Raw genomic sequence first — 105,761 nt, forward strand, 5'->3', positions numbered from 1 at the left:
CCGACGTTAGTTTTAACATTTTTCAAGGAATAATTTTTTTTTGTCAACAAATGAAGTAAGGATTTATAAAATAAATTTTACTGCTTGACCAGAAAAAAAAAATTCTGTTTTGTGACCCTTTCTGTTGTTAAAGTGACTTGAAATCTCTGAAGACATCTACAAAGACGTACAAGACTGTGTAAGGCGTACAAGGTTTTTAATGGGCTTTTACTAGGCTTTTGTAGAGACCGACTCAAGGCAACTTAGGGTTAGGGTTTTGGGGGTGTAGGCGGCGCAGCCGCCTGTACGGTGTAATAGATTCTAGAAGATTCACAAGATCTTTTATTTCCTATTGTATCGGGTTTTTTGAGGCCTATATAAGAAGACTAGGGGATTGTAAGGTTGTTAATCAGATTAATAATATAAACCCTAGACAAAGGGTATTCGCCTCAAGAACACTCTGTTTCTCTTTTCAAAGTCTTTCTTATTCTGTTTCTGTTCATCCGAATTCACAACAACTGGTATCAGAGCGCCAGGTTCAATGACGAGTTCCGTAAAGTTTGAGGTTCCACGTTTCAATGGAACAGGTAACTTTTGTCTCTGGCAGACCCGGGTGAAGGATATGCTGAATCAGCAAGGGATGAAGAAAGCTTTGTTAGACACAAAGCCAGAAGCGATCTCGCAGGATGACTGGGATGAGATGAGGGAGAAGGCGGGTTCAATGATACGAACATGTCTTGGAGATGAAGTCGTGCATCAGGTTCTAGATCTCAGATCTTCAAAAGAGATCTGGGATAAGCTAGAAAAGATGTACATGTCGAAGTCCCCATCTAGCAAGCTGTACCTCAAACAGAGGCTGTATTGGTTTAAGATGGCGGAAGGAGCAAATCTGGTCCAGCATATTAACCAATTCAATCAGATCACTGGAGATCTAGGGCGTGTGGGTGTTACAGTTGAGGACGAGGATAAGGCCTTGCTGCTGTTGTGTTCTTTAACTCCTTTATATGAGACGTTGGTGACTGCACTATTGGCTGACAAAGAGACGATAAGTCTGCAGTCGGCTATAGACTCGCTGCTTGGGCATCATAACCGACGCCAACAGCATGGTGGTGGTAGCAGTGACAACCCTCAAGGTGATGGACAATATGTGAGTATAAGTCAAGGTAGCGGAGTACAGAAGAACAAGGGAAAGCAGAGAGATGGCAAGATGAAGAAGATAATCTGTTATAAGTGTCAGAAACCAGGACACTATAAGAGAGATTGTCCTCTGAACAAGGAGCAGAACGAGACAGGAGGTTCATCTAATTCTGTGAACGTGGTTCAGGCAGAAGACGCAGTGAAGGTCGAGTTAGATTTGCTTGCAGTGACTACAAGCAATCACACAGATTCTTGGATATTGGATACAGGCTGTTCATTCCACATGACTTCAAACAAGCATTGGTTTGACACGTATCAGGCTGGAAATTTTGGAACTATTCAAATGGCTGACAATAGAAGCTGCAGCGTCGTTGGTATTGGACAGATCAAATTTCGGATGTATGATGGCACTTTCAGGATTTTAACTGAAGTGAGGCATCTTCCAACGGTGAAGAAGAATCCGATATCTCTTGGTTCACTTCACAGGGATGGATTCAGGTTCGAAACTGATGATGATAATTGTGTGAATGTGTGCAAAGGAGATATGGTGTTGATGAAGGGTCAGCTCACAGCAGGGATTGTGTATCGTTTACTTGGAAACGTGGTTGTAGGTGGAGCTGCAGCCGTGGTAACTGAATCAGATAACACAGCTCTATGGCATATGCGGTTGGGGCATATTGGAGAGCATGGTTTGTCTGAACTTCACAAGAGGGGTCTTCTAGATGGTTTGAAGAATTGTAAGATGGAGTTTTGTAGGTTCTGTGTGATGGGGAAGCAGTCCAAGGCATCTTTCAAGACAGGTCTACACACCACAAAGAGTCTTTTAGACTATGTGCATTCTGATGTGTGGGGGCCTACACAAGAACATTCATTAGGAGGAAGCAGATACTATGTCATCTTTATAGATGATTTTTCTAAGAAGGTTTGGGTTTACTTCATGAGGCAGAAATCTGAAGTTTTTGAGAAATTTAAGATTTGGAAGGCTGAAGTGGAAAACCAAACAGGGAGGAAGATGAAGTATTCGAGGTCTGATAATGGTACAGAGTATACTAATGGAGAGTTTCAGAAGCTGTGTGAGGAGCATGGTATTCAGAGGCACTTTACAGTGCGGAAAACACCACAACAGAACGGTGTAAGTGAAAGGATGAATCGTTCTATTGCAGAGAAAGCAAGGTGTTTGCGGTTAAATGCAGGACTCCCGAAGATCTTCTGGGCTGAAGCCGTTTACATGGCGGTCTACCTCATCAATAGATCGCCAAGGGTTTCTTTAGAAGGAAAGGTTGCTGAAGAGGTATGGACTGGGGTAGACATTGATCTATCAAACTTGAGAATCTTTGGATGTCTAGCTTATGTGTTAGTTCCCAACGATGAAAGGTCAAAGCTGGATTCGAAATCCAAGAAGTGCATTTTTCTGGGATTTGAGAAAGGCGTGAAAGGTTTCAAGTTATGGGATCTTGAGGCTAAGAAAAGAGTGATCAGCCGAGATGTGGTGTTTGATGAGCAGTAGATGCTGCTACAGGCGAGTTCAGAACGAGTTCCTGTAACCATTGAGGCTGATACTGGTTCAGAGATAGCGGAGGATGAAGAGGAGTCTAGTGAAGCTAGACCAGCAGCAGAAGCAGATGAGCAAACCCCTGAGGTGGAGCAGTCTCCTAAGGTGGGGAAGAAGGGTAATCAGATACGTACAGAGGGGAGTTTGGCTGCAACCAAGGAAAAACATGTAGTGAAGGCACCTGTCAGATATGGGTATGAAGATATGGCTAGCTATGCTTTGATGATTGGTACAAATGATCCATCAAGTTTTCGTGAAGCTATTAACAGTCCTGAAAAGGAAGAATGGATTGCTGCTATGACAGAGGAGACAGTTAGTCTGAACAAGAATCAGACATGGGAGCTTACAACACTTCCAAAGGGGAAGAAAGCAATAGGTTGCAAGTGGGTCTTCAAGAGGAAAACAGGAGTCTCTGAGAAGGAAGTTGTGACTAGTAGCGAAAGGGTACTCACAGAGGGCAGACTAGTAGCGAAAGGGTACTCACAGAGGAAAACAGGAGTCTCTGAGAAGGAAGTTGTGACTAGTATCTTCATCATTGTTCAGTTTGACAAGACGACCAGCAAAGGGGAAGTAGACAGAGAGGACTTTAATCAAGAGATGAAACGGGGTTGAGGGTCGGGTTTGGGGAAGAGGAGACCTCTTTGAGGGTAATCGAGATAGAGAAGGCTAAGATCAGATGGAGTAAGATGGATCTTTGCCTGACCCGAATGACTGATGTTTCCGGGTTTAACAATGCTCGAAGAAATCACGCTCACATCTTCCATTGTTTCCATTAAGAAAGGAATACATTTTTTTTATTTTTAGTAATACCAAAATGATTCATTGATAGCCACCCGAAAGCAAACTCAAAGCCATATCTTTAAAGCTTGACTATGCACCAAACAATGATGTTAGAACAGCTGTGTATTGATAAAACACATATATTTTTTTTTTCCCCTATTGATAAAAACCACATCGTACAATCAAGTTGACATTCTTTTTGGTATTTGTTTCTAGTACGTAGAGTGTTTTAGTTAATGCTAATCTGTTATCATCAATCTTGTTCAAACTTCACCAACATATCCTCCTCCTCTCATTGCCTCCACCATTTTCCTACCCAACTGATCTTTATCCATGATAGGCTTGATAGCATCTTGCGGCTCACGCTTCCCCAATAATCTTAAAACATCAACTGCACTCTCAATGTCTGTCTGACCCTCCACATATTGAACACATGCGTATGCGGACAAAGCAAGATTATTCTTTGGGTCCCATCCGTTTTGCCTCACTTCCATCGCCGTTTTCTTCCTCTCTCCTTCTTCCTTATGATCTTCAAGCATGTCGTTCACTTTTGACTTGGTGTCTTGTATTACTCTTTCAAGGCGAGACTAGTAGCGAAAGGGTACTCACAGAGGGCAGAGGTCGATTATGACGAGATTTTCTCCCCTGTAGTTCGACACACGTCCATCCGTGTTGTGTTGGGACTGGTAGCTTGTTGGGATTTGCATCTTGAGCAGATAGATGTGAAGACAGCGTTTCTCCATGGGAATTTGGAGGAAGAGATATATATGGAGCAACCTGAAGGGTTTGTCAAGTCTGGAGAGGAGGCACTTGTATGCAGACTGAAAAGATCTTTATACGGGCTGAAGCAGGCTCCTAGACAGTGATACAAACGTTTTGATACTTACATGTTGCAGATAGAGTACCAGAGATGTGAGTATAACTGCTGTGTTTATGTGAAGAACGTTGGTAATAATTCTCCCATATTTTTGCTGTTGTATGTTGATGATATGCTCATTGCTGGAAGCAATATGGATGATATTGTTGAGTTGAAAGGGCTACTGAGAGAAGAGTTTGAGATGAAGGATCTTGGTGCTGCAAAGAAGATTCTTGGGATGGAGATTCGTAGGGATAGGAGTTCTCAGAGATTGTGGTTATCTCAAAGAAGCTACATTGAGAAGATACTTGAAAGGTTTGACATGAAGAATGCAAAACCTATGTCTACTCCTCTGGCGAATCACTTCAAGCTCTCAGCACGTCAGAGCCCTATTTCTGATGAGGAGATCAGAAACATGGCACAAGTTCCTTATGCTAGTGCAGTTGGTTGTCTGATGTATGCGATGGTTTGCACAAGACCAGATTTGGCTCAAGCTGTTAGTCAAATCAGTAAGTACATGTCTAAACCTGGGAGGGAGCACTGGAATGCACTGAAATGGATTCTCAGGTATTTGATGGGTACTACAGATCGTGGTCTCATGTTTGGAGGACATGAGTGCAAGGCAGAAGTCGTGGGTTTCGTTGATTCAGATTATGAAGGTGATCTTGATAACAAGAGATCTACAACCGGGTATGTATTTACTCTTGCTGGAGCACCTATAAGTTGGAGGTCTGTGTTACAGTCTGTAGTTGCCATGTCAACCACTGAAGCCGAGTACATGGCAATGGGAGAGGCAGCTAAGGAGGCATTATGGGTTAGAGGACTTGTAATAGAATTGGGTGTTGAGCAAGGTGGAGTTCAGCTACACTGTGATAGTCAGAGTGCTTTATATCTGACAAAGAATCAAGTGTATCATGGTAGGACAAAGCACATTGAGGTAAGATATCACAAGATCAGAGAGTTATCAGTTTCTGGTGTGATTTTACTGCAGAAGGTGCACACGTCTGAGAATGCAGCTGATATGTTGACCAAGCCAATCACCATGGAGAAGTTCAAGCACTGCTTGGATTTGCTCCAGGTCTTTCATTGCTAGATGAAGACAAAAGGTTTCCCCAAAAGCTAACAAGGAGTTGAAGTTGAAGTCAATGAGATTTTGTCGTCAAGGTGGAGTTTGTTGTTAAAGTGACTTGAAATCTCTGAAGACGTCTACAAAGATGTACAAGACTGTGTAAGGCGTACAAGGCTTTTACTGGGCTTTTACTAGGCTTTTGTAGAGACCGACTCAAGGCAACTTAGGGTTAGGGTTTTGGGGGTGTAGGCGGCGCAGCCGCCTGTACGGTGTAATAGATTCTAGAAGATTCACAAGATCTTTTGTTTCCTATTGTATTGGGTTTTTTGAGGCCTATATAAGAAGACTAGGGGATTGTAAGGTTGTTAATCAGATTAATAATATAAACCCTAGACAAAGGGTATTCGCCTCAAGAACACTCTGTTTCTCTTTTCAAAGTCTTTCTTATTCTGTTTCTGTTCATCCGAATTCACAACACTTTCTCTCTCGATGAACATGCGACGGCGATTTCTGGAAAACTCGAGACCTAAACCGGTTGCTCTGATTCAATAATGCACCTTCAATTTTTTCAAAATTGGTTATCTCTCGTTACTGGAATCAAATCCAACTACGGTATGATTGCTCAACCATGGAGGGTTTCGAGATTTATTTTTCTTATTTAATGACTTTGTGATGCAGCGCATCTTTGCTTTGATCACGCCTCCCATGAATCTCGTCGTGATCAGGCCTCTTTATTATTTCCCGTTTTGGGTTTCATTCTTATGGGCTTTATCTACGGTTGGACTTTATATGTTAGATTAGCCTCTTAACTATGCTAGGGTTTTGTTTTGTGAACTTCTTATTTAAGGAGTCGTGAGACTCTTTTGTATGTAAATATTGATTATTAAATAAAGAGTTGTTTTAATAGAGCTTTGCCCTAAACCTAGAGAGGAGGACTCTCAATCCTAAGAGCTTGTGTTCAAGCCCTATCCTTATTGCTTTTTCGTCAAGTTACGTAGATCTAGCGTTCTCGTCCGTTATTAAGCTTCTGCTCTCCATTAGTTGGTATCAGATTCATCATGGTAGTTTGATTTCTTTCCGACTATGTCTCTTCAAAACATGACATGGGATGCATTAAATATTTCTGACTTTCATGGCGGAATTTCTAGTGATTCGTTATTAGAGTGGCTCATGGAGGTTGAAGAAATTTTGCAGTTTCACAAACTTTCGGATGATCAATTGGTTTCGTTTTTGGTGACAAAATTTCGAGGACAAGCCGCATCATGATGGCAACAGTTGAAGACTACACGCAAGAGAGCTGGGAAAAATCCTATCAAATCATGGGATAAACTTAAGAAGAAACTCTGTGCAACCTATTTTCCTCGTAATTATGGCAGTATGGTGTTTAATCGTTTGAGAAACTTGAAACAAAAAGCACTATTTGTGGATGAGTACTCAGAGAATTGTCATCTTGAGGGCAAAGACTTCGTCGATGAGCTTAGACACGATGTTGAGTTATCCACTAAGAAACAAGTCTATAATGATTTTTTTTTTTTGAATGTAATGTTAAATTATATTCAAAAAGAGATCTTTGGTACAGCTAGTGCATCTGTTTTTTATGCGTTCAGAAAGAGTATACAAAAATCATATTCTAGAGCCTAGCCATATGAGTAAACCGTCCTCGTAACGCCGATCCCCATGAGTGCTATCGCCAAAAGTTGATCCCTGATCTGCTTGTCAATTTGTTGAATAAGTCGAGAGGGAGGGTTTGGTGGTTCGCCGTGCTTCCTCCCATTTCTCTCATGCCAAAGGGTGTATACCGTTGCCTGAAGAACAGAACGGGCTAGATAGCAAATCTTTTGATCTGGCCAGTTACTACACGCTGCATCAACCACTGAGTTCCAGCTTGTGGAGAAACAGTTCTTATAAATATTCTTTGCAGAAGCTTGCCATACCTCTGAGGAAAAATGGCATGAGAAAAACAAATGGTCACGAGACTCTGCAGTGTTGTTGCAGAAAACACAATTCCCCGGGTCGATGCGAGACCATTGCGCTACTCGATCCCCTGTTGAGAGTCTATTTTGGGCCGCCAGCCAAGTACAGAAAGAGTGTTTTGGCGTGCAGTGACTGAACCAGACGCCCTTGTGCCAGTTCACCTCTGCAACCGGATTACGTATCTGCTTCCAAGTCTCTTTAGTTGAAAAATTTGGATGAAACTTTTCATTTTTCCCTCTCCAAAGGACAACATCCTCGTTGGCGTTTCTGTGGTCTCGTGTTGAATCAAGTTCTGCTTCGATCTGAGTCAATATTTGGAGTCGGTGTCTTCGTTGACGCCGTGTACCCCAAGCATCTGCCACTGTCATATGAATACTTATCCCCAACTCAATAACACCTCTCTCCCCTGCCACATCCAGCAAACGACCCAGGCTCGACCAAGTATCAAACCAAAAAGACGTTCGGAGACCATTATTTACCTCTGTTTTACACAGACTTGCCGCCAGAGGCCTAAGTTTTAGTAACTTCCTCCACATCCAGGACCCAGCAGTAGTGGATTGGGGAAGAGACCAAAAAATTTTCCGCTTAAGAAGAGTGGTTGTTAGCCATTTGACCCACAACGAGTCCCCCCCTGACACAATACGCCAAATTAACTTCAAACAACCAACATTATTCATGTCTGTCAGCGACCGTAACCCCAACCCCCCTTCAGTTCTTGGCCTGCAGACATCACTCCAAGCAACTTTTTTTTTTATGATGATTTAAATCCGGGCCAGACCACAGAAAAGCTGCGCATAACATATCTACCTCCTGGATACACTTCCGCGGTAGCCTGAAAGCAGATAACCAAAAATTACAGATGCTCCATAACACTGATTGTACCAAATTCAATCTACTAGCAAAAGACAGGAAACGAGCTGTCCAAGAACCAATTTTCTGCTTTATCTGGTCAATAAGGGGCGCGTAATCCGACTCAGTGAGACGTTTAGTGACCAAGGGCAAACCTAAATATCTCACCGGGAGCTGACCTACTGCAAAACTAAAGCTGTTCATTACTTCTTGGCGTTCAAACTCATTCAACCCTCCCAAATATATTATCGACTTCTCCATACTTATCCTCAAACCCAAAATCTTCGCAAACTTTTCAAAAACCGAGACAATGTCTTCAATAGACCGCACCTGTCCATCAGACAGCACCATGATGTCATCTGCAAAGCTCAGGTGAGTAACGCCAAGATCTTTGCAGTGGGGATGGTATCCGAAAGTAAGTCCAGCCTCCTTATCCAACAACCGAGACAACACATCCATGACAATCACAAACAAATAAGGGGAGAGAGAGCAACCTTGTCTTAAACCCCTCGAGTTGTTAAAAAAACCTGCAAGTTCTCCATTGACTTGAATCGAGAACGAAGCTGTTTTAACACAAAGCATAATCCAGTGAACAAACTCTTGCGGGAGATCTAAAGCAGTGAGAACATTCCGAAGGAAAGGCCACTGCACAGAATCGAAAGCCTTAGATATATCTATTTTGATGGCACACCGGTGGGAAATGGTGCCTTTATGGTAGTCCTTTACAAGTTCAGTAGCTAAAAGAACGTTCTCAATCAGTAGACGATCTTTAACAAAAGCGGACTGGTTTCCAGCAATGAAAGTAGGCAAGAGGAGCTTCAATTTGTTTGCCAATATCTTTGAGATCACTTTGTAGATTACATTGCAACATGAAATGGGTCTATAGTCCTTCATTTCCCTTGCCTCCTCCTTCTTGGGAATAAGAGCAAGAATAGTAACATTAGCACCCTTGGGGAGGAAACCTTTGATGAAGAAGGATTGGATTGCAATCACAAATTCCGCCTTGATTACATCCCAAGCAGCCTTAAAAAACTCCACAGTGAACCCATCCGGCCCCGGTGATTTATCCGATGGCATAGAGAATAGAACTGACCGTATCTCCTCCGCAGAGACAGGCCGAGTGAGGTTGTTCTGTTCTGCCAAAGAACAGCGTAGCGGTATTAAGCCTTTCAAATCTTCCACCGTAATGCTCTCATAGTCTGAGGGAGTATATTGTAGAAATTCCCTAAAGTGACGCTCAGCTTCACTCTTGAGTTTATAATGAATTTTCGAGTTTTATTGTTCAAGATAATGCAGATTTTGGATCAGAGGTCGTGCATAAGTCATCTGAATTTGTGTTCAAAAAAAGCTGTGATTTTTGTCACGCTAATCAACTAGAAGAAGACGTCGAAGATAATTTTGGATCAGACGTTGAAGAACAGAAGGGTGTTGTCGACGATGAAGGAGATGCTGATCTTAACAACATCAAGGATGATGGTCTTCTAAGCTTAGAAGAAAATAATTTTGCTGTCAACACAGGAAAAGTAGACGAAGTCGATAATGACAAAGCCACATCAAATAAGATATACTATCTAAATTCTTTTGTTGATGATGACGAGTGTGAGTCACATGATGATTATAGTCGAGACAAGGAAGTACTCTTTGATTTTGCAGCACAGAAGACTCTCATTGAAAATGTTCTTACTACGACTGATAATAGTTGTGATGAAGACACCAAAAATATAGATTTCGTCGAGATTGAAAGGGTACTACACACAAACTTTTCACCAATCGAATTGGTTGAAGTCATCGACCTATTTAGCAAGGAGGAAGAGATTCACCAATGAATGAAAGAACCCATGTGGATTCCATAGATTCAACCGATTTTCATCGGCAGCGTAACAGTGAGCCGCCAGATCCTGGTCGCAACAGCGGTGTTAAAGACATAAATGGAGAGATTCTTTTCACGAGGTTTGCAACTGTATCCATCAATCTAGTTGCTTATTCATGGGGTATTTCAGACCTTAGACTAGGACACAAGGTTCTACTTCCAATGGTCAAACATCATAGTTACATTGTTCCTTGGCCAATAGTATATCACAAGACTGGAGCAGTTCTACACTTTGTGTACTACAAGAAAAATTCAGAGGATGAAGAATCACGTGAGGGTATTTCGCTGACGGAAGTTATGAAGTGGACTTTTGGAAACAAAACTTCATTGACAAATCTTTCTTGTTGTCAACATGATGTATATGGCGAGGACATGCATTATATTGATATTTTATTTTCCATTAGGGATTTGAATATCACTAAGGGGCAAATGGTGGATTCATGTGCTGTAAATAGCGTAATTATGATGTTATTTTCACGTGAGTTGATGAGAGTGACGTATACGGTCATTAATCCCATGTGCCTCCTTATTTGGACTGAAGCAAAAACTACAGAAACTTGTGAACGGAAAACAAAGATTCAGCTGTTGTTTGCTGTGGAAGAGTGAACAGAGTCAGAGGAGTGATAGTCAAATTGTTTGCACGTGTTCTAGTAATTTTGTGTTGCTCTGTTCTCGGTCAATCTTTCGCTTTGTGAGTGTTGTTTTCCCTCGTATCGATGCTATTGGTACTCTCCCGATCAATTCCCAAGGCGGAAAGAATGTGGAATGGTGCTTACAATGGTAATATTAACGGCAATACTCTGCGGCCGAGTAAGTCTTTGTTCCTCGCTAGCATACCCGTTGACACATCACTGGCAGCTACCATTGTGTCCTTGGAAATCTCTGATCCTAGGGGTAATGGCCAATGAAGGGGTTGCTTATCAACGTACACAACATGAGAAAATTAAAAGATTCAAAGAAGGTTTTATGCTACTTCATCATGCTTTGCCTATAATGTTGTTTCATCATGCTTTGCCTATAATGTTGTTCGTCCCTATCATATTTTTCACCATGGAGTTGCATTGTGGAGTTTTTCACGTAATAAGGAGAGCTGTTTTTACTCGTTTGGGTTCTTGTTACATGTCCACGACACTTTTTTCTTTGATTTTCGTTGCTTGTGATTCAAGTAAGTTGGTCACCACTGGAAAGTTTAGCTTCGTCGTAGATAGTTTCTCTCCAAAAGCTCAGTTCGTGTTGGAACAAGAGACTGCGTATACGGTTGATGTTGTTGTGTTGCTATGGAAGTTACTTGACCTCAACTTAGGTATGAACTCCCTATCTCATACTCCAACGAAGATCTTAGTGCAAAAGTTTTGTGTATGGTGCGTTGTTTGTCTAGTAGAAATTTTAATTGTGGGGATGCACGGTGCTGGCAAACTAAATTTGGGAATGTGTCTAGCTATGTCTCTGACCACCACCTCATTTTTCGACGGTTTCAAGTAATTTATGGTCTAGTTCCGTGTGGTCCGTTGGGTTTGTTTACTTTTCGATACAAGCTGCATTGCCATGGAGAAGTTCTCAATTTTGTTACAGAATTACAAGGTCTTCATCAACATGCTCAAATAGTTTTGGCGAGTTCAGCCGCAAGGGAAAAAGCATCAAATGTATTATGGTTTTTAAAGGTGTTTGACCGAGGTCTTTTAGTACGGCGAGCACTTGGTCGTCATTCTCATGCATATCACCAAGCGTTGACATTTTCACCAAGAAAAGTAAAAGAAAGGACAAGGAGGATCTCGTGGTCACACATGTTCAAGGAAGCTTGGAAGGTACATTGGTTTTAACAGGGGCTCTACATGGAGAAATTCTTCGCAAGCTGAATTTGAAACGGAAAAAGAAACTTCACGAAGTTCTTAAGCGGAAATATTATGAATTGGTGGACAAAGGGTAGCTTCAAAATTTTAAGATTCAGGTCGAATCTTTCTAACCCGGCGGGACTGATGCAGCGCATCTTTGCTTTGATCACGCCTCCCATCCCATGAATCTCGTCGTGATCAGGCCTCTTTATTATTTCCCGTTTTGGATTTCAGTCTTATGGGCCTTATATCTACGGTTGGACTTTATATGTTAGATTAGCTTCTTAACTATGCTAGGGTTTTGTTTTGTGATCTTCTTTTTTAAGGAACCGTGAGACTCTTTTGTATGTAACTATTAATTATTGAATAAGCAGTTGTTTTAAAAGAGCTTTGCCTAAAGCCTAGAGAGGAGGATTCTTAACCCTAAGAGCTTATGTTCAAGTCCTGCAAGGAGGACTTGTAAAAACCACGTCGATATCGTTTCCGATTTCGACCCTATCCTTATTGCTTCTTCGTCGACGTTCTATGCAAGATCTGTTTGTGAATCCGAGTTCTCTTGGAGATCTAGCGTTCTTGTCCGTTATTAAGCTTCCGCTCTCCATTACTTTGATTTGTATAAGAATCTCCCAATTCATACAGAGTGTGATGGATTTTGAAGAGATTCTCTGGTTAGGTTTTGCCGATCAAATATCAAAATCCATCAAAATTTGTTAGAAAATTCACCTTTAAGTTACCATATATGGAATTATAGATTTTTAGAATGCATGTAAGTCCCAATAAGAGGAAGGCGAGACACAATATACGTAGAGGACATCTATGACAAAGATGGGGTTCGTAATAAGGATATCGTACAAGTACGGATGGTCGGTCACATGGTATTATGAAATCTGGGTGAGGACAAGACAATTTTTACATCTGTAATTATCATACTGGGCAGATTAATTGTAAATATTCATATAAAACGTTGTATTCTCTAGCTTTTATAAATAATATTTTCAATTTAAGTCCATTGTCGTTATGTACTTTTCTGTATCACAATTTTATTATTTAGCAAGAAAACAAAATATTTGTACAAATGGTACACCTCCGTCATGGCTCGCTCATATGGATCCCAAATAAAACACATGTTTTTCTTGTTTTCTATTTTATTATGATAGTTCTATATATAATAATTTAAAAAGATAAATAAATAATTGATATGTTTTTATTAATTTTTATTTTATTTTATAAATCATAAAATAAAATTATCTATATTATATTTCCATTATGCATAACTTTAATTTATGTATTAATATTAATTACAATAATCATTAAAAATAATAATTATTTATAGAGTATCTCTCATCTTTTCACACACATTGTGACACTTAATGGGATGTATCTTGTTTGTCAAAAAAAAAAAAAATGGGATGTATCTTTTGACAAAAAAAAAAAAAAAAATGGGATGTATCTTTTGACAAAATCGACGCAACATATCCAATTGATTCTCACTCTTTTAAACTAAAAGTCAAAATTTTAATACTTTTAATTGTTTTTAGTGGTGAGAGACTCAGCAGTGTATGCTCTAAAACAATATATCAATGGGAACTACCAAGTAATAATTTTCTTGTAGTTAGAGAAACGCAAACACATTAATTTGTTTTAGACACGCGAACGTAGTAGAAAACAATTATTAGAGAAAACGGGATAATTGGAGAAACGCAAACACATTAACTTGTGTGGACACGCAAACGTCGAGTACATTGGAAATGGGCTCATCTCCTCAGCACAGTGTTTCTTCCTTTTACACTCTCACCCAATAGTCGTTTACCTTAAATTCCTCCCTCCTCCCTTCATTCCCCCCACTCCAATTTCTTATCATTTTTGTTTTCTTTCTGAAAAACAAGAAAAAGGTTAAACGTAAAAAAAAAAAACCCATCTTCAGTTTTTAAAAATCCAAGATAACCGGGAATGAGCGTATCTCTCTAGCTAAGACTCATTGTTCAGATCCAAATCACATTTCTAAACAAGAGGTAAATAATATTTTATACATTTCTCTTCCTTTTATAATAGATTTGTTTCATTGGTGTTTTATGCATCCATATACATACATGAATAGATTCCGAAATAAATGAATAGGGGAAGGTAGAAGAAGAACGGTCATTATAGATTCAAAGTCTACCATTGAATTCTCAACTCTCATCTTCAATGCATCATCTAGTGATACGAAATTAAATAAAATAACTATGAATTCTTGGTTTTATGAGAAGGTAGAAGAAAGAGAGGTCACTAATATATTAGAGTCTACTACCATTGTACTCATCTTTAATGCATTTTGCGTTGGGTAATAAGCAATAGATTTACATAGAGGAATGAAAAACTAAGAATGTAGTATTGGTTTTTCATTAATTAGTCTTCTCCCCTTCTTTTAAGATAATGATAAAAATAACCTTCCAATTTAATATAGCTTAAATTATCACAAAGAAGGACAAGTAATAGATAATAACATTAACTACATATTTATCTGGTAACGAATATCTTATTATATAAAGTTTGATGTCAAAATTACTCATTAATTTTCCTGTTCTAAAAAACCTTTTGAGAGAGAAAATCGGGCGAGTGGTTTCCACGCGCGGCGATTTTTTCTCTCCCAGATTTTTCTTCTTCTGATCACAACCTCTTGCTCCGTCATTGGGGGTTCTCCGTCGATTCCGGCAACGACGAGAGCCCAAGGCTCATGGTGCTTCATCGATTAACCGCTGCATCAATCCGGTGAAAGATTTGTGGTCGAAATCAAGGGAGCAGTGGAAGGGAGAAGCTTCCTCGACACACCAACGGTAAGAGCTCTATCGGCGGTGGTGCGACGAGGAGTAGAAAAGGGAGATTCACGGCAAGGATCGAGAGAGAAGGTGGTTAGATCTGAAACTCGGAGATTCTGGAGGTTTCTCAGGGTTGTTGTTCGATGGGGGAGGTCGTCTACGGCAAGGAGGAGCTAAGCCACCGTCGAAGGGTTCAGATCTACTCCCTACTGCCTATCTCTTCTCACATATGAGCATGTTTCTCTTCGACAATGAAAGCTCAGCTCTTTTCTTCCTCCTCGAAGCTGCTCTACGGTGGCGGGATGGCAACGGATCTTGGATCACCATCTCCGTTTGACTCGCGTCGTCCAGGCTCGTCGGAGGACCTGTTCCGACGAGCATCCGCAAAATTTTGGGCGGCGGCTGCAACTGTGTTCTTCAGTTGCAGAATTAGAGTAAACGAAATCCGGTTTGATTTCGGTTCGTGTTTTAAACCTGGATCAATTTTGATTCACGGTTTTTTATTTGGTTTGATGTAAGCGGTTTAAACCCTTTGGGGATTGTAATGGGCTAAATCCGGAAATAGCCCATTGGGCATTTATTTATAAAATTGAATACCCTTTAACAAAAAAAAAAAAATTACTTATTAACAAAATCGTGACACATGTCAAATATATTGATTAGATGTTGACATGTGTCAATTTTTTTTTATAAACGTAGTAGGACAGCTAATTATATTTACAGAATTTTACATGTTTATATTTAAAAAAAATTATTTTTCTAAATCAAAAAGGAAAATTAACAAAATCAATATATTTTCTATTGTATGCTAATAATATTATATGTGTGTTCTCAATAAAATTTAACATGTGTAAGCAAAAACTTAATTCATCAAGCATGTATATTAATCAATAAAAAATAAATAACAAAGTTAAAAAGAATAACATAAGTTATTTTACATAATTTTAGTCGGATATAAATTGTATTTATCGTTGTAATATAAAATTTTATTGCAAATAAGTACACAAAATCTTGAAAGAATGATGTACTTAAAAAAAAAAATTCAATACATGATGTGTATTAGTATAGTTTTACATGTTTTATTTTAAAATTTTTAATGCATATAGTAATATGAGAAACCTGAAGAAAAAAAATAGAAACAATAAGTTTGTAGGAATGAATTTTTGGTTGATTGATGAAAATTGACAAAAGTATTACTTATGAAATTATGACATATAGAAGAATAAAATTTAGGATATTTTTGGATTTCCAAAAATTTTGTGGATGTTAACTGATTATTTTTACTGTTAAATTTAAAATACTAACTAATATACATATGATCTCATATCATGCTCATATTATTTTTGTTATTAAAATTTTAACTCTAATACATGAAGAAGTGAATTATGGTTTTACGATGATATAGATTGTTAAATGTGATTACTAAACTGAATGTCTAACGTTGAAATATATTTTAAAATAAAGAAATTTTAAATAGTAATATGTATCATTTTATAAAATCATTTAAGCATATTAGTAATTTTTTAAATATTTGATTATATAATTTCAACACATGTATTTTTGTAATGCATGTGTCAAAACATAAGATAATTCGAAATGAATTATAATTTATAGGAATAAATCTTCAGCTATTTGATGAGAATGTCTTTATATCTTTATATATGTTTTTATTTTACAAATTTTACTCATTTAAAATTAATTAAGACATGAGTTAAAAATTAGTACTTATGAGATAACAACATAACAAATATATCTTAAATAATGTTGATTCAGTTTTTTTTTGCAAATTTTATTTTGTTAATTTTTATTTATTATCAATTCTTACTAAGATATAGATTTGATATGATGTATTAATTGTGTTTGATGTAAAATAATTAATTATATGCATTAAGATGAAATGTGTAATTAAACTTAAAATATGGTTTATTATGATGGTATATATATTTAAATGGTAATGTCCTCTAAGAGTTTTTGGGTAAAAGCACAAATATTAATAAACAATAAATATTATGTCATTTATAAAATTTCAACCAATAGGAAAATATACTGCATAGTTCATAGTAATAAATTGTTATATTAATAAATATTATACATAGAAATTTGAGAAAAAATTATAAAGTAGAGCAAAAATAGTCTTAAAACTCTTATATAGTTGAACTGAGAGAGTGTTAAAATGAAATATGAGAAGTTCATATTCAATATAAAAATGTTACAAGATAAAATCTAAAAACATGTATATCACTATTTAATTATTCATAATAATTTTTTAAAAATTTTACTCGCGTAATAACGTGGGCCGTATCTAGTATGAATATAAAGATACTCCGTATATATTAATCTGTTAACAATAAGCTCAGATTCATTGTGTTAAATCTGTCGAATTTATCATAAATAAATAACTCAATTATATAAAACTTAATATTTTTTTTTGATAATGTTATTGATATCAGCTAACTTTATGCAATTATGATGTTTAGTTACTTTGATAATTTAATTATTATCGTTAACTTATATATAAATCCCTCTTGATATATTCATGTCGCTTAACTTCGAAGCAATTCGCAGTCTCATCGTCACCATCGTCTTCCCTAACATTGACTTATTATTTTTAACGTATAACTAGATTTTAAACCGCGGTACACCGTGAGACGATTGCTTAACTAATTTTTTTAAAAAATTGTAGTTATATATATATATTTATTGTTTAAATTTATATATTTCAATTTTTGGTTATTAGTTCTAGAATGTGACTGTAGTATACAGAGAGATAGTTTCTTTTTACATAATCGTAATTAAATTAATTCAATATTATATATGTAATATTCTTATATTAATAAAACAAACAAATGAAATGATGAATTACCCGTATTGGCTCGCCATTTGACCCCGTCCATAATAATTTATTATCGATCTAGAATTGAGTATCTTTTGAAATTGTCAACATGTATATCATCAAAGGTTTGCATTCTAAGATTTACTCCATCTTGTACCATGAGACAATTTTTGTTCTTTAACTATTAATCTTTAAAAGAGCCTATGAAGTACAATAAATGAGAATGTTATATCAAAGTATAATGTAAATCAATAACTTTAATCACAAATTTGACAATCCATAACGTATATTGACATAATCATAAATCCTAAGTCCTAACATCCTAATATAAAAAGAAAAAAAATGATATTAGAGAGGACAAAATAAGTAAAAAAGACGTAATAAGTCGCACATAACTCACCTTTTCATTGGCGTTTAACGTTGTGGTAGAAGAACTGGTTTGTTTATGAGAAGTATTTATAGTGGTTTAAAAAAATGCTAGGAATTTTTCTAGGAGTGATTTCCAAAAATCTTGGTTAAAAAATTGGAAATATCTTTAAAAAAATCATTATTTTCGATATGTTTTGTAGGATTAAAAAAATTATTTTGGAATATGCTAACATGTATGAGTGTAAATGTCGTAATTAACTACATACCTTTATTATAAAAAAAATTTTCAATTGCTTATCAATTTAGTAATCTATCTTATCAACTTAAAATTTCATACCCAAATAATATATAAATATTAAACTTGTAACGAAAAAAGGAAAAAGAAATTACTTGTGTTCAAATATTTTAGGAAAACATTTCTTTCCATACCCAATTTTTGTTTTTGTTTTTTTAATATCTTAATTACAATTGCATTGAGATGTAAATATTTCACAACTCCAAACCTTCTTTGCCATAACTACTGCAAAAATGTTAATATAGATATACATTTGAGATTCATAGTTTCGTTACCGGATAAAAATACAGGTTTAATCTATTATTTATCTTTATATCGTGATAGTTCAAGTGAAATTATTGTAGAGTTATTTTTGTCATTATAAAAAAAAAGGAAAGAGAACTAATTAATAAATCATATTCTTAATTTTTCATTCCTCTATGTATATATATTAATATAGCCCTTTTGCATCCCCCTTTTAATAAAAGGGAAGTACACAACTTAATTTTTGTAGACTTTATATTTTTTTATAAATGGTTATAAATGCATATAAATAGGTTATATATAGGATATACATTAACCATAAATCGTTAACCATACATTTACCATACATTAACAACTCTTCATAATAAATAATAAATACATAAATCCCATAAATCGTGGAGCAAATATATCTTTGGTTTTTTAATCGGATAATATATTATAATAAACAATAGTAAAACATAATAGGCTTCTACGATAACATAGGCCCAACTATGGTATTGTAAATCGTTTGTTTAGTATCTTTCAATCCACATATGCTCCATTAATCAGAAGAAGAAAATATACAAAAGATCCATATTTTTAACATTTTCTGAGAAAACATATTTTTAAAATTATGATTGTTTAAAAATATTATAAAAATAAAAATAAAAGACAAACAACAAACATACATGATCATTTTTAAAAAGTAAAATTTGAAAATACAACACTTTAAATAAAAATTAAATTATAAATGAAAAAGATTCTAACATGTGATGTATCACGGGTCCAATTCTAGTTTACACACATTTAAGTAGTACATAATATCAAAAATATCTAGTTTGTATAGTAAAAATCTCTTTATTTTTATTTTTTTTGTGTACCGTTGAGAATCTACAAAATTGAACATTTCTCTTTAACAAAAATTAGGAAAAAAGAAAAAGAAAATGAAAGTGGCGGTGATAGGGGGTGGGGTGGGATAAGTGGATTAGGAAGTGCCTACATACTTGCGAACCAAGGAGTCGAAGAGGTCGTCTTGTACGAGAAAGAAGAGTCATTGGGAAGTCATGCGCGAACGGTGCGTTTCGATGGCGTTGACTTGGACCTTGGTTTCATGGTCTTTAATCGTGTACGTATCTCTTTTCCTAGGCCATTTCCGACCTGTACAATATCGAAAGTGCCAATTTCTACTTGTACAAAAATAAAATTAAAATCTTATACCCAATAAAAAAAATAGTGCCGATTTCAAAGTCAAAATCAGCAAATATTAGTCAAACGCTGACACAGATGACATATGTCTAGTGAGGTGGCGTTGCATATCAGAAGTTCTGATTCAGAACGACGCCGTTTTGGTGTTGTAATTTAATTTTCCAAAAAAGTGTGCTACACACGGCTCGAACCCGGGCCCATCAAGGTTTTCGAACAAACCTTTTACCATCTGTTCCCACAAACTTATTTGATATAAAGGGAAGCTTCCATGTTTATAACTATGTACCTTACTAGAGAAATTCATTGTGTTCACCGTTCTTCCATCTCCGTCGCTTCTTCCGGTGGTTTGCTCTGTTTCTGGTGCTCAACCTCCGCGAATTATCAGATTTAAAGAGATTATTTTACTGAAATTTTTTTGTAAAATAACATTATGGGCAGCTCTGGGAGAGGAGGAGCCAACGGAGCTGGATCTGGATAGAGAAGAAACAACGGCGGAGCACGACCAAGAGCAGCATCGACGATACCAAGGAAAAAAGGAAGAGAAGGAGGATGAAGATTCTCGTCCAATGAGTATATTATAAGCATAAAAATTACATAATATTTCGAATAAAGTTGTTAGATGATTTGGTAAAAGCTGTGCTTTAAGGTCTTGCATGACCGAGGTTCGAGTCTATGCTCTTACACATTTTTTACAAAAATTAAATTACAACACCAAAACGGCGTCGTTTTGACATACAACGCCACCTCACAAGACATGTGTCATCTGAGTCAGCGTTCGACTAATATTTACTGATTTTGACTTTGAAATCGGCACTAATTTTTTATTGGGTATGAGATTTGAATTTTATTTGAGTACAAGTATAAATTGGCACCGATAGTTTGTACAAGTAAAAATTGGCACTTTCGATATTGTACAGGTCGGAAATGGCCTTTTCCCCTCTTTTCCTTTCGCTCATTTTTCTTTAAATTTTTTTTCATAGAACTCAAAAGTTTTTTGCCCAAAAGAAAAAGAAATAAATAAATATTTCTCTCTAAAAAGTTATATAGTTGCTAGAATTTTCTTTATTTTCGTGAAAAATGTGATGATAATTGAGGCTTTTTGCCTTTATCCACTGGTCCACATACCTCTTGTCTTGTGCTTTTTGATTCACTGTACGTTTTTTTTTTTACTTTTCTTCAGTATGTCAAATTTATGTTTTGATTTGCTTTCTAAAACGTTTGGAATTGGATACACAGAACTTGGATTACATTATACAGATAATATAAATTACACGTCTTCCGTCATAATGGTTTTGCGACATGAAATTACAGGCTTTTATTCTAAATTTTATACCTTTTAAAACTATATGTTAATTGTACATAATTATGAATTCTTTATTTTTGGAATATAAAATATTATATAGTGGTTATAGACATTTTTCATCGGGTACTCGTTTATTCGGATAATGGTAAAGGATTGGGTATCTAAAGGATCAATCATTTTTATTGGATACTCTTTTTTCCGGGTATCCGCTATTTGCGGGTTGAGTACGAGTAACTTTTCTCTACTACCGGTAAGGGTTAGGGTAAAGGGTATCAAAAATTTTAAGGGTACTGTCTCGTATCTAGCCCTAATGATTATGACCAAATCTAAAAAGTTTTTTTTTTTTAAATAAGTCAAAACTCAAACATACGTATTGTTTGATGTTATAGAAATGTCAAACGTACGTATTTATAGACGAAATAGCTGTTCTCGTACGATCCCGACCCTACATGGTGTTCAACTAAAGACCAACTACAAATATGATGGTTTTAAAGTTCTTGTACGACTATGATTTATTATGACATGAGTACCTGACTGAAACAACCCTTCCCGTTTTTTTTTTTAATACCTTAATGTACTAGTGGTCTCATACCCACTAACATCCTAACAACAATCAATAACCGCGGATAACCAAATAAAACAGTTTCCATTAATCCAATAAGAATACCAACAGCAATAGCTGTTCCATCATCCGCACATACTGAGCATCCACTACCTCGGCCCCCGGCTGTACACCTGCCTGCAAACCCGCCACAGGCTGCACCGCTGGAAACTGCCCACCAACTACTGGATCCTGCCCACCAACCACTGGCGGCACTACTGGATCCTGCCCACCAACCACTGGCGGCACAACTGCTGGAAGTCGCTGCAAAACCTGAGCTAGCAAGTCCATCAAGACATCCTCCCTGCCCGGAGCACCCTCAGCTGCAACCCCCACACCCGGGGCAACACCGTGACTGATACCGGGCCCATCCGCCCTGCCGTCACCCAAACCAGCCTGGTCTCCAGACACACTAGGATGAACCTGTGACTCTGCCACCTCCTCACTGGCCATGCTCTGGGTCACACTCACACTGGCCTCAGGAACCTGACCTCGTCCCCGACCACGACCACGACCACGCCCACGACCACGACCACGACCGCGACCAACAGCATCCTCACCTCTAACCATCTGTATCATCCAAGAACAGAAGGCTAAGCAAACAATAATTCTAATACACAAAAACACAACTTACCGTGGAATCACAAAACAGGCTCGAAGAGGATGTTCTAGGACTTCATGCCACACACAATTGACCGACTCACACAATCAATCACAGCATGGAATCCTAAACATCAACAACAAAAATGCAATGAACCCTAGACCTAGAACCGTAAGGGCTTTGATACCAAAATGAAACAACCCTTCCCGTTTTTTTTTTAATACCTTAATGTACTAGTGGTCCCATACCCACTAACATCCTAACAACAATCAATAACCGCGGATAACCAAATAAAACAGTTTCCATTAATCCAATAAGAATACCAACAGCAATAATCCAATAACCAATAACGAAATAGCAAAGTTCCAACATCCTACAATGCTCTATCAACTCAATACTAGCAACCTAATAATAGCTAGACCACAATCAATCAAGCCTCTAGAACATCCTCCTCCTCATTGCCTCTGATTCCACGATCACACCTTTCCTTTACCTGCACACCACAAACAACAATTGAGATACGTAAGTATTATCATAAATACTTAGTGAGGCCGTCCTCCCATCTACTAGGTTATACACACAAGCATATGAGACTCCCAAGTCAACAAACAACAAGAACATAATCAATACATCAAACCAGGAAAATAAGACTCGGCAGGTACTAGTGTCGACCGATGCTAACTCGGTGTCGACCGATGCTACAGGAACTGGTGCCGACCAATGCTGCAATGGTGCCGATCGATGCTACTCAAGACGGTGCCGATCGATGCTCCTCAAAAGTGGTATCGATCGATGCCTCTTCTGCAGACACGATCTACGCGAAACTCAGCGACGAACTCCGATTCCAATCAACACAAATTCGACTCCAAACACGTCTAACCATCTCGGAAATCACTAGAAATCATAAATACAATGTACCCAAGCAAGCAAACACCACAAACCACAAGGAATCACACAAAACAAAGGAGATCTCATGCTTAGATCAACCATGGTCAAGCACTCACCTCATGAACAGGAAGATTGGATTGAGAAACGTGGGAACCAACACCTCCAGAAGCTCCCTCTTCGTTTCCAGCAACAGCTAACACTTCTACAGCCTCAGATCTCTCCAAAATCTCCAAGAACAAGCCCAGAAAATCTCAGAAACGTTTTTCTCTCTTTTCTCTCTTTCTTTTCACTCAACGGCGACAACAATGAGACTTCCCCAAAACCCTTAATTCGTCTCTTAACACCTTAAATGCGATTTAGGGATTTTAATTGAACCAAACCGAACCAATCAGTAATTAAAACGAACCCGACCAAATCGGAACACATGGTGTCGATCGATGCCCCCAAGGGTGTCGATCGATGCCCCCAAGGGTGTCGATCGACACCCACACCAAATTTACAAAATTGGTTCGCGGATGTTACAAACACTGATAGGTTAACTAATTATCATCTTATGACTTTTCAAACTTGCGAAATAATACTTTTGATTTGTGTTTTATTAGTTTTGTTAAATTAGTTTTATGAATTGTCGGATTGTGACATTGTGTCCTTTATTGGGACGATATTGCATCTTGTCTAAATTCTACATAACTGATCTGATTCATATTACACACACAAGTTGTCTCAAAATGTTATGAAAACGAAAGGAAATGTAAAAACATATCCATAGGATCATATCTTCAAATGTTCATAGCTCGACCTTTTGATATTTTAATCATACATTAAATATGTTGATAGGTTACATATCCAAATCCAAACATGATGGAGTTCTTTGAGAAACTTGGAGTAGACATGGAGGTTTCTGATATGTCGTTCGCAGTGAGCCTTGACAATGGCAAAGGTTTCGAATGGGGATGCCGAAACGGTGTCTCTGGATTGTTTGCTCAGAAAAAAAAACGTTTTAAATCCGTATTTCTGGCAAATGATTAGAGAAATTGCTAAATTTAAAGAAGACGTTTTAAAATACATCGAGGGTAACCCCGCAATTGATAGAAACGAAACCTTGGGAGAATTCCTTAATGCTCGTGGATACTCTGAGTTGTTTCAGAAAGCTTATTTGGTGAGGTTGTTTATCTTTATAATGGATAAGTTGTCAAAATGTTATTTGAAGTTTTCTTGGACTAGGAGTAACCTCGAAGATATATATGTCTGTGGAGTAGGTTCCCATATGTGGTTCGATATGGTCATGCCCATCAGATGGTATCTTAAATTTCTCTGCTTACTCTGTTCTTTCGTTTTGCTGCAACCACCACCTTCTTCAGGTTCAAAAAACTTCTCACATCTTTCCCCTTTTTTATTGTTTTTGGTTTTTCTTAACTTAATTTCTCCTTTTTCAGATCTTTGGGAGGCCACAGTGGCTGACTGTTGCAGGATGTTCTCAGACTTATGTCGCAAAGGTTCGAAGCTAGACCAGTGATATGTACATATTGTTGTGTTTAAGGCATATACTCATTTGAACCTAACTTGCTATCTACGGATCAGGCTAGGGCAGAATTGGAGCGACTAGGATGCAAGATCATAACAAGCTGCGATGTAAAACTTGTTTCGACATCCAAAAATGGTTGTGTTGTTACAAGTGGAGATGGATCTGAGGAAGTTTTCGATAGGTGCATCTTGGCTACGCATGCCCCAGATGCTCTGAGATTGCTTGGTGAAGAAGTCACATCTGATGAAACTAGAGTTCTTGGTGCTTTCCGATACGTTTACAGGTTCACAAAATTCCCAACTTTAATTATCTTTTTCTATAAAAAAAAAAAAAAGTGAACCAATTAATTAACATTTTGTCATCGATGCCAAGGAACCAAGCAGCTTGGAGCTCGTGGAACTTCTTAGGAAGTACGGAAAAGAGAGTGTGTGTAACATACTGGCTCAATATACTTCAGGTATACGAAACAATCTACTTATTTTTCAAAACACTTGTTCGGCAAGAAAGCAATGACTTGAAGCTAAATCTTGATGAGATTTGTTGGTGCAGAACCTTAGCGAGAAATGTGAACCATTCTTTGTAACACTTAACCCAGACCAGCCCCCAAAGAAAGCATTGCTCAAATGGACTACTAGTCACCCTGTACCTTCAGTTGCAGCTTGGACAGCTTCACAAGAGCTTCACAAGATTCAGGGCAAACGTAACATATGGTTCTGTGGTGCATATCAGGGTATACCATATATTTTGAAAACCAAAACCATAAACATATAAGTCCGTTTTTTCATTGTCTAATCTTTAGCTGAGTTTACCTTTCAGGTTATGGTTTTCATGAAGATGGACTAAAGGCAATGATCAAAAGTCTATATAATCAAAGCTCCTTACTCTTTACAGCATATTGCATGTTTGTAGTAACTAACAGTTTTAGAAATTGTCTTATTCAGGCTGGTATGGCAAACTGCGCGAGGTTTGCTAGGTAAAGAATCCGCTCTTTTGAACAATCCGCGGCATATGGTCCCTACCTTGACAGAAAAAGGGGCTCGGCTTTTCGTGACTAGGTTTATGGGACAATTCATATCGACTGGTTGCGTAACGTGAGGCTCATCTCAATTTTAGATAATATTATGTTAAAACCATTGTTACGTTAATATATTTACTATAAACTTAACAGAATACTTGAAGAAGGAGGAACTATATTCACATTTGGAGGCAAAGATCTTACTTGTCCGTTGAAATCTATTCTCAAGATTCACAGTCCTCAATTTTACTGGAAGGTACATATATAAATATGACAGTAAAATGTTATAATAGCCATTTCATTATTTCATAGTTCAAGAACCTGGTTTTTGATTCTTGATTTCTCGATTTCTTGATTCTTGTGTTTCGTCTTTTAGGTTATGACACAAGCGGATTTAGGACTTGCAGATGCTTATATCAATGGAGATTTTTCTTTTGTAGATAAAGACTCTGGACTTTTGAATCTGATTATGGTACATAGTTGTAGATTAAACTATAGTTTTCATCTTTCTGAGTTATTTTCTAATATTTTCTGCTAAATCAATTAAACTTTCTATAGATTCTCATTGCTAACAGAGATACAAAATCAAATCCCACTAAGAAAAGGTGATGGTTTGATTTATTTATTTTTTGCATTAAGAAGCTAGGATTTGCCAGCAAGCTATATTTCCTAAGCTTCCACACTTTTGCAGGGGATGGTGGACACCAATGTTTCTAACTGCCGGTGTAGCATCTGCAAAGTATTTTCTAAAGCATGTCTCTAGACAGAACACATTAACACAAGCTCGTAGAAACATTTCTCGTCACTATGATCTTGTATGTAGCTTGAACCTCCACCTCCATGAACATTTCTCTTTTTTTTTTTTTTTTGGGTTTATAACTAAATTCTCTGTTGGGTTATTTCACAGAGCAATGAGCTTTTTGGTTTCTTCTTGGATGATACCATGACTTACTCCTCTGCAGTATTCAAGGTTACTTATCAAAGAACTTCCATGGAGTTTTTTTTTTTGTTTCTCTTACGTTACTATCATTCTGACTTGAACCTTTTTGTCATTATCACGTTTATAGTCAGACGATGAGGATCTTAAAACTGCACAGATGAGAAAAATATCTCTTCTAATTGACAAGGTAAAGCATTTTCTTGATTTGAAACAAGAACCTGTGAAATTTCCTCTGTTCTTGAATAACCAAAGGGGAACATTTCAGGCGAGAATAGAGAAGAACCATGAGGTTTTGGAGATTTGATGTGGATGGGGAACTTTGGCCATAGAAGTTGTGAAAAGAACTGGATGCAAATATACAGGCATTACACTATCTATTGAACAGCTTAAGTATGCAGAAGAAAAAGTGAAAGAAGCTGGACTTCAGGTTTCGTATAATCCATCTCTTGATCTGACTTCTGATCCTCTTAAGATATGACTAACTATCTTTGATAAGTTTTCTAATACCAGGATCACGGTGCCTTATGATCAACAATGTTACTTCTGAATCACCAGGATCGGATAACGTTTAAGCTCTGTGACTATCGCCAACTGTCTGATGCTAGCAAATATGACAGAATTATATCTTGGTAAAAATCTTTCTTTTGCTTTATAATCTGCTTTATCAGTTATGACATAACATTTCTTGATGTTGCAGCGAGATGATTGAAGCGGTTGGCCATGAGTTTATGGAGAAGTTTTTCAGTTGTTGTGAAGCTGCACTTGCACAGAACGGCATTTTTGTCCTACAGGTAACACTTCTTCAGATCCCTCATGGTTCCCTCATTTGCACAACCGTACCATTGATGGATTCAATTTCTAAACCCGATAAGTTGTACGATGAGACCAGACTAAGTTCAGGTTTCATAACGGAGTACATATTCCCCGGTGGATGTCTTCCTTCTTTAGCCAAAGTTACTTCTACAATGGCCTCTTCCTCTAGGCTATGGTAAAGTCTTTTTCTTTATCAGAGTTTAGCTTCAAACGACCTAATTAGTATCTAACACTTGAAAAGAAAAAAAAATACAGCATTGAAAACGTTGAGAACTTTGGGATAACATTACTACCACACGTTGAGATGCTGGAGGAAGAACTTCTTAGAGAGACAAAAGTAAGATAAACTTCAAAAAAAAACTCTTTCCTCTATTTTGCTTTTTCAGGAATCAGTATGTTTGTTCACTTGTTCAAGAAAAGTAACTATTACATGCACAGACAAGTCATGGATCTTGGATTCGACGATAAATTCATAAGGACATGGGAGTACTATTTTGACTACTGTGCAGCTGGTTTCAAGACACTTACCCTTAGGAACTACCAGGTAACACGAACACTGGAGCATTAACCAGACAAATTGCCTTGTTTCTTTCATCAGTCTCATTTTAAGATTTGACTTTGATTAACTAAATGCATTTCTGCGACATTGTAGATAGTTTTCTCACGTCCAGGGAACGTAGCTGTATTCGGTGATGATGATCCATTCCGCAGCTCTCCTTTTAATTCAGAAATAAAACAACACTAGATGAAACAGTTTCCAATCTAAACTACTTCCACTGTGAGGATTATACGCTTTAATCCACTTGAATCGAACTCCGAAAGAAACAAATAACGAAACAGAACTTAAGAAAAGAAAAGAAATCGAAAATGAGAACACCACGAATTTAACGAGTTCACGTCCAAACTGGAACGCTACGTCTCGCCGGAGACAGTACTCCGGAATCCACTAGAATCACTTCTTCTCCGATTACAACCTCTCAAGCTTTTCTCTCTTCTCTCCTTTTGTTCTTTTACAATCTCTCTAGATCTAACTGACTCGAGATCTAACAAACTTTTTAATTTGAGATAAGATTGAGGAAGAGAAAGATCACCGACGTTTAAAGGTAAACACTCTGTTAACTCTGTTAGACGGCTAACTGTCACACGTGCTTCTCACGTGTTCTTCTTAAACCAGCTTGAGAGTAAACCTTCTCATTCACAGAGTGTAACTCTCACACTTAGACTCTTGAAGTAAAACTAAGTCAAACTCTTCAATTCTCCACCTTGACTTCGTTTTGCTTCTGCAGTCTCTGTAAATCTAGTCTTGGACTCCACCTCTGGAACTTGAACTTTACCATCCATTCTTTAGACTGTACCATCTCTTCTTCCTTAGCTCCACTGCCATCAATACTTGAGCTTAACCGCTCTATAATACTTGAGCTTGACCGCTCTAAAAACTGAGTTTTACCACTCAATGATTTGAAACCCGGAGCACCTGCAATGCTCCTTCGAACTTCTCCACTGGAACCACTTTAGTAAAAATATCAGCCGGATTGCACTCAGTTGCAATCTTCACCAACTTAACCAGATCTTCACTCACAATATCTCTGATGAAGTGAAGCCTGATATCAATATGCTTAGTCCTCTCGTGATGAACAGAGTTTTTCGCTAAAGCAATAGTACTCTCTGAATCACTATGTACCTCTACAGACCCTTGAGGAAAACCAAGTTCCTCCGCCAAACCCTTAAGCCAAATCGCCTCTTTAACAGCCTCAGTAAGTGCCATGTATTCAGCTTTTGTCGACGAAAGAGACACCACCTTCTGAAGTCTTGACTTCCAGCTAATTGTGTTTCCTCCGACTGTAAAGACATAACCTGTGATCGACCTCCTGTTATCACCATTATTCGCATAATCTGAATCACAGTAGCCCCTTAGCAAGAAATCCTCCTGTTTCTTGTAGCATAACTTCTTTTCTTCTGTTCCTCTCATGTATCTCAAGACCCACTTGGCCGCTTCCCAATGTTGCTTCAAAGGCTTACTCATAAACCGACTTATCACACCAACCGGGTAAGCAAGATCTGGCCGAGTGCCTATCATAGAATACATGATGCTACCAACAGTGTTAGCATATGGAATGACCTTCATCCTGTTGAACTGTTCCCTATATTCATTATCAGTAGCTGACCTCAAATGAAAATGAGCTCCCATCGGCGTAGCTACAGACTTTGCCTGATCCATCTGAAAATTTTTCAGAACCTTCTTCACATATCCAGCCTGTGACAAGGTCAACAATCCAGCAGAACGATTCCTAGTAATCTCCATCCCTAGAATCTTTTTAGCATCCCCTAAATCCTTCATTTCAAACTCCTTACTCAATTGTTTCTTTATTTCATCAAATTGAGCTTTATTCACTGATGCTATCAATATGTCATCCATATATAGCAACAAGTAAATGTAGGATCCATCTACCAAGTACCAACTTCTTCCAGTAAACACAACTGTCATAAGCACTTCTAATAAACCCAACTCCTTTCATAAACTCATCAAACCTAAGGTTCCACTGCCTAGGTGACTGCTTAAGTCCATAGAGAGATTTCTTAAGAAAACACACCTTTTCTGGGAAAACCTGATCAACAAACCCTTCAGGCTGAGCCATGACTATCTCCTCATCTAAAAAACCATGCAGAAATGCTGTCTTGACATCCATTTGCTGCAACTCCATGTTAAAATGTGCCACCATAGACAAAACATACCTGATCGACACATGTTTGACCACAGGTGAGAATATTTCAGTATAGTCAATACCTTCTTTCTGTGTAAAGCCCTTAGCAACAAGCCTGGCCTTGTATCTAGGAGCTTCTACACCTGGAATCCATGCTTTTCTTGTAAAAACCCATCTGCAGCCCGCAACCTTCTTATTCTCTAGTTTATCACCAAGATCCCAAGTGTGATTTTTTTTCATTGAAGCCATCTCCTCTTTCATAGCTTCATTCCACTTCTCCCAATCTGGATCACTAAGTGCTTCCTGATATGACCGTGGTTCTGCTTTACCACCATCTTCAGTGTAATATGCAACACCTACCAAATTGGACTCGTTATATTTTTTATTAAACTTGATAGTCCTTCTAGCTCTATCTCTGACCAACTGATAATCACTCAGGTCTTCTTCACCCTCATCAGACTCGGTTTGATCTTGACAGTCTTGATTCTGTTCATGACTTGCAGAAACTTCACTAGTGTTTGGATTCAAGGCAGCTCCACTATTTTCACCAACCAGTTGAGTAACTCCACCTTGATCAGTAACTCCATAACTTGTTTCAACATTTTCAAGACCAATCTCATACGAACTAACCTGTGTATCATTCTTCAAGTCTTTATACATGATCTCTTCCTTGAATATCACATTCTGACTAATAACACACTTACCTTCTTCCAACAACCAGACCTTGTAACCTTTAACTCCTTATGGATAGCTTGTAAACACACCCTTCTTAGCTCTTGGATTAAGCTTCCCCTGATCTGCATGAATATACACCAAACAACCAAATCTTCTTAACATGCTGAGATCTGGTACTACAGAAGTCCACCTTTCTTCTGGAAGAGCAAAATCAAATGCAGTAGAAGGTGATCGATTGATCAAATATACGGCCGTAGCTGCTGCCTCAGCCCAAAACCTTTTCTCTAAACCGCTTTCACTCAACATGCTTCTGACCTTATCCATTATAGTCCTATTCATCCTCTCTGCAACACCATTTTGTTGTGGAGTATATGCACAAGTCTTTTGCCTTACTATTCCCTCGTCCCTACAAAACTTATCGAACTGGTGATTGCAATACTCCAAACCGTTATCAGTTCTTATCTTCTTAACCTTTCTGTCAGACTGATTCTCCACCATCTTTTTCCAGTCAACAAACTTCTCAAACGCTTCATCCTTCTTTTTAAGAAAATATATCCAAACCTTCCTTGAATAATCATCGATGAATGAGATGAAATATTGATTATTTCCCAAGGACACTGGGTTATGTGGAGATCCCCATAAATCTGAATGTATATAGTCCAACTTCTTTTTGGTTACATGCTGTGCAGGAGAGAAACTCACTCGATGACTCTTACCAAACACACAGTCTTCACAAAAAGTTAACTCCTTGATACAGTTTCGGTTCAGGCATCCTTTCTTAACCAAAATCTCCATTCCCTTCTGACTCATATGACCTAATCGGCTATGCCAAAGAGCTGTCTCATCTTTAACCCCCTCAGATGAATTTGATTCACTAACCTCTGATTCACCTTGAAGAATATACAATGTTTCCCTTTTGAGACCTTTAAGCATAACTGAACAACCTTTGATCACCTTCAGAACTCCATTTTGAGATTTGAACCAACATCCTTTGTCTTCCAAGGTTCCTAGAGAAATTAGGTTCCTAGACATTGTTGGCATGTACCTTACATCAGTCAATATCACCTGCGTACCATCAGTGTTTCTGATCTTGACACTCCCAATCCCTTTAACCTGAGAGTAAGTGTCATTTCCCATCTTGACAAAACCTGAACCAACCTCCTTGAACTCCACAAACCAATCTCTCCTTGGCATAATGTGAAATGAACATCCAGTATCAAGAATCCACCCCTCAGCTGTGCTTCCGGCTACCAATAGAGTCTCATCAATAGCCATTAAAACCATTGCAGAATCTGAATTTGTCTTAGCTTTAGCTACACTGACTTCACCTTTATCAGACCCTGTACTTTTATTTTTGTTTTTCTCCAACCACTTGTAACACTGCTTCTTAAAGTGTCCTTCCTTTCCACAGATCCAACAGACACGTTTGCCTTCTCTAGACTTTGATCTAGATCTTCCTTTACCCTTCGGTGTCTGACTATTACTCTCGGACCTACCTCTAGCAAAGTATCCTTCACCTATAGTTTTCCCATTTTGAGCTACTTCTCGTTCCTTATCTCTAGCAGCTACCATCACATCATCCAACCTTAGCTTCTCTCTACCAGTACTGTACTTAAGAGTCTCTGCCAAACTATCAAACCTAGCAGGCAAAGAACTCAACAAGATAATAGCCTGAACCTCATCCGATACCTCAATCTGTATATGGTTCAGGTCAGCCACAATCTTCAAGAAATCATCAATGTTATCATCGATCTTTTTACTATCTTGCATCTTAAAAGTGTAAAAGTTCAGCTGCGAATAGACTCGATGTGGAAGAGAAGTAGGTTGGAACATCTTATCCAACGTAGCCCATGCCTCTGCCGCAGTATCACACAGCTCAATATTTCTGAGCACCTTATCCGCAACATTGAGAAAGATTACGTTCTTTGCCTTGTCGCATCTCTCCAACCTTGCCGCTTCATCAGATTCATGTTTCCTTTTCTTCTCTGGATCTTGAGCTTCTTCCTCCGTAAGCGGAGTCACCGGAGACTTCTCAATCAACGCATCCTTCAACCCGATGACACTGAGATGTGCACGTATTCTCGTTTTCCACAGAGAGAATTCTCCCGATCCATCAAACACCGCGATCGGAACTCCGGACATCTTCGATTCACCACCGCCTAACAACCGTAAGCTCTGATACCAATTTGTGGGGATTATACGCTTTAATCCACTTGAATCGAACTCCGAAAGAAACAAATAACGAAACAGAACTTAAGAAAAGAAAAGAAATCGAAAACGAGAACACCACGAATCTAACGAGTTCACGTCCAAACTGGAACGCTACGTCTCGCCGGAGGCAGTACTCCGGAATCCACTAGAATCACTTCTTCTCCGATTACAACCTCTCAAGCTTTTCTCTCTTCTCTGCTTTTGTTATTTTACAATCTCTCTAGATCTAACTGACTCGAGATCTAACAAACTTTTTAATTTGAGATAAGATTGAGGAAGAGAAAGATCACCGACGTTTAAAGGTAAACACTCCGTTAACTCTGTTAGACGGCTAACTGTCACACGTGCTTCTCACGTGTTCTTCTTAAACCAGCTTGAGAGTAAACCTTCTCATTCACAGAGTGTAACTCTCACACTTAGACTCTTGAAGTAAAACTAAGTCAAACTCTTCATCCACCATTTCTTGTTTCCGGAGCATAAGTATTTGGACACTCGAATAAGTTCTGCTTTCATGATTGATTATGCAAAAGATCATAAACTGTAATATGTGTGAACATCTACTCGTACTGTTATGGTGCAATGGTTCACTTCCATTAGGGCCCTGCAAAAACATTATGTTGTCCAAGTTTTGAGTACTATGATGTAATTCAAGATCTCTGTATCTTGGGTACAATGTTTAAGACAAAGATATAAATGTTTCCTTGTTTTTATTTATGCAATGTTATTCAACATGAAACCGCTTTAACCTGGAAGCTGGAGTTGCCATAGAGTACATAAAAACAAACACAGATGGAATTACAATGATACAACTTACAATAAAGCCTTCATGGATACGTAAAGGCTTCTTTACATTCATATCATTCGTTTGTAACTTCCCTTGAGATTGAGCCTTGACACCATATTCTCCGTCCTCCGCAACAAAAATCTAATGATCCCAAATCATTCACACATTCTGAATACTTATATTGAAACAAGCATTATAAAATGCAACACTAACCTGTTAGGAATGTGAAAGATACTTCCCATCAAATGACAAATGATTTTCCTATATTTTATGAGGGAGAATAAAGATAAAAAGTAGGATCAATGAAAAGGTTAAAGAAAAAAAAAAGAAAAAAAAAAAAACTGACACAAAGGTTATTTAATGGAATCAGAGGGAGTCAAAGGTTTTTGACAATAGATTCTCAGACACAAAGATTTTTTTAGGTCAAAACGTATTGTACGAAAGTTTAGAGATTCCATTCAAAAATTTAGAAATGAACTGTGTACTAAAATTTTGTCCGAATTTAAAAAATTTCTAAATATTAACTGTGTCGATTTTGTCTGTTAACCCACGTTGGATCGGTTTTGGGCTTTTAAAGTCTAATTTGGACATGGACCTAAAGCTAACAGTAACACGATCGGGTTGTGTTCACCGAATCTTTTCTTTATATATGCGTCTTCGATTGTCTCTCGATCTAATTTGCGTTAAATCGATCCTCGTTGAACGACGATGCTCAATTTTCCAAAGGATATGGCGGAGGAGGTGCTCTCTAGGGTTCCAGTGACATCCATGAGAAAAGTCCGATTCGCTTGTAAAAGTTGGAACAGTTTATCTAAATGTAGGAAATTTGGAAAGATGCACCTTGGAGTAGCGAAAGCAAAGAACGCAAAGAAGTCTATAGTGGTCTTGATGATGGATTATAAGGTTTATTTGACGAGCATCAATCTTCACGACGACAAGGCTCAATCATCATCATGTATAGAGCATGAAGGTAAACTTAATAGCCTAGACAATTCATATGAAGTCCATGTATCTCAAGTCTTTCACTGCGACGGTTTGTTGTTATGCATCACCAAGGACCACACTAAGCTCGTGGTTTGGAACCCGTATTTGGGTCAAACCCAGTGGATCGATCCCACACATACTTTCCCCAGATTGGACTTTTATTTGTATGCTCTTGGATACGACAATAGAAGCCGCAGCTACAAAATCTTGAGATTTATTGATGTATTTTGCCCCACTACCTTTGTTGAGACCAATATCTACGACTTTAACTCTGCTTCATGGAGGGTACTTGATGTCTCTCCAGACGGGAAGGTAGATTATTATGACCGTGGAGTCTCCCTCAAGGGAAATACTTACTGGTTTGCTAAAGAGAAGCCTTCAGAAACAAGAGAAGGTGTGGACGAGGAGGCTTTCTTGGTTTGTTTTGATTTCACAAGAGAGGTATTTGGGCCGCTTTTGCCTCTTCCTTTTGAGTGGTTTGTTGAAGATACTGCCACTCTATCTAGTGTTAGAGAGGAGCAGCTTGCGGTTTTATTCCAGCGATGGGACACATCAATGTTGGAGATATGGATAACTACTAACATTGAGCCCAACGACGTGTCCTGGAGCACCAAGTGTTTCTTAGCTCTCAATATGACACCATTTACTTTCTCTGGCTTCCAGTTTCCGGTCACAGCTGCGAGTTTCTTCATTGACGAGGAGGAGAAAGTCGCTGTGGTTTTTGATAAAATCGTTCTAGACGAGAATGGTTTATATATAAACCCCAATCGCAATTTAGCTTACATCCTTGGAGTGGATGGATCCGTCAAAAAAGCATTTCTTGGAGATTCTCAGTACAAACATTGTTATCCACTTGTGTGCTCTTATGTTCCAAGTTTAGTGCAACTTAATAATTAGTCTGTTTTATTTTTTACAATATATATTTCTTGCATAGTCCATTAATTTGTTTCTCAGCCTTGTTTTTGTTTCCCACATTTGACCCTCGTTTCACTGCCTTGAGTTACGTAATTGCCTTGTCCTATTGTACTGACCGATGCAAAACAGACCAGGCTGCGTTTAACTTAAAAAGTTAGCAAACATGCTTAGAGAATTAAAGTTTGGCATCTTGCCGCTTGCACTGCAAGTCTTCAAGTATAGTTCATCTTTTTATCTACTCTTCTAACTGTTAAAAGATAAGTTGAATAGGTGATCGTGTGTTCATTAGAGAAGACTACAGAGCTTATTCTCATCTCTTTCTATCAAGGAACAACTCAAGGTTGATAGCTAGTTATCTGAGATGTGCTATATTATGAGGCCAAGATGTACTATATTATGAGGCATATTTTCCTTTTTCTCTCTCATAGTCTGAGCTCATTCATTCCTCTGCACTAGGCTTCACTTGCTAGTTAGTAAGTATACTCCACCGCCCTGATGGAGGTCTTCCTGGGTAAGCCATGTTATGCTTCTTGCTCTACAATTTTTGTGTGCGTGCAAGCTTCACCTTTGTTCCCTTCTGTTCCTCGAGATTGGGATTTTTTCTTTGTTCTCAGCTGCTGTCGATGGGAAATAAAGGTTTGGTTTTATGACTATTTGGGTTGTAGAGTAGATTGTTATGGTATTGGTCAATCTTGAATCAACATGGCATATTGGGGTGCTACACTGTTGCAAGGAGGGGCGTCATTTGAAAGTGCGGATGCTGTGTAGTGTATTTAGTATTTACCATGGACAAACGGTATGTGTGGGTGTGGGTTGCATGCCTTTTGGTACTGAAGAATAAACTTTGGCTACCCGTGATGAGTTCCAAGCCACATTTTGGGATATGAAAAGTGTTAAATCTATTGACTGCAAGTGCAGAAGAAGGATTGCTGGTAATGGTCGCTTTTTATCTCAACTGAGGCTTGTCTAGTTTGACCCCTAAAAAAAATGGTGGCTAAAATGTTATCACTCTTCCATTGCTTATCAAACCACACTTAATTAAGACAACAGGACTCTTCATCTAACAATGAAGTAGGAATCATTCAAGCCTAGCTAAGACCTCTCTCCACTTAAGTGTAATGTTGAAACCTCATGGACAAAGAGGAAGTGGAAGGGAAATGAGGTCAAGAAACCTCATAGCATAAGAGATTTCTCTAATAATATCAGGTCAAGAAATGAGGCAAAAATATAATTTTAAGCCTAATCTAGGCGATAGTAAGCATGTGCAATCACAAGTTAAACCGTCTTTTCTTCGCAGAAGATTCAGAATTGGTAGGTGCAGTCTTAAGACCAAATGCATGGCCTTTATTCAGGTTCTAAGCTGTAGCAACTCTTAAGACAATGAAGTTTATTAAGAATGGAAGATTGGTGTTAGAAGGTTCGTTAGCAAAACAGATAAGCGAGTACCACACCTAAAATTGTCAATATTGATTGCCGGTTACAATCTTATGTAGCATCGGGTCACCCGACTTGGTTGATTCGTGTCTTTTGTGATGAGAGATTTTAATCTTTTTTTGGTGTAATTTATTTGGTTGTGAAAGCATAAGGTACTTAGTGTAAGAGAAGTTGGTTAATTTTTAGTTTGGTACGGGGTTTACTTGTTTCGTTGTAACAACTATTATTTCAAAAGTTGATGATATGCTCGAATTTACCCTACAACTACTCTTTCAAATGAAGAGATCACTGTAGTATTTAGGGATCGAATCCACAAGACTCTAGATCACATAATAGACTTATTAATCTTTTAATTATGCTAAACCAAAATATTAAATTAAAAACAATGCAAAAACAGAAAATAAAAGTGTTGTAAATTCAGGAATTAAAAACGCTAGGTCTAGGGAAATTCTTAGAAATTTTTAGAATATTAAATCAATCAATAATTCAATCAATTAAAAACAGATCTAGAACTCTAAACTCTATTGTACAATAAATTAGTTATCACTGCAAATATTATCTAATTTTAAAACCAGAAAATCCAAATCTTTTTGCAAAATTCAAGTTAAAAACCAGCTTTGAAAACAAGTTTAGATTGTTCACAAAATTACTAAATCAAATCTCTTTGCAAGAAGTAATTTTGCTAATCAAAGGTTTTATCAGGAAAATCAGTTATATTCTCATATCAATCAATAATCATAAGATTTAAATCCAGATGACTAATCAAAGATCTAGCATTAAGAAAAACCAAAGATGAAGATCACAGAAGATAATGAATCCTAAATAATAACATATATAATAAACCATAAAAACCCTGTGAAAAATCCTGAACCTAACAAGAGATCTACTTAGACATGATCAATGAAAAGCAAAACATCTTCTAAATAAATTGCATTAAGAAAGAGATTAAAGAAGAAGTAAAGGAGTTCTGAATCTTCTCTGAAAGAGTCTTGATTCTTCTCTTCAAAAGCTCTTTAAAATCTCTCAGAATTTTCTCTTAAAAGTTGCAGGGAAAAATAAAGCTTAGGTCTAAACAATGACCATAAAAATCTTATTTATATTCCTAAAACACGTTCAGGGACTAATGATGTAAATCTGGAAAACTTTGGGGTAGCTTTGTAAATCTTCAAAACTTTTGGGAAAACTTCTGATTTCTTCTTTGGCTCTGCATCGATCGACACTATCATTTGCATCAGTCGATTCCTTCTCTGAATTCGTCTCCCAACTTTGCAGCTTCAGCCTCAATGCTTGATTATGCTCACATCCATGCTAAATCCTATAAAGACTCAAAAATACTCTAAAATCATCAAAAAGACTCTATAAATAAAATTTATATCATGCTAAAAACACCTAAAAACCATAATATATCAGTCCACTTAGCACATACACCATCACACTAGGGATCGAGTCTCGTTCTTTACGAAGATTTGGCTAATGGACTGACCAAATATGGCGCCATACTGACCAAAAAAAATTACTCTAAAAATAGAGAAATAAAAATATTGTTGTTCCAGTCTTCGATCCGGGATGATATATGTTCAGTAAAATAGGGATAACTCTTGAATGACAACTCCGATTGACCTGAGACAACCGGCATTAAAAAGGTAATTCGATTTCCTACAACTGTTATGAAGAATTCTGAAGCTGAATCTATACGTAAGATTTTCATCCGAATCGATCTTTGAGGGGCTTGTTATGAATCCGACCGAGTGCTCGACTGTGTGCTTGATCGAGTGGTGTGGTCGAGTGCTTTCTTTTACGTTCTTGATGTTTCTATTCCTCTTATTTAGCTCCAGAAATAACACCAAGTCCTTCCTTAGCCTTTTAAAGCTCCATAACACCTAATAATATTCCAAATGCACAAATATATGCAACGCATGCTTCTAAACATTAAGTGCATATTTGGACAGAAATGGCTATAAAACCTAAGGAATCACTTCTATATGATGCAAAACATTAACAAGACCTAAAATCAAAATATGGTTAAGTGCAGTGACATCAGTGAAGTTAGAATATTGGGAAACCTTTATACATAAAAAGCTTATGTAGGTCAAATCTTATTTAGTATCTTTGACGAAAATAAAAACTTTTACACACAATTAGGAAAACAATTAACGAGCGACGTGTAGAGCGAAAGAGGAAAAACGTCGGAGAATGGGTGAAGAGGCGGGTTAAGAAAAATCATTAGCAAACGAATCAGCTGGTGTAGTTTCTAATGCTGGCTGCATGTTCCACGTATGAGAATCAACTTTAGCATCCCTTGCACATCTGTTTTTGGAAAAAGAGAATCACGTAGTTTTTAGAGAGACAGAAACTACAGACTCAAACATAAACAAAAGTACGAATTGACATATAACTGACTATTCTCAAACACAGAAAAAAGTTTGGAATTATACCGTCCCAAGTTACTCATCAGCTTTTCTTGGTACAGAGTTGAAGTCCGATAATGAACTCCAGATCCATTCCCCTGAAAAAAAATCAAACAAACATATGAGTCAGAACAGCATCTACGCAGAGTAGACTATAATCATTTTCATTTCACTACAGACAACATAAACATCTATGAAACCTATCCCATCAGGGAGAAACAAAAACTAAACCTTATAAGCCTATGAACCAACTCAAGCAAAGTACTTAAATTCACAATACATCCATAAAGATTCAAACTTGAACTCATAAATAAAATAAACCTCAATCAAAGAATAATGAATCATACTAACCGGAATGTGATCCGCAAGATTATCTGGGTGCAAGCTTATTTTTGCTATTGGCATAACATCCTGCTCTGAGTTAACCTGAAATGGTGGGGATTTAGGTTCATCAGACTTGCAAAAGCTATGAAAATTGAACAGAGAGATAAACACAAAGTTACCTTCATATTCTTGGTTGAATCCTTTGTTTTGCCAGCATATGAAAATATATTTCTTAATTTGGTTATTAAAAGTAAAAAATTTATGTAAAAATTTGTTCTTGCTTATTTTATGTCTCATAAATTTACTATTTTTTTAAACAAACAAAAAATTATCTATTAATATCTATTATATATATTTAGATGTATTTAAAATATATCATATTTTGCAAAAACTATTAATCTGTCAAACATGTTCAATTCCTTCATTGCTTTGTTTTTAAAAAAAATAATGTTTTTTACATTCATCCACATAAGTAAAGTCATGAATATCATTATATCTTACTTATATCGTCAAATTACTTTGACTACATATTTTTCCGCAATGACATAGTTATTGAAAATCTCTTCTATCATTATCCTCAACTTATTTTTTTGTAAATTTTATTAGAGATCATAAAATTTGTCACAATAATTACTTATTTCTGTAATTAACTATTTCGTGATATAATATTTTTTATACATCATAGAAAATAATTTATAGATATCAAATAAATTATTTAAATAGATTTTATTTATTTTCCAACAATATTAACTATTAGAGCGAGTGGTAAAAAAAAAACTATTAGAGCGAGTATATATAAACTTTCATGTTTTTCCTACATCACTCCACGCAATATTTTGATCACCATCATTTCTTTCAAAAGAGTGGATTTGAGAGAGATTTTGGTAATTTACAAATGAAATATAAAGGATAGAATGGTTAATCCATTTCAGAAGAGGTTATTTGGGTAACAAATTGAAGAAAAATATAAAGAGATCTATAAAATCTCAAAAAAAAAAAAATTAGATGTTTACCGGTTTCAAATCATGAGATGAATTGGAAGAACACTAATCAAAGAACATATATATATATTGGTATGTTTTTATTAAATATTATGAAATCATGTCAAGAAGAAGTACACAAATATTTAGTGTTTATGCATCAATATTTATAAACCGATTGAACATACAAATATGAGAAATCATTTTTTTGTAGTTCTGATTTTAATTTAAAATATGTTGCAACTTACATATATATATGGTTCATAATATCTCGATATTTAAATTGGTTTAAGAACAACTTTTGCACTTTACACTATAGAATACTCAATGTCTTAATAGTTATATATTATAATATAAACCTTAGTTATCAAAGTTAGTAATTCACGTAATCACAACATATGTCAAGTATATTGATAATATTTTGACATTGTGAAAGTAATTTTTTTAAAAAAACTATAGAAATTAAAAAGTTCTAAAATAAAAGGTACTTGACATTAGGTACCCGACGGTGGTGAGTCCGGCGGTTGAACGTGTTACCGCCGGGAAGAGCCCTTGAGGCCTTATTTTGAAGGAAGAAAATCCTCAAAATAAAGATTTGAGGTTGGTTTGCTCCAACAATGAATTCTCAAAGAAAAAATCTTTAAAAACTAATTAATTTGCAATATAGTTCTTAAATTATTTCCAAAAGTCACTAATAATGATAAAAAATCATAAATAAATCTATAACATACATTCTTTATATTATACAACACAAAGCAATATTACATAATAATATTTACATGATAATATAAATTACATATATAATAATAAAACACACATAAACAGCATTAGCATAAAATGTAATTTTCAAAATATATGATAAAATAAAATAATATGTAATTTTCAAAAAACATAAAATAAAATTACATGTAAAAGTATAAAATTACTCAATATAACTATTTTCATAGTGCTCCCATATATGATTAATTATTGCATTATTGTTGTAAGAAAAATATTTTGTAAATGATATGTCTTTTATGTATCAATAATTTTAATTTTAATTTTGTGTGTTTGAATTTATATATATATATATATATATAACAACTGAATTTGATAGAATTATTTGTAATATATATACATTACAAGGACTAAAATAAAATTTGTAAAAAAATTTGAGGGTGTCAATAGTGCACCCTCAAATTTGAAGGCTCACTATTCAAACCCTTAAAATTTGAAGGTTTAAGGGTCTGTTGAAATTCAAAAACCCTTCAAATTTTAATAAAATACAACATTGCCTTCATTTTAAGGTGAGTTCACCTTCAAAATAAGGGTTTGAGGGTGACTTACTCCAATGATACATCCTCAAATTTATTTCTAAAATATTTTCTATTTACATTATAGTCCACAATCTTACCAATAATTTGTTATAATCACAAAACTTTCATATATAAATATAAAATACACAATTAAAAAAATATATGAAACAATATTAATAAAATACAATACCTTATACGACAAAACAACATATATCAAAAAACTTAAAATAAAATTACATGTAAAAATATAAAATTACTCACTAAAATTTGTAACGCCCGTGAACGAAGTTCCAGTTTCGGGGGTTGGTGTCGACCAAACCAAGGGGGTGCCGCTCGACACCATATTGTTTTGAGGTTATCGGTTTGGTTCATTCTCCGGTTTTGTGTGGTTTAGTGGTTTGGAGGAACCCTAAGCCTCTCATATAAAAGGAGAATGTCCTCTTCGTGTTACGGGTTCCTCTCCCTGCCGTTTCCTGCCCTTGGAGGAGAAGAGAGAGTTGTGGTTATCTCTCTTGGAAGGAGGGACAAAGGAGATGGTTTGGGGTTGGACGGGAGAAGGAAAGAAGCTGAGATGTGTTGTATATGTTTTTGGAGGAGGGAAGGGAAGCACCATTGGTTGTGTAGTGTTGTTACTTGCCCAGATTCGTCCCTAATCCAAGATAAGTAGATATTATGGTGCTCATCTAGAGGATTGGGATGGTTAATATGGATTTGTGATAGGTAATATGGATTGGAAATCCGGGTGCGGTCGTTTCAGTTAAGTATAAGAGCGTAAATGGTTCTAGGACAAACTCTATAATGGTTATAGACTTGTCTACGTCATTTAGACGTGGTAAGGTCTACGGAAAAAACACAGAGATGTTGTTGAGATATTTGATCCAGAAGTGATCAAATAGGAAAGAAATTGTTCGGTGTTCGAGAAGTTAAGTCGGGAACTTACTTCATTGGAGTGGCTTGGAGTGCCACGAGATAGTAGGTCAGGAATTTGTATGCAGGTTAAGAGGGTGTATGAGAGTGTGGCTAGTGTGGGTGCCACTTCAACAGGTGTTGTGAGTGTGGCAGCAGGTTGCTCAGGCCCAGTGGACCGTATTGCAATTTTTTTGACAATGCTGGTGGGAGAGGATTGATAAGATGATTAGTTCTTATGGAATCCTGATGTATAGTGGGTTGAATGATTATGCGATTATGAAAATGGAAAGTTTCCATAAATAGAAAGTTTTTAAAAATGGAAAGTTCTATAAATAGTTAGGACTTGTCTATTTTTGGGAAAGGGGATGTAAAATGCCGGAGTGACGGGAATGTTGTGTGGTTGACCTGAAAGAGTGGTCACATATGAGATGATCAGTTCTCAAAGATTTTTGATTGGTGATGTCACGGTGCTAAAGAATATGCGGGTTCTAAAAATAGCAAGTTTTATGAATAGTTAAAGCTTACCTATTTATGGAAAGTGCGGTTGCAAACAAATAGAAAGTTCTATGAATAGTTAGAATTTGTCTATTTTCGGAAAGGGCGTGTGTAAACACCCAAATGGTTGAGATGTTTTAGAGTTGGCCTGAAGAGTGGTCATGGTGGTGGTGATATTCTGGTGAGGGAATATGGTGGTTGGTAAGACATTGCGATGTTTTACGCAAACCACGGGAGGTAGTTCCGGTCGGGAGATGCTTATTGACGTTAGGACTTGTTTCCTCATGAGGAGATGATTAGTTCTCCTGGGGAGATGATTAGTTCTCCTAAGGAGATGATTAGTTCTCCTGAGGGGATGATTAGTTCCCCTAGTGCACCGCGGGCTTGACAGGTTGCGACCCTGAGAGCGGCAGAGGAGATGATTAGTTCTCCTAGTGGATGATTAGTTCCACGGAGGGGATGAGTAGTTCCCCTGGTACTGAGATCTCAAGGATGACAATCTGAGAGTGAGACGGTATGGCTCGAGGATGACGGTCTGAGAGTGCAGGCGGTGTAGTTTGAAGGTTGCGACCTGAGAATGTATGAGTGAGGGAGCAAACAATGTCTAGAACGTGGTTATGCGCATAGTGACTGGAAGTAGACCTCAGAGGTCGGGAGTGATCTCGTGTTTTGGGTTGTGCTGACCAGTGGGATCAAGGTTATGTGGACCGTTGGGTCACGCGGGTGTGCGGGCTGTTGCGACAGTTGCACAGAAAACCTAGGGTGAAGGTGTTCAGTCTGGTCAGAGAATGTGCAGGCCGTGAAGACGGTTGCACGGGGGTCCTTGGAGGATAAACGATATCGCGGGATTCGAGGACGAATCTTTGTTGGTGGGGGAGAATTATAACACCCGTAAACCGAGTTCCAGTTTCGGGGGTTGGTGTCGACCAACACCAAGGGGGTGTCGCTCGACACCATATTGTTTTGAGGTTGTCGGTTTGGTTCATTCTCCGGTTTTGTGGTTTAGTGGTTTGGAGGAACCATAAGCCTCTCATATAAAAGGGGAATGTCCTCTTCGTGTTACGGGTTCCTCTCCCTGCCATTTCCTGCCCTTGGAGGAGAAGAGAGAGTTGTGGTTATCTCTCTTGGAAGGAGGGACAAAGGAGATGGTTTGGGGTTGGACAGGAGAAGGAAAGAGGCTGAGATGTGTTGTATATGTTTTTGGAGGAGGGAAAGGAAGCACCATTGGTTTTGTAATGTTGTTCCTTGCCCAGATTCGTCCCTAATCTAAGATAAGTAGATGTTATGGTGCTCATCTAAAGGAATTGGATGGTTAATATGGATTTTTGATAGGTAATATGGATTAGGAGAATCTATATGTGTTGTTTTCTATTGATATTGTTTCTGTAAATACTAGGTGGGTGTTGGTTGACACCAAGAATTTTGACGGCACAAAGACTTGGCAGGTGTCAGTGCTAGAGTTTCCGGATCGATGAGGGTGTCGGTCGATACCAGTAGGCGGTGTCGGTCGACACCAAGGATCAGTGTCGGTCGACATTGGAGGCAGTGTCGGTCAAAACCAAGGAGCAGTATTGATCGACACTAAGAGGCAGTGTCGGTCGACACCAAGTGTCTGTGTCGATCGACACTAGGAGGGTGTCGGACGACACCAACCCTTTCAGCAGACGGCTGAATTCTTGTTTTCCTAGTTTGTTTATGTTTGTTTGTTGGTTGTTTGACATTGGATTCTCAGTTGCTTGTTTGTATAGCCCAGTAGATGGGACGATTACCTCACTGAGTGCTTATAGTGTTTATGACAATACTCATACATCTCAATTTGTGTTTGTGATGTAGGAGGTAAAGGGAAAGTATGATCGTGGAATCAAGGCAATGAAAAAGAGGATGTTCTAGAAGCTTGGTTGTTTGTTCTATGATGTTGTTAGGTTGCTAGAATGGAATATAGTAGTCTAGAACGGTTGTTTAGATTGTTGGTTCATTGTTCTATGACTTGGTTTATGTTATTGGTATTGTTGGATAAATGTTATTGATTTATTTGTTATTAGTTATTTATGCTGTTTTTGATTTAATTGTAGTTATGTTTTTAGTGAGTATGTGACCACTAGTCTAATATAATATTAAAAACAAAAAAATGGGCCGGGTCGTTTCAACTCTCTATAAAACTTCAATATGCGGATTTATAAAATTTCAATAAATTAGTTTAAAATAAATATAACAAAATATATATTAATTTTTTGTTATAAGTAAAACATATAAGTAAATATATAAATTTTTATTTAAAAAGAAAATAATTTATTTGTTTTTTCCCTAATACATCAATTTGTATTTATAGTATTTTAAATTTATTGTAACAATTATTACAATAATCTACTAAGGTTAAATTATTAATCACCAAAAATTTTGCAAAAATATTAACCATTATTATTATTATTGTCAAATCTCAAAAACCTGATTTCACAATGTCCACCTAAAATATGGTTCCACAATATTTTTCACAAAATGTTTTACATAAATATCATCGATCAAACCATATCTTATTTATATCCATGTAAAATTTTACAATACTTTTTACCACTAAAAATATGTTTTTACACCCTAAACGTATTTTTACTATTAAAATATGCTCTTCATACTACTTATAAAATAACTTTATGAACACATTAAACCAATTGTATTTTTCAGTTTACTTTTACTTTGGCATACTTAATTTAACCACTAAAATTGGTGACTCGGAAAATATATCACAAATTAATAATTGATGACATTGTCATAAGAGAAATAAGATTAGAAACAAATTTTTTTGATTGCAATGAGTTTATGATCAATCCAATAAAGGTTGAAAAACATTTTTAAAACAAATTGACATAATAAAAGAAAAAATAATTATAATGACCAACCCAATAAAGGTTGAATACTAATGTATCTGCTTACAGTTGATGCAAATACTTTGGAAACAATTTGAAACATGTCTCTAAACAATTTCACAGCTCATTAGTAAGACGAATTGCTTTAAATTGTAATACATTTTTTAGAGAGAACTTTGGGATTCATTACTACCACACGTTGAGGTGCTGGAGGAAGAACTTCTTAGAGAGACAAAAGTAAGATAAACTTTAGAAACCTTTCCTTTTCAGGACTCAGTATGTTTGTTCATTTGTTCAAGAAAAGTAACTATTATCTGCACAAACAAGTCATGGATCTTGGATTCAACGATAAATTCATAAGGACATGGGAGTACTATTTCGACTACTGTGCAGCTGGTTTCAAGATACTTACACTTAGGAACTACCAGGTAACACAAACACTGGAGCATTAACTAGAAAAATAACCTTGTTTCTTACCTCAGTCTCATTTTAAGATTTGACTTTGATTAACCAAATGCATTTCTGCGATATTGCAGATAGTTTTCTCACGTCCAGGGAACGTAGCTGCATTCGGTGATGATGATCCATTCCGCAGCTCTCCTTTAACTCAGAAAAAAACAACAATAGATGAAATAGTTTCCAATCTGAAGTACTACTACCATTTCTTGTTTCCCGGAGCATAAGTTATCAGGACATTCTGCTTTCATGATTGCTTATCCAATCTGTACTAACAATCTCTTACTGTCCAGACCATTATAAAGCAAAAGATCATAACCTGTAATGTGTGTGAACATTTACTTGAAGTGTTATGGCCACTTCCGTTGCAAAAACCTTACTACTGTCCAAGTTTGAGTACTATGATGTTATTCAAGATCTCTGTGACATGGTTACATCTCGGGTCCATAAGACTGCCAGAAACTTTATTCAATCGATATCAAGCATGAGTACAATGTTTAAGACAAAGATAGAAAATGTTTTCTTGTTTTTATTAATGCACTGTTATTCAACCTGAAACAGCTTTAACCTGGAGGCTATAGAGTACATATAAACAAACACCCTACGCATTATAATGATACAATGCTTAAAGGCTTCTTTACATTTATATCATTCGCTTGTACTTCCCTTGAGATTAAGCCTTGAAACCATATTCTCCGTCTTCTGTAACAAAAATGATCTCAAATCATTCACACATTCTGAACACTTATATTGAAAGAAGCATTAACACTAACCTGTTCGGAATGTGAAAGATACTTCCCATCAAGTGTCACGACCACACGATTGTTACCATCTACTCCTTTAATTTTGTCCACAGAACAATAGAAGTCTATCGCCGACATGCTAAACAAATACACACACAAAGTAACAACGACTCAGCTTTAATAGACATGAAAATATAGATAGATCACTCTCACATACAAAATTTGGCCAACACAAAAGCCAACTAGGAATCAATCGTATCTCAAACAGAGAGAGGAATGCCAATATATCCTTTTCAACATGTTCTGCGACAAATCTAATAATTTAGTCGACATTTCTAGCTTCTCCTTAAAGCAATATCCATTTTCAGTGCGTGCTAGTTCAGCTCAAAGTATTAAACAAAGTAAAGTTCATCCACTTACAAGGTTCTATGTGATCATAACTCTACATAAATGAACACACCAGCCATAATAAATCAAGAATCTTTCAGTTCAATCCTCTCAACATATGAACAAGCACAAAGGTAACTACCAAACAGTGACCCTTCAAGCAACGATCAAAACTCAGATTTTACAAAGAACATATACATACATGCCGATAAATCAATTCAATTCAATCATCTCAAGTCTCAACATATGAACAAAATGGAGCAAGAGGAATCTACTAAAACAATGACCCTTTAAGCAAGTAGCAACGATCAAAACTCAGACTTTACAAAGAAGATAGAACACACAAGCCATATAAATCAAGAAACTTTCAAATCAATCATTTCAACATATAACACAAATGGAGCACAAAGGATTCTACTACTAAAAAATGATTCTTTAAGCAACGATTCAAGACTTGTATATATACTAAAGAAGATAGAAACTTACATGCCGTCACCAAAATCTTCATTGATAATTTCCTTAATACTCTCACCAAAATGCATCACTGCTTCATTCAACCTAAATAAAAAAAATCAAAAATAAAAAAACTAATCCTTAAAAAGAGAAAAAGATGTAAAATTTACAGAGCAAACCTGTAGATGGTTGGTTCTTGGATGAGATTAGGATCATAGGATCTCCACGGCGGAGACATCATATCTCCGATGAGGTCATCAGTCAGAGATGGCAAAGCATCCTTGAGCTTCTGGACTGTATCGGGTTTGAGCTGGGCTTGACGACGGAGAAGCTGAGCTACGTAGACGTTGGTGAGACCAGTCTCCTCCGCTAATTGGGTATAAGTCTTGCCGGAAGCTGCTTTCACGGCGAGAAGCTTATTTGTAACACTCTGTTTCTTCGCCGCTTCCATTTTTTTTTTGACTAATCCAATCACTTTTTTTATTTATTTTTTTGTCTTCTCTTCGACGCTCTGTCTCTCTCTCTCTCACTTATCAATTATGAAAGTATTATCTTTAAATGGGCTATATTTATCTCTTATATATAAAAGTTTTTTACAAGAGAGAAAAAATTCAAGTGTAAGGGTTATTAATATTATTACTACCTGCAAGTGTTTTGTGTTTTTTTGGTATGAATGTTAAATTTTGTACTATTTTCGTTTGTGGTTGTGAGTTGTGACAGATGGGTTACAAGAGAAATTCAAGTAGTAGAGAAAAAGGACCAAAAAAACTACTCCCTCCGTTTTAAAATATAGGATGTTTTAGCTAAAACGCGCAGATTAAGAAATCTTTACTTTTAACAAGTTCAACCAATCAGAAACAATACTACATAATATAAAATACTAACTTAATCTAAAAGTTACATAGAAAATTGAAAACATCCTATATTATGAAACAAAAAACTTCTCTAAAACATCTTATATTTTGAAACAGATGGAGTATAATACTAAAGAAAACAATAACATAACAACAACAAAACATATAAAATCCCTAAAGTTCTTTTAGTACTAAAATTTTATTTTGCGATCCTTTAACTATCTTGTTTTGATTTGTTTGAGTGATATTTATTCGTTGGATATCAAAAAAATTTGAAAACTAATGACTATAATTGGAAGTAGCAAATACTTAATTTTTAATAGATTATTTTGCCAGTGGCATACAACAACATAAGTTACAGTGACATACAACAACATAAGTTATCATAACATTCACCATATACTCTACTATGTATAAAATAAACACAAAACCTCTCGCATCCAGCGTGTCCTTCTTTTTTACATGTGTCTCGTTGGTAGCATTGTTTAATCTCTTGCTTTATTCCAAAACCTATGTTACAATAATCATACAACATATTCAATTTCATTTAAAAACAAATATATCTCCATAAAAATAAACAAGTATAGTGTTATAAAATAATAAACTAGTACCAGAAGTGATATCATCACAATGAATTGAAGACATGACAAAGAGAGTAGTTAGAACAAATACAAGCAACATTTTCTTTGTGATAGCCATTTTTATGATATTATCTTCTTAAGTTGTTGTTGTTGTTATACATTGGATGTGTTTATATATAAAGTAACACAGTTACACAGATAAACATAAAGGAAGGTGTATTGAATTAGACATTTTAGAAGATTTTGATTTTTTATTAGAATCACATGTTAATCAATTAGGGATTTCTAAATATCCACTCAAATTCTATGTTATTGAACTTGGTATTTAGGTAATTAAAATCATTCAAAATCATTTATAATCCCATGTTATTCAATCACTAGTTTTAAAAAATCTTATCAAATCCACTGTTATTAGAAAGTTAACAATTCTTTTTTTTTGAAATATTGAAAGCGATTCTAATTGATTTTGAATACATTTTAGTTAAAATTAAGGATTATAAAATCTCACCTCTATAGGTGTGATTTAGATGGATTTTAAAAAGAACTGATTTAAACAAAATAACTTATTATATTAACATAAACCCTTTCGTATTCCTCGTTCTCTCTCTTTATTACATGGTTCTGGTTGGTATAGCCTTGTTTAAATTCTTGTTTTATGCTAAATATACGAGTAAAACATGTTAATTCAAAATTCCTATATCTTTGATTTCAAAACCAATAATCTTAAAAAGAAAAAAATCTAATTTGTATTTATAAATCAATAAACCAATAAAGCCCCCTAAATATTTTAGATATGCTCGGTTGATTGATTCAATTGGACATATAAAAAAAACTAAAACGGTTTTTTTTTTTAATCCCATATCTTATATTACAATTAATTAACCACAAGCCAACTTTTATATCCAATTTTTATCAGTCCATCTTTTTCATTTACTAATGAAAATTTAACAATTCGTCGTTATCGTCATTATCGAAATAGAAATAATTCATTATTATTGTCATCAACCACAATAAAATTTTAATTTTTTATAATAAGTGGATGTATGTATTTATTTATTTTGTCAACGATTTAATTTGCAATATCATATGAGAAATTAGGTGACGTGGGAAGATGTTACCCGTGGGATAAATGGGTCTTCAATAAGTCCACGTCTTAAAATTGCATATGGTCCTTAATTTTTATAGTAGAGAACTTAACTTTCAATTTTTAATATACTTGCAAAGTTGCAATTGGCCCAATCTAAAAGTAGAATCTTCCATGGCCATGCAACGCAACTACCATGTGTGTGTCAGTGTGTGAAAATAGTAAGCCCGGAATATGATTAAAACAATCTTGACTAATTTATATATTTTCCATTTTCTGAAATGGGAATATCTTTTATAGCCAAAAATGTAATGTAATCCTCTAGAATAATCTTTTTTTTTTTTAACTATGAAGATATCTTAGAATACTGGAACGTAATTACCATTATAAAATCACGTGTAGTATTAAAATAAAATACATACGTTGTGATTGTGAAGATCCGCTTGTGCAAGTGCTGTTACCACCTCTGAATAATAAGTTTGTTTATTAACCTCTCCAGTCAGTCTCAAAATGCTAAACGAGATTCGTGGAAGATAAACAATCTGAACATATATAATAGTAATGGTGGATTGGAAGATAAAACGATAGATCAGTCATGGGAGCTACAAGTAATAGTTTTCTTTTTTGAAAAAAGAAACTACAAATAATGAAACGTCCAAAGAACATTATTTTTAAAAGGATTGTTTTATAACAAAAACTAAAAAAAAAAATATAGAAAACGGGATAATTAGAGAAACGCAAACGTCGAGTATTTGGAAACGAGCCAAACACAGCTTTTTTAACTTGTGTGGACTCTATATATATATATATAGATTTGCCATATAAGCACAAAACACAATGTGGCTGGCTGGCTGGGCTTATCTCCTCATCACAAGTGTTTCCTTTTACACTCTCATCCAATAGTCGTTTACTCTTCAATCCCTACCTCCTCCTTCATTCCCCCCCCCCCCCCCCCCCCCCCACTCCAATTTTTTCTTCATTTTTTTTCTCTTTCTGAAAAACAAGAAAAGGTTAAAACTAAAAAAAGCACCCTAGTTTCAGTTTTTAGAATTCCAAGATATCCGGGAATGAGCGTATCTCTCTAGCTAAGACTCATTCCAGCCAACTCTGAATCCAATTCCCCATTGTTCAGATCCAAATCCCATTGTGTTCCAAACTAAACAAGAGGTAATAATATTCTCTACAGTTCTCTTCCTTTTATAACAGATTTGTTTCATTGGTGTTTTATGCATATACATACATGAATAATAGATTCCGAAATGAATGAATAGGGGGAAGGTAGAATAAGAATGGTCACTATAGATTCAAAGTCTACCACTTGAAATTCTCATCTTCAATGCTGCATCTAGTGATACGAAATTAAAATAACTAGTATGATGAATTCTTGGTTTTGTGAGAAGGTAGAAGAAAGAGAGGTCACTAATAAATTAGAGTCTACTACCATTGTACTCATCTTTAATGCATTTTGCATTTACACACATTTAAGTGGTACACATATCAAAAATATCTGGTTTGTATAGTAAAAATCTCTTTATTTTATTTTACTATTGCGTAAATCCGTTGAGAATCTAATCCGATGTATCTGGTCAAAAAATGCAACTTATTTGTCTACAATGCAGGGACTACAAAATTGAACATTTCTCTTTACCAAAAAAAATATTAGAAAAGAAGAGAAAAAGAAAATGAAAGTGGCGGTGGTAGGGAGTGGGATAAGTGGATTAGGAAGTGCCTACGTACTTGCGAACCAAGGAGTCGAAGAGATTGTCTTGTACGAGAAAGAAGAGTCATTGGGAGGTCATGCTCGAACGGTGCGTTTCGATGGCGTTGACTTGGACCTTGGTTTCATGGTCTTTAATCGTGTACGTTTCCCTTTCCCTTTCGCTCATGTTTTTTTTTTAATTTTCCATAGAACTAAATACAATTTTTTCCTCCAAAAAATTAAAAATATAGAAATAAATAGTTTTATCTAAAAAAAAGTTTATACATTTTCTAGAATTTTCTTTATTTTCGTGAAAAGTGTGATGATAATTGAGGCTTTTTACCTTTATGTGTCCACTGGTCCACATACCACACAGATGGACCATACCTCTTGTCTTGTGTTTTTTGGTTCACTGTACGTTTTTTTTCTTCTTCTTCAGTTTGTCAAATTTATGTTTTAATTTGCTTTCTAAACGTTTGGAATTGGATACACAGAACTTGGATTACATTATACTATATGATTAGGACCAAATCTAAAAGTTTCTTTCTAAATAAGTCAAAACTTAAACGTATACTTATTGTTTAATGTTACAGAAATGTCAAACGTACGTATTTATAGACGAAATAATAACTGTTCTCGTACGATCCCGACCCTACATGGTGTTCAAATAAAGACCAACTACGAATTTTAGTTGATATGATAGTTTTAAAGTTCTTGTACAAATGTGGAATTAATGATTCTTTTTATTTTATGACATGACATAGATTGAATAGCACCATCTTGTGACTTTTCAAACTTTGGGAATATTATCATTTTATAGATAGGTAGCAATTTCATAAGCACACACTACTTCAGTTCATCAGTAATATTTGATTTGTTATTTATTAGTTTTGGTAAATTAGTCTTTTATGAATTATCGGATTGTGACATAGTGTACACTATTGGGCTTAGATAGCATCTTCTCTACATTAATAACTTATTCATATTATACAAAATTAGTCTCAAAATGTTATGAAAATTAAATGTGAGAACATATCCGTATCTTCAAATGTTCATAGCTCGACCTTTGGATATTTTAATCATACATAAAATATGTTGATAGGTTACATATCCAAACATGATGGAGTTCTTTGAGAAACTTGGAGTAGAGATGGAGGTTTCAGACATGTCTTTCGCGGTGAGCCTTGACAATGGCAAAGGTTGCGAATGGGGAAGCCGCAACGGTGTCTCTGGATTGTTTTCTCAGAAAAAGAACGTTTTAAATCCATATTTCTGGCAAATGATCAGAGAAATTGTTAAATTCAAAGAAGACGTTTTAAAATACATTGACGAGCTCGAGGGCAACCCCGATATTGATCGAAACGAAACCTTGGGAGAATTCCTTAATGCTCGTGGATACTCTGAATTGTTTCAGAAAGCTTATTTGGTGAGGTTCTTATTCTTTATAGTGGTTAAGACAAAATGTTAATTGAAGTTTTCTTGGACTAGGAGTTACCTCTAATTATATATATTTATGTGGAGTAGGTTCCCATATGTGGTTCGATATGGTCGTGCCCATCAGATGGTGTCTTAAACTTCTCTGCTTACTCTGTTCTTTCATTTTGCTGCAACCACCACCTTCTTCAGGTTCATTAAACTTCTCACATCTTTCTCCTTTTTTTTTTTTAATTATTTCTTGGTTTTTCTTAGCTTAATTTTGTCCTTTTTTCAGATCTTTGGGAGGCCACAATGGCTAACTATTGCTGGACGTTCTCAGACTTATGTTGCAAAGGTTCCAAACTAAACCAATGATATGTGCATATGGTTGTGTTTGGCATATATTTACTTGCTACCTACGGATCAGGTTAGGGCAGAATTGGAGCGACTAGGATGCAAGATCAGAACAAGCTGCGATGTAAAATCTGTTTCTACATCCGAAAATGGTTCTGTAACTGTTACAAGTGGAGATGGATCTGAGGAAGTTTTCGATAGGTGCATCTTGGCTATGCATGCCCCTGATGCTCTGAGATTGCTTGGTGAAGAAGTCACATTTGATGAAACTAGAGTTCTTGGTGCTTTCCGATACGTTTACAGGTTCAGAAAATTCACACCTTTAATTATCCTCTTCTATTAAAAAAAAAAAAAAAGTTAACCAATTCATTAACATTTTGTCATCGATTGCAGCGATATATATCTCCATCACGACATTGATTTGATGCCACGGAACCAAGCAGCTTGGAGCTCGTGGAACTTCCTAGGAAGTACGGAAAAGAAAGTATGTGTAACATACTGGCTCAATATACTTCAGGTACAAAACAATCTACTTATTTTTAAAACACAGGTTTGGCAATGACTTGAAGCTAAATATTGATGAGATCTATTGGTGCAGAACCTTGGCGAGAAATGTGAACCATTCTTTGTAACACTTAACCCAGACTATCCCCCAAAGAAAGCATTGCTCAAATGGACTACTGGTCACCCTGTACCTTCAGTTGCAGCTTGGACAGCTTCACAAGAGCTTCACAAGATTCAGGGCAAACGTAACCTATGGTTCTGTGGTGCATATCAGGGTATACCATATATTTTGAAAACCTAAAACATATAAATCCGTTTTTTCATTGTCTAACCTTTAGCTGAATTTCACCTTTCAGGCTATGGTTTTCATGAAGATGGACTAAAGGCAATGATCAAAATTCTATATGATCAAAGCTCCTTACTCTTTACAGCATATTGCATGTTTGTAATAACTAACAGGTTTATGAATTGTCTTATTCAGGCTGGCATGGCAGCTGCACGAAGTTTGCTAGGGAAAGAAACCGCTCTTCTAAACAACCCGCGGCATATGGTCCCTTCCTTGACAGAAACAGGGGCTCGGCTTTTCGTTACTAGGTTTATGGGACAATTCATATCGACTGGTTGTGTAACGTGAGGCTCATCCTATCTCCTCAATTTTAGATAATATTATGTTAAAACCATTGTTAAGTTAATACATACTATGAATTTAACAGAATACTTGAAGAAGGAGGAACTATGTTCACATTCGGAGGGAAAGAATCTACTTGTCCGTTGAAATCTATTCTCAAGATTCACAGTCCTCAATTTTACTGGAAGGTACATATATAATATGACAATGAAAATGTTTGAATATCCTTTTCCATTATTTCATAGTTCAAGAACCTGGTTCTTGATTTCTTGATTCTTGATTCTTGTGTTTCATCTCTTAGGTTATGACACAAGCGGATTTAGGACTTGCAGATGCTTATATCAATGGAGATTTCTCTTTCGTAGATAAAGACTCAGGACTTTTGAATCTGATTATGGTACACATTGTAATACACTTGTAGTAGCATAGATACTTTAGTTTGGGAGTTATTATTTTCTAATGTTTATGTGCTAAATTTATTAAACTTTCTGCAGATTCTCATTGCTAATAGAGATACGAAATCAAATCTTACTAAGAAAAGGTAAAAGCTTTGAATTTTGATTTGCCTGCAAACTTTATCTCCTAAGCTTTCACTCCTAAGCTTTCACACTCTTGCAGGGGATGGTGGACACCGATGTTTCTAACTGCCGGTGTAGCTTCAGCAAAGTATTTTCTGAAGCATGTATCTAGGCAGAACACATTAACACAAGCTCGTAGAAACATTTCTCGTCACTATGACCTTGTATGTAGTCTGAACCTCCACCTCCATGAACGTTTCTTCCTTTTTTGGCTTTGAGTTTATTACTAAATTCTCTGTTGGGTTTATTCACAGAGCAATGAGCTTTTTGGTTTCTTCTTGGATGATACCATGACCTACTCCTCTGCAGTATTCAAGGTGACTTATTAAAGAACTTTCATGGTTTCTGTTTCTTTAGTAACTTTACTATCATTCTGACTTGAACCTTTCGCCATTATCTCACGTTTATAGTCAGACGATGAGGATCTTAAAACTGCACAGATGAGAAAAATATCTCTTCTGATTGACAAGGTAAAGCATTTTCTTGATCTGAAACAAGAACCTGTGAAATTTCCTCTGTTCTTGAATAACCGAAGGGGAACATTTCAGGCGAGAATAGAGAAGAACCATGAGGTTTTGGAGATTGGATGTGGATGGGGAACTTTGGCCATAGAAGTTGTGAAAAGAACTGGATGCAAATACACTGGCATTACGCTATCTATTGAACAGCTTAAGTATGCAGAAGAAAAAGTGAAAGAAGCTGGACTTCAGGTTTGCATAATCCATCTCTTGATCTGACTTCTGTTCCTCTTAAGATATGACTGACTCCTACAACTTCTGAAATTTCAGGATCGTATTAAGTTTGAGCTCTGTGATTATCGCCAATTATCTGATGTCCAAAAATATGACAGAATCATATCTTGGTAAGAAAAAAAAAAACTCTCTTTTTCCCTCTGGTAAGAGTTATTAAATTTTCTTATGACATAACGTTTTTGAACATTTCAGCGAGATGCTAGAAGCGGTTGGCCATGAGTTCATGGAGATGTTTTTCAGTCGATGCGAAGCTGCACTAGCAGAAAACGGCTTAATCGTCTTGCAGGTAAAATAGTTCTTGCTAATTTCTCTTCAAAGGTCATTTCTCAAATGTTTTTCATAACCATTTGATCGTTTTTATAACGTATTGACCATAACAGTTCATATCTATACCCGAAGAGCGATACAATGAGTACAGACTAAGTTCAGATTTCATAAAAGAATACATATTCCCTGGTGGCTGTCTTCCTTCTTTAGCCAGAGTTACTTCAGCTATGTCCTCTTCTTCTAGGCTATGGTATATATACATGTTCATCCTTATTTTTTTCCTCCACCACAATCTCTTCGTTGAATCAATCTAAATCTTGAAAAAAATATACAGCATTGAACATGTTGAGAACATTGGGATTCATTACTACCAAACTTTGAGATTGTGGAGGAAGAACTTCTTGGAGAGACAGAAGTAAGACAAAATTATCAAAAACATCTCCTCTGTTTTCTCTTCTGTCTTCATCATGTTTATACTCACATAAAAAGAAACTATCTTTTTTGTGCAGACAAATCATGGCTCTTGGATTTGATGATAAATTCATAAGGACATGGGAATACTATTTCGATTATTGCGCAGCTGGCTTCAAGACTCTTACCCTCGGAAACTACCAGGTTAATAACATTACTAGACCAGAAACAAAACAAGTATGCTTCTTTAGTTTGCTTGTAATCCACGGTGAGACTGTGAATAACCTTTTGACACAATACACAATGCAGTTGGTGTTCTCACGTCCAGGGAACGTAGCTGCATTCGCGGATTCATACCAAGGATTCCCTTCTGCTTATTGTATCACCTGAGAGGCACCAAACAACATTTTTGGTTGCTTATATTTTTCGAACTATACAATATTTTGATGAGCTGAAACAAAACAGTATGATTATTTATTTATTTGGATGGGTGTGCTGCTAATTGTGAAATTTTTCTTGAATAAAAAAAAAAGAGATTTACTTTGGAGAAGAAAAATAAGCATTTACTTGTTGAACAACACACTCGTGAAGCTTTAACCAATTGATATAATACACTGCATGTATAACAACAATCTTGTATTTGTCCTGATCAATATGCCAATCTTATCTAGTCATTGTCAACTATGTGACTGGAAACTTTTAATATAGTAGTATTAATCAACTCTATAATAATAGTTCACCTAAAAATGTAGATAATAAATTTGTTTGATAGTCGCTGACCGTTTACGTTTCTTGCTATATGTCTTTCAAATTAGTATGGTGGAAAAGAAATGGTCGTAGGCATGGAGAGCCCACAACTCATCACTCTCACATTGCAAAGTGCATCGACAAGAAAGTTCGCAATCAACCGAGCCATTAGGAACACCATTCATTATACAGATCATTTTATATAATTGTCAATGGACTTGCTCCATCTTCATCTCAATACGTAAAATATTGCAATGCCTTAAGTTGTCTTGGACAAAGGTGGAGATTGAAAGAGTTACCAGTCCATCTTCCCCATCTTTATTTCTTTATGGCCCTGATGGGCTTCACGCTACATAAGAGAAATAGAAGAAGAGTTGGGCTTATGGTAAAAGAAGTCACCAGATGACCATCAGCATGAAGTAAGCTTATCTTAGACAGAGTATGCATCCAAAAAGTTACAAGTAGCCACCAGAATGTCTACATATCCTCACAACAAAAACAACATACAGTGACTTCTTCACTTCTAGAATTGGACATTGTCACTAGTTAAAACATTGATTTAGGTAATTTTTTGACCCCAGGTACATTTTCAGTTGGTCTCTTGGTTCACCTTGGAAGAAAACTTAAGAACAGAGCTTCTGTCTGCTCCCCAAACCAGCTCCAGGATGATTGATTCTCCGATCTTCACATCGTTAGCATTGCAAAACTCTTTCCAACTTCCTGCCAATTTCATTCTCTTACGTTCCACCTCAAAACACATATTGGTAGACCACTTCATGCCGTGTTTATCCAAGAAACTCATCTTTTTTGCCTTTTGTAATCCATTCACCTTTGTGAAAGGTATTGGAAGCGTCTGCGAGAGATTGAAACGAGGGTGAGATAAGGATGAAGAATTCTGTAAAAAGGAAACTTAATGGCTTGGTGATGAAACTAACCAGTTTAGATTCTCTGATGTTGTAAGGTGTAAGGGTCACTGTCACAAAACGGTTTTGAGATTCTGAAGAAGAAGCTTTCCATATCAATCTATTCTTCACTACATTACCTTCTGATAAGCAATCTTCTTCTTCTATCTCTCCAGGGGATAAACGTAAACCAAGAGTTCCACCTTTTTGGAAGTTTGAATGTGAAGAAATCACCAGCACTAAGTCCATTAGCTTGACAAAAACTTCTCCATCCTCCTCTGATGTAAGTAGTTCCGCATGATTTCTTTCGTTTCAAACTTACAGTCCACGATCTGCCCTTTTCATTAATCAGAATCCTCTCTCCACATCTTGTGTTTAGACCATTTGCTCTCACAAAACTCATTGGAAGATTCTGGAAATTTCATTACAAAACAAAACATGAGTTTGAATCTAATCAGACCCTTGTATAAGAGTTTCTTTTAGTGTTTAAAAAATCGAAGAATTAGAATACCAGTGAGTCATAGCGTAGATTTGAAACCGTGACATTAGCCACGAAACAAGATTGATCTAGTGAAGACTCTGCTTTTTTCTTTTTCCTTTGAATCTCCCCTGAAAAAGAAGAGGCGAAGAGACACTCTTATCTTTTTATATACTAATACTTACAGATTCATATTCCACTATATTATGAGCACATCTCTTAAATATATCAGTTAGAGAGGCAAATGAACACAACTCACCGAGGTTGTTCTGGTTGTCTAAAGAAGACACATATTGAATCTGACAACAACTAGGTCCCAACATTGTCACGTGAAAACTCATGTCTCTCTCTTGTTTGAAGACAACGATGTCGCCGATGCGAAGATCATGTGCGAGAGCAAACTCTTTCCAACCGTTTGTGAGTCTCTGCCCATCTATTTTCACTTTCCAGGTTATTTTGGATGCGTCTGATCTTAACTCTGCCGTCTTCTTCTGCTCATTTCTTCCTTCAATATTCTTCAAGAAGAAAGCCACAGGAATTGTCTGAAACAACATGTAAATACGTAACAGACATATTATGCTCAATGAGCTTCTCAAAATTACAGGGGCATAGACAGAGATAGAAGAAGGGGAAGAGTAAAAGAGAAAGATTACCAAATGGCTTTGAAAGCCAGGAAGAAGAGGCTTGAAGAAATGTTGATTCGCCATCATCAAAGCTCCTAAATCTCTCTCAGATTTTACACTGCAATCTCAAAGGGGGAAAGAGTGTAGTAAACACAAAATTATAAACATGTCAAGACTTTTTCTTTTTTTTTTTCTCAACGAGAGACTGTTTGGTTTCCCACTAGTGAAAACTCACCCGAGAGCTTTAAAAAAAAAAAAAAATCTAGTAATGATTAATTTTGTTTCGAAACATATATTTATTGTTGAGTTTTCTTTTCTTTATAGGACTAGGTTACGGAGGAAAACTAATGCACTTAACATGCTTTTATAATAACAATCATAAATTTATCCATAAATCAATTAAGTAGAAGTGAATAGACGATAAACCATACCTGTAATAACATGTTTCCTCAGTCGAAACAGAGCCTAACAAGAACCTCCCACTAGATTAGCTTCAGTAAGTTGCACGCCGCTACAAGAATGCTTTATCACACTTCCTACATGTCTTCACTGTAAAAATAAATACCTACAGCTTATTTCATCTCTGTGTGGTCTAAATTTGGCTCCAAGCCTCCAAGGCATCAATATGAGACATACATGACCCGTTTTATTACCTTGCATTGTACAGTCTTTCGTAATTGTAGCCATGAAAGTGGCTTGGAACATCTGCTGCAGGTTGAGACATATAATTTACTTCTTTCAAAAGCTATTGGCAACTTGGAAGAGTACTGGTAAAAAACATGACCATGTGATACCAAGTATTCAGCCGGGCTGATGCAGCTTTGAGATTTCATGAGACATGGCTGTGTGGTGTTGACAAGGTTGTTGTGGGGATACTCTCGCGAAAACACATTAAAACTTAAATACGATTGATCTAGTCTTCAACATATCAAGCATAACACTAGATACACACTCCACAACAATGGTTAACATCAGAGATCACAAAATTTATAAACCTAATCTCGAATCGAAGGATAAGGTTGCTTGTGATCTAATAAAAACAAAACCAACAGTATGTCTCATGTATCCAAAGCAGTATTTTCAGTATTTACTGACCTTGATCCAGCTACCAAAAGACATTTGCCTTGCAACTTCACTTGAAAAGTTACCTCAACCATAAAAAATTCATCATTTGCCAGATGGAATCGGATAATCTAGTGACTGTTTACAACCAAAACATTTTAAAGCAGAGGACCAACACACCAAATTCTCTTCCTCCATCAATGTTAAGCGGAAGAAAAGTTCTGCAGCCATGCAAGTAAGTGTTTCCAAAAGTGTTATAATCAGAAGGTACAATCCAATGAAGAAGAAGAAGAAGAAGAAAAAAAAAACAGCAAAACGTATCCATTAGCGACATTTTTTGGATTAGCACCCACTCCAGAGAGAAAGAGCCGGAGATCTGTTGATGATGGCCACACGATTCTCACTTGACAATCTCCAACAACAGAGGTCATCTTCTGCCCTTCCTGTATGTAATCCGTATTTGTAGGCGTACATAACACAGCCACCCTCATTGGTAAACAAGATTGAGTTCCCACTCACACCATAACCATCAGGAAGCTCCTTAGCCGAGCAGCAGACATTTCCAAAGTGTCCAATAAACAAAACACGGTCTCCCAAATCGCTGACCACGACCCATTTACCAGCCTCCTCATCTAGCTTACTCACTCTACATATGAAGCCATTAATATCTACTTCATCAGAAGAAGAAGTTGGGATAGTATTCTCAACAAGGAAAAGCTCGTCATCACCAGATGGAACCAGAAAATTGCTTGAATTCATCGGCTGTGAGGGCATCAGGGGAATAAACACTTCCAGCGAATAAGGATCGATAATGACAACATCTCCGTTGAAAAAAGCTGCATAAAATCTGCCTCTAAAAGTGACTAAATCCCTGCAGGGAGCATCTGAGACGTTCTGAAGCCACAACCATCTCATTTCAGAACTTCTCAACACCAACAAAACTCTAGAGTAGTTGAGGATCACAACGTATTCTCCTCCTCCTCCTCCTCCTCCTCTCTCTTTGTTTAACGGAAGAAAGGCCACGCCTCTGTAATTTGTTGACGATTCTTCAGGATCCCAACCAATCATTCTGTACTGATGGCCTAGAGATAGAATCTGACAGTCGAGCATTTTCACCAAGTTTCGATCAGATCCAGGGATGTTAACTTTCACTGAACATTGAAGAGGATATGGAAGAAGCTCTATATGATCGTCTTCGTCTCGGCCAATTCCTCCCATAACATACGCAGTAGGCGACACAGCAGCACGAGTTTTGACGACTCTAAAGAGAAACAAAGGGACCTTCTCGAGTGTGCACGAGTCTTTGCTTTCGAGAGTGAACTCGGCGAGTTTGGGAAGAGAGTAGCTTGCGCGTAACAAGGAAGAAGGAAAGGGAAATGCGGATCGCCACGAGGTACAGACAGAACGAGCATGAACAACATGGAAACAGTTGTTAAGAAGAGTTGAGATTGTTAGCAGTAGCTCTTCAGGGAGAAACGACCAGTCTGTCTTGGACAATGTGAGATCTTTCGTTGCCATTTTTGCTGATGGAGACGGAGACAGCTGCAGTTTTGAAACCTAAAAAACCAAACCAAAAAATTACAAATTGCGAAGATTGATTCAAATCAAATACAAACATCGGGTGATAAAAAAAAGAGTTTCGTACAAGTTCCGGGAGAAGAGAGCAGTCCAGTATCATGGATGATGTCTTCTTGTCTGTTTCAGGTTCTTCCATGTTTGCTGATTTGCTGCGATTTTTGGAATTCCGAAAGAACAAATTAAGAGTCGTCTAGTGTAGATTAATCGCAGATCTAGCCTCGTCGGGTCGTGTTTTGACTTTCATTAACTCATTATTATATTTAACTTGCAGAAATGTTTATAACATTATTATTATTTTTTTTGGTATGAATTAAGCTTATCGACCAAGACCAACCAAAAAAAAAAAAAAAAAAAGAGATTTGAATAGTTCCACAACGACAAAAAAAAAAAATGTTCCACAAGTCTTATTAGATGATAAAACTCTGTTTTTTATTTTACAAACCAGTTAAATAAAGGTTCACATTTTGGTTTATGAGTGTGTGCATAAATCTTTGAAAAGTGTTGGGAGATAATAATTAACAGTTTCAGCTGGCTACATCCTCTCAACGATCCGTAAAGAGGTAGAGAGTTTCTGAAACCAACAATGTTTTCGATTTCTACAGATGGTGATACAACTTTGTCTTTGTCAGATGCCATTTCCTTTGAATGCTGGTTTCCGTAGACGCATACCGGCATACGCTCAACGATTTCTTTTTTGGTGCGTCAACCTTTATGTATTCGTTGAAGAAATCTATTAGTTCTTCCTTCTTTAGCTCTTTCACCTGACCATAACACAAAAAAATGTAAAGGGCTATGTTATATGGTTTCAACTATCCAAAAAGGAAGACTAACGAATTTTGCATTAAGGAGCAAGACGTTCTTCATAGTTTGTCGATTTATCCATGCGCTTAAATTTGTGTGCCCCGTCTTGAATCTCTCCCCAATAAAACCAGGACTCCTCACTCAAGTTCTTGTGTTTTTCAAGCTTCATATCTATCAATGTTGTTACATTGCTCTGGGAAGAAAGTTACGTCATAGTGATATTTAATCTCAAGCAAAGCAAATATCATCTAGAGCATCTGGTTGTGTCATCTCACCTTGAATTCTTCATCGCTAATATTGTAAAGCTTACTCTCAATGTCTTTGAGTAGTGACTCGACCCTCAAATTTATATGTCCAGGTCCCTATTAACAAACGCAAAGGTAGTTTAAGAAATATATGCATAAACAAGAAAGGGTTATGCAAAGTCCGAGTGGCAAAGAGGCAAGAAAGATTGGTAGTTTGGTACCTTGACTGAAGACTGGATAATGAACTGTACACCATAGACATCGATCATCATCATCAATGCTTCCACACTGGTCTCTTCTACCGGAGGATCGGAGTTACTTCAAATTGTCTCCAAATATGTGGAGGACTGTTTCGATGTTGTTCATGCTTGCTCTGTTTGCAACTCGTGGCAATCCACATTTCCTTTTCCATCTTTCCTGTTACGCCCAAGTTACTTTCTTTCCACATTCGACGAAGTCACTTTCGAAAGCAAAGACTTGTGCACCCTCGAGAAGGTCCCTTTGTTCCTCTTTAGACCCTGAGCTCCAACCATTGCTGCTAATTCGTCGTTGGATTCTGAGTATTTTCTGGGAGGTCATATAGTAAGGAAGCGCTTTTCGTCGATAATGATTTTCAGGTTTTTTTATACCCATGCCTACAAATATTTATCAAGTTTTAAGAAAGAGATAATATTCAAGCAATCAATATAAAAAAATATTTTTGGTAATTATCATCTTTAAAGGGTTATTACTTCGAAGCAACACAAATGCGATGATATCGTCAAAATAACTGTGGACGATGCGATGATAGAAATGAACATTTTGTGAGATAGATAGTTTTTTAAAAAAGACCACTGCCAAAAGTAAATATTCTTAAAAAGATAAGGGATTTCTATTAAAGATTAAAAATGACGCATAAACAATACTCTGTACTAACAAATATCTTGTCACTAATTAATCATTTTTAGAGAATGTATCTGCACATGTCAGTATTAAACTAGTATTAATCAACTCTATAATAATAGTTCACCTAAAAATGTAGATAATAAATTTATTTGTTTGATAGTCGCTGACAGCAGTAATCAACAACAAACCCATTGTTAAATATAATAAAAGTCTGTAATTATATTTTGTTGACTCATTGATGATATTAATAAGAGCTGTACAATTGCAATCTCCTTCAAAACTAGCTGAAGTACTCTCTGTGACGCAATGCGGCTAGTAGTGTTTTTTTTTGCTTCTGCTTCCAATGGTGTGAATAAGCATGAGATAACTTTCCTAAAAGCCAACATTTTGTTAACCATGGTGGTTAAGTATTAACTAGCCACCTCTAACTTGAGATCAAAGTTACATTTTACGAATATGACTGTCGTGTAGAAGATGGCGTGCTGATTGTGACTTTGTGAGTTTGTGACTGTTTGTGAGTTTTCATTGCATTATTGATATTGATATTGATATTGAGTAATGAGTACCTATAGATGGGTTATTTAATATATTTGGTAAAAATTGTATACAATTAATAATAATTATATAATACAAATATATCGTGTTTGTAATAACACATATTTAATAAATTTAAAAGAAATCGATAAAACCTATAGGTGAAATTTTTGCGGCAACAATATTTGTTATGATTCACCAAAGTTAAAACAATATAAATCCATATTTTTAAAGTAATACGCGTCAAATTCTATGCATTTGAAAAGTTTAAATATTTTAATTATGCTGTAAAAAAATAAAAATAAAATAATTACATAAATATCGAAGAAATATACATATGTTTATTCCCGGTTAGTTTACAAAATGAATCCACATTAAATTACATTTATGTGATCAAAAGATTATTTATACATCAAACAAAAATAGCTTAATTAATACAGTAAGTACTACCAAAATAAACTCAATATATCTATATATATATATATTATTTTTTAAAAATGTACTAAATAAATAAAAATGTCAAGATATGGCTTTCATAAAGTGGCAAAAATGTAGGTAACTTACCAATTTTAAATACTAACCGAAAACAAAATATGGAAAAATCGAAATAAAATCAATAAACCAAAAATAAAACAAAAAAAAAAATCCGTTCTGTAGCTTCCTTCTTCTTTCTCTCTTTCCCCTTTGTATCTTCCTTCTTCTTCAACCTCTCTCGATCTCACTGATTGATTCTTCTCGTCAACAACTCGATCTTCTCTTCTTTCTAAATTAGGATTCCTACACACGAAATTCTGATTTTTTTTTTTTAATTTTATCGAATTTATATTGTTTTTGTTGTGAGAGATAAAGAGTTGTAAATCAATCTATCTCTCTCTGTGATTCAATAAAATGGAGCAGCTTGTTAACTTCATCATTCGACCTCCAAGGTGAACACCTTCTCTATCCCTAATTACGAATTCGAGTTTTTTTTTTTTAATCTTTCGATCTTGCGATTGAGTTTTCAAATTCTCTCAATCGTTTAAGTATAAGAATTTAGGTTTACAATTTGTGAATTGAGTGTTTTTTTTTTGTTGCTGTGTACGGTGATTAAACTAGATAGATGTATAGCCAGGAAAGGAAAACAAAATTGTGGACCGCTTGCAAAATTTGTCTTCTTCCTAATTTTTTTTGTTTGCATTATTTTTGTGTACTTCACTTGAGTTTCTCTGATTAGAAGAAGAATCAAATTCTTGTTTTTTTTTTGGGTACCCGTGTGATCTCTTTGTGTCAATACTATTTTAGATTCTGCTGGGGATCCTGATTCTGAATCTTCAAGAACGTTGTCCATGTTTTGGTTTTGAACTCAGACTTAGGATTTTTGGGATGGTTACTAAACTAGAAAATGTACCTAAGAGGTTATATAAACATCTATCTGAAGATTGTCTATTTGTTGTTTGTGTGCTGCAGGGCTGAGTATGATCCGGAACATGATCTCTTGGAAAAGGAGTTCATGATGAAAGGTAGATGGTATCAGAGAAAGGATTTAGAGGTACAAAAGGATTTATTTTTTCGTTGTAAGCTTGTAGAATCAAATCTTTTGTTTTGTGGAACCTTCCCTGTCTTGGATTTTTATGTATCTATGATAGTAATAAATGGAGGTCCTACCATTGTTTGTTCTTGTAAATTTTCAAATTCTATTTTTTAGAAAGTAAGGTAATAAGGGTACGGAAGTAAAAGAAACTGATTTGTTAGTCAAAAGTGTGTTTTCATTTGCTATTTTGATTTCTTTTCCTCGCTTGAGTGTTGTTCGGATGTGTCTTTGGCAGGTTAAAAACAGTAGGGGAGATGTTCTACAGTGTAGTCATTATATGCCAGTTGAACGCCCTGAAGGAAAGCCTTTGCCCTGTGTAATATACTGCCATGGCAATAGGTACTAGAACGCTTGATAAAGATATCTTGAGCTATAAATTATCATGAATATGATTCGAGTTGTACTGCTTAACTGTGTATCTCCTGTCCCTTTGGTTTACTCTTGGTCCTCTTGATTCTTTGCATTGCTTAATGGCCCTGCAATTCTGTCTTCCAGTGGGTGTAGAGCGGATGGCAGTGAAGCCGCAATTGTGTTGCTGCCTTCAAACATCACAGTTTTCACACTTGACTTTTCGGGATCGGGTCTCTCAGGCGGGGAACATGTCACCTTAGGCTGGAACGAAGTATGTGCATCTTTAATTATTCTTGTTTGTCTCTTCTACTCTTCAAAATATATTGTTAAGTTGGAATAAACATGTGTGTCCTAATTTATTCCGTTGTTTCATATTTTAAACCTATGTAAACCAATATGGTTGTGCGTCTACAGAGGAACTCTATTGTCATCGTGATGAAGACATATTTCATTTGATTTGGACTCTACTTCATGTTTACATTATTCTGAATTATGGTGTGATCATTCTTCTTACTAATGCTAAATTTGATGTATGTGCTTGCAGAAGGATGATCTGAAGGCTGTGGTTGAGTTTTTGCGGCAGGATGGAAACATATCTCTAATTGGGCTATGGGGGAGGTCAATGGGTGCTGTTACTAGGTTTGCCTCAGTCTATAATTTATTAATTTATTAAGAGCGTATCCATTTCTCTGCCGTGCATGAAGTTTTAAGTTAATGGTATGAGACTGTGTCAATGGAAAGTTACTCTTACCGAAGATTTATATATGTTTTGACGCTTCACTAGTTTTCAAGGGTACAGTAAGTGGTGTGATACTTTCCGGTGATTATCCATATTAACTACATGTCACAAGTGAACGAGTATAATGAAGTTCTGAAAAAAGCAATTTGTCATTGAAGTCACTTGTACTGCCTGCTAAACTACGATAGCATTGTGTTGAATAATCCTTTTTTATTGGTACAGCTTGATGTATGGAGCCGAGGATCCTTCGATTGCAGGAATGATTCTAGACAGCCCATTCTCCGATTTAGTGGATCTAATGATGGAGCTTGTAGATACATATAAGTTTCGTCTGCCGAAGTTTACTGTAAGTACATTTATATTCTGATGCGAATTGTTCTGTACTGCAAGGCTTCCATATTGCGTTTAATATTATGGTATTTAGCTTTCTCTACTGTATGTTCAGGTAAAATTTGCGATACAGTTTATGCGGAGAGCTATTCAGAAAAAAGCAAAGTTTGATATAATGGATCTGAACACCATTAAGGTCGTCTTTCTCGACTTGTTTGTCCCTTTTATCTACTTGATTGCATAAGTCTGATATATACAACAGCGTTATTACTTGTCATGATCATCCTGGTAGTTGGGAAAGTTTAATTGTTTATATTCCATGCTGCAGGTGGCAAAGTCTAGTTTTGTTCCAGTTTTATTTGGACATGCCTTAGATGATGACTTTATCCGCCCTCATCATTCAGATCGGATATACGAAGCTTACATAGTAAGTTATTTCCTCATGCGCATGTTCATCTTCTACTAGTTCCAATGTGCCTCAGTATTAAATCTGCCTTACGATTATGGTAGGGTGACAAAAATATCATCAAATTTGAGGGAGACCACAACTCCCCAAGGCCTCAATTCTACTTTGATTCGGTAAATATATTTTTCCATAATGTCCTTCAACCTCCAGAGGTGGTGGGACCAACATTTTATGACCCATTGGATGAATACTTTGCAAAGGTAATGCGACCGTTGCACATATGACTGTTTAAATACTTGTTTCTGCCTTAAGAAACGTCAATAATGATGTTTATTTTATGTTCAGGGCAGTTGGGGCACTATGCATGACACAAATATTCCACAATCCTCAGTACCGAAAAGTGAGTCATACTGGTTTCCTCTGAAGTTTCTGGCAGGTTTTATTTGTGCTCAAAGTCGTCATCTTTTGTCAACTTTTAGGTTTAGCCGCGGGTAGCATCTCTGAAGCAATTAATGAAGTCCGCAAGAAACGACCCATGAGTCGCACAGATGTCAGTAATTCTCGAGTAATCTGGGTCTTTTGAATGCTTATGTCCTTTATACTCAAGACAGCTAATGCATAGGTTTGGATGTTTGGTATTCCATTATTTTGATAATGGTTCGAATAAGCAGTCATTTGCTCCCCTAACATTCCAGTCTTCCAATTTTCATATGCATTTAGTGTAAAAATTTTAGAACGCCATAATTGTCTAATTACAGAACTTTACTGAAAGAGCTTAAAGCTTATGAAATATAGTGGAGTCATGGATTTTCTCTTGCACAATTGATTAAAGTAAAATGAAATATACTTCCCAGAAGGATATAGGTTGCAGTTTTGAGCTTTCTCCTTTGTAATATTGATGTTTTTAATTATTTTTTTCAGGTTCCCTCGAGTGTCACATCTAACGGTTCTCCATCAGAAACTAAGGTACAAAATCAGTTGCTCCTCCTTTCCATATCTGCTTTTTGTGCTGTGTGTATATGGTCGTTTGATCATATAATGGTCATTCAATTAACAATGGTAGAGACACAAGTGCCATGGTGACCAGCTGTAAATCGTGCGAAACAGAAAAGAAAATATAATGAAAGAGACAAAAGTCGAAATTCCTGATGCTGCGTAATGTTTTTGTTTCAGGAAAAAGAGAGTCATGATGGACACGACAGTTCATCTCCTGATATGATAAGCTTTGATTTGTCAAATGGCGATCAATACCCTCCTCACCTTAGGATGGCTTTAGATAATGATCAATATGTGGAGTATCAGATGGAGGATTTCCCATCTAATGCAGAGGAAGAAGAAAGGGTGAGACTGAAACTGGAATTCTAACCTTTTAATATGTCTATGTTCTGTTGATGTTCTCATAATCTTATTTTGTTAATTCAGATGCTTATGAAAGCGGTGATGGAATCATTGAAAGACTTGGAAGTGCAAAGTCAACAGAAAAAAGATCCTCCTGAGACGAGAGTTCATGGTGGCTCTGCATTTCTAACAGCAGCTCAAGGCCTTCCTCCCAGGGAAGAATCAACTTCAACTCGAGCAAATCAATCCGAGACTGATTCGGCTTCCAGTCCAGCAACACGTAGCCAGGATCAACTACCGTCGTCTTCCGAGCCCAATCCTCCAAGTGAGACCTCGACTTCTCTGGCGAGACCCATAAACGCTTCTGGTCCTGGCTCTTTAAGCCAGAAGGAAACCGAGACAGGTGACATGTCAGGAGTAACAAAGGCCACGGTGACAGTTGAACGTAGTAGTAGCGCACCGGGGAAAGTATTAGACGGATTAATACGCAGGTGGGATCTAAACTTCTTCAAAAACAGCAAATAAGTCCAGTTATGAGTTTGGTTGTGTAATTGCGTCAAGTCAGTGCTATACGTATTGGTTCAAAAATAGAAGGGTTTTTCAAAGGTTTGTCATGATCGATAGGTGTTTAATAATTAAATTCGATGTTGGCTTTGGTTGGTTATTCAAATGTTTACATATGATTTTTTATTCAAATGTTTGTGTTCTCTTGTGGGCTTTGGACAGTTTGAACAGAGATATGCGTTGTGTTCATTCCAAATGCACTTTATTATCTTGTTACAAAAAACATGATGATTCAATTAATGTTCATCTAAAGTTAAACTTAATAATGTATTTTCTTGAACACAATCCTTCCTTGATCACTTACCGAATGATGCTTTACATTCCAAAATTAACAAAGATAAGTTCAAAAGTTCTAACTAAGCGTGTGAAAGAAGATCATGAGTTATTTATGGCGTCCACAATAACATTCTTCTACCTTACTCTGACAAATGGAACTTAAGAGTTTTCAGACGGTAGCAGCATTCAGCTTTGTCCACCTCCGGAAAATTGTCATAAGCAATAGACATGAGGATTGGCAAACCATCCCACATATCAGACCAATCCACAAACCCTGTTTTCACCAAAAATATATCAAAGAAATGAATCAAACACAATTTAACAAAAAAAACAAACTTAAACCATATTTCAAAAGAGAGTCAAACATTCACCTTGGCATACAACTTCAACTTGAAACCACAAAAGACGGATATAGGCATTCCAATAAGGTAGAATGTTCCCAAATTTATAACCGTGACTATACGTTGCCATCCGCATCCTCTTGCTACTCCTGTATATAAATTTTGAATATAAGTTTTTCCGTGCTTTGATGATTCAAATAAAATAAAAATGATTAGTCGAAATCTTTTACCTGATAAAACACCTTGGATTGAATCAAGAGTTATAGAGGCAGCAAGGAAAAACCTCATTGATGCAAACTCGTCTTTAATTACATGGCTATTGCTGAATAACCCAACCCAAACATCATGTCCTATAAGTATAGCAACCACTATGCAGAGAGCAAGAACTAAAGACAACTTAACGGATACAGAAGTCGCTTTCTTTGCCCCTTTTACATTTCCTGCTCCAAGTTCATTGGACACACGCGTGCTGCAAAGTTTTTGAAATATACATTTTTTTTAAAAACAATATTACTATGAGATGAATACATAAGTATTTTGAAACAATTATTGATGAGATGAACAAACCTTGCAGCTGCGCTAAGTCCGCATGTTAACATGTAGCTAATTGATTCCGTGTTGACGCTGAATGAGATCAATATTACACACAATAAGCTACTTTTTTGTTGATGTAAAGCATTGCTTACACTATGAAAGTGATATAATATATAAATAAAAAATCATACCATATAGCTACTAAAGAGGTGGTGATTTCTGGATTTGGCATCAATCCCGCCAAGAAGACAAGAATCTCGAACGCCCAATATTCTAAACTGTTGCAATAAAATAGTATTATTAACTTCAAAACGCATATGAAATTTTGCTTGTTAACATGTATGCCGGGTGTGTCACAACGACGATACTAACACAAACCATTGGCTTTATGGTCAAACAAGTATACAAGAAGTTAGTAGTTGAGAATGGTTATTGATCTGACTTACCATACCATAGCAGTAGAAGGGATGCTTAACTTCAAGTTTACAACTACATAACGAAACGATTCCAACGAGAATCCAGTCCATGTTTCCTTAAACTTTTCTGAACAAACCACATAAGTTCCGAGAGAAATGAAACCTATCCACAATGAAATAGATGTAGCTATTGGAGCACCAATGAATCCAAGCCCAGCTAAATGCACCAGCGCATACGTCAGACCGATATTAATCACCAAGGGAAGAAACGAGAAGACAACTAGCGGAATAATGATGGATTGTGTTTGGCAAAATCTCATAATGTTTTGTAAGAATCCATAAGCAAATAAACCGGGGGATAGATACTTCATATAGAGTGCAGCTTGTTTTGAGATGCTAGGATCTTGTCTAAGAAGTAAGAAGACCGGTTCCGTGAAAAACCATAAGATGGTGATGAGGATGGTGAAGACTAATGAGACAATACAAGATGATTGTAGATGAATCCCCAACATCCTGTAGTTTTTTGCACCAAAGCCTTGTCCACACAATGTCTCAAGTGCTCCACTTAACCCTGTCTAAATATTAAGACTCGTAAAATTTCTTTATACACAAATAACACCGATATATATATATATATATATATATATATTATGCATATAAAACACTCATTCAGCATACGTTCTGGTTAATACGAAAAAGACAATTTAGGACACAACTCATAAGCCCATCCACTTGTCTAACTCTTTGTTAAAAATATTTTTTTAATATGATATTTTCGAAGCAAAAACATGGGGTTTTGCAACTGTTTTGGTCCAAGTGGATTTATTTATTTGGTCGGAGTGGGTTTTAGTAACGTATGGAGGTAGAAAACAAAAGAAAATGTTGGATACGAATTAAGCTTGAAGAATAAGGAGTACCATGAAGGCAAAACCGGTGACGGTAGCCCAAGAATTAGCGAGGGTAGCACCGGCAAGCTCAAGTTGGCCGAGATGAGAAGCAAACATCACGGAGGTTAAAGGGATACAATAGTAGAAAACATTGGTGAATATCATTGGAAGAGAGTAAATAATTTGACTCTTTGCTTCTTCCACGTCAATCATTTTTTGAACATAAGTTGATGATTTCCCTCTTCCTCCTTCACCTTCATGGTCATCCGTCGACGTGAGATCAACCATTGTGTATATGTATCTTCAAGGACTTTTGGATTCGGTTAGGGGTATGGAGAAGATGATATTTTATATTTGTGAATGTGAAGAACTAAATAAAGGATTAAGTGGGAGAGGTTTAATGGGATGAGTTCAAAGGACCTGTCTATGTCAGAGAGGAGATGCCAACCAATTTCGACTCTTCACAGACACGAGGAAAAAAGAAGATAAAACAAGTAAAGGTACGCAAAAAGAGTTTTATTAAATATTAACATAAAACTAAAAAAATATTAGCACACTCACTAATCTCACTAATGAATTTTATATTAACACGAAAGACCCAAACAACCAAGTAGACAAAGCCAGAAAATATTAGCGCATGATAGCTTCAGTATGTCGTTCGAGCAAACACACTAATTAGTTTGGAGAAGGGAATTTTAAAAAATGTACCACATTCCCTATAGAGTTTTTCAATTATACCACATTAGAATAATCTTTTGAAATCTACCAAATGTAGCCGGATGAAATGACGATGTTACCCTCATGTGTTAGCTGCATCCGAAAGAAATTGAGAGAAAATAGGTGGTCGGCGAGTCAGAGAAACCTATGACTTGGCATTGATGACATTGGTAATTTAAATTGGCATTAATAGCGGACAAAGGAATGGAATGCTGGGTAAAAGGAAGCATTAGATTTTTAATAATAAAATAAACGAAAATCTTGTTTTAAACGGAGAAGGACAAGTTGATATAGTTAAGGAGAAGAAGACGAAGTGAGAGTTGTTTTGGGTGGTGGACGAAGACTATCATCCGAAGGTATGTTAGTATTTATTGTGACAAAGATTTTAATTTCAAGTTATTTTGAGAGTTGGTATGTTCATCGTGCTGCATTTAATGTCCATCTTATGATAGTATAAAAAGAACAATTTTTGAAATTGTCACAAATTGTCGTAATATGCAGGTGATGGAAGAAAGTATTTGTGTTTTAGTTGGAGAGTGGACATGTGCAACAAGCGGGATTTGGAAGTTTGTTCCTCGCGTGGGAGAATTGGCAAGGTGTGTAGGGTATAATCAAGGGACGACATTGGTAGAGTTGGAAGAAAAGGTTGCGAAAGTGTTCAGGGTGCGCTTATGGGAGACAAAATTAATCTTGAGCTTTTGCTTCAGAGGAGAAGCAGGTATTATGAGTCAAGGAAAAATGCCCCCTGTTGCGTTAAAATCAGAAATTGATTGGAATCAGTTCAAGGGGTTGATGGCAGATTACCCAGGACTATATCTCTATGTGAGTTTTAAAGGTTCGGCTGATGGAGAAAAGAGTGACGATTTTAGGTGCAATGGCATGGTTGCGGATGAAGGAGATGATGGGTTTGATGATGGAGGAGATGATGAGCTTGATGATGAAGTTTTGGTGGCGTTTGTCGAGGAGATAGAAGCTAGTCATAAGGCAAAGATGGCTCAAAGGGTGGAGAAGAACAAACAGGACTTGTCCACAGTACTTCCGTTTGTGGACAAGTATAGTAAGGGGTTGTCCACTAGTATCTCGTTGGTGGACAAAGATACTCAGGGGGTGTCGACAAGAGCTCCATTGGAGGACAGGGATAATCAGGTGATGTCCACTACAGCTGCGTCGTCAGACCATGGGATTGGAGTGGACAATAATTGTGAAGCGGGTCTATATGAGGTTAATGTTGTTACTGAATTAGAACCGCTGGACAATGTAACGGTGAGTGACCATGTTGAGGTGGTGGTAAATGGGGAAGATCGGCTTTGTGATGTACCGGTTTCTGATATGACAGAGATGGGGGACAAAATGATTAATGTAGACATAGTCCACTCATGTGGGGATGTTGTAGGTCCATTGTCCATTGTGGAAGCAGGAGTGGACAATCTTGTAGTTGGTGATAGCAGTCCAGAATATGATTACGATGAGTGGACTGAAAGAATTAATAATGAGTATCCTCCGGACTGGGATCCTAACATGGTGAGGAGTGGTGTAAATGATGATGTTGATGAGGGTGTGGTTCTGGAAGAGGGAAACTCTAGCGGCATCGCATTGAACAATGCGATAGTGGCAGTGGGTTCATCGTCTGGTTATCAATGTTCGGATGCTGATTTTGTTGATTTTGTTGGAGGACCTATAATAGATGAAACCGATCCTCTATTGTTAAATGACGCTCCACCATGCCATGATAATATGAGAGGCTTGCCAAGCCATGAAAGAAACATGGATTTGAAAAGAGCGGTTGATGCCATCTATATAGGTAGAATCTTTTCCGATAAGGCCGAGATGCACCAGGCGTTATCACTTTATGCTATGAAGAGAATTTTCTGCTTCCGTATAGTTGCTTCCGACAAAACGAGAGTAATTGCAGCCTGCGTGGACAAGAATTGTGGTTGGAGGGTTTATGCTGTCAATCTTCCAAACACCTTGAATTTGGAAGTGAGAACCGTTACAATGGCACACAACTGCGACGTTACGGCTAGGTCTAGATATGGTTCTAAAGCAACGGCAAAGATTTTGGCTGGACTTTTACGAGGCAAATTTGCAAATGGGAAAAAAGGACCAAGGGCTTGCGAGTTACCCGAAATGGTATTGTCAGAGTTGAACGTAACGATATCGTACATGAAAGCATGGAACGCTAAGGAATTGGCTGTTAATGCTACACGAGGAACTGAAGAAGGAAGCTTCGAATTTCTGTCAACGTATCTACACCTCGTTAATTCAACAAACCCTGGGACCATAACAGATTTGCATACGACAGTCGACAAGAAGGGTAACACTTTGTTCAAATATCTCTTCTTTGCATTTGGGGCATGTATTGATGGATACAAGTATCTTAGGAAGGTTATAGTGTTAGATGGTACAGCGATGAAGGGTAAGTACAAAGGCTGTTTGGTAGCAGCTAGTGGGCAGGATGGAAATTTGCAGATTTATCCCTTGGCCTTTGGGGTAGTGGAAGTGGAGAATGATGCTGGGTGGGTGTGGTTTTTGAAGAATCTATCGAAATTTGTTCCAGACGAAGAAGACCTTGTTTTTGTATCTGATAGGCATGCTTCTATCTATTCTGCACTTGCAAAAGTGTATCCGCTAGCACATCATGCAGCATGCTCCGTGCATCTTTTTCGTAATGTTAATCACAAATTTAAAAGCGCCGGTCTTGCTGGGCTTGTCTCTAAAGCAGGGAGAGCATATACAGTTGGTGATTTCCGTTATTGGTGGAGGCAAATCGAGGAAACAAAACCAGAGTGTGCCGAGTATCTACTAAAGATTGGACTACCACATTGGACACTTTCACACTTCCCTGGCAACCGTTACAATTTGATGAGTAGCAACATCTCAGAGTCACTGAATGCCGCAATGCAAAAGGCTGTTGATTATCCGATAGTGTCAATGGTAGAGTTCATAAGAGCAATGTTGATGAGGTGGTTTTGGTGTAGAAGGACATTCGCTTGGAAGACAAGGACAAGGTGTACACCAGAAATTGAAGAATTGTTGATTGACCATTTGAAGGAGTCGCTGAATTGTGCGGTGAATGGAGCCACTGACTGGATTTATCAAGTCAACGACGGGATTGGGTGTGAGTTTACAGTTGACCTAGAGAAAAAAACTTGTACTTGCAGGGTGTTTGACGTCCTTATGATACCTTGCTGTCACGCTCTGGCTGCTGGTGGAGTAAGAAACATTGACCCATACACACTTATAAGCCGCTGTTATTTCGTTGTCCCATGGAGGGAAAAGTACAAAGGAGTTGTAATGCCTCGTCCAAATGAGAAAGACGTGGACATCCCACGAGAATTGACAGAGGTACCTGTAAACCCACCAAGAACAAAGCGCCAGGGGGGAAGGCCAAAAAAGAGAAGGATTCCATCACAGGGTGAAGTTCATCACGTAAGTCACTATATTTAAACATTTATGTCCACAGTTAAGAGACTTGGTCCATGTAAATAACCATTTGTTGGTTAGATGTGAATGTTTTGCAGAAGAAGAAGAGAGTAACAAAATGTGGGAGATGTTTTGGACAAGGTCACAACAGGAAAACATGCTCGATGTTAATTTGAAGAAGTGAAGATTGGTTAAGGAAGTGTTACATTGGATTACGTTTGTTTGGATGCTGATCGTTTATTCACTTTGAGTCCCTTATTATTTTGTCTACTATAGTTGTAAGATTTAATGTCCTTCAGCATTTGGGAACTCTTTCGGTTAGTAATGGCTGTTGTTTTGTGTACTATGGTTGTAAGATTCAATGTCCTTGAGGATTTGGGAACTCTTTTGGCTAGTATGGCTGTTATTTTGTCTACTATGATTGTAAGATTTAATGTCCTTCAGCAAATGTCCTTCAGCATTTGGGAACTCTTTCGGTTAGTAATGGCTGTTGTTTTGTGTACTATGGTTGTAAGATTCAATGTCCTTCAGCAAATGGTTACTGTTTTGGGCGAGAAACACCTTCATCATTTGTAAACAAAATGAAAGAGAGCTTTAATGTCCTTCACCAATTGTTTAGTTTTGGTCCATAGCCTTTGTAACTGTGGACATAACATTTATAATGGACATAGCATTTATAATGGACAAGTAATAGCCATACTAGCTATTACTTAGGATATGGCTATTACTACTATGGTTGAAGGCGTGATAATGGAAAAGTAATTAAACTTACGATATGCAATTAAACTCATGCTTAAATGTACTCTTATGAAAACAACTGAACAGATAGTAGGCCATGTCCAACAGAGAGTACATAACTTAACAAAAGGAAAGGGAAATTCATAGTGGACATTGGAGAAGAACTGATAGACAAGCAACTAGGAAGGGTAGACAACATAAAGGACTGTGATTTCTGGCGAACACATTAGTGCTTAAGAATGAAAAAAAGTATGCCAAGAAGTAGAACAAAGAGAAAGCCAATGGTGAATCCTTTAAACCCAAAGGTCAATGGAGTAGAAGGGTGATTGTTCCTTGGTGTAAGGTTGTGGACGTTGGAAGCAAGTTCTTCGTAGCCATCACTGATGTCACGAATAAGTTGTTTGAGGTGGGCAATCTCTTCTCCATGATGTTCCATTCGGGCGGCCAGCATAGAAGGGTAGACCTTCGTGCCATTTGGTTCAAGGGTGAAATAATTGATAAGGTCGTCACGCTGATCAAGCTTGGAGTGGAGGTCGTGGATTTCCTCGTTGATGGCCCCGTGCCACAGCTTGTTGAGGTGTAAACCGCCATCCTTGTTTTAAAAGAAACCACGGTTTGTTATTTCCAGATCTAGGATATTAAAAGTGTAATAAATGGAAAGAGAGCTTCAAAGGTTGTAAGGAACAATTAATACCTCAGATCTAGCACATTTGTAGTAGAGACGACCCTGATATAAACCATCCTCGTGGGTACTTAGTTCAAGATGTCCACCACACCAGCAGTCTCTGGGTATCCCGTACCTTTGATTCTTGCGGTCGCGAGATTTTACTGAATCCGCGGAGGAGGAAGAAGGCTGACTGTAACTGTATCGCCCCATGTTGTTGGTAAAACGGAGACAATGTTAAGAGAAAAGAAAAGGGATAATGAAAGTGATGGTGTATGTTCTCTTCACTTTATTGGTTTATTATTTGAAATGTGGTAATTGGTAAATAATTTTTTAAATTTAAAAGGATGTGTCTTTACAGCCTGTAAAGTGTTTTGGACATTGTGTGTGGCAAGGAGCAATGTCTTACCTGATTGATGGCGACCTGACATTATGGAGCAAGTACAGCCAAACGTTATCTTCATGTTACATAATATAGTTAGGTTATAATGATGGTTATCTATGTTTGACTAGTCTGGTTTAGTTGCCATTGTGGACCAAATTTATACGTTTAGTCGACAGAGTAAAATCGAGAACCGAATATAAATATGTCCATTATTTAATGGAGAACATTGAGGTCCATGAATACGAAACGTAGACATTGTTTATCGGTGGACAAGACAAAAATGTCATGTCCACAGTTAAATGGGCATACGTTAAAGCTTAAAACATACATATAAATTAAATACTCATCCACCAGACAAAACAAGCTTCACAACGGGAATCCATGGTGCATGTGTACCCATAACCGGCACACTTTGGAACATTATAAAACCGCCAAGTATCGCAATATCTTTTGATCGTACGTGGGCCAAGTTGACGAATATTTTCAAAAACAGATTCAGAAAAATATTCAGCCATTGCATATGAGCCAACACGTTCCGTAAATGAGTTGATCGTTGAGACACCATCGTGGTAATGACCAGCACATATTAAGAACAAACCAAGTGCAAACTGCATTTCTTCAGAAAATGGGATTGTATTGAACAATAGGTTGATGGCTTCGTGAATCTTACCTTCTCTAGCTACAAGACGAAGACTTTCCAGGTAACAGGCGTACGGGTTGCCAGCCTTAACACACCTTATGAAGAAATGGTGGAACTTTGAGGACTTGTCAACAAGAAAAGGTGTATGTAGAAAAGTACGTAGACAAGTTTGTTTGAGGACATATGAGTTAGTCACAAGGGAAAAACCAGTTTTACCCGTAGCCATAAGTGGTCCGAGGTACTGGAAACCATATTTACCTAAACGATGGATTATACAAAGCTGGAGATGATCGGGCAATGAGTAGAGGAGATTTTCAGTGGTTTTTGAAACTGGCGACATAGTGAAAGATGTTGCACCAAATAATAAATGATTTTTGTAAGAGTGAGATGGTTGTATTCGTGATGTAGTTGTGTTCGTATTACGTGGTTAAATAGTTACCACGTTTTAGGCCCCAATTAAAAGAGACTAAAATTAACTGTGTTTTGTGGTTGTGAGGTATTTAATGTTTTTTAGGTGGGAGCTCTGTAATAATGGTTATAGGTACAGAGTTAAATGGATGTTAAAGAGGAATTGTTATCTTTCATGAGCACTGGTGTTTAGTTATCCAGTATAGTAAAGAGGATTGCAACCTATTGCCAGTTATATGTGTACGTGGACATTACTATACTCTGTGGACAATATTGTTTTAATTGTTATATGTAAGAAAGACTTAAAGTGTGGACAGATTTAGAGACTTGTGGACTATAAATAATGGATAAGTCGATAGTAGACATAATAGTAGGCAATTAAAAGAGACTAAAATTAACTGTGTTTTTTGGTTGTGAGGTATTTAATGTTTTCTAGGTGGGAGCTCTGTAATAATGGTTATAGGTACAAAGTTAAATGGATGTTAAAGAGGAATTGTTATCTTTCATGAGCACTTGTGTTTAGTTATCCAGTATACTAAAGAGGATTGCAACCTGTTGCCAGTTATATGTGTACGTGGACATTACTATACTCTGTGGACAATATTGTTGTAATTGTTATATGTAAGAAAGACTTAAAGTGTGGACACATTTAAAGACTTGTGGACTATAAATAATGGATAAGTCGATAGTAGACATAATAGTAGGGTCTTAAAGCAGCTTAATAATGAGAAAGTGAAAAGTGAGAAAGTCTCAGTTACAAGATCGAAAACACAGAATTACAACTGAACAACGAATTCTTGGTCGACATCAACCACGTAACTCATTCTAATGTCGTCCACCATCTTCTCCGTGAGTTTATCAAGACCCAATCCTTGGGCGTGTAGTTCAATGTATTTCACAGTCAGAGGACCACAATCTCCGGTTCTGTCGTTTTGGTAGACGTCCACCAATCTATCAACCTTGAACGATTTAGGTAGAGAACAATCGGTAACGTCAGGGTTGACTAGGTCCTTGATGATGATAGGTAACAACTCAACTAGCGGTTTCATGAGACGAGGCAGCTTAGACTCGTCGTGGTTTACAATAAGGGGATCAAGTATCTGAATTTCGCCTTCTTTTAATGTAATCGCTAAAGCAACCCAATGGCGCTTACCCCAGTTCATTGGTGTGTAAACTGTGTCTACATCGCTGAACCAAGCGAGATTGCACTGACGGCTGTAGACAGAGCCACGGACATAGTTCTTGATGAGGCTATTCCATTGAAAACTTGAATTCTTCTTCTTGTTCTTGTAGAGGGCGTAGTCAGTGCTGATCATGTGAGTAAACCAAGTATCCAATACTGCGACTCTTGTCTCGCGTAGATAAGGGCCCATCGTCCTCCACAGCCAGCTGAGCATTGCTTCCATATGCTATAGAAGCCGAGTAAAAGAGACATAGAAATATTGTCAGATATGGTTTGTCACATATTAAGAGACCCCAAAAATCAAGAGAAGATGTATATTAGGACAAAACATACCGGAGAATCCACCCAATATTTCGGTGTGTACAGTTCCTCAAAGAAAGAACGATTAACGCCGTGGCCATCTATGATATACTCTCTGTAGATCAAAAGTAGATAATATGAATTGATTTCGAGAAATCAAATTAGAAGATATAATGGACATTAACATCTTTTGTCCACTGCCTTACTAGAGAGGATATGAGGATAGTCGGGTCATAAATTTCTTTTGAAGTGCAGGTTTTACAATACGGAAAGGGGAGTATTCATACGGGGGGTCCTCCATTGGTCGTTTTATCTTTTTCTTAGATGAAGAGGAGTGACCATATCTTCTTGGCATAGTCCTCGTTCTTTTGGAAGGGATGGGAGGATTGATGAGCTCCAATAGATTGGACTCCCTTTTTTTTTTGGGGCTAACAAGCTCGAAATCGTCCATTGTAGGATCTTCAGATAATGACGGATCCCCAGAATTGTTGCCGGTCGTACCATCCCCTGACTCAGTATTGTGACTTCCAGAATCCACCTGCAAATTTAATTTCAGTAGGTGGACATTACATCCAGTTGTTAAATATAAAAGGAAGGGAGGAATATGAATACCTTCTGGACCACAGGAGGGTCTTCCCCGTATAGTTCACCTATGCTCTTCAGGATCCCTGGGGTGTGTGGCCCATAGCTTGTCCACCGAGAGTTGTTGATGTTGTACACAACATCCTTGAAAATAGAAATTAAAATACTGTTAAACGTGAAGAGAAAACGTGACATTTATTAATATTATCTGATGAAAACGAAAATAATACCTCTTGTAAGATAGGAGTCGAGTTGGCTGGGGTTCCTCCGTGAGTTTTTGACTTTGAGCTTTCACCCAAATTTGCACCTAAGGTTGTACCACCGTGAGTTTTTGACTTCGAGCATTCAAACATATTTGCACCTAAGCTTGTCCAACTAGAGTTGTTGATGTTGTCCACATCGTCCTTCAATACAAGTTAATTATTGTTACAGCCGCTTAAACGTAAAAAGAGAAAGGGTGATTAAATTAGATTATCAAATAAGAGTGAACATAATACCTCTTGTGGTAACGTTGTCGAGATGATTGGTATTTTTTCCTTACTCTTTTGGTGCAAATTTGCAGAATCATGCATCTGTGCCAAAAGATCTGAATGCATACCGATAGGTGATTTGGGAATGATTCCTTTAGCAGACAAAGATTTAAGGACTTCATCAAGAACTTCAGCTTTGCATTGTGCTCTTTCAACTGTTAACATCTCCTTTATCTTCAAAGTGTGTTCTTCGTTCCTCCTATCCACCTCTTGAAGAAGCTCTCCGTCGGATAAGCAGTCTCTGAGGGGAGGAGAAGAACCTCCATCTGGCGGGATAGAATTAGACTTTGTTTTGGTGGCCTTCTTAAGGGTTGGACCTCTAGATTTGGTAGGTTTAGGAGCTGCGAAATCGGTATTGCCCTTAGCGACAAAAGTAGAAATCAATGGGAAACAAGAAAGGCCACCATGCCAGTCCTCTTTACTAAACTTGTGACCATCTTTCAGTTTTTGTATTATGAAATCAACACAAGGATCCTGGTCAGCAAGACCATCCCATGAGCAATTCTGAAAATCTGGTAGATCTTCGGTGTGGAGAATGTTCTCTATGTGAAGCTAAAAAAACGGAGAAGCACACAATGAGTTGAATATATGAGTAGCTTTAAATATAAATAGTAGTCAAAACACTTACCAAAGGATGAATTTCGGTTTCCAAAATGTTAGAATTATGAAAGCTCCTCAGCTTTGATAAATGTACCACATAACGGTCAGTAAATGTTTGAGCGTCGTCTCCATCTGGAAGGATTCTTTCAAGAAGTGGAATTGCATCGAGAAAAAGCAGTTGAAAGGATAAAGTGAATCCGTGAGTGGCTGTGTGAGATTGTGATAACTGGTCAGCTAATTCTGTCGGACCTTGAACGACCTCGCCAATGGAAACCCTCTCTAAAGTCCTTACGAAAGACAGCCTCCCCCATGGATATTTGACAAAAGTCTCTAGATCTTTAACCAAATTGACAACTTTTCTGCTAGCTTTAACAGAAGATGAATTGCAAATTAGAATGCCATCAATGATTACAACTAGACACAGTCGGAGCCTACGATCACCATCCATCCGCTTTGAAACAGGCAACTTCTTGTCTTGTTTAAGAATCTCCACAATTTGCCTAATTGTGTAACTATTGTTCGGACCAACAAGAGTGTTGAGGTAATCATGCTGAGAAGAAGAAGCAGAATCAGAAGAAGATGTGTCATCTTCAGTCTCCGGGAATGGATCACAATTCAGACCAGTCAAGATTGGAAACTCTCGAAGAGAGAACCTGATCGGATGCCCACCATACACGAACCACATTTCATGTTTTTTCCGGGTGACAAGTGATCGACAAAGAAATTGGTGGACAAGTTTGCCGGAGAGGGAACTCTTGCGGACCGGAAGTTGTAGAAGACGACCAAAGCAAGACTGTTTGAGCCAATCTAACTCTGGGGACCCATCTAACGCCTCTACGATGTCCAGCAGATACTCAGGCTTCGAATATGAGTTGATACGACCCTTAAGAGGATAGCGATCCGTTGCAAAAAGACGCGGTGGAAGATGTCCATCGTTGGTTTCATTGACAAAATCTCTGTGTATAGACAAACCACGATGGACTTAATGTATGCTTGTCCATCGACAAAAAATAGAGAACATATGACAGTTTCACTTACCCCACAATTGGGTCAGCAGATTGGAGATTTCCCCCCTGACCATCCGGAGGAAGATGTCCATCGTTGGTTTCAACACGGTCTGATGTCGAATCTGGAAGATCTCTGTGTAGAGAAAAGAAGATGGGAATTAGTATATCGTGGTCCACCAACAATATGAGAGATTATATGTCGGTACATCTTACCCCACAATTTGGTCAGCAGATTCGAGATCTCCATCATTTGGGTCAGCATATTCGAGAGCTTCCACAAATGTACTTTCGGGAATAAGGACAAAGTTGGGCGAAGGGAACACAGGAGGAGGATCAACGTTGTTCTCAGCAGGGGGGGACCTCTGTGTAGACAACACGACATCGACTTTAATAAGGTGGTCGAAGGAAAAACAAAAAGATGATAGGGTCTCCAAAAGGAAATTGGGTTACAACTTACGACAAAACTGGTACAGGAGAATGGAGAGGGTCTCCAAAAGTACTTTCTTCTGGAATAAGATTAAAATTGGGGGTCGAGCCGACTGCTGCCGGATCTGCGGTCTTCTCACCGGCGTCATCGTTTGTTTCCATTTCCGGGGGTAGGCCACCGTTGAAGTTGCAGTTCAATCTGTTGGGAAAAAAGTGAATCAGCAATAAACAAGAAGGATAGTATAGGATAAACGGGAATTGAAAAAATGGTAGATTAAACTAACAAGGTCCGCCGCCCGCAATTAGGTTTAGACATATAAACTCCAGCGATCGGAAAAAACTGGGGAAGAGAATCAGACGAAAAATCTAGGTTCAGTATTAAGTGAGAGAGAGAAGGGTTCGAGAAATAAAGACCAAAAAAAAAAAATTAATATCCCAATATTAATTGTCAGACGAAAAGACAAGACATACACGGTTGGATTTCAAAAATTAAAATGTTTAGTTTCAGCGAAAAAACCAATAAATCGAAAATGAGGGATATATGAATCTTTTCTTTTGTTTACTATGGTACATCATAAAAGGTCGAGGGGAATGTGGTAGAACCCACAAAATTGGTTTGGAAATGTGGCACATTTCTTAAAAATCTCTTTGGAGAATACGTAAAAATTAAAAATAAAGATATTTTGGATATAAAGTAATTTTTTCCTAGAAAATAATACTTATATTATATACGAATATTCTTGGCGGATAAAATTTAGTTGCATCATATATTTTCTTCTTAATTTTTCTTTTTCTTTTTTTCCTTTTTAAAGTAGTTTGTCTTTTTAAGTTATATTCTATTACGAGCTGTCAAAAAAAAAAAGAAAAAAAGTTATACTACTCTATTAGGAATCAAGTGGATACATTCATATTTAGCTTCTGAGTTCTGATTATGATGTGCAGGTGTGGTCCTTTTGTCGGCTCAATCTTATTCGAGTTTGGAGGGATTTTTCTTTTAGGCGGCTCACATAGATATTTCTCCAAAACTAAATTTTGGATGTTAGACTATTTAAAATAATCTGCCTATTTATTTTTAATTTTGTTTTATTTTTTTATTGGAGTATTTTGACTATAAAGATTTGAAATATTATGATTTCTTTGTGTCACTATCCAAATTTTATACTTATGTATATATTGAAAAAGAAAAGTCATCGAAATCTTGTTTGTTATTAAATTCGGAGTTTGGCCGGGACCATCGTAGCTCCCAACCCTACAAAGTAAATAGCAAGGCAGTCCAGCCACCATAAAGTAAGTAATAACCCACACACAAAAAAAAAAAAAAAAAAAAAAAAAAAAAAATCTAACTAAACGGCTACATTTTTAGAAAATATTAGTTTGGTCAAATGGTTCACGTAATCCAAAATCGACATCAGGGCCTCTTGTCCAAACATTTTCATACTTGTGCTTTAGATGTATTATTACTCTCAGCCAAATACTAACCGGAAAAAAATAAGTTGTTTTCTTGCACAAGTACTTGCTCAAAGGCCTTGCGCACTAGCATTCTCTGTCGTCGACGGTAACCAATACCCCCTATGATACAATAATAGTAGTCACGACTTTGCCTCTAGATCTGCATTTATTAGTGGAGGTTCCTATAGTATATAGAAATAAGGTTTATCATGTATTATTAATCATATTCGTAACTAAAAATGTGCGCATTAAGAAAGTTAATCAAATCTCATTCACGTGGAACTATATACATATCCAATACGGCAACTTGAAAATACAAAAACAATTAGATAGCATCATGTTGTTTGATATTTGATAGTTATATCGTTAGTGGTTGCATAATCTAACCATTATACATCCGCTGACTCTCTTAACTATTGTATAATATTTCAGATGTTGCATGGTGTATTACATGCGTATCTCTTAAATTTCCCAATTTTAAAACTAATGCAAGAGTGTCCATCTTTTTTTATATCTCCTATATATTAATAGAGAAGCACTCTTGAAAAAATAATCATGTGTCGTCGCTAGAGAGTTCGAAGCACATTTCAACAAATAATCCTCATTAATTATATAATTACATCTATGTCACTATATATTTAAATCAAAATTCATTAAATAAATTAAAACTATTTGTAGCCATTTAATTTGAAGCTATATAACTATTCTTTAAAAAACAACAAATTATTTTTCGAAAATTGATAATTATTCATATTTTATTAAAATAAAATCCATACAAATTTCTCCACCACGTTAAAATTCTTTTATACATTCAAATATTTCACGGGTGAAATGTATTTTTACACAAAATAGTCACAAATTTGAATTATAATAAAAAATTAGTTACATATTTTGTTTTATACAACCGAATCTTAGATCTCAAATAATAATTTTACTCATAATAATTTTATTCGAATTGATTTATCCGCACTATGTGCGGGTTGTTTACCTAGTTCGTTTATATTGCTTAAGAAAAGAAATGGGCTTCAGACCGTGGCAGCATTCAGCTTTGTCCACTTTCGGAAAATTGTCATAAGCAAGAGACATGAGGATTGACAGAACATTCCACATATCAGACCAAACCACAAACCCTGTTTTCACCAAAAAAACAATATCAAAGTAATGAATCAAAAGGCAACAATAAAACTTTATCAATCTCAAAAGAGAGTGAAGCATTTTACCTTGGCGTAAAACTTTAACTTGAAACCACAAAAGGCTGCAATTGGCATTCCAATTAAGTAGAATGTTCCCAAATTTATAACCGTGACTAAACACTGCCATCCGCATCCTCTTGCAACTCCTGTATAAATCAAAATAAATGAGTTTAATTTTCGCGCTTGATGATTCAAAAAAAAAAGAAGCATTCTTTGGTCTTTATTACCTGATAGAACACCTGGGATCGAATCAAGAGTTATAGAGGCAACAAGAAAGAATCTCAATGATGCAAACTCGTCTTTAATCTCAAGGCTATCGCTAAATAATTCAACCCAACCATCATGGCCTACAAGTATAGCAATCACTACGCCAAGAGCAAGAACTAAAGACAACTTAACGGACACGTAAGTTGCTTTCTTTGCGCCTTTTACATTTCCAGCTCCAAGTTCATTGGACACACGCGTACTGCAATATTTTTACATTTTCGAAACAATATTCATATATATACAAGATGAATACAAAGTATTTTTGAACTATTTGAAAAGATGAGCAAATTACCTTGCAACTGCGCTAACTCCGTATGTTAACATGTAGCTAATCGATTCCGTGTTGACATTGAATATATATAACATTACAAAAAATATACCACTTTTTTATGTTATACAAAACATTAACTAACTTAAAATTATCAATAAAAAAAAAAAAAAAAAAACTTACCATATAGCTACCAAAGAGGTATTATTTTCTGGATTTGGCATCACTCCTGCCAAGAACACAAGAATCTCGAACACCCAATATTCCAAACTGTTGCAACAATATAGTCTCTTAAGCTTAACATGCTTATTCAACTTTTTATTTATATTTTTGTCAATATGGACTATTAGGTTTTCACCCCGGGCCGGGGTGTGATTATAGTGACTAACACAAACCACTAGGCTACATATATATATATATATATATTTTGCTATGAGCACTAGGCTAGATATCGTGGTCAAAAACAGATAAAGTTATTGATGTGACTTACCATACCATAGCAGCAGAAGGGATGCTTAATGTCAAGTTTAGTACTACATAACGGATTGATTCCAACGAGAATCCAGTCCACGTTTCCTTAAACTTGTCTGAAATCATCACATAAGTTCCGAGAGAAAGGAAAAGCTATCCACAATGAAATAGATGTAGCTATTGGAGTCTATCATTGAGTTGAAAAAAGTGGAGTTTAGTAATTTATGCTTGATGAAAAAGGATCACTGATACCAAGAGGGCAAAACCGGTGACGGTGGCCCAAGAATTGGCCAGAGTGGCCACCGGCGAGCTCGAGTTGGCCGAGGTGAGAAGCGAACATCACAGAAGTCATAGGAATACAGTAGTAGAAAAGATTGGTTAATATCATTGGCAGAGAGTAAATAATCTGAGCCTTTGTTTCTTCCACATCGACCAGTTTTTGAACCCAAGTTGATGTTCTTCTCCTTCCTCTATCATCTCCTTCACCTTCATGGTCATTCAATAACGGAGAGCTCGTCGTGGGATCGGCCATTAAAGGTGAACTGAAGAAGGAGTATTCAAGGTGTTTATTACACAACGTGTTTTCTACTTGTCTTTTATCAAATAGCTTTATTATATAATGGAAGGGAAAATGTGTGGAAATCTATACATTTTCAAAATAAATGATGCATAATATTGTGATATGAATATGATTAGTAAATCATTTCTTTCTTAACTTATTAACTGGTATTTTTGAAAGAAAACAACCATGGTATTTATGAGAATTGCCTTTATTAATAAGTATTTTACAGAAGTATTAACAAAAATATATACAAACTCTATGAATTCAAAGACACACATAATTAGTTTCTTGCTACATATATGACACATCAAAATGTTTTTGTGAAATATTCCAACCATCCTATCTTTATAATGAAAGTTAATTAATTAAGGAAAATTCAAAATTTGGTCATCTAGCCGGCCACCGTGATTTTTACTCAGTCAACAGTCAAACTGATTAATCAACCTAAACATTTGTTTACTTCACTTGTTATAAGAACATATTTATAACATAAATAATAATAGGCAGCTCATGATCAGTAATAACCTCACGAAAGTTTGAACATTGGATTTAGTGTCTACAATGAATAACCTGTGTTACGATATGAAAACTAGAATTGGTACTAGAATCACAAATGATCTGAAATTCACAAGTACAACTATTGAAGCCCTTGAAAAGTTGATGAAAATCTTTTGATGTGTCTCACTCTAATTAATACAATTAATAGAAAACGACGAAACACAATTACTACTATTTATGTACGTTGTCCCCATTTACAGCGAGTATAGTTAAAACTTCAAAGACGTGGTCAGCAAGAGACTGTTGTAATCTTGAAGTAAATTAGGGTTCAAGCTAAGTATATTTAGGAGCAATCTAAATATACGTATCTTAAGAGAATAGGAAGTTATCGAGTTATGTTAAATTTCCATTTGTGTAATTGTTTCTATTTTTATGAGTCTTGAGGAAAAGCATATATACCGAGTTGTGGTATTGCTTTAGGTTGTAAGATTTTGAGCTATTTTTACCTTGAGAGAGAGAGATCAATAAGAAGAGATATTTCTTTAAGAGTTCTTGTGTATTCAATAATTGGTATCAGAGCCTAAGGAGGATCCCAACCTGTGTACGAAGATCACCATGGCCGATGTCAAGAAGATTGAAGATGGCGACCTGAAGTCTAAAGAGACGGGACCTTCCTCTATCAAGTGTCCGATGCTGAATTCCTCAAACTACACTGTTTGGTCAATGAGAATGAAGATTGCCTTAAAGGTTAATAAGGTATGGGAGACGATTGATCTAGGCACGAAGGATGAAGAGAAGAACGACATGGCGATTGCTCTGTTATTTCAGTCTATCCTAGAGTCGTTGATACTACAAGTAGGAGATCTTGATACATCCAAAGGAGTCTGGGATGCAATCAAATCAAGACATATTGGAGTTGAAAGGGTAAAGGAGGCTAGGCTACAAACATTGATGGCCGAATTTGACAAGATCAAGATGAGAAAAACAGACACTATCGATGTGTTTGTAGGAAAACTTTCAGAAATTTCTTCGAAATATGCTTCTCTTGGAGAAACTATCGAGGAAACAAAGCTTGTGAAGAAAATTTTGAAGTGTTTACCACGGAAGAAATACATACAAATTGTAGCTTCCCTCGAGCAAGTACTTGATTTAAATAGTACTAGCTTTGAAGATATTGTTGGGCAACTCAAAGCATACAAAGAGAGAATTTGTGAAGAAGAAGAGGAGCACACGGAAGATCCAGAAAAATTGATGTATGCAAATTCTGATTCCCAAAGCTATTTTCAAGAGAGAAATAGTGGAAACAGGGGAAGATGACGAGGAGGTCGAGGAGGCTGGAGAGGAAGAGGTCGTGGTCGTTACAGTTATGGTCATGTGTCACAAGACAAAGAAAGAGATCGATCATCAATAACGTGTTATCGATGTGATAAGGTGGGACATTATGCTTCTAATTGTCCCGATCGGCTGTCAAAGCTTCAAGAGACTCAAGAGAAGAAGACGACCGAAGAGATTCAAGAAGCTGATGAGTTAATGATGCATGAAGCAATTTACTTGAATGAGAAAAAGGTAAAACCAAGCATGTTCGAATCTGATCTTGACACAAAGAACGTGTGGTATCTCAACAATGGTGCCAGCAACCATATGAGTGGAAATCGAGAGTTCTTCGTGAGTCTAGATGAAACAATTCTGGGAATGGTGAGATTTGGTGATGATTCACGTATCAAAATACAAGGAAAAGGCTCGATACGTTTTGTGTTCGCAAGCGGAGATAAGAAGGTGCTGAGCAATGTTTACTACATACCGAATCTAAAAAGCAATATTATAAGTCTTGGACAAGCCACTAAAGTAGGTTGTGAGGTGCGAATGAAGGAGGATAGATTGAGAATCTATGACCGACTGGGTGGCTTACTAATAGAGACTACCAGATCAAGGAATCGGTTGTATAAAGTTGCTCTGGAGGTTGACAATCTCAAGTGTCTGCAGTTAGCTTCTTCGACTGAATCAACTAAATGGCATGCACGTTTGGGTCACATTAATGTTGAAACAATGAAGACGATGATCAACAAAGAACTAGTGTTCGGCATACCAAGGATCGCAGTCGAAAGGGAGATGTGTGCATCGTGTCTACTTGGCAAGCAAGCAAGACAATCTTTCCCACAATCAACTCAGTATCGAGCTTCTAAGGCTCTCGAACTCATTCATGGAGACCTTTGTGGTCCTATCACGCCGTCAACTCCATCTCATAAGAGGTATGTATTCGTGATCATTGATGACTACTCACGATACATGTGGACTATCCTCTTAAGAGAGAAGAGCAAAGCCTTAGACAAGTTTAAAGCATTCAAGAGGATTGTTGAGCAAGAACCTGGAGCTGTGGTCAAGACCTTCAGAACCGATAGATGTGGAGAGTTTACATCTCATGAGTTTCAGAGATTCTGTGATGAGACTGGAATCAAAGGACATCTGACCGCACCATATTCTCCACAACAGAACGGTGTGGTTGAAAGGCGAAACAGAACACTTATGGAGATGATTCAAAGCATCTAAAAACACATGAGTCTACCTAACTACTTATGGGGAGAAGCTGTAAGGCACTCTACCTACTTGATAAATAGAGTTGGAACAAGATCAGCCATTGGTACGACTCCGTATAAACTGCTTAGAGAGAAGAAGCCAAATGTTGAACACCTAAGAGTTTTTGGGTGTTTGAGCTATGCGAGAACTGAAGCAGTTGGAAGAAAGAAGCTTGATGACAGGTCGAGAATCCTGATACATTTAAGAACAGAGCCCGGTTCAAAAGCTTATCGTCTTTTTGATCCCGCAACTAAGAGGATATGTGTGTCTCGTGATGTAATCTTTGATGAAAACAAGAGCTGGTTCTGGAACGATAAGGAAGAAGAACACATCAAGGAATGTGGAACTTCCATCGTTGCAGGAAAAACTGGTAGTAACGAGAGAGAAATTGTTACCTCTGAAGTAGAAGAAATTGATGGTGAAAATCGAGAAGGTGATGATGTTCTAGAAGAAGAATGTGCTAGTGAAGATGAAAGCGATGAAGACACAGAAGAAGTAGAAGATTTGGGTGATATCGTTTCACTGCGGAGATCAACAAGACCTCGAATGAAACCCGCATGGACAAACGATTATATTATGGTTGCTGAGATAGAATGTGAGAGACTTCTGACCGTGATTGATGATGAACCTTGGGATTTTTGCGAGGCTAAAGAACACAGAATTTGGATACAGGCGTGTGAGGATGAGATTTCGTCTACTGAGAGGAATCAAACATGGAGCTTAGTTAATCTTCCGCAAGGTGTTATGCCAATTGGTCTCAAATGGGTCTTCAAGATCAAACGCAACTCTGATGGGAGTGTCAACAAGCATAAAGCGCAATTAGTAGCTAAAGGTTACGTTCAAAAACATGGCATTGATTACGACGAAGTGTTCGCTCCGGTAGCTCGTATGGAAACCATTCGCTTTATCATTGCTCTAGCGGCTTCAAGAGGTTGGCAGATTCATCACCTCGATGTCAAAACCGCATTCTTGCACGGTGACTTAAAGGAGGAAGTCTATGTGAGTCAACCTGAAGGTTTCGTGGTTTGCGTAAGTGAGCATAAAGTCTATAGATTGAGAAAAGCGCTTTACGGGTTAAAGCAAGCACCGAGAGCCTGGAATGCTAAGCTCAACTACATACTCAAGGGACTGAACTTTGACCGTTGCTCGAAGGAACCATCTCTGTATCTAGGAAGCAACAAAGAAAATCTTCTCATTGTAGCTGTATACGTTGATGACTTGCTAGTGACGGGTTCTTCATTGAGATCAATTGATGAATTCAAAGAAGAAATGGCAACCAAATTTGAGATGAGTGATCTAGGAAGGCTCACCTATTATCTTGGGATTGAAGTACATCAACAAGAAAGTGGGATCAGTCTGAAGCAAGAGAGATATGCACACAAGATATTGTGTGATACAGGAATGGACGGTTGCAACTCGACACAAGTGCCAATGGAGCTCAACCTAAAACTGTCTAAGTCACAAAAGGAGAAGAAAGAATTACTCAAATGTTATCCAAAAGTTGGTTTATTACTCAAATCTATAAATCTTTTGAAAATTACTAGAATGTTTAGTGCCCTGGGTGTAATTACAATTTACCCCTTGGGTTTTGTTTTCCGAATTTGAGTAAAAAAAAAAAAAAAAAAATACACATCAACAAATTAAAATACACATAAGATATGAATTAACACGTCATTAAGCAGTTTTTTTAAGATCCACAGTTTTGTTTTCTCTCGTTTATATCAAAGAGAGGGAAAGTGAATAGTTTTAACTATTCACAAACCGCGAGAAAAAAAATTATCGAAACTCTCGTCTCTCGTCGCCGGCGATACTGTCATTGTCCACTCTCTTGCCATCAATCTCCCGCCGTCATCTCTCGCCGTCATCTCTCACTGTCATCTCTCACCGTCTTTCTTCATCGTCGCACTCTCTTTCTTCAATTGGCTCTCTATCTCTCTTCGTCTTCTTCGTCTTCGTCTATCCGGTATGTGTCGACTGTTTAGTTTCGAGTTTTCCGGCTGAATGTGGGTTTTTTCGATGATTTAACGCTGATTGTCGCCGTTGTTAATGACGGCTGATTTGTTAGATCTATTCGATTCGATGGCTGATTTACTTTTTGTTTTATGTTGCGGCTCAGTTATTTTAGGGTTTATGGCTGATTTGTTAGATTTATTCGATTCGATGGCTGATTTACTGTTTGTTTTATTTTGCTTACGGATGAGTTGTGACTGAGATATTTTGTGCTTTAGATCTGAGTTATGTGTTTGTGGCTGAGTTATGTTATGCTTTGTGTATGAGTTTGTTTTATGTTATGGCTGATTCATTTTATGATTTACTTATGAACTATAACAGATGTCGATGGTGATTATTTCTTCTAAAGAACAAGCAAGGGATTACCCCCCAAGACTATACGCTAAAATAGAGTCTAGAGATATAAACACAAATTTCAGGATGAAAGAATTCCCTCAGATTAGGGAATCAATAGGACTGGATGCGTGGGAAGAAACGAAGAAAGTACCTATTGGAATAATCTCTAAGCTAGTTGATAGCCAATTCGTCTGGTCTGGTAAGGTTGTTCATTTCCTACTATGTAACCAGTTAAGGGTACATAAGAAGGAGCTTTGGTTTGTGGTCGGCGGTCAACCTATCAGGTTTGGGTTGAATAAGTTTCATTTTCTGACGGGGTTAAACATAGACCCAATGCCTACTGAACGGTTTGAACTTGAAGAGGAACACAAAGATTTCTTCAGACTTTTGAAAGTGCCTGGTGGGGCAGGTCCAACGCTACTTGAACTCAGGGAAGCATTAAGAGTGTGCCAGGGATGGGTTAACCTTGATCATCGTAAATGGTTGGGGCTGTTGCTTCTTCAACACATTGGACTTTATGGTTTGCATCATAACTCTAGAATTCCATATGAAAGTGCCAAAAGAGTTTTTGATGATGAAGCAATGAAGACGTATCCGTGGGGTCGGTCAGCATTTGAAGTTCTTGTTGATTCCATAAAGATGTTGAACCCTACGGGAAAGTCGTACACCCTCAGTGGATTTACACCCGTGTTACAGGCTTGGGCGTATGAGTCCATCAAATGCTTTGGAGAACGGTTTGGGAATGCATCAGCTAATGATGGTGGCATACCGATGCTTCAATGGGGTGGAAACCGTACACGTTCATCGCTGGAAACCGCAATTGCTGAAGAGATCAAAGCGCTTGGTGAGGTAAGGTTTATATCTGGTTGAGTGATTGTTTAGTAATGGATGAGTTATGATGTAGTTATGGCTGAGTTATTGTTTAGTAACGGCTGAGTTATGTTTTAGTAATGGATGATTTATGCTTTAGTGTTGGCTGAGTTATATTTTAGTAATGACTGATTTATGCTTTCATTAGTAATGACTGAGTTAAAACTTACTGATGGGTTTCATAATCTCTTATGTTACAGCTGCGTGTGATTAATATGGTTATGAAGGAAAATGGCTGCGAGCTATTTCATTCGTGGCCAGAAGAAGAAGACGACCCAGCAATCGATCGCCTGATCGAAGACATACATCTGAATACGTTTGTTAAAGGTTTTTGGGATGTTAAGGGGAGTGATAAGAAGAAAAAGAAAAAGAAAGCTGAAGCAGTTGTTGAGTCTGAATCTCCTCCCGCAAAGAAGCGGAAAGTTCAGAAGATGAAAGTTTCCAACAGTCAGGAAACTAGTGAAGGAGTTGCACAGGAAAGGAAGAAGAAAGGAAAAAAGGTAAGTGAGGAGGAAGATGCTGGGGAAGATGATCTCTACGAATTGATCTCTAAGTTATACACAAGGTTTGACACCGTTGATAGGAACATTGAAATTGTATCGGCGAATCTGGAGAAGAAGATGGATGAAAGGATTGAAACCAGGCTTGGATCTTTTGAGACGGACCTCAAACAGATGAAAGAGCTCGTGCTTTCAAAGAGCACGACTGACCAGACTTTAAAAATGGGACAGGAACTAAATAACCTGGGACATGGACAGGAACTTCAGACATCAAAAGGTCCACCAAAAGTTCCGGTAATGTCTGGTTTATCTTTGTTTTATGGCTGATTTTTCAGAATGTTTAGGCTGAGTTATTATAATTTCAATTGTCTTCGCTATGATATACAGGAAAAGAACTCTTTGACTTCTCCTAAGAAGTCTCCAGATGCTAAGAAACCAGCTGATACGAAAACAGGGCCTTCCACGAGGAGAAATGCCAAAGAGTTAGAGGCGTCAGAGAAGGCCAAAGAGTTAGAGGCGGGAGAGCCGGTAATGTCTGGTTTATCTTTGTTTTATGGCTGATGTTTCAGAATGTTTAGGCTGAGTTATTATAATTTTAATTGTCTTCGCTATGATATACAGGAAAAGAACTCTTTGACTTCTCCTAAGAAGTCTCCAGCTGCTAAGAAACCAGCTGATACGAAAACAGGGCCTTCCACGAGGAGAAATGCCAAAGAGTTAGAGGCGTCAGAGAAGGCCAAAGAGTTAGAGGCGGGAGAGAAGGTAATGTCTGATTCATCTTTGTTTTATGGCTGATTTTTCAGAATATTTAGGCTGAGTTATTATAATTTTAATATACAGGAAAAGAACTATTTGACTTCTCCAGATGCTAAGAAGTCTCCAGCTACTAAGAGACCAGCTGATACAAAAAGACGGCCTTCCACGAGGAGAAATGTTAAAGAGTTAGAGGCGGCAGAGGAGGCCAAAGAGTTAGAGGCGGCAGAGAAGGCCAAAGAAGTAGCTGCGTTAAAGAAGCCCAAAGAAGTAGCTGCGGCAAAGCAGGCTAAAGAAGTAGCTGCGGCAAAGCAGGCTAAAGAAGTAGCTGCGGCTGGAGGTAGAGGTGGAGGTAGAGGTAGAGGTAGAGGTAGAGGTACAGGTAGAGGTACAGGTAGAGGTAGAGTTAGAGGTAGGGCGCCTACAAATCCTACTGCTGCTGTTGTGGCTGCTGGTGTTAAGCCGTTGAAATTTGTACTACCTGGAGGTTCAGAAGCTGGTGCAGAAGCTGGTGCAGAAGATATTACAGACGAGTATTTTGCTGAAGCCGACTCACTTGAACCTGAATCTGAGGATGATGATGAGGAAAAGATTAGGCTTGATAGAATTAAAGCTTTAAGGCTGGAGAGTGTTAAGCTGTCAGCGGATGGGAGTGCATTGAATACACAAAAAGATCATCCAAGCTGGATTTTCCCTAATATTGGAGACAACGGACTGACGTGCATGAGGAAGAACTGTTCACCTGGACCTGGAATATATGATCCTCTGGCACCTGTTGATCCGGTGAAGTTGCAAAAACTTTTGGAGTACCTAAAGAAAGCCGAGTATGACCCTTTAGACCCTTTTGCTTAACAAGTTAATAACAGCTTGTTAACATTATATTAACTTGTGTTTATTTGTTTGTTAGGAATATCCCGTTAGGCAAAGGCGGAATGGAAATTGAATTCTATAGGGTGCTAATGACCGAACGAAAGGAATGGCCAGTGAAGCCAGAAGAATATGGTAAATATGGGTGGGTTACTGATGAAGTAAGTTTATCTTAATGTCTTAGTTATTGTTGTCGTTGTCTGACTTATATTACATTATGGCTGCGTTGTTGTTTACTACTCAGTTTTCTGTTGTACAACACTTGGGCGCGTTTATGAGAGTCCTTAGGTGTAGGTACAAACGAGATCCCTTCCCATTCCACAACAAACGCATTGCGTTTATAGACCCGTGGTTCACCAGTGAAATGGTTCACCATCATTATCCGTTGTTCAAGTCCGAACCCAAGTTTTTTACAATGACTGGCAATTGTTATGAAGAATTAGTTAAAGGTTTGATTCCATCAGATGAACAAACTAATTGAAGTGGATAGAAGATGTGGATCACCTGTATATTGCTCCACAAATTGGAGGCGATCACTGGGTGGCGCTGCACGTGGATCTCAACAGAAGGCATATTGATTGCTATGATAGCATCGTGGGACAAGTAACCGGAGAGAGTGAGCTTAGAATGCTGAATGCTTGTAGGGCGTTTACGCGGATGATTCCAGCAATGATGAACGCGAATGTTCCTCACGAAATTCGTACACCTACTTACAAACAGTTTACCTTCAGGAGGAGGACAGTCTCCAAGGTCCCTCAAAACGTACAGGTTGGTGACTGTGGCGTGTACGCTTTAAAGTTTATAGAATGTCTAGCGCTTGGTGTGTCTTTCGATGGAATCTGTGATCAAAACATCCAGGGTATACGTGTTAAAATGGCAGCAGAAATCTTCGATGAGTCACCTGATTTTATGAATCAGTTCACGTAAAAAACATTTGTATTTCTTTTGGTAGGTAGGAATTGCACTTTGGATATGTAAAAAAACCTTTGGATTTCTTTTGGTAGGAATTGTACTTGGATATGTAAAAAAACATCTGGATTTCTTTTGGTAGGAATTGTACTTGGATAAGAAAGTTCTTTGTTTAGTATCTTTTCAATGTTACGGCTGAGTTATGTACTTCACACGGCTGAGTTATAATTAAATATTGAATAAACATATATGTTATGGCTGAGTTATATATTCCGAACGGCTGAGTTATCTACTTCGTACGGATGAGTGAGTTATGGCTGAGTTATGTACTTGGGACGGCTTCGTTTAGTCTTTCGTGCCGTGCCTCGATATTACTAAAATTGTTGTTGGGGAAGCCCAAACAATAATTCTGTGCCTGCTCAGATCCACACGCGTAATCAATTTATAAAGTTAGTTTTTTCACAATATATTATACAAAATAATTAAAAAATTGAACTCAAAATTCGAATAAAAAATCTTAAAATTCCGACAAAGTGACTAAGTGATGGCAGAGTTATTGACTTACACGGCTGACTTATAAAATATTTGTAAATTTACATTATTATAACTCAACATTTAAATGTAAAATTGAATTATGAATATTACAATTATTATAACCAATAAAAAGTAATAATTATAGAGAAAGATTGATTTTTACACATTCTCACCAAGGATGTGTAAAACATACAACACATGACGTTTAGGGGTTAGGGTTAGGGTTAGGGTTGGGGTTTAGGGTTTGAGATGTAGGGTTCAGATTATTTGATTTTTGGATTTGGTTCTAATGTGTTTTAATGTGTATGGTTTAAGGTGGTAATATGGATATAATAATATTATTACCATTTGAATATTTTTTTAAAAATCAAAAAATCAAAAAAATATTTGGTTATTTCCGGTTATGGGTCGGTTATATTAATATCTAACAATAAATAACCCAAATTATATTGTAATTAAGTAGATTAGCCTAATATAACAGAAATTAAGCCGAATATATCCGAAATTAATTAAACATACCAATTCAAAAATATCAAATTGGAAAATTTATTTTATTGGTCGGTTCGGTTTAGTCGGTTATTTAGTCATTCTAATAAATAACCCAAAATATATTGCAATAAAGTAGATTAGCCTAATATAACCGAAATTAAGCCGAATATATCCGAAATAAACCAAACCTACCAATTCAAAAATATCAAATTGGAAAATTTATTTTATCGGTCGGTTCGGTTAAGTCGGTTATTTAGTCATTCTAATTTGAGGGTTGGCTGAGATATCGTCTATTGACGGCTGAGTTATAATTAATCAGCGAGATTCTCGGGACGCAGCGAAAATCTCGCTGCACTCTGGTTGGTGGATTCAGCGGCGGTTACTTCCCATAATCACGTACAAATAGGTTTGAGAGCCTGAGAGATTGAAATATTCCAACCTCCACAACTTTCCAAGATATAGAGAGAAAGAGATGGTGACTACTCAATCTGCGACGCTGAGACGGACTCGGGAAAGGATAGCCGCTTCGGCGAGCGGTTCCAGCCGAACTGAAACGTCGAATAATCCCTCCGCCCAAGAGGGCGTGGAAACGTTCCGCGTTCGCGCACCTGTTCCGCATGTCGATATGACAGGTGCAGAAGGGAGCCTCGTATGTCAGGAACTCTGAAGGTATCGAGCTCGCCGCTATAGGCTGGGGGCTCACCTTATGGCCAGATGCCGTAGATTGGCCGAAGTCTGTTGGCTTTATCGTTTGGACGGGACTATTCGGGTCCTGAACGAAATAATCGCCGAAGGTTTCTTCTTGGAGAAGTGGCGTATGACCGGGCTGCTCGCCGCGCATGCGGCGTGCCAAGAGCTGGTGGCGAGTATGGAGGTGCCTGTCCTTTTTGAGGCTGACTGTCAACCTCTCGAAGATACCGCGCACCCGTTTACTGTGGATATCTGGGCCTACCGGGCTTCCATAGAGAGATTAAGGCGGTATGCCAATTTCCTGGAGTCGGCCGGCCCAATTTTCCGTGAGAGGCACTTGGTCGAGGGCCCGTGTTCCTTTTTGGAAGACTTGGCGTCAAGAGGCGTCGAAGTTCCGAGGGAGAGACTGGAGACCCTAAGGCAAGCTCGTCAGTTCTGGCGAACCGAACTGGACAAGGTAACGGTGGAAGAACCGCTGGCAGACGATCTATCAGGTCCACGGCCTCCACTTCGTCTGCAGGACCAACCCAGACGGTGATGGTGAAACCCCGACCCAGACGGTGATCTTGTATTTAGTTTGATGGGTTGCTGAGATATCCTCTATGACGGCTGAGTTATAATTAATGATGACTGAGTTATAATTAATCATGACTGAGTTATTAAAATAGATTGATAAAACACCACAACATAGAAAGTTCATATCAATTCCAAAAAAAAAAAAAAAAAAAAAAACAACGGAGCTTGACTAATCTCACAGATACTTGTTCAAGCTCTCAAACTTCTTCTCCAGCGCGTCATATTTCTTTTCCAAATACAAGATCATTTCTTCTTGAATCTCGATGCGCTTCTTGGTTGCATCCAAGTCCTGCTTCATCTCATTCTTCTCCTCCTGAGTAACCCTAAACTCTTCGCGCACTGCATCAGTCCACCACTTCCTGAAACCGCAGCCTTGACCGGGACCCTTACAAATAGTACATAATTCATATTAGACTAAAAAAAAAGTCAGAAACAGAACACAAAACTCAACAATAAGAGTACAAAAATCTTTACATCTGTGATGTCATACGGACAACTGAAATAACGTTCTCCTCTCGTGGTAGGATCATTAGAAGTGGCAACGAGAAGCACCGCACCGCAATTACACCCGATTGGGACGCCCTTGTCTTGCCTCCGGATTTTGCCGTACCTCATTTTCATATTTATTTCATTACGATTCAGTTCCTACAGTTCCACAAACACAATATTAAGATAATGCTTTGAGATTTCAGATAGTCTAGAGATCTACCTCAGCTAGTGCTTCAGAAGCAGTTTTCTCATTAGCCCTGGAGTTGCCGCCGTATATATCTCTATTTGCCATCATCTTGACTCGATCTCGATTACTGAAGCAATAAATCACACCAAATCCCTTAATTTATACTAAAACAATATATCGAACGACGTCGTTTGACAGTAATATACTTGAAGGCTGAGTTGTGTTCTTTACACGACTGACTTAGGATAGTCAGTTAAATTAACAACTTTGTTATGGCTGACTTATGCAATGGCCATAATAATGGTTTTACGGCTGAGTTATCCGACGGCCACCCTATTAATTTATTATATACCCGCTCGGGAATGCAAAAAGGGTTGTTGGGGAGACGCAAACAATAATTATGTTTCTTGTTATCATCCATACGCTTAATAAAAATATTTTAAACGATTTATTATTAAAAATAAATTCAAAAATTTGAATTCAAATTTGTAATGTATTTTTATTTATTATTAAAGAAGGGGCCAGTAATTTGACTAAGTAGTGGCTGGGTTATTGACTTAAACGGCTGAGTTATGAGATATTTGTAAAATAAGGTTATTATAACTCAAAATTAAAATTTAGAATGGCAAAATGAATATTACTATTATTATAACCAATAAAAATAATAATTATAGACAAAAAGAGTGATTTTTACACATTCTGATCAAAATGTGTCAAACATACCAAAACATGTTGTTTAGGGGTTAGGGTTAGGGTTAGGGTTTAGGGTTTAGAGTTAGATGAGGTAACATTATTTGTTTTTAATATAACAGTTTGGTTTTGGATATAATGTGTTTGGATTAAGGTGGTAATATGGATATACTTATGGTTGAACCATTTTGAAAATAATTTTTTAAAAAAAATTTTAAAATTTTGAAATTAATTTTTGGTTATTTCCGGTTATTGGTCGGTTAGATGAATATCTAACAATAAATAACCCAAAATATATTGTAATTAGGTAGATTAGCATAATATAACCGAAATAAGCCGAATATAAGAAAACTAGGCAAACATACCAATACAAAAATACCAAATTGGGAAAAATTATTTTTTCGGTTCGGTTCGGTTTAGTCGGTTATTTAATCATTCTAATTTGAGGGTTGGCTGAGATACCGTTTATGACTGCTGAGTTATCTTTCCAGCATCGACAGTTACAATGAGAGGGAAAGTGAACGGTTTTTAAACCGCGAAAAAAAAAAACTCTCTGTCCTTATCGTCGGCGAAATCTAACCCTAATTGCGCCGGCGATAATCTATCTTTTTCTACTCTCCCGCCGTCATCTCTCGCCGTCCTCGCTCGATATCCTCATTCGCTCTTTCTTTTTTTCGTCGGCGCTGGTCTTGTTCGTTTCCGTCTAAGCCGTCTCGTCTTCGAGTTCCGGTATGTGTCTTCCTATTTATTTTTGAGATACGGGTGATTGTCGCCGTCTTGGATGGCTGAGTTTGGACTGAGTTATCTTATGCTTTATGACTGAGTTATGTATTATGGCGGAGTTATTATATGCCTTCTGTTTGCCATATGTTATGGCTGATTTATTTTATGCTTTACTATCAGATGGCGAAGGATATTTCTGAAGAACAAGCAAGGGATTACCCACCAAGACTATACGCTAAAATAGAGTCTAGAGATATAAACACAAATTTCAGGATGTTAGAATTACCTCAGATTAGGGAATCAATAGGACTGGATGCGTGGGATGAAACGAAGAAAGTACCAATTGGAATAATCTCTAAGCTAGTTGATAGCCAATTCGTCTGGTCTGGTAAGGTTGTTCATTTCCTACTATGTAACCAGTTAAGGGTACATAAGAAGGAGCTTTGGTTTGTGGTCGGCGGTCAACCTATCAGGTTTGGGTTGAATGAATTTCATTATCTGACGGGGTTAAACATAGACCCAATGCCTACTGAATAGTTTGAACTTGAAGAGGAACACAAAAAGTTCTTCCGACTTTTGAAAGTGCCTGGTGGGGCAGGTCCAACGCTACTTGAACTCAGGGAAGCATTAAAAGTGTGCCGGGGATGGGTTAACCTTGATCATCGTAAATGGTTGGGGCTGTTGCTTCTTCAACACATTGGACTTTATGGTTTGCATCATAACTCTAGAATTCCATATGAAAGTGCCAAAAGAGTTTTTGATGATGAAGCAATGAAGACGTATCCGTGGGGTCGGTCAGCATTTGAAGCTCTTGTTGATTCCATAAAGATGCTGAACCCTACGGGAAAGTCGTACACCCTCAGTGGGTTTACACCCGTGTTACAGGCTTGGGCGTATGAGTCCATCAAATGCTTTGGAGAACGGTTTGGGGATGCATCAGCTAATGATGGTGGCATACCGATGCTTCAATGGGGTGGAAACCGTACACGTTCTACGATGGTATCGGTAATTGCTAAAGAGATCAAAGCGCTTGGTGAGGTAAGGCTGAGTTATGGCTTAGTGTTGGCTGAGTTATTGTTTAGTATTGTTTAGTAACGTTCTACGGCTGAGTTATGGTTTAGTGTTGGCTGAGTTATTGTTTAGTGTTGGCTGAGTTATTATTCCCTGATGGGTCTCATATTCTCTTATGTTACAGCTGCGTGTGACTAAAATGGTTATGAAGGATGATGTACGGGAGCTATTTCATACGTGGCCAGATCAAAAAGACGACCCAGCAGTTGATCGCCTTATCCAAGACATACATGAGGATAAGTTTGTTAAAGGTTTTTGGGATGTTGATTCTGACTCTCCTCCCGCAAAGAAGCAGAAAGTCAAGAAGGTGGTAGTTTCCAACAGTCAGGGTGGTGGATCTGGTGAAGGAGCTGAACAGAAGGTGGTAGTTTCCAACAGTCAGGGTGGTGGATTTGGTGAAGGAGCTGAACAGAAGGTGGTAGTTTCCAACAGTCAGGGTGGTGGACCGGTTGGAACTCTCATTGAGTTGGTGTCTAATTTAACCTCAAGGTTTGACACCTTTGAAAAAAACATTGGAGATAGAATAGAAGAGAGGATGAATGAAAGGTTTGAAACCAGGTTTCGTTCTGTTGAGAGTGATCTCAAGCAGATGAAACAGCACGTGCTTTCCTTGGGTGTTGGGCAAACTGGCCAAAACAATGTTGAAGACCTTGGGGATGAACTGTTGTCACAAAACACTTGTAAAAATTTCAAAATAAAGAACCTTATTGATGAACTGTTGTCACCAAAAAGTCCACCAGTACCAGCAGTTCCAGGAAAAATGCACCAAAACTACTCTGTCAACAGTCCTCCGGTAATGTCTGAATTATGTTAATCTTATGGCTGAGTTTCCAGATTGTTTAGGTTGAGTTATCATTATCTTTAATTGTCTTCGCTTATGTTATACAGGTAGTTGGCAGTGGTTTGGCTGGGATCAGTAGGAATCTGAATAAAGAGTTTGATAAAGATGAGTTTGATAAAGATCATCTTCTTAATTTCATTGAGAAGTCTCCAGCTGCTACGAAACCAATTCAACGGACTAACACGAGGAAAAATGCCAATAATGGAAAGAAGGACGAAGAATTAAATGCAAAGAAGGCCAAAGTTGAGGCGGCCGCTGCAAAGAAGAACAAAGAGTTGGCGGCAAAGAAGGCCAAAGATGAGGCGGCGGCTGCGAAGAAGGTCAAAGAGTTTGCGGAAAAGAAGGCAGAAGATGAGGCGGCGGCTGCAAAGAAGGTCAAAGAGTTGGCGGAAGAGAAGGATGGAAATAATCCGCGAAAGAAAAGAGTTAGAAAGACTACTAAGCCTAATCAAATCAATCAATTGGGATCTGATTTGAATGAGGGAGTATCCAAAGCTGGTGCAAACGTTGGTGCCGACGCTGCTGACAGCAGTATATGTGATATGACAGCCAAGATTATGGCTGAATACAATATCCTTGAACCTGAATCTGAGGATGATGAGGAGGAAAAGATTAGGCTTGATAGAATCAAAGCTTTAAGGCTGGAGAATGTTAAGCTGTCCCCGGATGGAAGTTCATTGAATAAACTACAAGCTACACAAGAGAGGACTTTTCCTTATATTGGGGACAACGGACTGACGTGCATGAGGAAGAACTGTTCACCTGGACCTGGAATATATGATCCTCTGGCACCTGTTGATCCGGTCAAGTTGCAGAAACTTTTGGAGTACCTAAAGAAAGCCGAGTATGACCCTTTAGACCCTTGTTAATCACATCTTGTTAAAATTATATTAACCTGTTCTTATTTTTTTCTTAGGGGTACACCATTAGGCAAGTCAACATCAAATATTGAATTCTATAGGACTCTCATCACCGAAAGAAATAACTGGCCGTCTGGTACATTTGGGTGGCTGTCTGATAAAGTAAGTTTAACTTGATGTCTGAGTTATTAGGATCTCGTCTGAGTTATTATGTTTACGGCTGAGATATTATAACTTGATTTCTGTTTTATAGCACTTGGGCGCGTTTATGAGAATCCTCAGTATTAGGTACAAACGAGATCCCTTCCCATTCCACAACAAACGCATTGCGTTTATAGACCTGTGGTTCACTAGATCGATGATTGGTGATTATACGATGTTCAATATGAAACCCAAGTTTTTTACAATGACTGGCAATTGTTA

General features: G+C 37.1%; 8 protein-coding genes, 1 long non-coding RNA gene and 2 pseudogenes across 15 annotated transcripts; 6 read left to right on the plus strand and 5 right to left on the minus strand.

The window, feature by feature from the left end:
- The first annotated feature begins 13,455 nt into the window (after positions 1-13,455).
- On the plus strand, positions 13,456-15,280 carry LOC147926635 (uncharacterized). Its single transcript, XR_015582372.1, has 2 exons — positions 13,456-13,910; positions 14,481-15,280. It is a non-coding gene; the product is annotated as an uncharacterized LOC147926635 (long non-coding RNA).
- A 4,070-nt stretch (positions 15,281-19,350) lies between these two features.
- Positions 19,351-28,052, plus strand: LOC104746849 (uncharacterized; annotated as a pseudogene). The gene is made up of 21 exons (XR_015581645.1): positions 19,351-19,541; positions 23,852-24,173; positions 24,274-24,375; positions 24,451-24,510; positions 24,596-24,822; positions 24,888-24,996; positions 25,089-25,269; positions 25,356-25,397; positions 25,504-25,630; positions 25,708-25,810; positions 25,931-26,026; positions 26,113-26,159; positions 26,246-26,369; positions 26,462-26,524; positions 26,622-26,681; positions 26,760-26,921; positions 27,050-27,123; positions 27,192-27,482; positions 27,563-27,644; positions 27,746-27,851; positions 27,960-28,052. The product of XR_015581645.1 is annotated as an uncharacterized LOC104746849 (transcript).
- A 6,335-nt stretch (positions 28,053-34,387) lies between these two features.
- Positions 34,388-35,560, plus strand: LOC104748485 (putative F-box protein At3g24580 pseudogene; annotated as a pseudogene).
- An 11,618-nt stretch (positions 35,561-47,178) lies between these two features.
- On the minus strand, positions 47,179-49,039 carry LOC104746848 (cyanate hydratase). Of its 2 annotated transcripts, none has more exons than XM_010468386.3 (4): positions 48,503-49,039; positions 48,357-48,428; positions 47,514-47,622; positions 47,179-47,442 (listed from the first exon to the last, which is right to left on the minus strand). In XM_010468386.3, exons 1-4 carry the CDS (start codon positions 48,772-48,774, stop codon positions 47,389-47,391), a joined length of 507 nt encoding a protein of 168 aa, XP_010466688.1. In that variant the 5' UTR covers positions 48,775-49,039; the 3' UTR covers positions 47,179-47,388. The 2 variants fall into 2 exon arrangements, with proteins under 2 accessions (XP_010466688.1, XP_010466689.1); XM_010468387.3 differs by having other exon boundaries at positions 47,179-47,439; positions 48,503-48,871.
- A 2,512-nt stretch (positions 49,040-51,551) lies between these two features.
- On the plus strand, positions 51,552-58,007 carry LOC104746847 (uncharacterized). The gene is made up of 23 exons (XM_010468385.3): positions 51,552-52,009; positions 52,462-52,701; positions 53,644-53,967; positions 54,066-54,167; positions 54,253-54,312; positions 54,385-54,614; positions 54,705-54,828; positions 54,910-55,090; positions 55,172-55,200; positions 55,297-55,445; positions 55,529-55,631; positions 55,745-55,840; positions 55,938-55,984; positions 56,062-56,185; positions 56,276-56,338; positions 56,432-56,491; positions 56,570-56,731; positions 56,810-56,883; positions 56,966-57,059; positions 57,154-57,290; positions 57,375-57,455; positions 57,550-57,655; positions 57,761-58,007. The coding sequence occupies exons 2-23, from the start codon at positions 52,525-52,527 to the stop codon at positions 57,839-57,841; spliced, it is 2,604 nt and encodes an 867-aa protein (XP_010466687.2). The 5' UTR covers positions 51,552-52,009; positions 52,462-52,524; the 3' UTR covers positions 57,842-58,007.
- Positions 58,008-58,609: 602 nt separating this feature from the next.
- On the minus strand, positions 58,610-61,136 carry LOC104746852 (B3 domain-containing protein REM14). The gene is given in 9 exon segments (XM_010468393.3): positions 58,610-59,051; positions 59,134-59,314; positions 59,316-59,512; positions 59,612-59,709; positions 59,838-60,120; positions 60,232-60,319; positions 60,633-60,750; positions 60,855-60,909; positions 60,996-61,136. Coding segments are annotated over 6 exon segments (1,080 nt in total). The 5' UTR covers positions 60,289-60,319; positions 60,633-60,750; positions 60,855-60,909; positions 60,996-61,136; the 3' UTR covers positions 58,610-58,787.
- Positions 61,137-61,262: 126 nt separating this feature from the next.
- On the minus strand, positions 61,263-63,093 carry LOC104746850 (F-box/kelch-repeat protein At1g64840). Of its 2 annotated transcripts, none has more exons than XM_019236905.2 (3): positions 62,909-63,093; positions 61,617-62,820; positions 61,263-61,484 (listed from the first exon to the last, which is right to left on the minus strand). In XM_019236905.2, exons 1-3 carry the CDS (start codon positions 62,975-62,977, stop codon positions 61,369-61,371), a joined length of 1,389 nt encoding a protein of 462 aa, XP_019092450.1. In that variant the 5' UTR covers positions 62,978-63,093; the 3' UTR covers positions 61,263-61,368. The 2 variants fall into 2 exon arrangements, with proteins under 2 accessions (XP_019092450.1, XP_010466694.1); XM_010468392.2 differs by having other exon boundaries at positions 61,340-61,484; positions 61,596-62,820.
- A 2,750-nt stretch (positions 63,094-65,843) lies between these two features.
- Positions 65,844-70,867, plus strand: LOC104746856 (uncharacterized). Of its 4 annotated transcripts, none has more exons than XM_010468398.3 (14): positions 65,844-66,232; positions 66,753-66,834; positions 67,112-67,215; positions 67,372-67,498; positions 67,772-67,866; positions 68,189-68,312; positions 68,412-68,492; positions 68,625-68,723; positions 68,807-68,962; positions 69,048-69,102; positions 69,182-69,252; positions 69,624-69,668; positions 69,876-70,043; positions 70,125-70,867. In XM_010468398.3, the coding sequence occupies exons 1-14, from the start codon at positions 66,195-66,197 to the stop codon at positions 70,563-70,565; spliced, it is 1,686 nt and encodes a 561-aa protein (XP_010466700.2). In that variant the 5' UTR covers positions 65,844-66,194; the 3' UTR covers positions 70,566-70,867. The 4 variants fall into 4 exon arrangements, 1 of the variants encoding a protein (XP_010466700.2); XR_015582369.1 differs by having other exon boundaries at positions 65,901-66,232; positions 69,182-69,324; XR_015582370.1 differs by having other exon boundaries at positions 65,901-66,232; positions 69,053-69,102.
- LOC104746855 (protein DETOXIFICATION 18) lies at positions 70,790-73,523 on the minus strand. The gene is made up of 7 exons (XM_019236904.2): positions 73,089-73,523; positions 72,202-72,746; positions 71,947-72,033; positions 71,789-71,845; positions 71,452-71,690; positions 71,252-71,370; positions 70,790-71,154 (listed from the first exon to the last, which is right to left on the minus strand). The coding sequence occupies exons 1-7, from the start codon at positions 73,344-73,346 to the stop codon at positions 71,050-71,052; spliced, it is 1,410 nt and encodes a 469-aa protein (XP_019092449.1). The 5' UTR covers positions 73,347-73,523; the 3' UTR covers positions 70,790-71,049.
- A 747-nt stretch (positions 73,524-74,270) lies between these two features.
- LOC147926636 (uncharacterized) lies at positions 74,271-77,222 on the plus strand. The gene has a single exon (XM_087487129.1). The coding sequence runs from the start codon at positions 74,271-74,273 to the stop codon at positions 77,220-77,222; it is 2,952 nt and encodes a 983-aa protein (XP_087343255.1).
- Positions 77,223-86,863: 9,641 nt separating this feature from the next.
- On the minus strand, positions 86,864-88,933 carry LOC147926637 (protein DETOXIFICATION 19-like). Its single transcript, XM_087489326.1, has 7 exons — positions 88,562-88,933; positions 88,329-88,425; positions 88,022-88,108; positions 87,863-87,898; positions 87,531-87,769; positions 87,331-87,449; positions 86,864-87,240 (listed from the first exon to the last, which is right to left on the minus strand). Exons 1-7 carry the CDS (start codon positions 88,839-88,841, stop codon positions 87,136-87,138), a joined length of 963 nt encoding a protein of 320 aa, XP_087345452.1. The 5' UTR covers positions 88,842-88,933; the 3' UTR covers positions 86,864-87,135.
- Positions 88,934-105,761: the final 16,828 nt, after the last annotated feature.

The sequence above is a fragment of the Camelina sativa genome, chromosome 15 (assembly GCF_030686135.1).
Source record: "Camelina sativa cultivar CO46 ecotype springtype chromosome 15, ASM3068613v1".
NCBI classification, from domain to species: domain Eukaryota; kingdom Viridiplantae; phylum Streptophyta; class Magnoliopsida; order Brassicales; family Brassicaceae; genus Camelina; species Camelina sativa.

Excerpts from the sequence above, each read along its gene's own strand:
- LOC104746848 (XM_010468386.3), bottom strand. The coding sequence starts at position 48,774 with ATGGAAGCGGCGAAGAAACAGAGTGTTACAAATAAGCTTCTCGCCGTG. Across the intron at positions 48,429-48,502 it reads CAAGAACCAACCATCTACAG|GTTGAATGAAGCAGTGATGC; the intron begins GTTTGCTCTGTA and ends TTTTTTATTTAG. Across the intron at positions 47,443-47,513 it reads ATCTTTCACATTCCGAACAG|AAGACGGAGAATATGGTTTC; the intron begins GTTAGTGTTAAT and ends TTTTTGTTACAG.
- LOC104746847 (XM_010468385.3), top strand. The coding sequence starts at position 52,525 with ATGAAAGTGGCGGTGGTAGGGAGTGGGATAAGTGGATTAGGAAGTGCC. Across the intron at positions 55,091-55,171 it reads GTTCTGTGGTGCATATCAGG|GCTATGGTTTTCATGAAGAT; the intron begins GTATACCATATA and ends TTCACCTTTCAG. Across the intron at positions 55,985-56,061 it reads TCAAATCTTACTAAGAAAAG|GGGATGGTGGACACCGATGT; the intron begins GTAAAAGCTTTG and ends ACACTCTTGCAG.
- LOC104746850 (XM_019236905.2), bottom strand. The coding sequence starts at position 62,977 with ATGGAAGAACCTGAAACAGACAAGAAGACATCATCCATGATACTGGAC. Across the intron at positions 62,821-62,908 it reads GCTCTCTTCTCCCGGAACTT|GTTTCAAAACTGCAGCTGTC; the intron begins GTACGAAACTCT and ends TTGGTTTTTTAG. Across the intron at positions 61,485-61,616 it reads TCCGGCTCTTTCTCTCTGGA|AACTTTTCTTCCGCTTAACA; the intron begins GTGGGTGCTAAT and ends GCATGGCTGCAG.
- LOC104746856 (XM_010468398.3), top strand. The coding sequence starts at position 66,195 with ATGGAGCAGCTTGTTAACTTCATCATTCGACCTCCAAG. Across the intron at positions 67,867-68,188 it reads TCAATGGGTGCTGTTACTAG|CTTGATGTATGGAGCCGAGG; the intron begins GTTTGCCTCAGT and ends TTATTGGTACAG. Across the intron at positions 68,313-68,411 it reads TTCGTCTGCCGAAGTTTACT|GTAAAATTTGCGATACAGTT; the intron begins GTAAGTACATTT and ends CTGTATGTTCAG.
- LOC104746855 (XM_019236904.2), bottom strand. The coding sequence starts at position 73,346 with ATGGTTGATCTCACGTCGACGGATGACCATGAAGGTGAAGGAGGAAGA. Across the intron at positions 71,846-71,946 it reads ACCTCTTTAGTAGCTATATG|CGTCAACACGGAATCAATTA; the intron begins GTATGATTTTTT and ends GATCTCATTCAG. Across the intron at positions 71,371-71,451 it reads AATCCAAGGTGTTTTATCAG|GAGTAGCAAGAGGATGCGGA; the intron begins GTAAAAGATTTC and ends ATTTATATACAG.
- LOC147926636 (XM_087487129.1), top strand. The coding sequence starts at position 74,271 with ATGCAGGTGATGGAAGAAAGTATTTGTGTTTTAGTTGGAGAGTGGACA.
- LOC147926637 (XM_087489326.1), bottom strand. The coding sequence starts at position 88,841 with ATGGCCGATCCCACGACGAGCTCTCCGTTATTGAATGACCATGAAGGT. Across the intron at positions 87,899-88,021 it reads ACCTCTTTGGTAGCTATATG|CTACATGTTAACATACGGAG; the intron begins GTAAGTTTTTTT and ends GGAATCGATTAG. Across the intron at positions 87,450-87,530 it reads GATCCCAGGTGTTCTATCAG|GAGTTGCAAGAGGATGCGGA; the intron begins GTAATAAAGACC and ends TGATTTATACAG.